Here is a 141314-nt window from a genome sequence, read left to right as displayed (position 1 = left end):
AGGTCTTTGATCTTTGAGCAGCCTTCTGACTAGTCCCAGAGCACTGCCCTTTTCCTATGAGGCTCCTGCTCCCCTCACATCTGTCCAGTTCAGCCTACACCAATGCCACTGGGGTCCTGCTAGCAAATTGCCTGTAACCCCTCATTTCACTGACCTGGCTGTTCCTTGTCTGCCACTGCCTCAGCTGGCATCAGGGACATTCAAGCCGCCTGGCACAGGAAGTAGGTAGGGCTGAAAATTCTGATGCCCCTTCCCTGTCAGCAGAAGAGTACCCCAGGAAATCAATTTTGTCTATGGCTTCATCCTTTCTGTTTTCTATTTGTATGCCACTGTGAGCAATTCCTCATCTGCTTTGACTTTAGGTTTAGTGACATTTTCATTAATACCTGTCACCTGTGTTACTAGACCCAGACTTGCACAGACTTCAGTTTTGTCTGACTTTGGTATCTATGCATCTGTAAATCCTCATCCTGGCCTCTTCTTACCTCTTTTTGAATACAAATGCAGGCAAGACTCTGGGCCCAGGCCTGTCTATGGATTGATGAGTCTCAGTCATTTAAAAATCCATCTGGTTACATCAGAATAAATCACCAACGTCTATGTGATCATATGGACCAGTGAACAACACATGCCTCATAAGGATTTCTGCTGTCTCAAGTGCTGGGTGTCTCTCTGCCTCTGCTTCACCAGCTGTAAAAAGGGAAGACTCATGCTCACTGCTTTGTAAAGCACCTCAAACTCTACAGATGAAAAGTATCACTGCAGTGCTGGCTGATATCATTATAGCAATTAAGCAAATTAAATGAGGATTAAGCTTATTTAAGTGTTCTTAACAAAGACCAGCACTGAGGTGAGTGCTGCATCCTTTGCAGCTGAAGCAGCATCTCCACCTTTCTGTTTCCTCAGCTTGATTGCCCATGCTGGGGTCAGCTGAGACATCCACCTCACTGAGCCCCAGCTCCCAAGGTTGAATAGTGATCTTTTAAGTGGGCTTTTGATGTATATTCTCATGTTGAGCAGTGTGGTAGGGCTGGGAGTCCAGGAGCCCCTGGCATGCTACAGAGATCTGGGTCCCTTTATTCCACCCATTTTAGAAAACATTTTGTTTGCAATGCCAGCTTGCTTTCACAGCTGTGCTGCCTTCTCTGGGACTGAAGTCCTTGTCACTTTGAAGATTCTAGCTATTTGACTGCTTTGAATTCATTTGTTTAATGAACCTCAGGGGGCCACTGCACTAAAGCATTCCCAAACATGTTCAGAGCTTTGCAGTTTCTCCACTAATTAGGGACTCCTTTGGGGCTAAACACAAGAGGTTCTGCTGCTGTGTTTGAAGTCGGCAGTAAGCCAAGACAGTGCTGAATCTCCAACTCAAGTGAAGCATTTTTAATATTTTTCCTCCTCCTCTCCTCTATTTTTTCTCCCCAATCAGTGCAAAGTTGCTAGCCACAAGCACCAATGACTCAGGTCAATGTGCTCTGAGACAGAGGGAAGCATTTTATCAAAGCATAAATAAAACAGCCAAGTTCCGCGGTGTGCTTTTTTGCACATGTGCACCTTTCTCCACAGACATTACACAGCCCTCGCTCTTCCACAAGCCCTTTCCTCAGTGCCTGTTAACCTACTTACTTACTATTAAAGGCTCCTAGCAGCTAAACCCACAGATCAGATTGCTCTTTAGTCACTATCCAGGAACACGCTAACCTCAGCACTTGCAAGGTCAGAGTGTGGCCCAGGTGGTCAACCTCATGCAGCCAAGCACAGGTAACACATTGCATTACTTACAGGGGCTTAGGGTGGGTAAACAGGGCAAAGATCTCCTTCTAAAGTGGCTCAAGGATGTGGGAGTGTCACAGCTGAGAGGTGCAAGACAAAATCCACTCGTAGCAGCTTTTCTTAATGCAAGAGCTTTCTCTTTCCCTTCCTTCCTTTGCAGTACCTGACCCTTTACAGCTTGCCTACCAAAAAGTGAAATGCACATCCTGTTTAAAAAATAAGGATTCATACTTGTCAGAGGGAAAGAGGAAAGAAATTGGTATCTTTTGCAATTCAATAGAGCAACCTTATTATTCCTCAGAATTTCCCAAAATTAAGAAAGGTCTGCTCAGAATCCACTCCACAGTGCTCAGGGCACCAAGAGTCCTGCAGAATTAATTGCCAGGCACATTAATTACTGATTAAATAGGAATTCTCCAAATACCATTAGAAAGTGATGATTAAACATGTACCACTGATTGGACACATCTTCTCTCCCTTCCAGTCTCACTGTAAGTCACCTTCCTGTTGATAAAGTTCAGAAGGACAAACACATAATAGGAGGCAGCAGTGGTAAATAAATAGTCTCACCAGAGAGCTGGAAACCACCTTCCTGGGATACCGTTGCAGATGCCTTATCCAGGATCCCATATACTGGCTGGAGTTGATCTGAAGCCAGGAAAATTGTTCATTGCCCACCTTCGATTTGGCAGCTGTATCAGTAGCATCAGGCATTCTTCCAGGTGCGGTCTCCTGTCTCAGATACCAGCTTTTGATAGGTCCCATCTGCCCTATCAAATGCTGCCAGGAAGGGTAACAAGGCAGAAAAACCTCACAGTGTCTTAAAACATCTGAGCCCACAGACAGCATATCTGGAGCTGTGAATGGGCTCAGAGTTAAGGCTCATGTTTGGGAGCACAATTCCTGCCCTGAGAGCTCACTGCTAGAAGGGAAGGCAGAGCACAGCCAAGTCAGGACTTGTGCTTGCTCACACAGCTCTTCTTAACATCAGATACAAGGGGACACAAGCAGGATCAGTGGTTTGTACTGGAGCTATTTAACTTGTTCCCCTCCTAAGCAGAGAATCAGGACCTCAGCATGTGGTTTACCCCCAAAACCACAAGGTTGAGCAATGCTCTCTGCAGCAGAGCTTCCTCAGGTTCAGACACTGCCCCCAGACTCCTGCAGCCCTCCCCATCTCCCCGTGCTAGCAATCGTGGCATTTCCACAGGCTGCAGCCTTTGCCAGCTGGCAGCCAAGGAGCACCAGCTGCTGGAGGAAGGCTCTCCATCCAGCCACCGTCTCCCCGGCTGGAAAGAGCAAGCTCAGGAAGCTGCCAGGTTGGATTGTAATCCTCACAGCTCTCACAAGAGGTCACTGCTGTCTAGTTAAAGCCATCAGTGCAAGCGTGCTGCTAAGCCAAAGACAAAGCATCCTCCCAGGCAGAGCCTGCGGGCTCTTGGACCAATCTTCCGTCCTGCCAACTCCTGGGACCTATAACACCTCCACAACTGGCCACTGTGGCCTGTGCCATCTCCAGCACATTCTGACACTTCCTTACCACCTCCAGAAATAGCCTCTTTCAACAGAAAAATGCCAGATGAACACAGCTTCCCACACCATCCTGTCTCCCTGCACATAGCCTTCTTTGCTCCCTCCACCTGAAGTTTGAGCATCAGAGAAGTTAATAAACTTGGGCATGCACCCCTGGGAGGCAGGAAGGGACCACAGCGACTAGCAGAGGTACTCTCCTCCCCAGTCCTTAAAGGCAAAGCTGGTTATGGCAGGAGAGGGGGAGCAAGCCAGGCAAATTCCAGCCCAATACTGCAGTCCCCAGACCACCACAGCCACATCCTCGCATTTAAAGCCCCTCTTGCTTCCTCCCTCTTCCTTCAAACCAGATTTCCCCCATACCTTTTCCATGATAACACAGGAAGGAGTACTTCTAGCTCTCCCACTACCACAGGGGTAGGAAGAGCACAGCTCTGCCCCAGCCCCACTTATACTCTCAGCAGCACTCACACCTGTGAAGTTCAGCTCAACCCTCTTAACCCTTTCAGCCCCTCACCCAGCCACAGCACCCTTCAGAGTCTGCAATGAATATAAAATAGAAATCCCCCTTCCCAACTACACCCTGCACGCCAGTCAGCACCCCAGGCATTTGGCCGTTATTGGAAATGTGGATATGGATGACATGAGGGCTGCGGACTGCCCACATGAGGAGGGGAGTACAGGAGAAGCAGAGCTGGCTGAAGAGACATCCTCTCTTTCTCCTTTGCTCCTTCCTGAGGGTTGTTTGCCTGTAGTCATGGCTGGGCTCATCAGAATTCCTGCCTCCTCCAGCCTGATGCTGCCTGCTCTCGTCACTGCGTGACAGGGTGTACGTAAAATGTAAATCAGGCCACAGGTGAAAATGGCTTTCCAGGAGGCAGGAGGCAGTGGGGCTGGATCGGAGCCATGGTGCAACGTGGCACCCAGGTTCCCTGCAGCTCGCCCTGCTCCCCACTCCCTGCCAGCACCCCAGCTTCCCCTGCCATGGGACAGAGAGGGACCAGCCAGTGTGGGGGGGGACACCTGGGGGCTGGTAGGGTTTCCCCACACCTCCTCTCACTGAGCTGCATCACAGACTCACTGTTGGGGTTAGCATTTGACTTAAATTTTGTGGCTTCCCACACAGCCACCGAGGAAAGGAAGAGAGTTTCTAGGGACAGCACCCACCTGATTCCCCACAGGACAGTGTGGCCCACATTCCCAGGTGTGCTGGGCCTTGCTGGGGTGGTTGCTGAGCCCCTCTGCAGTGGGGCAGGCAGAGGTGGGGCAGGTTTTTACCTGTCCCTCTTCTTGGCCCTGTGCCAGCACCCACCAGCACCAGGACAGCAAACCCAGGCACAGCTGGTGGAAAACTGCTGCCATCTCCTGGGCAGCCTGTCTCTATCTGGCACTCTTTGGCCATCAGCTGCTTTTCCCAAGGGCTATTGCACCCTCCTGTCCCAAATCCCTATCCCTGGGGCTACCTGCCTTCCCCTGCAGCCCCACCCCGCAGCACAGGAGCCTCTCACAGCTGCCTGTGCCTGTGGCACGGAGGCAGAAGCCATTATGTCTGCAAACAGGGGTGTACCCTCTGCATTGCATGATAACGCTTCTGTGCAAACACACTTCCTTCCAAAGGCAAATAAACCATGTTACACGGTGACAGGGTGCCAGCTGAGCTCCTGCTATGCTCTGTTTGGATGTGCAGGGCTCGGTTTCCACCCAGGCAAACTCTGTTCCCCAAGAAGGTGTCACAATTAGTTACACCCCAGTGCTGATGTCTGTCCTCGCACCAGACCTGCTAGAGAGCACTGAAACACCTGCACTGCTCTGGACAGATTTCTCTCCCTTTCTTGTGGACAGGTTTGGGGACAGAAGGGATTGTAGTGGAAACCCCAGGAAACCATCCAAATGCTGAAACAGCAAGGACTGCAGTAGTGACACCGGGACAGCCAACAAGGTTTTCTTTCCAGAAAGGCTCAGCAGACATAAAAAGAGGACAGGAATGACTATGGTCCAGGGGGGGGTTGCAGGTGACAGCAGAGACCTTGTCTCCATTTTGGGGAGAGAGGAGGTAGAGGAGGTAAGTAAACCCAGTCACTGTTCTGCAGACCTTCAAATTCCAGAGAAAGCAAACTCCTGGCTGCTATTTCTCCTCTCTCTTGTGATCACGGATCGTTTGGGGACCAAACTTCTTGGGCTGTCCACAGTGCAAAACAAGAGATTTTCAGTGACCTCTGCATACCTGCCAGGAGAGCTCCTGCACCTGAGCTGTCTCACCTTTCTGCCTTAGTCAGGTTTGCAAGAGCAAACGGTGCCCATTTGCATAAGGATGTGACAAGCCTATTGCTCCAGAATGGCCAGGCTCCGTTTACCCAAGTGCTACGCATATCCTTCAGCAACAGGCCCTGCCTTCCAGCAGGATGGGATGTAACCTCATGCATGTTTTGTCTCATAGGTCAAGACATACTAAGGTCTGCATACCTTTCCCTGCCTCCCCAAGGTAATCCCACCCTGCATCGCCTCCCAGCCTCTCAAAGGAAGCATCTTGTGGGCTCAGGGCAGGAGCAGGGGGAGCTGGCTGAGGAGGTGGCCAGGCTGGCAAAAGGTCAACGTGATGGGAAGCTGAACCTATAAAACCCACTGGAGGAGGGGACAAAGGGCTAGAAGTTTACATGAGGAAGTACAACGCAGCAATGGAGGCCAAGCAGGAAAATTCCCATGTTAAACTGCTCACTTTAGGGAAGTATCCTTTTGCAAAATGTTTGTCCTTCAAACCAGACTTTCCCCTTGTAAACTGCCAGAGCAAACCTGCCCCTCCCTCTCCCTGCAGCCCTTCTGATGTAGATAACAAGGAGGCTTTTAGGACCTTATCCCTCAGAGGCAAATGCAGACAACAATCCACCTCTTCTTATTCAAGCCTGGATAAAGCCCCTTCAGGGCTAACAGACTAGGATAAAGTCCCTTAAAACTGAAGGTTCCTTCTGCTGTTCGTCGGTGGGAAATCCCATGCCAGGAACACCCTGAGAGCCTAGCTGGCAGAGGACCAGGACTGAGGTGTTTCCCTGCAGCAGTCCTGGGACTGGCAGCCTCCCAGCTCCCTTCTGATGCAAAGTGCATTCCTCCTCCAATCTGCAACTCCAGCGAGTCACAAGGCCCTGCCTGCCCTACTCCTCCCTCCCTGTTTTTCTCTCCTCTCCTGTGCGGAGGCAGGAGATGGTGTGTGGCAGGGCTCTCCATCTGCCTCCTGGAAGCTGCAGAGAACTGCTGTGACACTGGTGGCTCCAAAGCCACTGCACAGACCAGAGGTGCAGAGTCCATCCCAGTAGTGAGCGGTAAGACACCCCACACCACGAGCAGGACAAGGAATCTTTTAAAGCCAGCTCAGCAGTCCAAGCAGTAAAAACCATCCTACATTTACAAAACATGCTGTTTGCAAAACAGGCCAGTAAATCTCAATTGCCTTGAGTCCTTTACCAGAGCAAATAGTCCCAATAAAACCATGTAGAGGAGCTCAGAGCAAACATACTTCTCCTTGCCCTGAGCTGGGCAGAGTCCTCTTCTGCCATGCAGGGGCAGCAGCCAGGTGGAGAGGGTGCCCAAGTTGCAGGAGGGAGTGTCGTGCTGGGGCCAAGGCTGTGCTGCCCTGTTGTACAGCATAATTGCAGCACAGACCAGACTGTCCCATCCAGCACTGGAACAGGGAATATACACGACTCTCTGTGTTTGCTGCCTGTGTTCCTTTCTTTCCTCAGCACCCTGCCCTGGTCCTAGCTTAGCCTCTGCTTGACCCAAACGGTTTTGCTGGCTGCAACCACAGTGCCAGACAGCCTGATCCTGTTTAGCTGTGACTCGCTTTTCCATGCTCTGAAGCAGGTGGTTGCATGCAATTGTTTATTCTCTGCAAGACTGCTGCAGTTTTGCCAAAAAGACACCCTCTCGCTTGCCACCTCCTCCTACCGGGTTGCATGTGGGAGGAGCAGGTTTCACTTTCATGGCTTCTGGTCTTCCCCAAACCATTAACTCTCAACCAATACGCTGAAGGGTTTCACCCCCACTCCTGAAGCAGAGCCCTGAATTCAAAGCGCTGCTGTTTGCCTGGGGACTCCACTCCTCCATCCGCAAAAAGGAAGTTTCATTTAACCCTGGGGAAGACAAAAAGGAGTGGATTTGCTGCAGGGAAAGGGAGCAGGGACCAGACACCCTCTGTGCCAGTCAGTACAGAAGGCTCTGAGCTGAGCCAAGCTGCAATGCCTCCATTCCCATGCCCAGTGATGCTCGGCACCATGAGGCCCCACGGTTTGAATGAGATGATAGCATCAGGCTTCCATGAGCTCCTGGTCTGTAGAGATGGAGCCTTTTGAGAAACTCAGAGCTGTGTGGACATCCCCCAGGCACCAGCAGACCCAGAACTCTGGTTGTACATGGCAAGGGAGCTGCTGAGACACCTCCCTTCCAACTCCTAGGAGCCACATCGCCATCTCAGGCCTTCAGGAAGCCCCTGGAAGACATGAGCTGAGGGGGCTGCAGCTTCTGAGTTACTCCCTGGGTTACTCCCCGGGTCACTCCCCTGGGGAACACAGAGAAACGCAATGCAGAGTCGGAGTCTTCTGTGCTCATACTTGCTCCCTCAGCACATGAGTGGTGGTGGGGAGTACTGTAGCCCCAGGTCTCCTTGCTGCTCCTGTCCACCTCCGCCTGCATGGCATTGACAGGAACACGCAGGGCAGAGCGGAGCCTCCCCAGAAAAACAAGGCAAAGGGCCCTGCCCCAGATGGCTGTCCCTGCCGGTTCTGGGAGGCAGAAACCACCTGTTGCAAGGAAGCGGAGAATGGCACAAGTTTTCTTGGAAATGGCCATGACTTGACCTTCAAAGAAGCTTGTGGAAATTATAGCTGTAGCTTGAGTTTTGCCCACAAATACACAAAAAGGATAGGGAAGGAACACCACCACTTGTGCTAGCAAGGAGAAAGACAAACAAGAGAGTAACTTCTGTTTGCTTGCCAAGAGGTAATAAACCCCAAGTCATTCCATATGGCAGAACACCTGTAGTGTGCGTGAGAGACAGGGAAACACCCCTAAATGATTTCCAAACCATCCTTGAGTTTGCTGAGAAGTTTACAGATTAAAACTGTGGATGGGGAGGCCAGTGGTTGCCTGTTACCCAGAGGCTGTATTTATTTTGGCATCTGAAAACTAGACTTTTGAGCTGCCAGCCCAGAAGGAGCCAGCTCCTGCTTTCCCAACCCTGGGTCTGTTTCTGTTACAGCCAGAGGAGCCATGAGATGTGCTAGGCTCCCGCTGGCCCTGGTCAGGGTCCTGCAGATCCCTGGGGGCATTTTTCAACGCTGCTCTGAGGAGAGCTGAGCAGTCTAGTCCCTGCCAGCTTCTGCTCCATCCATCCTACTGCTCTGTCCAAACATTTTGGGTACTTTGGAAGCTCAGACTCCTTATGAGTGCTGTGATTCAAACGCCTCTTTGTAACACACGTGTGAGTCTCCCAGAGTAATTTCTACTCCCTGCCCTTCCTCCATTGGACTTCACACCCGTTTGATTTGCTTCATTACATGGGCTTATCCCTGGCTAAATTAATGACTATGAAGTCACCTTTTGGGCTAAAAATATTAATTTTCTTGCTCCCCAGAGGTCTCCTCCTAACAGAGCTTTCTGGCTATATGCCCTCCCAAAGGCAGGCCTCAGCTCCCACCTTCCCATGGCAAGTTCAGCCTCTGAAGAACAAAACTGAAAAGCCCCACTGAGTGTACATCATGTAATAAACATTGTCACTTTCATCATCACTTAGAAAGATCTCTTTTGTCCTGGATAAAGTTTTGTAGCAGTCTTCCTTGTTACATATGTGACATGATCCCATCCTGCCTTTTCTTTTCCAAAATTCTCTCTGAGAGGCAAACATACCTATTTTCAACTCTGTTTGTTCCGGTGATGCGATATTGAGTCATCCTCACCGACTGAATGATGGCACAGAGCTTTTGCAAGGAGACTTCAGATGAAACTGCCAAGGGCAAATAGCGTCAGAAGTGAAGTTGTGCTTGCAGAATCCTCTGCTTCCATTTTTATTTCCCTTTTCCCTGTTCCATTTGCTCTCATTTTGCTGACTTACTTCCCGTGTTCCTTAAGGTGCTTGCAGAAAAGGTTGTGCAACAAGCAGGGGAGAACAGCTCCTATTTCCTGGGGACTTGCAGCCCTGCAGTCCCTCTGCAGCACTCTCTCCTGCTTCTCTGCACTGGGGGAGAACATGCAGAGCGTTTCTGAACTCAGCACTGTGCTGCCCACTGATGCTGGGCATCAGTGGAGCCACAGACACTGCCCAGAGAAGCTCCCAGTAGGGCAGAAGGAAAGGAAGAAAACCACAAGGAAATGAGGCCCTGCAGGAGTATTTGATTCTGTGAACTTAACAAGCCAAAATTTCTCATTTTCTCCACACTCTCTGCATTAGGGTCAAGTTTACCTCTGACCAATGTTAGCATCGCTGAACATGTATCAGCTTTGCCAACACATTCTCTCTTTCTCTGGCCTCTTTCTTGCTGCTCTCCTTTTACTCTGCTTGTCCTGAACTCACCTATTCCTTTTCTTGAGCTTGCCCTTTTTCTCCCACTTCTGTTCAACTTTTATTTGAAACATTTAACACAACAGCTTCTTTCTAAACCGGCGGGCCACTGGCGGGGTGGTGAGGCCTGCCTGGGTGAGGCGCTTTGGGGCTGGAAAGAGGGAAGATAGCACAGGGAGGGAAATCCAGACCTCCCACTCGCTCAGCCACACAGGTGACTCAGCAGAGCCTGGGATGAAGCGGAGGAGGCGGGCCTGAGAAAAACACAGCATGAGGGCATCAAAAATAACTACATGGTTATGTACAATATCAGTCACTTACCAAAGATCTGTCGTTGGTAAAAGGTCTCTGTGCCTCGAGGAGCAAGCTTGAGAGGTGTCCCAGCTCAAGGGGAGATCACCGCCATGCAGCCATACTGCCTAGCAGGGAGAGCTCAAAGAAGGCTCACTTAGGCTGTCATATTTATGGGATAAAGTGGTTGGCTCATATTACATGCCATAGAAAAGGTATGCAGGAGACTCCTTATACCCACAACTTTCTTTGTTCCTTGATAAATGAGTCCTGGAAAAGCCTCTCGCTATTCATGCGTCAGTCGCATGATCAGTGTTCCAAGCTCACATGCATCGATGCTCACTGTACCACTCTGCTCCTTTGTGGGTTTTCAGAGAACAGATTGAAACTAGAGTTGTTCACGCCCCAGCAACAGCTCAGGCCTTTACCTCTTCCGGAGCCTGCACCAAAGCAACGCCAGTCTGGTCAAGGGGTCGAGCGCATCCGTCACAAAAGGGCATACCCTTCTCCTTTTTGAGGATCCAGCTCATCTGGAGTACCTATGCATTCAGCGTGTTGCTCATTTTGACTGCTGGAAATAACTGCCCTCGGTGGAACTGGCACTGGGAACAGGTTCTGGAGTGATCTCCGTTTCAGGGGAACTGATTCAGGATCATCACCATCTCTAATTACCGGGTGTCACACACTCTGGGTTTCGCTCTGGACTGTACGCACTGCTCCTTTTCCAACAAGGCGGAAGGCATGCGGGAGGAACCCTTCCTGCTTGCAGAAACGGGGCAGTGCTCCCTTTCTCACCAGCGCTGATGTAACTCACCCCACATCAGCACCACCCCAATGCCTCAAAGAGCACATGCAAAATCAACTTCTGAAAACCCCAGCCAATCATCTTCAGGGAAGAAGAGAGAAATTCAGGCAAGAGGAAGGAGTGAAAAGACAAACTCGATCTTTTTTTCATATACTATTATTTGAGGGGTACAGCCAAAACGACTGGTCACGGTACTGCTCAAGAAGAATCACATAAGTGATCTTCCCGCTAACAAGAACATGCTGTGTTTATCAGTGAAGTGCTGTGGAAGGCGGTTATAGTCCAGGGTCAGAGACGCCATCCTTTCACAGGCTCTTGGCCCTTTACTACCCAGCTTTCTCCAAGCAGGAGTAGAGGCTATATTTGAATACCTCTACAAAGATGTACACCTTCTGGGTTTTCCACACTTTCTGGAATTGCTTGGCCTTTAAGAAAAGCCTGGACCAGGGCTGGAAACAGGACTACAGATGCTCCTCCACATTTCCAGAATGTGGCCTTCTGCAAGAGGTTACAGGGACTATGAGCATGCAAGCACACAACAGAGTGTTCACCATGCAAAGGCAGCTCAAGTGATGTAGGCATGCAGAGATTTGATTTCTAGCCAGTGCGTTCCTGAGTGACATGCACACTGTGCATTTTAATCCCTCTCAGCTGGTCACCCCTTTATTTTAATCAGTTCACTCAGAGACTAAGCAGGTAGAAGTGATGTCTAAAAGCTAAGTGAAACCTCCCATCAGGGGTGTGTACATGTGATCTGGGTGGGGAGGAGGAAATATTTGCATTTACCTCATCAAAACAGGAGTATAAATAGGCTGGAAAGTGTAAGGCTTTGTCAGTTCCCAGGTGCAGGTGCGTGAAGCAGAGACATCAAAGTGGATCATGGCAACTTTCCTCTTCTTGGTACAACTCCTCTTCATTGGGACACTAATCGTCCCAGCATATACAGAGATGGAAGGATGTAATTCGCTCCTGAATGCAACTGCAAGCAATTTCACTGTAAGCGTGACACCTAAGGCATACAAGGCAAACACAACCTACCTAGGTAAGCCATCTCTGTCTAGATCTCTGAGTTTTCACACTGAACAGGAACGCATCTCCTCTGTCCCTAACCCAGTTGGTTTCTTGAGTCTTGTGGTGTTCTCAGGTGTGTTTAAAATGTGTGAGGTCTAACACACTTTTTTTTTTTTTTAAATTTCAGGCGGGAGATAGGTAAATGGCACTTGTTGATACCTCTTTGTTCCTATTTCATGTTCATGTCTACAGGGTCAGTCCCAAATTCTCTTTCTGTCCTTATAGTGCTTTTTTCTCCCTTAACCTTTTTGCCTAAACTTGCATAGAGGGACCTGAATGCTCTTGAAAACACAGAATTTGGGGGGAAATTGTTATGTGGCTTTGTTTCCTTTCCTTCTTCCTGAGAATTTGCCCTTCTCGGTGGTAATGGCTGTAAAGACAAAGGTGAAGAGGTTACTTCGATGCTGACAGATATGCAGCATCGATCATAGAAAATGGCTTTTAATACTACAAAGAACGTAGCCACAGAGTAAATGGCAGCCTGACCCTGTTTCCCAGACCTGACAACAAATCTTTCTTTGCCTTGAGGTTCAGCAAAACCTAAATGCTGAGAAAACAATGGAGAAGAGACATCCCGATCCCTTCCTGCAAGGGGGGAGGTAGTCTGCTGCTGTAAATTGGCACAGATTCCTTCAGATCTCACCCAAGGAGCATCCACTGCAGTTGGTTGTTTTTTTTAATAGAAGAGTGTTTTGTTCACTGCTGTTACTTCTTTTTTTTGAGCACAGAATTCAAGTTTGATGCTAGCTACTGTCTCACATCAGTTCCTGTAGCTTCTGACAGTCTTGGCAGCTTTCATTTGAAACAGTCCTGACCTGAAGGGTGCTAAGGGCCAAGAGGGCCACAGCAGTACAGCACACACAGCAACCTGGGCTGGGAGGCACAGCTGGGGAGTTGCTTGTTCCTGGCAAGCAGATCCTCTTGCTTCATTCGCTTATTGTCCAACTTCTGCTTGCAACAAAAGCATGATGATACACAGCAACACTATGCAGACTAGTCACAGCTGTGAAAGAGCAACCCAGAGCAGAGATGTGGGGAAGAAAGGGTGGGGTCTAGCACACTCAGCTATCTGCTGAAGGGAGGAACTGACTGCCCAAAAGCTTGTCCCCTTTAGCTTTTCCACCCCTGCCATTTGCGTGGGATCCCGAAGAGATTTACTCACAAGGAGCTCTGGTTTGGCTTACAGATATGGTACCCACAATAGCAGGGGCTGAATCTGGTGACTGAGGAGTTCTTCCTAGTCTATTCCCTAACTGGGGAGGGTGCAGATAAGGAAGTTCTTCTTCCTGTGGTTGGGGGAGGACTATAGTACAGCACCTTCTCTTTGCAGGCTTCTGGTGCATTCTGTCACATAGAGAGCACTGTGTGAGCAAATACTTGCTTGGCTGAAAACCCTGAACGCGTGGAGTCTGAAGATGGCTGTCTTACAGAACAGACAACTTACTTTGTCTAACTTGCTCTGTTTCCAGTTACAATAAGTGACAACAGAAACCTCACTGACAGCAAGAATGTGACCAAATATTTACTGCAAGCCTTATCCCCACAAAATATCTCCGTGGGAGAATGGAATGGGGCAGAGAGCATCAACTGCAGTTCTATTTACACAGCAACATTAGATGCCACTCAGAAAGCAGCAAACTGGTCATCTCCAGACAGTAACTTATCTTCCGTGGAAATAAGGTAAGACTATACTCCACTTTTAAGTATTCAGTTGGGACGGTACTTGTCTGCGTAACTTCTTGGCAATGCTGAGAATCAAGAGCCCACCTCTAGAGCAGGGGTTGAAACAAAACTCTTGAGCCTTCTCCAGATTTTCTCTTGAAAATACCAAGGAAACATTTTCTGCAAAGCCATATCTAGAGGTCACCCGACAGACCGTCTCTTAGTTTAAAGACTTGCTCACATTAGTAGGGATGTAGATTAGTTTTATGGAAATGAATGGATTGAACACCCCTCTTGTTTCCATTAACACTAATGGAGTTGCATCAGGGGGAAATATTTGTCAAAGGAAACCATAGCCATTAGCCTGATTGGCCTTATCTGTGGGGAGGAAGAATGCAATAGCTCATACAACAGTGATTCTAATTACAAGGACCACATGGTCACACTAAATTGCCACCTCGTTAGGTTACAAGGCATTCCTATCTCATCCAGAGAAAGGCAGTAAAGCAGCCAAAGTGTAATGAAGAAACAGTGTTTCAGATGTTAAAAAAAAACCAAAAAGTGCAATATGGCTGGAGGGCAATATAAGTGAGCTCAGGATGACTTCAGAGTCCCTGTCTCTTCATCTGCTCTTAATGTCCCCTTTATATCCTCTCTCTTCCCTCCTTCCACAGGGCATATATCATCTTCACCAATGAATCCACCGAGTTCAACACTGTGACTCTGAACCAAGGTAAATAAGCTTCAGTTGGGCAGTTCAAACAGCAGGGTGAATGACACACCAAGCCAGGGCTTCATTTGTGCTCTGGTGCTTTGGGAGAGGGGAAAGATGGACTCAGTGTACCTCCAGCTGAAGAATATCTCATCTCTCCAATAGTCAGGAGACAAGGCAAAGACACAAGAGTGCTAGAGCTAGCTAGAGGTTTTTCAGGTTATAATGTTGAACTTAAAACCTTTTCAAGCTTCCTTTTTGCTTTAAGGGTCATTAAACAGCTACAAATGAGAGGACAGGCTTATTTATTTCTGCAGGTATTGGCACAGGCTTCATCCCCCTATTCACTCTGTCATGCAGATATGAAGTGGAAATTGTGGCTTTGCCATCGCAGATAATGTTTCTGGTACTCCAGAGAATCCCCTACCACGCAGGAGCCTCGAGCCTATACTGGTGATGCTCCATGGATGTCAGTGGATATATTCAGACATCCCATTCCCCTACCATAGGTTTGACCCCTCATTTCTGAGAAATCAGAGTTAAATGCAGCCTCTTGGAGTAGGTCGATAGCTCAGCTGGTCCTCTGGACTTCTAATCCACCCTGGGGGTTTCCTTCCATTTCAGAATCAGAAACAACCACAGCACCACCAACCACCACCCGCAACTCTGTCTCCATGGTTCAGAGCAGCTCCTTCTTCATAGCTGTCATTCAGTTGCCGCTGCTCCTTGTCACAAGCAAACTGCTCTCCTAGAAGTCAGGAAGGGAAGATGACCCAGCTGTGCTGCACCTTTCCTCCTTGCCTGCGGTATGCATGGGAAGGCAGGCAGCTGATCTACTCAGGAAAACTGTTCACTTCTTCTGTGTATTAGGATGGTAACTGCACTTCTACATTAAATTATAAAGTACATAAAATATAAACTAAATTTCATATATAAAAAAAACTTGACCACAGAGCTGATCCTCCCTTTATTCCCCTCGCTCAGGGCCAGCAATCTCAGCAAGATGAAATGTTTCATAGCAAGTCAGGGATCACTCTGTTCTAGCTTTTCAGCTAGAAAAGCAAAACATGGTGAAGAGCAGACCCCGTCTAACGAAGGAACACTGCATGAATTAATTCCTTCCTCTTCACCTTGGGTTCTGTGAAGCACAAAAAAGCATGAAAATGCTTGACAGGGAAAAGGCCCTCTTCTCATCAGGGTACCAGGGTCTGCTGAGAAGCTCAAGGAGAGGTCTGCTCTTGGCTGTGCAGCCTGGGACCTGCACTCACAGCATGCATTTGTGTGTGTGTACGCATGCATGCCTCTGTGACAGCCTGGCCCAGTCCCCCACACTGTATTCACCAAAACTGTTGGAAGCAGAATTGAGACTGGGAGGAAAAATTACGGGTTTAGGATTCACATGCTTCAGCCAGTTTAAAACCTCCAGTGCAAGCACAGAGAAAATAAGTGTGCCCACCAACCCTCCACCTGGGGAGGAGATCCCCTCACCAGGACAAGCTGGAGATCCTGCTGGCAGGGTATCCTCCATAAAGGCCCAGGCCTTGGGAATTTATGCTCCGTATTTCTATTCGGTCCAGCATCCCCTAAATTTTGTTATTTCAGTGGACGCCTTATAAAGTTCCTCTGGTTTTCTTCTGGCTTTCTGGAATGGCGGGGTGGGTATTTTTTATTCCCATTTTTTAATCAACAGCTGATTTTGCTGTAGGGCAAGATTGTATGGGCCACTGAATGTCTTGATTTTATTATTATTGTTTGTATTTTTATATGGATAGTGTTTATTTAGGAATTTTCAAACTTCTGGAAAGTAATTTTTTCTTAAACTAATCTAAATAAATTAAGGAATGAAAGTTGGCTCTTGCACTTAATGTTATTTCCTGGCTTCATTGTGATGTGGTGGAGGTGTTGAAATGATTCTGAATACCGTGAAATATCTGGCTTTGACCCCACAGATGAGCACATAAAGATACCAATAAAAGAGAGGCCTGTACACTGCAATCCTGTACAGGTTGAGCCAGAGGGCTTTTGGAGGGTGGAGTCAGAAAGGCATCCCTGTCCCGCTAATCCTCTTGCTGTTTCCTCTTCAGAAGACTGAATTCCAGATCATAACAGGATTTCGATGGTCATGGATGAGAGATCTAGCTTTAATCTGGCCTTACTAGCCCGGAGTTTGTGATGTCCCTACAATTAGCCCTTATTTCTGTTGAATAAATTCTAACTATCAAGTTTTGAAAGGTTCACTCCAGAGCACTGAGAGCCTGACAGTAGAGGAGCCTTCACATTCCTGAGAACTTAACACGGGAGCTGGGCACAACAGGAAGAAATTGTCCCTGACCATTTGTATTTCTCAGGCATTCAGACAGCAGGTGTGGTTTAAGAGGGATTTTTTTTTTTTCTTCCTACAGAATTGTTTGAAAAATTAATAGCTAAAACTGGACAGTTGTGATTAATACCTGGCTCTTATTTGTTACAAACCATGCCAACAAGCCTGTCTTGCTTCACAGATCTGCTTTTGTTATCCAAATTTTTCAACAGATGTTCCATTATCTTCCTCTGCCATCATCTTCTCCTCCAAAGAGCATTCGCCCACACACAATTCAAAGGGAGGAAGTAGAAAGGACTCAAAGCTGTGTTATCTTTCATGCTTACCAGAAGAGTCACTAGGTCCTTCAGACACTGGGGAACCAGCTCTGTCCTTCCCATTGGGTATTGGTGTAAGGCCAACTCAGAACAACATCTGAGGTGCAGCTCCAGTGCTCAGGGTCAGGCTGCCCCTACAGACTCTGGTCGCGGCATCAGACACACAGACACAGATACACATACACACGGACTCTCGCTCCCTCTTCTTGAACCTCTGCACCCTCTCAGCCAGGAAGGAAAATACAAACTGAGAGGTGCAGTTTATTTGGAAATACTAAATACAAGCGTTGCATGACCTAATTTCTCCAGCTGGTTTGGGCATCTGATCCTTTCTTCGGTACTGTCCCATTTTCTCAGCGCTTTGCAGCTGCCAGGGCAGCTGCCGAGACAGGGACTGGCTGCCCGTACTCAGCCCTGCGTAGAGGCAGCAGGTGCCCTGGTCTGCCCTCTGGGCCTCCTCCCTTCAAAGGTCTGCTCTCCCAAAAGGCAGGCATGATATCGGATAGCCCTGTCTTCACTCTAGACCGTTTTGGTTTCTGCAGCTGTTCTGAGCTGATGCTACCCATCAGCCCAAGTTGGCTGGCACTCACCAGTTTGGCAACTCAGAGGCATGGGTGCAAACCAAGACAGGCACAATCTGCAATAGCTGTGCTCAGCTCTGTTTCAAGGAGGGAGAAGTATGCAGTGGCAAATTTGCCTACACCTATCCTTGGACCCAACGCAAGGTGACTCGACAGTGGTCTGTGACTGTTGATGCCAGAGATAAGTCCCCTTCTCCCCCTGAGCCATGCCCTTTTTCTCCCTGCTAAGCCTGGTTTTGCTTTAAAATGGGAGCACCTTACTCAACTCTGTTGCTTGTTTGAATTTTATCTATCTCAAAAAGCCATGGTTTGCATCAAAGAAAAGATACTCCTCCCTCTCATAATGTTAGGCTTCTCAATGCAAGTGTAAACTTTCACTTGTTTCATACTAACCTCCACTGATTTTCATGTTTCCTGGTGGGTTGTAGAGTGGTTGGTTTGTAAAGTCCGAAGTCCCAAGCACAATTTCACAGATGAAATTTTAACCACCTAGTGCTTGGAGTGATGCAGTAATGGAATGTTTCTGCAGAATTTAATAGAAAGAAATTTTTAGGGTCCAGCTATTAAAATTGGCATCTGTTTCGCAGGCAGGGTAATTGGCAGAAATCTGAATACGTTGTATCTTCTGCTATTGCAGTGCACAACACGTAATAAAATTCTAATTAGTGCTGTAAACTACTGTTCAATTTTAATCTCACTGTTGATATGTCTATCTCGTAAGATTACAGCTCTTTGCCTTGGATAATACACATGAAATTCCTTTTCAATATCTTTGTGGCAACTCCCATTTACCATATTATCTATGGGCGCAGGGCATTCAGAGCAATGCAGTTCACCTCCAGAGAGGTGAACTTACGCCATTGATAAGCCTCATTAGTGGCATTCTCACTAACTTTTACACTATTTGGCAGCAAATACTAGCATTTCCTTTTACATCCCTGTCTAATTTCCCTAGTAAAACTTATTTCACAAACATAACCAGGAAAAGGAGTGCAAAGGGTACTGCACTGTAACTAGAAATTTGAACCCAACATATGGAAATTACCTTGCTTTAGCAGGAAGGGAAGTAAGGGTGAGGCCTGCAACACCCAAGAAGCTCACATCAGTGGGTAAAAGATAGTGCTGGGATTAAAACATGTGAAACTGCTGTAGATAATAATAAAAAAAGCCAAACATAGTAGGTGTCAATAACACTAAGAAAAGAACTAGCATCACCTCAGTTTCCAACCCTGAAGTGCAAGCAAAGGAAGACCCTCCTTTGATTCAGAGCTAAATGTTCCAAGAGACAAGACCGTGCCACATTATCTGGCCCTGCCACCAGGACAGCTGCCCGTGTCTTCGTTTTTTGCCCCAAAGGCAATCACAGAGCCACACCACCACAGAATCTGGATCAGGATGCCAAGTATTTTGCTGAACTTGTGAGTTCTGCAGCAGAAACATATGGCAGAGACCAACAGGGTCCTACAGCTGTGTGGATGCATGTAGAGGACAAAAAAGTCATCACATGTAAGACAACCCTTTCTCCTAGAAAATGCCCCTTTGGCAGCTCTCCCTCTATATCTCTAGCCTGTCTTTACTTCTGAGAAAGCCAGAATGCTTTCATGCATGGCCAGGTAGGCTGATATGAGGAAGGTCCACAGAAACCGGAGAGTGTGTCCCCTGGTCCATTTCCAACACTCACCACAGAGCTGCCAATACAGAGCAGCCAGTGTTAAAGTGCACCGCTGTGGTGCTGGGAGGTCAGGCTCACTGGTGTGGTCAGACAGGTCTGCTGGACCTGGGGCTCTGTGGTCTCTCAGTCCAGGGCTCTCTTCTGCTAGCTCTAATTCATCCAGGACCCAGAATCTGGTGACTTAGTTCAATCTTTGTTCCTGTGACAGTCTCTGGGTCTCACACCAGGGAAACTTTGGGTCACTGTTTGAAAGACTCCATAGCTGGCAGCAAATATGGACTGACAGTCTGATCCATGGCCTGAAACAAGCCTAGGACAAACACATTTCTTCTTTTCTCTTGTGTTGTAAATCACTCGGTTCCTTTTGCAGCACAGCACTGAGCCTTGCCTCTGGGAGAGCCTGCCAGATGGAGGGTGGTACATGGCATCTGACAGGGACTTCACTGTCTACAGAAGCAGAGAAGTGGCTCTGAGGGTATATCAGATGAACCCTGAAGCCCAATTCTTCAGGACGTATCTATGAAATCTTGAGTTTACCATGAGTAGGAATCTGTTACTGAAAGTATTTAGCTTTAAAACATTGATTAATGATTAACAGAGTGATTACAGCAAACGGATAAAACTCTCACCTTTCCACTGACTTCCTGTAGTTCCTGAACTTTTAATAGCCGTTCTGCTATCCCAGGTAATGCATACTGCCTCAAAAAAATCAGCAGAACAACCCCAGCTTCTTGGACTACAGATTTTACTTCTCATTAATCTGTCTTACATTAAACCATGACACCTTCCCAGCCTTTCTGCAGAACAAAGCTGGGGGCTCCCCGTTGCTTCTTTCAACCTCTTGTTCCCTCCCAAGGCACTGCCAGCCTTGGGCACTGAAGCAGGCAGAGGTCCTGTGAACACCCCCGCAGCCTTCCTTGCCTTCCAGGCACTGTGCACATAGACAAAGAAGCCATGTTACAGGGGCAAATTTAAATTCAGGAATCGTAAGATACCGCTGGTTGTCTGAACTCAGAGGAACAGCTCCTGGTGTGGGCTCCATGTCCCATACTCAGTGCCTGATCAGAAGCGATGCCTGGATTATTTATTAACTCAGTCATTGTTGGGGCTACAATGAACTACAAATAACAGGCTAGGGAGCGGCACGTAAGACTGAGTGGCAAAACTTGGCTCAGTCCTAGCTGCTGTTTTTCGCTTTGCTGATCTTTTTGTAATGATGTCCCTCCTGCTCTGCGCCGTTTTGTAATTTCAGACGTCATGGGAAAATGATCAATTCCCACTCCCCACACTGCAAAAGCTGGGGCTGAACCCACAGTCCTCCTGCGGTCACTGTGTTTCAAGCACAGAAAAGAGAATAAGACTTTTTCTCCTTGCAGTGAGGCAGAACAGGAAAATGCTCCCTAGAAAGAATTAATAAAAAAGAAGAGCTGCTGCTAAACAGCTTTCCTTTGAAACTGGACAGCCTCAAACTTTGCTTTGCTTCTAGTTGGCAGAACCAATGGTCACGTTAGCTGAAGCACAATGTGAGCATAAGTGCAGCACAAGCAACCAACGCGGCCAGCTTCTAGCAAAGGTTCCCCATTCACTCAGTCCCTGCCCTGGCACTACTCCTCTTCCATATAACCTGATGATTTATCTTTCTGTGTGACAGGAAGGCAGAACTCGGTGTTCCCCCTCAGTGCCTACTAAACACAACACACCACTTTTCTGGTCTTAGTGTCATTATACTGCTATTTACATTTATGTCCACTAAAGCTGGAAGTCTTGCTCTTACTGTAGCTCTCCTGGGATCAGCTTTGACCTTTTAATTGCTGCCTTGGACCCCACCATCACCTGAGCTGTTCTCCTTCAAACAATTTCAACACTCAGTAACTAAGTTACAGCACAGAGATGCTTAATGTTTAATTATGTGAGTTATTTCCCTCCTTATATAACCTTCCCTCCCCAACCTGTGCATTTGGAGGCTGACTCCTACAGAGACTTCTCTACATAGAGCTCACAGGCACCTGCAAAGATCAAGACCCCTCTAAGCAGGAGAAGGGACAGAACACACTGTAATTTCTTGGGACGTAGGCAATTACAATTCCAGCTCTGATATTGCCGACCCCCTTCACCCAAGCCACTACCCAGTCAACCAATTTATCTCCTTCTCCCCAGATCTGCTGCCATTTAAACTGGAGAGATCAGAATAAAGGATATGAATACATCTCCATCACGCAACACAGCAATAAATATAAATGCCTAAGCTATTGTGGGACTTTGTCAGTGCTATGTTACACTGCAGTAAAAGATCAGGAATTTGGGCTAGTTTTTTCTGGCCTACCACCTGACTTCATGCTAATAATGGCAATGGGCTGTGCTATATCGATGTAACCATTTGTTTGCATGTTTTTTGTCAACAATGTCAACAGCTAAATTGCTCCTCTGATAAAGACAAAACGTGGTATGTTTTCGTCTCCATGACTCACTGAAGACACCAAATGCTTTGTGAGTCATCATCAGCTATCATCCAGTATGAGTTACACCATTTTAGCAAACCGGAGTGACCTATCACACTAGTGAACTACAGACGGGCAGGAACATTCAGATAAGCTGCAACACCTCCCTGGCCAGAGCCCACACTGAAAAAAGCTGACTGGTTCCACATATGGGGAAAAAAAAGGGGAAGAAGGGGCAACGGTGTGTTCCCTTCATCTGATGCATTGAGCACTCTCTACTCGCGTGACACTGGAATGAACCTTCAGCCAATTATTCACCAAAGCACTGTCTTTAAGAGGGAAAAAAACCCCAACGTTGGAGCTCCCATGGCAGAGGTTTTGCTCTGCCAAAGAGGGAACATTGGAATATCCCTCATCTCCAGCCTTTTCTTATTATTCCCTTTTAGAATCCCACCAGAAAGTTTGAGCAAAGATGGATCAAGGCAGGAGACAGCACAGAATTGTCCTCATATAAAGCAGTCACAGTTTAAAAGAAAGCAGTCAAAGTATTTTTTGGAACTGTAATAACTGCTTTCTAGCAGAACTGGTAGCTACAGAAGGATACTTTACCCTCAGCTTACAGTAGAGTGCAGCCAAGGTTAACTATTAGGCAAGCTTCATTAAACCTTTCTAAATGGTGATGTTTGCTACCATTATTCAGCTGCATAATTTCCTTGTAAAGCAAGGGAATTATTATCCTGGATATCACTTTTTTAATTATATGCATTAAGTGCATTAAGTTATTCTTCATGGCCATACCTAATTACTCTTCAGGACATTGCTCATGTGATAAAGAGAATCATGCACAGTACTATCACTTCTGCCTCTGGACAGACTGGTTGATCTTACGGCTCTTAACCACAGGAACTGTACAATAACTTGTTTCCTAACTGGTTTTTCATGCATTCCTCTTCCAGCACTTAGCTTTCACAGTTATACCTACGATTTCAGGGATCTTCAGAATAATTATTTGGTTAGTGTTCATTTAAACTCATCTCACAGCCTCATCCTTTTGTAACAACCTATGCCGAACAGCGTTGCATCTCCTCGTCTGCAAGTGACAGCAGGAACCCGCAGCCCTGATGACTGATGCATACTAAGTGCTTCTTTTGTCTACAAGGCCTTCCCGACATGGGATTCTGATGATGAAAATAGCAAGTAGCTGTTGATCATCGCAGCAGGAACATGAGCTGACTGCTTTCTCCAGAAAGATGAAATAAGAGAGTTTGATCCTGTTCCTACAGAACTCATAAAAACTTCCCTAAGAAAAACACGCTTGATCTGGCTGCTTGGGCCAACAGGCCTTCAGGGGGGCTTCAGTGGATAAGGACTCAAGGTATCACAGGACCTTCCCTACTATTTCAGCTGTTCGTGATCAGATGCAGAATAGAAAGTCTCCTCTAGCAGGTGTGACTCCTCAGCAAGGTGAGGATTGTGTCTATATGTCTGTATTTGCCCTGAGCTGACATAGCACCACAGGGTATCTAAGTGAGTACTTGCACTACAATGAAACAAAATCCGCTAGAATTTTCTAAGATGAAAAGCGTTCTCTCAGCAAAACTTCACAAGAGCAGCATCTTTGGACACCAGCTGGATAAGCAGTATTTAAGGGTTTATTCTCGCCTACTTCCACTTTCACCCATGCATCAGGGCACCCTGACACCCCTGGGGCTGCAATGTTCCAACTCTGCAGTTTCCTCAGCTTCCCATGCTGATTCTCAACAACATACTGTTCTCTTTAGCTCTGCAGTTTGGATTGGAAATTGCTTTGTAAACAATTATATTGCTCACTATACCAGTTCCTTACACAGAGAAAGACCTCCGAGCCACAAGAAGAAATGAGCCTGTAGCCCAGGGAAAAAAATAAAAAAAAAAAGGAAGAAAAAAGAAGAGAGAATCACGTAGTTCTCATTCTCAAGAACGTTCCTCTATTTGATCAAGAACCAAAACAACACCAAAGCCCAGGTCATTAAAAATCATAAATTAATCCAATGTTTAATTCGAGAAAAATCAAAGCCTTTTGTGACTGGGCAGGACATACATTTTGCCAGGCCATCTCCTCTCTAGAAAGCTGCTTTATTTAACACGGCATGATTTTAAATTTCACATCAGCTTGGTCGTTTGGGTTTGCAAAACAGGAATGTCTTGAGAAAAAGCAGACAAATCAACAAATTCTGAGAACCCGAATTGCTAGATTGAGCAGAGCTCAGTAATCCACTGATCTGATTATGCAGCAAAGTTTCTGACCAGTTGAGCTTAAGCTCATTTCACTTCTCAGAGATTGTTTCTTCTCCTTTATAAACAACAATGTTCTGGTCCGTTTCATACACTTTGACTTTATAAAGAGTTCCCATGGGCAGTAGCTTCTTGAGGTTCTCCCAGATGAACACGGCAACGTTCTCTGTGGTGCTAAGAGTGAAACACGAGCAGATTCAGAACTGACAGCAATGATACTTGAGGCTGTACCCAGAATGGGCCAGGGGGGATGCTAAAGGCCACGGGGAACCATGCTGGCAGCTTTCACATGATGACCCCCTGAATATAAGTGGGGTTTGAACCACTGCCAGCAAACATGGATGAGAAGAGGTCTAATTAACAGGTCACCTCTGTCTCCCCAAGCTGTCCACAGAGCAGGCTCATGTGACAAGTGCCAGTCTGCAAAGGGCTCCTCGGGTGCAAACAAGTGGTGCTTTCCTGGGTATGTGGGACAGCAGCTGCCCCCGCAGGCCTGCACCCGGCCCGGCACAGGGAGGCAGGCTGCATGGCAGCAGGGCTGGAAGGCAGGCAGGGCACCCAGCACCTGACGTGCACAAGTGTGTGTCACAGGTGCGCTACACACACAGGTATCAAGGCTGCTCTTTCGGATGTAGGACTAAGCCTTGAAGACTGTTCCTTGACCCTGCAACCAACATCACGAGGAGTCCCCATCACCCACCTCACAACCTCAGCAAAGTATGGCACATCCTTATCCAGGTTTTTGTGGTCAAGAGGTTCCATGATTGCCTCCTGCAGAAAGAAAACAGTGACAGTCTTGTCCTCGTTGGTCAGTGGAACTGAGGTTCAAATTACCATGCAAATCCCATTTGGCACCGGAGCAAGGCAACAGTATGTTAAAAAAGGATAAGAGCCCTACATGCACCTGTTAACGTCCTACCTGGAGACACGGTACTGCCTGACATCACAGTGCTAATGCATTTTAGTCTTAAATCATTCCTTAATTTCTTCTTTATTTCGTATCAACTCACCATGTCTCCACCCTGGTACTAGACAAATTGCTAAGCTCTAATCAATTGTCCCAGGGGATGTGTAGGAACATAGTGCTATTACCTGCATATAGTCTTTCAGGTCTGTCAGGTTTATAACCATTCCTGAGACTGGGTCAATCTGCAGGGAAAACAAAAGGGAGATTAGTAGCCTAGCTACACGTCCTTATTACCAAGGCTGCCATGAGCCTGTACAAATCAGACTGTGAATATCTGTGCGCTCAGGATATCTGAGCCACAAGAAAAGTATCTTTCCACCTTCACACACTGAGTTCCAGCTCTACTCCTGGGATGTTCCCAAAGGCTAGATACAGCATACAAAAAACTCCAGTGGTTCCACTCTCTCATAAAAGCTGACACCGGGGAGGAAAAACTCACTGAAACATTCAATCTTCAAGCAACAATCTAACATGACCATAAGAAGGAAAAGAGGCATTAAACTGCTGGGTTGAACAACCAGGGACAAAACAGAGACCAGCCTGAGCTCAGGGCATCCTCCCATCTGGAGAAGGCACAGCTCCAGGAACAAAATCAGGTTGTGTAGTTCACAGCATATTTGGGGAATGTAGAAGGAAAAGGCTTTGAAATTTTAGTTTCAGATCTGAATAGAAACCCCCTTTCCGATGAACTGGAAATCTTCAGAAAGTTGTTTGGAAAACATCAAAACCAAAGTGCTATCTAAACAACTCACTTTGCAGAATACACAGAACAATAACAGGATGAAGGGCGAAAAACAACTGCAAAAGCAGAATTTCCTTTTATATTTGCAGCAAAATGCCTTAATAAAACAGCAGAGAGAATCAGTTACTGGATGTGATAAGCCTCCCTGTGGCTCAATAGTCACCCAAAGGTGCCCACAGATCTGACCAGAACCTGTATATTCTGCACTGAGGCTCTGGCAGACTAAGTTATGTGCCCAGAGGATGATTACAAACCTTGGATTAAATATGGTCACCTGCAAATCCTTGTTAGAGGCAAGCTGAATAGGACAGTGATTACAGAAAACCTTCTTCTATAGCAATGTGTACAGAGTTTCCACAAACACCCTGGGAAACCTAGCAACTGAGCTAGAACTTCAGTACTGCGGAAGATGGGGACCCATCTATCCTGCCGCCCCAAGGAACGGAAAAAAAATGTTGGCCACACTTACCTCTCCACGCACAGTGACTATAACTGAAAAAAAAGAAAATATCAGGTCACGATGACACCATGAACCTAACAACAAAGTACACTACTGATTGGGCCAGACAACCCATTCGTCACTAATCCACAAGGACCGGTGCAGGCTTCCCAGCACTTAAAAGTGGGACTCTCTTTATAAAATGGGTATCCACTCCATAAGGAATAATGACTCAGAGTCACCCCGCTCATCGAAGAAGTCATTCTCCAAGGCCTGATGCCCAGAGACACACCGCTACCCCTGAAGTGCCCCTTGCAGGCAGAGAAAGTACGTACTCCCTATGGCAGCCTGCACCCTGCACACTCAAGATCAGAGTCTCTTGCTCAGCAGTCTTCTGGACAATGCAGACACCCTAAGTGCCCACACAATCACCAGACCCCTGAGATCATAAGATGTGGGGGTCAGCTTATAAGTCTTCTGGAATACCAGAGAAGGAAAGTAAAGGATGAAGCGGCCGCCAACTCTCTAAGAACTAGAATTACTGCAAGGTGTCATTTCAACCCAGAAGTCCTTTCAACAAAAGAGACAAACACTTGAAACACCATCCTTATAAGCTCAGCATTCCTTCCCACTTACCCCAGGAGCTGAGAACAGAATCACAGCTCACTGGGGAACTCACAAAAACAGACAGACAGTGATTTGAGCCTGGTTATGATTCTCCTCTGGGGTGGAAAAGCCCCTTCATGCTCCTCTTCTCTCTCTCTCTCTCTTCCCCACCCCGCAAGGAACAGTTTTAGAGGCATCTCCCCAGCTTTTCAGTAATTTTTTTTTATAGTGGGAACATCCTTCTTATATGAGAAAGCAAGAACTGTTGTGCCTGTAAGTCAGCTTTAAAATGAGGGACAGATCTTCAGTCCAGCAATCTGTCAATCTGTCTTCCCTGGTAAAGTCAGTAGCTCTGTAGCAGAGGTTTCGGGGTACCTACAATACCCAGTGCTAAACACGGAGCCAGCCTAATAACTGGAGAGATCTGATTCTACATGCATAGGGTATAGATGGTAGGAGGAGAACTTGTGAAAACAACATTCAAATAAAGTTTACAGGCTGTTTAAATTGCATGTCTTTTGCTTAGAAAAATCTTCATTCAAAACACAATGATTTTCCAGATTATAAACAAGTAGATTTGATTCACGAAGTGGCATTTTGAGATAAATATTTATTAGCTATTTAACTGAATAGCTTGCAAATCCATGCCATGGTTCAACCTCCCTGCTGCTGAGGATTCCTTCTAAAAAACCCCAAAACCAGCCATTAAAAGCCCTACCAGACTGCTGAGACACATGACTGGCCCAGCTCTGCCATGCGGCATAACCCTCATTCAAACCAGCCTGCCCGAGAGCAGCCTCCATCCAAGGCTACACATGTAAGCACGGAAGTCAACTCCTTACCTTTATAGTTGTGTCCATGGCCATTCGGATTGTTGCATTTCCCAAACAGCTTCAGGTTTTCTTCATCACTCAGTGACTTACTGTGAGAAATACAGACATGGCATTTCAGGATCCATTACAGATGTTCACGGCTTCACTTCAACTGTGATTGCTTTCTAGCTCTTCCATCTGTTCGCTCTCCCAAATTTAACCCACTAGCTTTTCCTACTCAGGAGGCACAAACAGAACCGGAGGAGTATTTGGGCCATGAAAAGATGTTGTTGACAACAGGGGTTTTTTTTGCTGTGGTTTTGTATTTACATATGTAGGTTTCATAACAACTGCCTAATACCACTGCTGTATAAACACTAACAGCTATTCACATATGAGTATGGCAAAATCACTTGGGCTCCTAGGAAGAAGCACCCGGAGCAAATTATGCATGTTATTATTTATTATTAACTAACAAAGCTTAGGGAGCTTCTCCAAGAATTATAAAAGACGACTTTCCTCTCTGAAACCTTCCTTTGGAGAAATTCAACCGCCTACTCCAAGGAATATTTCAGGTCAAGACACTCCTTAGGAATATGTAAGTTTTGAGGAAAAGGTGACAGACTAGGGGCACAGCGAGTTGCTCACAAACTGCAAGCATCATTTGTCCCGTTTAAAACCAAAACTTCAGTTCTCGTTAAACCTAGCTAAGCACTTAGGTCTAAAACCAGGACTGGCTACTAGAGGCTGCGGAAAACGGACTAAAAGAGAAGCGGGCAGCGCTCGACAGCAGGCAGGCGTTCCCGCACACCGGCTGAGCAAGGCGCTGCCGCAGACGCCCCGCAGCTCTGCGAGGCCTCTGCGCCTTTCCACCGAGGGCGGCTCCCAGGGCCCGGCGGCGGGGGGGCGGCGGGCTGCCGCGGCCGCCCCGCGGCTGTGCCCGCGTCCCGGGGCGGCGGGGCCGGCCGTGCCGGGGCCGCTCACCTGTGCAGCCGGTGGCAGGCGCTGAAGCAGACGCTGCGGGAGAGCCGCGCCAGCCGGGCGGCCGCCGGCGCCATGGCGGGGCCGCGGCGGGCGGTGCCTGCGCGCCGGCGCGGCCGCCTCCATCCGGGCCCCGGGGCGGAGCGGCGGCTCGGCAGCGCCGACCGCCGGAGCCGCCGGGGGATGCGGGCCCGCCGCGGCCGTGCCCGTGCCCGTGCCCGCGCCCGCGGGCGCCGGGCTCGGCTCCTCGGGCTGCGCCCCTCGGACGCTACGGCGGGGTCTCCCGTCGGGCCGCCGCGGCGTGCGGGCGCCGGAGCCTGCCCCCGGCGTGCCCTGACGCGCAAGTGGGCAAAGCGCCTGCTTTGCACGTTGCCACAGCTCGGCTGCTCCTCCTTGTCCCCAGCTAATGTCTCATAGGATCACAGAACGGTTTGGGTTGGAAGCGACCTTAAAGGTCACCTGGTTCCCACCCCTTGCCACGGGCAGGGACGCCTTCCACCAGACGGGGTTGCTCAAAGCCCCATCCAGCCTGGCCTTGAACACTTCCAGGGATGGGGCATCCGCAGCTTCTCTGGGCAACCTGTTCCAGTGCCTCACCGCCCTCATAGTGAAGAATTTATTTCTTACATCTAATCTCAATCTACCCTTTTTCAGTTTAAAGCCATTACCCCTTGTCCTACCACTACATGCCCTTGTAAAAAGTCCCTCTCCAGCTTTCTGGCAGGCCCCCTTCAGGCACTGAAGGCTGCTCTAAGGTCTCCCTGGAGCCTTTTCTTCTCCAGGCTGAACAACCCCAACTCTCTCAGCCTGTTCTCATAGCAGAGGTGCTCCAGCCCACTGATCATCTTTGTGGCCCTGCTCTGGACTCAGTCCAACAGATCCATGTCCTTCTTATGTTGGTTGCCCCAGAGCTGAATGCAGCGCTCCAGGCGGGGTCTCACAAGAGCAGAGGGGGAGAATCCCCTCCCTCGCCCTGCTGGCCGCGCTGCTTTGGATGCAGCCCAGGATACAGTTGGCTTTCTGGGCTGCGAGCGCACATTGTCGGGTCATGTTGAGCTTCTCCTCAACCAACACCCCCAAGTCCTTCTCCTCAGGGCTGCTCTCAATCCATTCTCTGCCCAGCCTGTATTTGTGCTTAGGATTGCCCCAACCCATCTGCAGGACCTTGCACTTGGCCTTGTTGAACTGCTGCACACATACTGCAATCTTGTATGAGCCAGTGATACAAAGAGAAAATAAAAAAGGCTGTTAAGAGCCACTGTGTCAGCCCTACCAAATGCAGAAGTACGACAACAGCTCCAATGGACCATTGGTGTGATCTGCTGTAGGAAATGCTTTCCTACACCAGCTGTTTACTAGCTCCCTTTTCACTAGATCACTGAGTGATGTAGAAAACTGGAAGCTGTCTGAGAACAGCAATCAAAATAACAGGAATTGCCATGAGAATAAGAAGCAGCTGTTGAAACATTTCTACATGGGCTTCCAGGGGAGAGAAGGATCAGCTCTGAAGGGCGGAATGGGAGTCTGAAAAAGATGTGTTGCATTTTCCCGTTCCAATCGCTGTTGTTTGTCTGTGTCCAGCTGGGCTTGGTATGATGGTACAGGGAGAAGTGATGCTATTGAGTACTGATGAGCTAACCTTTCTGCTTAGTTCAAATTCTGCTTCAGAGAACATACACAGAAACTATCTTGGACTACATCAAAGTTCCTCATTTGCATTATCTAGGCTGCTGGGCTGGTGGATGTGAGGCCCAGGAACAGAATGAGTTGAGATGTGCACCGAAGAAAAGTGCATCAGTGAAACAAAACAAGCCCAAACAGCAGAGGAGCTTTGTACAGGGTGGGACTGCGGTTTTATTGCAGAACCAGATCAGAGCCCTGGAAATTGTACATCCTGCCTTTTGTCTTTTCATTGGCATTCCTTTTCCAAGGCATTTAATCCTCTCATTTATCCTGTAGAGGTAATGTTAGCTATGTTTTCACCTGTGGGCAAACACTTTGACTTTCTTTTCTGATATTATGACAGTTGCAAGAAGTGTGTTTATAAATGCCTGAGTGCACAGGGGTAGGTCTGCCAAAGGAAAGCTGGCAGGCTCTGAATGCACTTGTAAGGTGCTTGCACAGCAATCCAGAGAGAAGCAGTTCACAAAGCAATACTCCCCTGAAGGGACTGAGAAAACTTCATGGATCTAATTCCTACCCACCTAATATAACTGAGCTCTGTCCACTCCACAGCACTGTGGTATCTATCTGAGGAGCTATTGTTAAACCTTTGAGAATACCCTGCTCCCTGGTCATGTGCCTGATTTGAGATGGTTTAGATAAAGTAAGCGTACACAGTGGTCCTTCCCTGCACCAGTCACAGGAAGGGGCTGCCAGGCCTATTGATTCCCTTTCGATCCTGGCAAACTAATTTGACCTCTGGGATGGTTATGAACCTAACATACTTGAAGGAGTGCACTCTGGTAATAACATTCATGGAGTTCAAGCAGGGGAATCCATAAAGTGTGGTGATTTTCAGAAAGCTTTGGGAGAGGGGGCGGAACCTGGCTTTCTTAGTGCTGCAAGGGTTTGAATAGAGGTAACTGCATCAGCATATTCCCTTAATTCCTGGCAATTCTCAGTGCCCCAGGGATAACAGAGTATATCTGCCAGTTTGTCAGAGTGGGAAAATTCCAAGCAGGAATTCCAGGTCAGGATCTCCAAGTTCTGTACAACAGAAACTGGAGAAAAAACAGCTCTGAAGGTACTGGAGTATAGCCTGTGTGCACACACCACAGGCAGGGGCTAGGATTGCGTGGTGTTGAAGTACAGCTTTATGAAGACAGCACGGACATTGCACTGCAGGGCATCTTTCTTCCCCTGCGCTATTGATCTACAGCCCTGCCTTGGGTACTCTGGCTGGTCACAATTAACACAGGTTTGCACATAAACCTCTGATGCTGCCTCTCCCCTTCCCACCTCACTAAGAAAAAAAAGTTTAAAAAAGAGCAGCAATGGTGACAGAACTATACCCGCCGTCATTAAGTGCTTCCTTAGCATCATGCAGCTTCCAGTCCTGGGGATGTGACCTCACCGGGGGTTGTTCCCTCCCCCTGTGGGTGACAGGCTAGAGGAAGGCAATTCTACTGCCTGACATGGCACATTACAGACAGGGGTCCGGCTGCCGTCGAGGAGGCAGCCGGTTGGCAGGGCTGGAGCACCAGCAACGGGAGGTGTTTGCCACCTGGTGGCTCTGTGAGATCAGCTTTGGCGTGAGCCTCGCCCTCCACCTTCTCACAGAGCTGCAGCCCTGCTGTACAATCCTTGTTTCTTTCCCTTGTCTTTTCCCAAGACCTGTAAGGAAGGTGAAGAAAGGTCAGAGAGGAGATAAAGCTGGGTTGTTTGGGTAGAGTGAGTCAGCTCTGATTTGGTTCTGTTCTGTCTGGGCTGGCCTCCAGAACATCAGGAGTCAAAAAAAAAGGCAAAGCAAGTTTGCAAATAGGAAGCAAGGGCTTTCCTTCAAACCCTAGCGAACGAGGGCTCATTTTTGCTCAAGGAAGTGGTTCAAAACATTCTCCAGGCTTCTCACAATGAAGCAATATAGAAAGTCCTTAAGCCACGAGGGGAAACGATTCTCATGGAAGCCTTCACTTTTCTCAGTGTCCTTAAAGGCAGAGCCTGCAAGTGAACTGCTATAGAGGGCTTCCTTCAGCACACCTGTCTACCTATACCTCAGAGTTCAAGAACTGTAGGAGCCTGGATGAGGAAGCAAGCATATGAGAGGGCGTTTGGGTTTGATCTGCTCAACTTAAGAGCAAAGGGATATCAAGGCCACAATGGAGTTCTACATGTGTCATACTGATTGAATTAGGAGGAAGGCATAAAATGTTAGCCATCAGAGCTATATCCAGCTATGCTGTTCAAGTAGGAGCATGGTAGAGACGTGTCATGCATGTCTACAAGACCATGTAACATAATAAGGTGTGTGTCAGGGTTGCATCTGTTGCCTCTTGTGGCACAGCACAATGTTGGCCATGGGTCTGGTGAGGGCAGGGAAAGAAAGGAAGAAACTTCACAAGGTTTTATTTGAGGGCACCGTTAGTGTACAGAGAAAAGCATTAGAAGTACAGCTTCTGTGAATGTTTGCATCTACTTTCTGGGGTTCACTGAAGGCAATCTTTATGCAATGGGTGTGAAATTATGTCCCTTCATTGGGCCTACATGTTACTAGTTGGTTTTACTCCTCTCTTCTGCTTTACGCATTTCAGCCAAAGTCACTGCCCAAAGCACCTCTCTTCCCTTCAGAGCACATTGCTACCAAAGGAAGGTAACGGTCGTCTTAGTTTCCACTTTCTCCCTTGCAAGCCTTGTGCATGGCAGCCTTTGCGAACTGCTGCTAACTGGCCTATCAAGATAGTCAGAAAATTAAGATAAAGCAGTGGGCTGTTTGAGTGAAGGGGCTTCCGCCTTCCTGAGACCCTTTGCTGTATATTGTTAGGAATACAGCAGGAACTCAGAGGTTATGATACAGAAAAAGCAGTCCCTTCATCCAGGGCATAATGCAAAGGTGGGAGGTAAAAGAAAGCAGAGGTTCCTTTCTGAGCCTGACCTGGCCCTGAGTTATGGGAGGTGACAAGGTCTTCAGTCAGTGGGAAGTAAAGATGCCATGGAATCCGTAAGGGATTTGCACTGCGACTTCTGCTCGCCCCAATTCTCTGAAGGTCTCTGCATCCAAGACAAGCAGAAAAGCACTTTGGTTCTGCAGGATGAAAAGAAAGCCAGAATGAATGCCCAGGATGAACTTCATTCCACTGTCCAACCCACTACACCTGTCGCCCCCAAGGGAGCCCAAATGTACAACCAGGCCATACGGTCAGGTACAACGAGGCCATATAGACTAAACCTGTAAGACAGTTGGCCAGGAGCACTGATAGTCACAGATGCCGCTCAAGAAACAGTGACATTCCAAGGTACCTTCCTACTTGAAGTTTGCCTGGCTGTGCTTGGCAGCTGCAGAGGCACACACCTTGGGGACCATGGTGCTAGAACTATCTGCCAGAGACCCTCAAATTCAGTTTTGTGGTTTAGAAAGTATATCTAGTACTATGTGAGTTTGATGCACTCGTAGCAATAAGTTACCTCAATGGGGGAGACCACAACAGACAAGATGACTCCACTGTCTTCTGCCATGGCATTAGGCACTGGCACAAACACAGGCTCTGATGGGTAGGATCCATCCTCCTGCCAAATCTAGCAAGCAGAGTAACATATGGATGTGTTTCATTAATACTTGTCTACTACAGTTAGCAGAGTTGCAAGTTGGAGTGCTCACAAAGATACCCAGGCATACTCTGTGCTCCAAGAAACCTGTAGTTCAACCTTTTAATTAATTCTGTTGATTCCAGTAGTATGATGGTACCAGTGTTGTGACAGCATGCCCATTGTGCCAGCCATCATGCAAACAGGCAGTAAAAAGGATTCCTATTACTCATTTCACCCAATAGTTTGCAGTGGCACAGGTATAAGATACAAGTTCAGAAAACACCACCATCCTTGCTGGCACAGACACCTTCACACCACCCTAGTGCAGATCATGTTGTGCCCAGGCAATGCGGAGAAAGAGGTGCCATGCCAGCAGAGAGGAGATCTATCACCATCACCACCTGAGGACATAGCTGCTGCTCCTATTGCAGGCAGAGCCATAGCACCCCAAAGCTGTGGTGAAGGAGGGCATTCTTACTGCAAAATGAGTATCTGGAGCAGAACAATTAAAATTGGTCTCTCTTTCTGAGGATTTCTAACTCTCTCTAGCCTCCAGGAAAGTCTCTGATTAATAAGCGTTTAACACTTTGGAGATCATTATTCCCTGCTTAAGGGAGACAGGAAAAATTCCAGCTTGTGTTTGCAGTTGGAAATATCCTAAACCTTGTTTCTTGCCCGAGTCATAAATATTTCAACAGTTTTTCTCCAACTGCCTATGCTACTTGGGTATTTTCTGTACTGCCTGTTGAGAGATGACTCTTTGGCCTGGAAGACACATGCATACTTTATCCAACCCTTTCTGTTCTGTCACCTATCTAGGAACCTGGAGTGACATCCTCTCCTGTTTGGTAAGTGTGCTTAGGTGCTAAGGTTCATAAAGTGCTAGGTAAGAGATGAAATTAGGAATCTCATCTCAGACCTATTTGAATGAAGACCCCTAAAGAGTAAAGTGCCTAGTAAATGACATATCTTCAAGGCCAGTTCAGTGGAATGACTCCCATTGCTGAAAAAAGATCATCTCACTGCACCTCACCTTGAAATTCTTCGTCTCCACATCAACCTTGATCAAGGAATCTCCAACCAAATGCCGAAAACCACATCCATAGAAGTAGCGGTACCTCCTACCATTGTACTGAGAGTAGTTGATCTGGGGGAACTCCAAGCCCCCAACCTTTTCAAAGCCCTCAGGGTGGAGATTTTCATGTGTGCACCACACCTAGAAGAGGTATGCATTACATGAGTGTCAGTTTAGTTTTGACTGGACAGAAGATCTGACTGGTCCCACCAACCCACTGCACAATCATTGTGGAGAAGAAATGTTTAAAGATGAGCCTGACATTGCACTGAGGCAGGTGGAAGCACCAATTCCATCTCCCTTATCTGTTTTACCCAAAGAACTGACTCATCATCGCAGACCTTGGAAACCTCAAGGATCAGTCTGATGTGAAAAACAGGAGCAAGTCCACGTAGTCCTGCATTCCTTGCTCAGAAAATCCCAGGTCCAGCGCTCAGCAATCTGACGTACAAAGTACACACAGAGATGGCTCCACTCATAGTGGACAACACGTGTTCTATACCACCGAAGGCCACTCTGTAGGGCTATTCAGAGCTGGAAGCAAAGAACAGTTCTGTACCCAGGTGAAAGCACGGAGCATTTTGTCAATGAAGAAGCTGAAGTTTGGCCAATTATTGTAAAGGCTCATAATCCATTTGGGCATTTTTGGTAAGTCACAATCTGTCTTTGCTCTCTCATTTAAGGCAACATGGTAGTCTTTGTACTAAAATACTAAGTCCCGTCTTAGTAATGACCAAACCTTGCTTGCTTGCTTCCTTGGTGGACAAGATCTGAGAAGGTAATAGCACAGCATGATAATTGTTGCAGGCAATCTCACCACAGCCATAAATGCAGTTATGTAAGTCTTTAATACATACCTTGCCATCTGCATCTTTCACAGCCCTTGCCAATGTATAAGACAGTGGGTTCAGATTCTTCCCCGCAGGTGTGTCTGAATTCACATTCAGTGGGAGAACAAAGCGACGAGGGAAAGCTCGAGATATTGAGGCATAAATCTATTACAGAGACAGAAGGTTATGGTGATGGAGAGACGACAGTGGCATTTCAGGCTAAGTGCCATTTTGGGGAACAATTCTAAAGTTTTAGACATTCCTCCCACCCCGAAATCATCATCTTCTTTCTGTTATGTGTTTTACCAAGTTCTGGTAAGGGCTCTGCTTGTTCCAGTACTTTACAGTAGAAAACAAAAAGACAACCAATTAAATGGGTCAGCATTGCTTTCACAGTAATTAATGCTGAGTTGGGTATGCAAATCACTCAGTTATCCTCCAAATCCACCACTGGGACATATGCTGCGCTATATTTTATTCAGTTAGAACAGACTTGCATTGATCCTTTTTACAGCCTGTCCACATATGCCTCACTGACTGTGTGACTTAGGCCTTTCTTGCCCAACCAAGATCATGAGCTAACAGGGGGATTACAGAAAATGGGACCTCCATAGCACTGAGCAAGCAGAGGGGATACCCCTGCTGGAAACCCACCCTCTCCAGCCCTATTGGTGATTAGTGGCAATCCCACTTGGGAAGCCTGAGGCTGAACAAAGCACTGAGAAACTTCCACATTATTTTAAATAATATGAACAATGCAGAGAAGAAGAACTTTATAAATATCTAAGCTGCATGTAGTTACAAAGCTTCAGAAGAAAAAATGCTTGTCTGTCTCAGATCATCTGTGGATGACAGCATGATACAGACACCGACCATACTGTTTGCTGTTAATCTTGGAGTGTAAATGTTGTCTCTCTGTGAAATTAATGGAAGGAGGGGCTTGTCCAGAGGATGACTGGAAATATCTGATTAAATGCTCTACATCAGTCTCTGGAGGAGCCTCCCTCTCCCCTGGATGATAAGGCGAGCAGGAGGAGACTACTGTACCTCAGTTCAATGCCTGAAGTAAGCCCACATGATTTTCTTCTTCCCTTCTTAGGTACACATATACTTCACGTTTGGGAAGCCTAGGGTAGTGGTGGATTTACTTGGGGAGCAAAGGGGAGAGCAAACTAGCAGCCCCCAGTATGCAGACATTCAGCAGGTTGCATGAGAGGCATAATTCCACCATTGCCACTAAAGTTTTGTTCAGGCCAAGTTTAGAACCCATAATACTTCCAAATATTAAGCCTTCTACGTAAAATAGGTGGCAAGGACCCTGTTTTGGTGGTTTTCAGTTACTTCAATCTGTAACTGACCAGTTCAACGTGAAACTTCACTTTAATCATATGTGCTAATCTTGAAACCCTATTTTCAAAGCTTTTATGTTTTATGTAGCCACAGTAAACTGATTGGTTGAGGAACTCCGCCAGGCAACATATGGTTTAGTCAGCAACCAAGAGCACGAAGCATGATTCGGGGAAAAGGGATTAATCATGCTGAGGCATGCCTTAGTCTTTCGGTGCAGCGTAAATTTAAGATTCTGTTCTGAAATGACTTGCACTTGTGTGTGTATACAGTTTAATGGCTATGCTACTTGTCAGTTAAAGTACATGGGTGTTGGAAACACATGCCTAATGTTGACATAAGGACACCTTCAGACAGATCGAATTACAGCTCTTTTGTGCTCAGAGAAGGCTGAACAAAAGCTGGAATCAGCTTGCAAAGCAAATGGTCCTATTAACACTATGCTGTACTTGAATTAATGTTCACCACATCTTTGCAAAAAAAACAACACAGGAAAGCAGAACAAAATGACCCTACAAGGACACAACTATACACTTTTCAGGTCCTAATTGACTTGCTTCTAGACAGCTCAGAACATAGACAGAGGAAGTTCAGATTTGTCTGAACATGTAGAAATGCCTGCCCTTCACCCACAATATGGTGGGTTTTCCAATAAACACATCTGCAGTACAAGAAACTGAAAGCACCCCCACTTTTCCAATGTATGACCTATGCAAAATAATGCCTCTTACATGGCTTTAAATGGTGCTTTTGACAGAGTTGGACATAAGTGATTTATAAGTACATGCTGTTGTGAGGTGAATGTGAGGAACAATGTAGGTGTTTCTGTGATGTTTGTGTTTCTGTGATTTACATAATAAAGGCTGGTTTTCTGAAGTAATGCCGTTAAACAACAGGGTTTCTTTTTCATTTGCCCTTTAAAAGTCATGCAAAAACTTATTTTGCATACTTTCTTGGGGGAAAAGTTTTATTACACAGGGATATGGAAAATAAGTATCATTAAAAATGAGATTTTAAAAGAGAAGTACATTCTGCCAGCCTGATGGAGATCTGTGTCACACACCAGTGTTAAAAGTTTCAAGGAAACGCTCCATGGAGATTATCTGCTAAGAGATTTAAAAGGAAAGAAAAATACCAATGTATCAATAGATCATAATTTTAGTTTTTCCATCTAGTCATGGTTCCTTTCCCCAGTTCACATCCTCCCCCTTGTGGTCCTCCATAGCGTTCTCCATTCTACTAACCTGAACCTCGCTTCAGAAAAGTAACTCAACCAGCATGGGGCCCCATCAGATCCTATGCAACACAAATATAGAGATCTTACCTGATCTAGACCTTCCCCACTCCTCCGCAGATTCTGAAGTTTGTAAGTAGCCAGAGTTGTTCCATCATCCTGGCAGCACAGATCAAGGACCACACAGCCATGATCTTCAAAGGCATTGATTTGATGGAAAGTAGCAAAGGGCTTACTGTACCACTGCCCTGGCAGCACCTACAGTGACCATAAGAGAGGCTAAATTTCCTCTCTAAAGATCCTAGCCACACCTCAAAGAGTTTTCTCTCCCCCATTTAATTCCCCACTCATTCCTTGGTATTTGTCTTGTGTCCTTGTGTTACTACGGAATGGCTGCTTTAAGACAGTAAGTAGGCAAAACCAGATGAAGAAAAGCCAAAACATAAAGCAGCCCAGGATAGGCCCCTTGCTGTCATGACTCCATCCCTATAGCATCATTCCCAGGTTATGATTGACCTTTTTGTACTCTATAGTACTTGGGAACTGCATTTCAGTCCCTGTGCTGCAGTCCCAGGAGCCCCAAACTGCTTATTTCTGTCTGTTCTTTTAGGGCTGGCAAAGAAATGAATCAATAGAGAGGAAAATGCATGAAGTAATCCCATTTCTAATAAACCTACAGCCACCCTTATAAAGCCTATATTGCAATAACTTCTGGACTGATTCGTACAGCTGTCTGTGGCTGCTACCCAGTGCTCCTCTTGAGATCTAAGATTCCAGCTAGAGCTGCACAGCTGCTGGAAAAGCCAAAGATCCACCTACCTCTCCAGTATGCTTATTCACCACATGGAAGCGAGTATTGTACTGAGGGTCCCAGCTTATCCCTTCAGAAATGGCTTTCCCACGGAGTTTGGAAGTGATAATCTGCAATATATTCAGCTTGATGGGTTGCTCAATGAAAATGATGTAGTTTTCACTCATTCCTGAAGAGAAAAGGACGGGGATATCATCCGAGTATTAGGCAAATGAGATGATAAAAAATCTCAGGGGCAGAGGACAGTCAACAGCCCTTTCTGCCTCACAGTAGGCTAAATCCACAGAGTTTGAGATAGAAAGCATTCTTACCAAAGCTGTGATAGTAGGAGGGTTTCATCTTATCCATTGGAGCAATGGAGCACAGCACTTTCGCTCCCTCTAATGTGTCACTACAGTTTGACTTTTGTGGAGGAACCTGAATGATATTATACCTAGACCCTGGAAAGGAGAAAGGGTGTTCAACACCGCTGAGATGTGAGACTGTCCACATTCATGAAACCAAATTCAGGCTCAGTTCCTGTCTGTTTCCCCTGAATACTAGGAACTACGGCCATAGCTAAACTAAGCAGAAAACAAAAAGCCAGTTATCAAGTCAATAAAACAATCAATAGAGGATTACCTAGCAAAAAAAAAGAAGCTTGAAAGGAAGTAGAAGGATATTTCTCAGTCTAGTAGACTGCCATCTAATTTTACTGTCTGCAATGCATTCCTTATGTTCACTTACAATATCCTATAATAACAGGATCAGGAAGAAAACCAAGTTCATAGCTTGTGTATCAAAGGAAATGAAAACTTTGAGCCTTAGTGATGGCTGATGCTCGTTTAATAAACCTGAGCATATGGGTGGGAAAGAATGGCACATTTGAATAATAATGCATAGTTTGGTCTCTCCATCTGAAAACAGCATGTGCTGCAAAGTCAGGTATTGCTGAAGCCAAAAGGAAATGAAAACAGCAAGAATGAAAAATGATCAAAACTGGGCAACTGTTCAGTGAACTGAAACCTTCCTGAGGTATCTTAATAAAGGGCAGTGGCTGTCTTCACAGGCCTCAGGCACCTGAAAAAGAAGGCTGTCATGTAACGAACAGTGAATGCTAGCTCTGAGCAGCCATGTCAACGTAACTAGATCCCAATTAGATGTAACGCTCATAGTTTTGGGAAGAAGAAAAATACCCCAGAAAATTCAGCTTTAGTGTAAGATAGCCAGGTCATGGTAATAAATTCCACCTTCTCTCCTGTATAAACCCTTATGGTCCTTATCAAAAGCCAATTATTTTAAGTGGAAAACATATGGCTAATTGTCAAATTCTTTGGGTGAGGCTTCAACGCTGGATGGGGCTTTAAAAATCATGCTCCTCTTTTCCACCAAAGCTTGGGAGAGGAAGAGGGGAATCTGTTGGATATTCACAGGCCAAAGTCAGAAGCATCTGAAACTAATTGCTGAGAGAAGCCATTTTTATGGCACAGACTGACACCCTGAAATATGATGAAATTGGCTGGTTTGCCATCATTTTAACACAAAGAGAAACAGCAATTCCAAGGCCCCTTTAGACACTGAAGTTTCTTCAACAACTGCTCCTTGAAGCAGCAGCAAGCAGCAGCCTGTACACCCTGCCCACAAGCCAGGCCTGCTCATGCTCAGTCTTACCATGTTTCCCATAGGAGTTGCCCATGTTGTATGTTGTCCCGTCAGACTCATAATGAGGATGAGCAGTGGCCCCATTCACTGCAACAAATTTGCTCCAGTCTACCTGCAAATGCCAAAGATTTCAGTCAGTATAGAAGTTTCCTGTTGCTCTGCAGCAAGCCACAGTCTTTCTAAATGTTGGTTTTGTGAAAATCTGAGGAAGAACAGCTTGATGATTACGGCCCTAATGTGGGATCTGGACTTAAGCCTTCATTTTGCTGGCAATCTTCCTGAAATCCTTGCAAATTAATGATGGTGTTTCTCTCTGTGCTAGTCCTGCCAGTAAAATGGGACTAATATAGCACTAGCCATTTCTCTGGGAGACATGAACATTACTAACGGCAGGAAGTGCTGACACAATGAGAATGTTGCCTATATGAGCATTTTAGCTAGGACCCCATGTAATAACCACAGACAGATGTGCATGAGGAGATAGTCACTGCCCCAAAAAATCACCAAGTTTTTTGAAAGAACCCATAGCTAACTGACAGTGAGTGTTTACTCTCCTCACAGAGAAAACAGTTTGGCTTCACTGTCTACAGCTAGGAGGAACAGTTTGGGCAAAGGTACAATTGTGAGCAGTGTTAATGTTCCTGGGCTAGGGTGTGGTTTGGCCTCAGACAGTGGAGGGGATATGGTGGGAAGAAAGTCTGAAGGAAAAAGTTGGAGGAAGATCAATTGAAACATTAAAGCATAGAAAATACACTTATTTTGCAAAAGTTTAAAAAAACGGCTTTCAAGTATCCAACCGAGACCCTTTGGAAGGTCCCGGTAGAAAAGAGTACCACACCACTGGAAGCTTAGAAAACCATGTCCTTTTAAGGCATCTCAAATCAGAGATTTTAAATGTCATCCCTTCCATTTCTTCACTTAGCCAAAAAATACCAGTCTGCATCTAAAAAGCAGCTTAAGGGGATTTTTTTTAATGCAAGATGGATCAACAGAGCTGAACATTCAAACTAAAAATACCCATGCATCTTTTCATCACTGCACTCTGGTTTACAAAACAGATAAAATAGCAAATCATCAAACTCTCCATTTCAATATGCAAGTAGCACGCTATACTTCATAAACAGAGTTTCTTCATGACTCACAACTGATCCTGCAGGGAGGGGGGGACTCCTGGAATGCCGCCTGGCATTGTACCGAGCCTGGTATTTTGTGGTATTAAATGGTATGTGGTAACATACAGGCACAGTAGTTAATACTGCCTCAGGAATGGTAGAATCCTTCCTCGGTCCTTCTCACAGTTGTCCAGCCCAGCAAATACCCAAATCCCCTCTGAAGGTGCAGGCAGGGGGACATATAGCTTACGCTGTCATTTCACAAGCCATATTCTTCCCTCAAATACAGCCACACTGCTGTGAGACAATGCACAGAACATATGGGAAGACTTCTACTCTGACTTTTTGGTCATTTGCTAGCATGGGAGAAAATAAAGTGGCAGCTGAACTTTGACTTGACTTTACATTGACTTCACCATCCATTTGCCACAGAGGTTTCAGTCAAGACTTTGAAGGGCCATTTTGGAGTGTTAAAGCCGGGGGTGTAAGAAGGAGATAAAGGGAACAGATAGGAAGAATGAAGAGACAGGGCAAGAATACAGTTCTGAGATCAGTGATGTTAATTTCTTCCTGTATGTACAGACAAGTCCAGACAAGTAGTGAGCGTACTGGAAGAATGCCAGCTGTACCCAAACGGAAATGAGTCTATATCCGTCTCTCGCCTTGCTTGCTACAGTGGGCAGTGACTGAATCTTCGCTCATGAGAGCTGCCTTATTGCTAAGTAGATTTTTCAAGGACTCGAGCACACCACGAAGGGATGCTTATGGTTATGGCCCAGAGCTGCACTGATCATGTCTTTTGGAATCTGGGTTCCCCCTCACTGCTCTTAGAAACAGCAAGGAGTGATTCTCCCGTACCATAAGCTTATCCCCCTTATTCCACCTGCCCACACCTTTTCCTTCGTTTCAAGCGTTTCTGGGTCCACTTTGTACATGAAGATGTTCTCATTGCTGACATAATAGTCTCCTTTATACACAACGTAGTTCACACTGGCATTGTCACTCGGTTCTGAAACGAAATCCAGGAGTTGTAAACAGCTCTGTTTAAGCTCACATCACATTATAGCAAGTTAGACATGTTTAAACAAATAAACCCATTTCAAATGACACTAATCCCTCTGTGTTTGATTAGAAATATCCCACTGATCTACAAAGGCACTTAGGAAACTGTCAGCACAGGTGAGTTCAGGATAAAAGGACAAGGACTGGTTCCTGTGGAAATCATTGCAGTGAAGCCAAGATAATCTTCATACTTCCATATGCCCTTTGTTTCTGACCTCTTATTTCTTCATACCCTTCTCCCTTTCCTTCCTAGCCAAAGTCCTCTTCTCTTCTCTGACAGCCATATGAAGACTGCCATATTTGATTTACAGCATTGGAAACAAGAGAGGCAAGACTTGAAGCTACAACTTGGCCTGAGGGGAGGGCAGAGATGCTATTTGTGTGACAGGTCTTGGATAGGGAATGCTGCTTCTTCCCTATTCTCTTCCGCTTTAAAACTGAGTCAGGGAGATGCCTTTTGAGAGCTACATGTGCACAACAGCCAGAGCTGTTCTTGCTACTCCTAGGGGAGCTGAGACTCACTAGCCAGGTGGCTGAGAAGAGCTGAGGAAAAAGTGATTCCCCCAATTGAACATTGTGTGTGTGTGTGGTGAACGTGGAGCCTGAAGCTGGTACAGGAAAAGCCCGGAGGACAGGCCTTCTTGTAGTAAGGAATAGCCTACATATGTGTAAAGAGTCAAACAGGCAAGGGTATGCAGGAACAACCTGCTGGACCTTGGAAAAGAAGATGGGGAATGTAGAGAGTTTTGAAATTTACTGAGAGAGCTGGGGGTGGGGTGGGGACTTGGGGAGCTCGGCAGGCCAGTGAGTGAAAGTATGAGCACCTTTGAAGAGAACAGATGACATGGCAGGACAGGATCCATCTCCTCGGGGAAGATAAGAAGCAGAAGATGGTCACACACACGAGCAACAAGCTGCAAACTTTAGGTCTGTTCTGGTTTTAGTGGAAAGTGCTTTGCTTGCATTTAAGCCTATTGCTTTCCTGACATACACAGAACCCTATAGGTAATGGTACTTCCATTCCTGTGCAATACCGTCTCTCACCCTACTCATATCATCTCCTGCACCTTAGTACAGGAAGGGAAGGATTAGCCCACTTACTCTACAAGCTTAGCAAGGCAAGGTGTCCTAAGGGCAAAGCTGTGTCTCAGGTAGAACAGCAGATTGTAATGCTCATTATCAGGACTGCACAGGGTGTTCTTTGGGGAAAGATTTCTGTTGGAAATTCGCAACAAACTCTGGAAATGAGTGAGCTGAAGTGGCACTAAAACATTAAACTGAATGTGCCTCTCCCAGCTAAGTCTGACACCAACTTGCATTTTTTGTTGTTGTTTCAAAGGGTCATCTTTTAAGAAAAACATGGGCTCAGAACAGGCCTGCCAGACTTCCTCACATCTCCCTTTAAACCCAACCACAAGTTCCCTAAGAAATCTCAGAACATTTCTTATTTCTTAGAAAACCTCTTACGTGGCATCTCAAAGCGTGACATGAAGCGCCCAAAGACACTCTTGCATGGGTCTGGCATTGCCAGGGTCCCAAATTCTGAGACCACGATGCGGTTGTGCTGGCTGTTAGTCAGGTAGGAATTGCTCTGCAGAAACTTGCTCCTGTATGTCACTGTGCCATTCTCCAACTGGAATTGATGCAACAGGGCCATGCCATCAAACCAATGGTTAAATCTTCAAGAAGAGATAAATAAGAGAACAAAAGTTGGGCACTATATGATGTTCTACTATACTGTTCCCTCTTGCCTTTAGGTTTATTATTGTTTGTAAAAAGCTAACGCCCAGATCACATGAACACTTAAACATGCATAGCCTTGTGACAAGTCTGGCAAAACATTTGAATTGAGTGAAACAAATCAAGTGTATTTGCAGTTGTGGGACCTGAAGTTAGATGCTGACTTTCAGTGAGATTTGGGCTCCCTATGTTACTTTTGAAAGTGGACCTCAGGGACTTCTGAAAATGCTATATATAAGCTTTGGGGGGAAACTATACTGGTAAACCAACCACTCTGCAGACGTCTGCATAGGGAGTAGAAATTGTGCTTTACTGTACAACAAGAATAGAAATTATTACTGAAAGCCCAACCGCACAAGAAGGAGCCTTTAGCTCTCAGCTCTTTGCAGGATGTTGTGCTCTCTGAAATGCGAAATCTCTGAGACTTGGAGAAAACCTTATGGTCTATCTCTGGAAATATGATAAGACGATCACCTTTGGGCAGTTGGTGACATCAGCTTTGTTGGAAGAAGAGCTAGGTTTGTCAATTAGCTAGAATGACAGATTGCAAGCCAAAGGCAGTAGTTGCCTTCTTGAAATATTTTAATACATTATTTTTAAAATTAGGTGGATTTGCTTCTAAAGCAACTCACACAATTTAGTGCAATCAACTTTACAAGTCCTGCCCCAGATTTCAGAGTGCTCGTGGGGTGGACTTTTGTTAATGACAAAGGACTAGGAGTGTGGATGTCTTAATCCCTGGCTCTGTTCCCTCATTATATCATTCTGAGCAGGTCACAGCCTCTCTGTGACTCAGCGTCTCCAACCTTAATAAGTTAACCATGCTCCTATTTTCAGAGAGCCCACTGAGAGTTTCCAGATGAGGGAGCAACTGTTCTTAAAAGAATGATAACATAAGCATTTCTTCCTTGCCTTACTCAAAAAGAAACTACAAGGTGCTCCAAACAGTGGTGAGTCATTTGCAGGGGTCCCCTTTAGGTTTAGGCAGAGCTCAGGCCAGAATCATTTGACAAACTCACCAAACCTGGACTTACTTCTCCTCGCCAAATTCAAACTTCCCAGGACCATTCCTCAGAAGATTGCCATTAATCCATTTGGGAATATGTCCTTTGATCTTCGCTGGGATGGGCTGAGGGGTCTCCTCTACCGTCTGCATTAAGGGTGCGATGCATTGCAAACCCTTGGGGCTGTGGAAGGTGATTTGCTCTTTTGATGGGCTGGGCAGGAAATTCTTTAAACCTACAAAGAAAACAGCGACAACAAAAAGCAGGTAGCTAAGATTTTCACTTGGATAAACAGACAATTGCTAGAGCTTGAGATTGGATGTCTAGGAGAATAGTATTCAACAATCTGCAAGTAGCCAAGCTGTAGTGGATATTCAAACTACAGCTGTGCTCCCATAATACCCCACGCGTCCACAGGGAGCTGAAAATCCAGTGGATTTAACTCTACTGTAGTTAATCCATTAGAGACACCTGTTCTGCAGTCCAAAGGAGGCAATAAAATACATGATGATAGGAAAGAAGAGAACTTTTCTTTTAATTAGAGAAGCTTATAGTTGCAATTTATTTCAATAAGTAACTGGGAACAAGTAGCATATGGATATTTATTATAAGAACCTATGAGGCTGCAAAAAGAAATCTGTTCCAAGTTGGGACGATACACAGGGTAATGTTGAGAGGGAGCCCTAAAAATAATCTCCCAGTGATTTCTGACAAGCAGTCTGCTGAAGAAAGTGACAGAAAGGAGCTAGTCTGACTGTTGCAGATCAAAGCCACAAGCAGATCAAAGCCACAATGTAATTAGGCACCTTGTAAAGCAGTGCATGTTGGCTTTAGATGACAGTGTTGCCAAAAGCGGGGCAGAGCTGGGGACACCTCAGGTAGAAAAACCGCATTCTATAACACCCTCTAACTCCACCTCGGTATCACAATCACAGGTGAGTTAAAGAGAAGAAACCGTACATACTGGGACGTTTTCCCAGGACTTGTAATCTAATCAGCCATCACCCAAGGTGTTTTCAAACATAAAGTGCAGTGCAGAAAAACAACACGGAACACATTAGAGAGAGATCATGATACTTAAGCAGGATATGCTGCTGGCTTTTTTACTTTTGCTGCATTTGAAATCTTCCTAAGGCCTTTCTACTGTTCAGTCACTAATGTTTGGCCTTTAATCTTTGTAGCCATATTCATTATTGATTCTTCTGTAGGCCCAGGTTTTCTCCCTTTTTGTTTGCAAAGTAAGAAAACTTTTTTGTAAAGTCCTTGACTGAAAAAGCTTTTGCAGTAAAGCATACACAGGAAAGGAGAACCAACACAGCATGGAGCAAGCTGAACACAGAGGACAGGGACAAGCACTGTCCATTGCTTTGAGGTTTGGAGCACTGCAATTAAAGATATGGTTCATTTCAACTCCGTGCTATCAGATCGGATGCGAGGATCACTGCGTATGGCCTCTAGCCTGCGCTATGCCATCACAACCCTCCCTGTGCTTATGGTCACTGCTGCTTATGGATGAAGTCACCAATGTGGCAACGTACAATTTAACAAGAAGTGGTATCCAGGTCAAATCACAGTTGGTGCTGCCTCAGACGCCTCTGGCTAGGACTTAATCTGAGCTGGGTTTAACCAAGGGTTTCTGAAAAATTGTGCTATAAGGCTGCTCACAGTAAGCAGCAGCATTTTTTGCAGCTAAAGCTAATGCATGGCTTTCCTAATGCTGACCATTTCACAGTGAAGAAATTCCTTTTAACTTGAATAGTCAGCCAAAATTCAGGATCTCCCAGCTTGGGAGTTTAGGGGAGGGGATATATAGTGGTATGAGGTTCCTTCAAAACGATGTGCTACTTTTAACAAAACTGTACAACATCCTCTACTTAATTAAAAAAAAAAAAAAACAAAACCAAAAAACCACAGTTTTTCTGTCCTTAGTACAAAGGCTCTTCTAGAAAAAGAAAAGGAAAGCAGCTTACTAGGAAGAACATCCCACAGAACAGCCCAGAGGACTCCTCTAAATTCAGGGAAGCCATAGCTTGTTACACAAATGTTATGAACACGATGTTAAAGAACACAGAGTTTTTGGAGTATAGGTTGTCATGTTTTCACTACCCTGCATATGGAGGACTCTGCTAAGTTGGCATTATTTGAAATACAGTAGACCAGAAGGTCATAGGCTATTGAAAGGTGTACAGGTCAGTTCTCAAACTCATCAGTACTCTCTGATTTCAAAAAGCTCAAAAAGCAATCATTGGCTTTTCTGCTTACACACACACACAAAAAAAAAAAAAAAAAAAAAAATCACCAAACCAACCTGCACCCCCCCAAAAAAATGGAAGTCAGGAAGATCACAAATGAAACTGAGCTGAAATACGTTTATGGGACAGAACAAAACAGATTAAACAGATTTACCTGGTAAGTAAAAAAGCAATAGCAGAAAAGGATCATTTCTGATGGAGCCTCTTGTTTGAATGCAATTATCCCCCTTATGAGGCACAGGAATAGGACAAAAGCGTCAAAAAAGCATGAACTGATTGGAACGCTGTGTGCTAACAGCAAAGAGTTAGTTATTGGCTCCAGTAGCCTGGCTTGCAAAGCCTCATCAACACAAGGATTGTTTTAGCAATCCATTTAGCTGCAGAGGTGGATTTACCTAGAAAGTACACAGGCTGTTGCCTTCCCTCCCAATGCTATCACCTCCTCATCTATCACAGGCTTCAGGTCCACAGATCAGTGGAGTTGCTTTGCTACGCTGCTCTATCCTCACCGTAAGACCATTGAGCCCTGAACTAAACTAGAACTGATGAAGATTTAGGTGTAAGTGGAACACTGATAAAAATGGACTGCATGGCATACAGAAATCTATTCCTGAACCAGGTCTAGTACAGACAAGAGCACGTACTAAACAGAACCCACACTGATACTGAACTTCGTTCTGATTTTTTGACGTAGCACTTTGTTCTGGTTATACTAGTCACTTTCACCACTGCTTCTTCTAGCCTACGTTCTTTAATCCAGGTGATTAAGTGAAGCTGCTGCACAATTTACCTGTGAGCCTCTGAAACCATGTGTTCACATCTACAGAGGAAATTTGCTGTTTCATACAGGAGAATATTTGCAAAAGAACTGAGTTGGCAGACAGCATTTTTCCAAGCTTGCTTCTTCAAAACAGCCACAGACAGAATGGCTGTTAGGCATGCAGGAAGGTAAACTGCAAGATCCCTTCAATGAGTTCTCTGGCTTGCCAATCCTCAAATCCTTCTTTAGATCTCTAATATGGTAAGTCAGCTAGATAAAGAATTCAGGCTACAGGGCTAAAGCAATTAACCTCAAACCGGCAACATCCTCTCCCTCTTAAAATTCAATTAAGTTCTGATTAAATCCTATATGAAGCACTCAATCTGATCCCAGCACTACTGCTTCAGAGTATTTCCTTAGACATAAGGAAGTAAAGGCTTTTCACATCAAATAACACCTGGCAGGTTTAGTGACTGCTATCAGTATTTGCAGAAATGCAGCTTTAGGAGGCCAAGCTAAAGTTTGGAAAGATGTAAAATATGCAGAAAAATGAGAGCAACATGTCCCTAAGCAGACATTTTTGCATTCAAGCAGAAACAAAGATGGCATGACCAAGGGTGGCACTACGCAGAAACTTCCTGGAGAGCAGCGTAATTACATACAGGAATTTAGAAAGACAAACTTCACAAAAGAGCCTGAACAGGACTGGAAAAGACCTTGTGGGTCATCTCCTCCCAACTGCTGTCCCGGAAAGTCATATATATGCTCTCTATCTTAAAAGTGACTCTGTTTCCTGGCACTTATCCCCTCTTTGGAAGACTGCTTATTGCCCAGATGATTAGAAAAATCCTTTGAATTTACAGAAGGACTTTATTCGTAGGACAGTTTGTCCCCCTTGTTCTTATGTCAGCACTGTTATGTGGCTTTGGTAGTTCTCCTGCTCTTGTGTTTACCACATGTTGTATTTAGAGTGAGCAATCATGTCACTTCCTAAGCTAAGCAAGCCAATTCTTTTTGTTTTCCTTCTCCTGTGATAACCTTGCCATTCACATGACCATCTTAGCAATCCTTCCTTAGGATTAGAATTAGTTAGAATTCATCTAGTTACAATTCATTTCAAGACGTAGTCTAGAAAGTGTCTGAGAACAGGCTATATACAACAAGAATGTGTAAATTAATACCCTGTCCTATCAGACCAGAAAGAAAAAAACAAGCATAGCAAGATAATATACTATCTTTCCTTCTGGGAACCACTCAAATGAGCTGCAGATCCAGACAGTAATGCATGCAAAATGTAAGCAAATTATGATACCCAGATGAGTCACAGCAGAAGTTTTCAGAAACATGGCAAGTCGCTGTAGGACAATTTTGAGAAGGAGGGGAGGGGTGCAAAAAAAAAAAAAAAAAAAGTTTGCTCTGGTGAGTTTGTTCTGAAGAGATTCAGGACAAGAAACAGAAGACAACAATAAGCAACGACCTCCTCTAAACTTGGCACAACACAAAAAAATGTGTCTTTTACTTGTATTACATGAACAGCCTCAGTATTGCACATCATTAGTCTGGCCTGGAAACAAGATGTTGTTGCAGGATTCCCTAGCGATTGTCATCTACAAAGCAATGCAGCATTTAAGAAACACAAGGGTGGTTGGGTGAGTCTGGTCAGATGGGTTCTTTACAGAAACTTGATACAACCTGCCCCTTTTTTTCTTTTTTTAAGGAATCATTACCTCATTACCTGTGCAATGTACTGAGATTTGATCTGTAGCAGCAGCAGTAAACAACACAGGCTAATTAGCACATGGACCTAAGACCAGAAGGGCCTAGTGCAACTCATTCCCCCCTGTCAGCAAAGGAAAGGCTTGCATTCATTCAAAAAAAATCAAGCTGCTGCAATACATATGCAGGACAGTACAATACAGAATAAACACATCAAAGGAAATAATTTTGTTGCTAATCTGTGAGTGACCATAGCTGTGTTTAAAAAAACCCACCACAGCTGCACATCCTACACTTCTTCCCTATTAAAAAAAAAGGATAAATCTGAATAAAGTCTACCCTTCAAATTTAATCATAGTTTAATACTAAAACCCGTTACATTTATCTGCACCTACTCTGAAACGCACTGAGCAGATGGAACACAAACACTTCCTACTTGAATGCACTGTTCGTGAGCAATTGTAGTAATGGTGTATCACCTTCAGATAAGAGCTCAGTCATAAAGCTCAACTTGTTGTAACATCTAGCTACCCAGGAAGAGTTCAATCTCTGCGAAAGACAGAAGATGCACTGGGTTTTAATGTTGTGCAATGTGTAGATAAAATTAAATACTGATTCCGCTCTACTGTTCTGATTACACTCCAAAACGGAAGAACTTGAATAAGCAATAAAACAAAGGCACTACAGTCCCAATGGGGCTTACTGTATTTGCTTGAGCATAATACCTGAAAATCAGTACAAGATTGCAACCTGCCATCTCAAAAATCTCATTTCTGGACTGTAATTTCCATTTTACCACAAAACTTTAAAAATAGGCTTAAGATCTAAACTTTCTTTGGCACATCAGAGCAGAGGCAGTGCCAAATACAGCATTGTAATTTTTCCTCAAATCTTTTCTAAAGAATCCTTTCTGCTTTGAGTAGGGCAGCAATGAATCAGACATGAAATTGTACTTAAATAGCAATGGGTAGGGCAGAAAATCTTAACAATGAATGGAGGAAAACAGAAGCCATTTGCTAGCCATTAAATTGAAATCACACTGGATATAGCCAATCCACTTTGACTTTAACCTGTGCATTCAAATCCAAGGCACAGGGACCACCAACATTTGTCTCCACATGCAACTGCACAGTCTAATTGCTTGACTTAGAAGGACATTCAGGACCAGACTTAAGGGTGGACGTCAATGAACAGAATGCTCACAGTCAGTATTCTTCAAGCAGGGAGAGTGAAGCAAGAATCCTGTTTTCCCTGAGGATTCAAGCAAATTCAGAATAACCATACAGCTGATGTGGAAATTCGCTGGCGCAAGGTACGGGCCACAATATGGTCCCTGAAAATCAGAGGTTGGAACAACAGGGCAAGCAAACCAGCTTTGCCCATCTCCCCACCCCGAACTGAAGTTGCTGTAGCTATTGATTTCTGCCATCCAGACTCTAGCCTTTACCCTCTGCCTTCACTAGGGTTGAACCCCTCAGCTCACCTGAGTGTCGCACACTGATTTCTGAAGTTGTTGCACTTGCCTTGTGTCTGCTGGGAAGTCCCCGTACTTGACTCCTTGTTCCATCTTGCTTGTTGATTTCCCATTGTCAGGGGCTCAGCCACCCACTTCCTTGCTAACAGGCAAAGAAGCAAAGGAGGACATAAAAGAAGTGACAGAAAACACAGGGAAAAAGAAATGGAGAAAAGCAGTGGAGAAAGGCTTGTCAAAGGGAGGTAAGGGAGAAAAGCAACTGTGGACTGTGCATGCTCTTGCATATCTGTTGATTTCCCAAAGACACCTTTAGAAATAGATTCTATTTAGAAATAGATTCTACAATTCGAGGGTGGTTTTTTGCTGACATGAAGAAAGTGTAATTTCTTTGTTAAATATTGATTTACACAATCAAGTCCTTGGAACACTTATCCTAGAAAGGCACTATGAACAACTGGTGCTAGGAAAATGTTGCCAGTGTCACAGGAAACCTTTCAGAGGGAATAAATTTTAGTCACACTTTTTTCTTTTATTATCACTGTTTCACTCAAATGCCTGAACAAATAATAGAGGGGTTTCTTTTTCATGATTCAGCATTCTCACCTTTTAGCTAAATTGAGACAATTCTATATCAGCAACATTTTTTAAGACGACCTTAGTAAAAGTCAGGGAAAATCCATAATTTTCAAACAGATACAGAAAATGAGGCAAGGAAATTTGCAGACTTTTCATGTCAGTCAAGTAATCAAGACAAGAAACACATCTCTTTATGTTCCTACGCAGTTCAGCTTCAAAGTATAATGAAAGAGGTAGAGTGCAAGACAATTTAAATTTAGCAGAGAGCCACAGGCTAAACAAGATTATACAGTTGTTGCAATCTGCTAGCAAATCAAAAGAACATAACAAATTTATGCATACAGGCTTTTTTTCCCAGCAGGAAAGTACTTTATAACACCCTGAAATGCTAATAACATAGGTTGTTTTATATAACAATCCCAATGCTAGGCTTAATATTCGTCCTTTAGTTTGCATTAATTACTCTGCCTCTGAATTTTCTGTCTTTCCTCTCACATATGTAATTGATGACACATGCCTTACACAAACTTAGTAACATGTGCCTTAGTAACAAAAGAAACCTCCTGGACTGTTTCTAAATTTGCGCCCACGGATGTGGTCCGGTGGCACAATAAGGCAGGTTTGAGAACCTTTCAGATCTTTGGATACCTCAGAAGCGATCCTTTGGTTCTAAAGGGGAGGAAAACACCACCACCATCAAAAAGCAGAGATTCTGGTGAATTAAGTCATGATCTTTGTTGGTTCCTATTTTGTGATAACAGATCTCACTCTCTTAGACAAAAAAAAAAAGATAGCTCAAGTTGTGCAATGATGGCACAAATTGCAGAGTTTGGTGGTAATACAAAATCCCTTGGGATGGTTTCCCGCTTAATGTCGCTGCTCTAAACAATCCTCTCCCTTTCACAGCCCGCTTACACGTCTCACAGCAGGCTCCCTTGCAGAGAGAATCTGCTGCCTACTGGCTTTCCAGCTCTAAACTATCAGTATCTGCTAGTAATCCGAGGGAATCTGTGCAATATACTTGCCTCTCCTGTTTATCGTTTGAATAAATAACAGAGAATTTCTGGCTTCTAACAAACACTTCAAATCACTTAGTTCCTAATTCCTGATCAATAGAAATGAAATTGCTCTACCGACCTGTGTCCGCAGCAGCTCTTAACAGCAACAGAAAAGCCGTTTCCAAGATGATGGGATAGAAGGATTTGTTTGTTTATGCATTTTACCTGGAATGAATTGCATCAAAGAGCCGAGGAAATGCCACAAATTAGCAAGCAGGAGGCTGATGGCTGACAAATGGATTTTGGAAAACATATTCCGCTTGGAAGAAGGCATCAGACCGGAGATGGTCAGGCAAAGGTGCGGGTGCCAGGATGATAGACTGTACAGCGAGCACTGATGGATCGGTGAGAGGAGCTGTCTCACATCATCATTTCAGAATAAAAGCCCGGCATGTCTGCCCAAGCAGGACGGGATGAATGAGCCAGCCTGCACTGCACCGCACTGCAATCCGCTGCTACAGCCGCGCCAGGCAGTCGCAGGGCCTGTGGAGACCTGCCGCCCACCTGAGCATCTCAGCAGCCCTCAGAACCTACCAGCAGCTGCGCCAGGTGAGTTGCTGAAATGCCAAGGCAGTTAAAACATACATTACCACTGGTGGAAAAAGGGCTTTATCACTATTTGCCAGTTGTAGCTGGAGAAATTGGAAGAAAGGGGAGAAGAGATGTATCTATGTACTGAGGTAGCCAGGTTTCAAGGCAATTCTTTTTAAAACTCTTGTCACCTTGTCTTGTCTTTTTCACCTGTCAAAAATACTTTTTCTTTGTTTTGTTTCAAAATCTGAGTAACCATTTTGCACCTCAAAGAATCTCAAGGCTTTAGGAATATTGTTTGCCAAACCAGATTAGACCATGAAATCGGATAGGGAAGGACCAGTGACAGGCCATGCTCTGCTGTTTCAAACTAAGACGGGCCCTTTCCTTCAGGACGCCAGGAGGAAGCTGCTAGCACTTTGCAAATGCACTGTGATGGCTACGCTTGTTTCATGTTACTAAGCAGCTCTTAAAAGCTGCCCTATCCCTTGAGAGGGAGCGAGGCAGCATACACAGTACTCTAGGTAGCCCATTCCACTGTGCTTAAGATGGGACAGATTATTACTCATCCTAAATCTTCTGCTGCAAATTAAGCTGATTTCTTCTTGTCCTTTCTTACAGGATACACTGAACACCTGACTACTGTCCTTTCTCTAACTTCTCTGTTATCGTGCCTTCCCTTGATTTGTGCTTTCTCTAAATTAAACAAACAACTCAACTGCTTTAACCTTTCCTCACAGATCATGTTTTCTTCGCCCTTTATTACTCCTGTTTCCCACCCTGCCCACTTTGTTTTTAATAAGCGGCCCATCCTCCAGCTAAGACCGAAGTAGCACAGAGTAAAGGAGAACAACTATGTTTTAATGTCCTATCTGCTATCCCAGAGCTAACACAACTCAGCTCTGTTTTTTTCACCACCCGATAACATCATACCAACGCTAGCTATTGTTCTGGTTTGTAAGTAACATATACGATTCCCCTTGCTAAGCATAGTGCTTTTCCCTTGGCTTTTTTGAATTTTATCTTGATTTCAGACCAGCCCTTCATCTTACTGAGATTATAGTGAATTTCAATGTATGTTATTGATAGTGTTTGCGACCCCTCCTAGCTTGCTGCCATTTGAAAAATGAACTGTATTCTCTAATGTCCTCCTCCTAAATCATTCAGGACAATATGGAATAAGTGAGGCTTGAAGCGGATCACTATAGGATGCCACCTAGGCTGACCTTTCAGAAAAAATGAGTATTCCTTTCATTGACTTTTTAACTCATTCATGTAGCCCCTACTTCCTCATTGCTCTCATTTTTATATAATATCATGCAGGACAGTGTAAATTATCTTACATCAAGCTATACTCCATCTGTCATTTTTCCATATTAAGTCAGCTACTCCAATAAAGGAATTTTTTTTTTTTTTTAGTTTATTGTTCCCCAGGTGCTTATAAAGTCATTGTTAAGAAATTTACTTCAGACTCTCTACAGGATGCGAGATAGGAGGGCAAAGAATCATAGATCTATCATCAGCCTTTTTTCTGGCTATTCATCCCGATGATGTAAAACACCCACTCTGCTCTTTTCCAATGCTGCCTTCATCATCAGGTTTTCAAAGACAATTCAAAGACAAATCATTAAGATTCTATGATGATTAGCAAAATTGAATTCTGATGAGTTCTAGACAGAACGTCATAAGCCTCAAACACATCTATTACCTACTCAAATTGGTCTTTTTCTATTATAGTCCACATTCCTGTATCTATGCTAAAAGGCATTTTCATTTTAAGTAAACAAACAGTCACAATTAGCCTTTTCTCAGGGAAGAATTCTCTTCACTGAATGCCTAAGCTATCTCTGCATTATCTGTTATTTTCCGTTTTTAGCTTTAAGATAATAGAAGCGCAATGAGAAGAACTGAGTATTAGTTTTTCATCACTTACACTTTCCAGACTGTGGAGGTACTCACAGCAAGCTCAGAAATGCAAGACTCGGTGTCAAAAATCCTCTTGACTTCAAGAGGGTTGGAACTTTGTCTAAGGTGTTTCCACATCTTTTTAAAAAAAAAAAATCCATTTATATTCTGTTACTGATCTGTCATCTTAGACGTTCTTGGTAATTTACTAAGGCATTGCAGCTTAAACAACAGGAAGAGAAGCTTAAAGAAAACGTAGTTACCAGCTGAGCTTTGCTGATCAGGGTCGGCAGCTTTAAAGCCAATTAATTTTCTGTTCAAACCTCCTTCAGTAAAACTGGAAAGCGGATAGTGATGGGATGGATGCCAGCCGGATTTCATTCATTCTGAATGAGCTTTTAGTTTCGCATCAGAAAGAGTAAAAAATTTGGTTTGTTTCTGCCAATAAATACTTAAATACGTGAGAGAGGCAATCGGTGCAGAAACATCATTAGCAGGGTAGACAAATTGTAGACAAATAGGAAAACAGTAAAATTTTATTTTCTAGTGGTTTAGAAGAAAAACAGTGTGTGACAAGTATTCCCATGTATAGAGATATTGAGTGGAACAATCAAGGGCAGCCAACAGAAAAATGCTCTATATTTTTAGCCAGCAAAGTAATATGGAAGGTTCCCATTTAAACAGGAAGAGATTTATGTATGAAAGCAACCAGTAAGTTGGTATTTCCATTGCTGAAGGGGTTTTTAACTTGAAAAGAGAAGACACTAGTTTATTTTCAGTGGGTGTTTTAAACTTTCTGAACTTAGCATTTCAAGCTGGAACTTTATGAAACTACATATTTTATTAATTTTACTTGGTCAGTGTTTATTTTTTTATATATATCCTCACATAGATTTATGCAGCAAAAACAGAAGCTTTGTTGCTCTTAGCAATTTAGAAGCCATTTTTTTAAATGCCTATTTCAAAATCTTAGAAAGCTTTGAATGATTTCCCTTTAATAAGCATAAACACACTGTTCATAATCTCAGCTAGGGTACTATGGCCATACTTACTGACTTCACTTTCAATGTCTCTTCAAATTCTACAATCCCCTTACTGCCATAGAGATCCCACTCTAAATTATAACATGTAATGACAACCAACTGCATACAAAATCACTGACAAGAGCCATCGTTTAGAGAGGTATGTCTTGAACTTCACCGCACTTGAATGCCAGACTAAGCAGTTCTTCAGTCTTCTAAGTATAGTTTTACTAATTTTTATTAGATTTTATGAAGTTTTTAAATGGAGCAAACTGCTGCAACGGTAACACTATGGATCTGTGCCCTCTTGATCCCTTAAGGGAAGAAACTTAGATTATGTGATCCGATAGTTTTCTAAGTTCTGCTTCTTAATAGTACTTAATACTAGAGCCAAAGGTTTGCAACTTGGATATATTAGCTACATAAACTAAACCACGATGATCTAAATCCAGGTGATCTAAAAAGGTTGCACAATTTTCCTAAGCACAAAGAGATAAAATGCAGCAAGCTTCTGACTTTGATAACAGGCAGATATTTAACACTAATGAAAGTTATGTACTTTTTCTTTAAAGGCTTACATAAATAACCATAGGTAAATTTCTAAATTCAGACACTTCATAGATGACAATTTAAAACTCTGCTTTATGTCATCATTATAGATGATCGTAGATTTTATAAACACTTAGCACAATATTCTAGAAAATTTAACTTCAAAAATCTATTTTTCTCCCACTTTCTTCTGTTTAAACAGCATTACTAAGACTGATTACAAAACAAGATGCGATTATTAGGAAAAAGTAAGAGACTGGTAAAATATGATATAGACTAGTGGTGAGATTTTTGAAAGTCTTTAGATGCTAAAGATGCAGATAGGCACCTTATGGGATTTTCAAAAATTCCTAAGCATGTAAGGCGCTTACATGCTTAGGCACTTTGAAAATCCTACTAAGTCCATATCTGCATCTTTAGGTACCTAAAGACCTTGAAAAAAATCTCACCCTAGATGTCCAGTTTCTCTCATTATTTGTTTTAATTAGTATCAGTTTGACAGGTAGCACATTTGCTTGTGACTTTTATCTAATAGAAGGGGGAAAGGAGGATTGATTAAGTCTGAAAGGATTTAAAGAGAAAATTAATACACAGTACTGGGGTAAAGACATATTTATATCTTATGCTAGCAACAGGGCTTTCTAGCACTTTTCTTTCTTACATTAGCCTCACAATTTGTACAAATGATGCTTTGTACATTTTATGTTTCATCTTTTTTAACAGAGTCAAATAACAAGAAAGAAAAAGTGCTCAAAAAACTCCATAAGCATCCTTAAATAAACTGGATATACAGCAAACAATACTGATGTATCTAAATAACAAAAGAGCAGTGTAATTCTAGATTATATTAACATTATCTAGTTCCTTATTGATATTACTATCAAAGTTTTGATGATGTGCTTTTATGTTTACATCAAAATGGCCTTGGTTTCATTTGAAAAGCTGTAGAAGTATTAAAATACATTTTCAAGTTAAGACTTTATACCTCTTTATACATTTCCCAAAGTAGTATTCTTAACAGAACTCCCCTATTTCTAAGCTGATCTTTTCAATCTATTTATATTCTGAGACAAAGTGGAAATAAGATCGCAAGACATTCCACTAAGATTTTAGCACCAAAACATTTTCTAATGTAGAAAGAAAAAAAAAAAAACAACCCAACAAACAAACAAACAGAAAATGGTTAATATGAAATAATCTGAGGTCCTTTTCCACTTACATTGCAAATTCTACGTTTCATAGAAGTGTTTCTATACTATGTTCTAGAATGAAGGATTGGTTGACAATAAAAGAAAAAAAACATCCTTAGCAGTGACATTAGAAATACCGTGGCTGCTTCCGAATTCAGTTGTATTGAACTTCCGTAGCCTTAAAGCCAAGCAATGCAAAATTCATTCTACTTTCTTTTTCAAATGCTTCCAATATTTTCTAGGGATGGAAGCATAGGGACAGCCTAAGCAATGGGTCAACGATTAAAAAAAAAAATGATATTTTAATGTGTAGAATCCCTTGGAGTCATAGAATTTTAAATGGATATTTAGTATTGTTTTTTTTTACTAACTACCACTACCCTATGTATTGTATCTACTTATTTAAAAAAATACATTGCTGCTTAAGTTGTTGAAAGTTTCCTGAACTCCTAGAAATATTTACATAAGACATTTATGAAACATTCATCATAGCACACATCATAGTTTATATTTTAATACATAAAATGTACTACAAGTTTTGCTCTGCATTTCTGCAATCTAACAAACTCCATTTAGCTTTGCAGAGTATTTGCAATCACAGTGAATCTCTGTTTCAGACTCTCCCTTTTGTGTTTTAAGTGGTTTTCTATGGTCCTTGCTTCTTTTAAGATTCCATCAAGTTCTTGGACATAAGAAGCATCCATCGCTGCTCTCTCACTTAATTGAAAAAATCTGTAGTTAAAATCAATACTAAAGCCATTAATTTTCTCACTACTTAGAACTGCTTTTATGCTTTACTTAAAAATGTGTTGTCTATCAATCAATACTGTTTCTGACAAAATGAGTTCTCTGTTGTAACAGAACACAGCATTTTTATTTCAAGATCTGTGTTCGATAGTTTTCAGCGCTAATTTCTCTAAACTGCAGCCACAGTAATCCATCTCATCTAGAGAGTTAGAAAAGTGCTGTACAAATAGGACAACATTAACTTGCCTTAAAATGTGGGCATATTTTGATAACAAGCTCTTAATTTCTTTGTTCATCTCTGTTAAAAGAAAAAAATAATTTTATTTAAACATTTGAATGAATTTTCATCTCAACACCCAATCAGGTAATTACATAGTTGCTTTCAGTATGTTTAATACATCACCGTTTAAAACTTTTTCCAGTGGTTCAGGTTTGTAAAGGGACTGCGAGCCCTCAGAGAAAGCCAAATCTGTTTTGTCAAAGGAGGACAACTGAGGATTTTCTGAAGCTTCATTCTAATAACAGAGCAGATAAAAAAAAAAATACAGGTTCTAGGACTTAAGACAAGCTTAGCACAGATAAAGTAACTGAAAAAAAGAAGAGTTTTAAAAAGATCTTGAGAGACTGTTTTCAGAGAAAGTGCGAGTGTTGTTGGCTTCACAGCATCAACACCATCCATCGTGAACAGGCACTGCATCTCAGTACTAGGGGAGTGGGTGGGAAGTACCAGCTTGAAATCTTTGCTTCTATCAGTAAAAGCTGGTGTAGTTCAGAAGCTCACTCTCCAGAAGTCCTACATAACCGTGTTGCAGTGCATACCCAATTTTGTGGGACTTCAAACACTAGGAGAAATTTTAGTCTCCTCATGCAACAAAGTCATACGTGTTTCCCGTAACCTACATAAACTGACATGGAGCTCCCTGCCCTCTCTCCTTGACAGGAACCCATAGCAATGCCAGAGAAGGACATGGGGGTGGGGGGGTTGCATCGCTCCCCTGGGGCCAGAAGAAGGGTCCAAGTCCTCCCTCTCTTCCTCGTACAGTACTGCTCACCTCCATCTCTTTTTTACGTTTACTTCTATTTTCATCAGATTTTTGCGTGTTGCTTGTCATCATCGCCTGATAAAAAGTACAACGTCGTATTTGGTAAGTGGTTATCTATCTTCTGCGACTGGAAAATATATCTGTATAAAAACGTGTGAAACCTGTAACCGGTACCTCCGTAAGCTCCCCTGCAAAGGAGCTCTCCTTCTCGCTAGAGAGAGGCAAAGCCTCAAAGCACGGAGAAAGCACGGATCAGGGATGGAGACAGCAGGTCCAAGTCTCGGGCCGTCCCGGGCCAGCCTGGGGCTCCCAGAGGTGCGCGAGGTCAGCCTCGGGCTGCTGAGGCCGATTCCGCCTCGTCCAAAAGGGGTCTGTCCCTCCCCAGCCCTACCTATGCTTCCCCAGTGCCCCCCAGCCTGCGGGACATCGGGGCACCCCCTCCGCCCAGGCGGTCCCCCCCCGCCCGCGGCCTCTCTCCTCAGGCGGCGCTGGCCCGGGGCGGTTAACGGTCCTCGCGGCCGCGGGCAGCCGTTAACGGCCGGCGCGCGAGGCGGCGATCCCCGCTCCTCAGAGGCTCGGCAGCGCCGCCCCGGGCGGGAGCCCGCCCTGCAGCCCTGCCCCGGCCGCCCGCAGCCCTCCGGCGCCCGGGAGGTGCTGCCTTTTCCTTGGGCTGTGCTTCGCTGCTGTGGGCAAACTGGGTTTGGTTTCGTCAAGGGGCGACTGAATCAGATTGCACGAGGAGGCGGCTTGCTTGAAACAGGAAGAGACCAGAGACAACGATTCAGGAGAGCTCTTTCAGCGTCACACTTCATGTTGCTCGCCAAAAATGTTAAACGCTACATCAAGTTACTACTTTCCTAAACCTTGGCTTCATTAGCTACAGTGAAGAAAATCATTGCAAGATTTGAAGTTATGTTGGAGTAAAGGGAATCTTTCCTCTTTGTGTTCGGGTTTTAGGGTTTTTTTGAGTTTTATTTGGTTGGTTGGTTGGTTTTTTTGTTGGGTTTTTTTTTTTCCCCCTTCATCTTTAATTTCCGTTTTTAAGAGAAGAAAGGATCTTAACCTTACGTATGCTATCCAAATAGGCTCTGAAAGTCAAGACTCAGGACAAAAGAAAAAATAAAACCACTGAAAGAACAAGAACTAAATACTTCACCAAAGTAGAAACAATATTCAGTATGCTGCCATGGCCCACTTCGTTAAATTCTCAAAAAATATGAGAGATTTCTGTGTTATTAGCAATACTATCTAAACATTAAGAAACATATATGAAAGAATATGCTAGGAAGATAGTCTTAAAGTGTTTACCTAATTGAGTTACCATTACTATGTTAAGATATTTTTATTAACAGACCACCTGAATTAAAATAAATTAAACATCTGAATTGTTTTACCACTTTCAGTACCTTATGGATGTGATAGTCTACAGAGAAAGCTCAGACTAAAAAAACCAAAATAAATTATCTAAGCCATTACTCTGAAAGTAGCTCCAGTTCCTTTAAGACTGGAGATACTAAAATGCCAGGAGACATGAAAGCTTAAAACTTACAACAGAAGCTATTGTTATGAGTTAGACACTGGTCCTTATAAGTGCAAATATGTACAGACTAAGAGAAGAAAACTTCTTTTATTCAATGTGCTAAATGACCTAATTGAACTTTTAGGATCTCAAAGGCTGACAAGAAAGACCAAGTCCTCCTTCTCAATAGTTTTGTATACAATGTCAATAGGCCAAAAATATTAGTGCCAGCAGTTAATACAAAATAAACAATGATGTTGGCTGACTGTTTTGCTGCTTTTGCACAAATTTTCGTACCAAATACAATATTATTTAAGGTTTCACTAGTGATCTGAACGTAAATTTAAACTTAATGAGAAAAAAATGGCTAAACAAGAAATAACTATTACAGCATTAATTTTTTAAAAAAGAATTTTTTTTGCAGTGAAATGAAGAGTTAGGTATCTGGAAACAAGAACTGCAAGCAGTATCACCCAAATGGGGAACTCTCCTGAATAAAGCTCTGGTGCCCAAACTTTCAAATAATGTTAAAAGTCAATTGCAGTGAAGAAGAGAGATGTGAATATTATTTGAAGCTGAAGAAAATTATTCAGAGGCAGAAACTTAAAGGGCTGAAGCTGCTTATTTTAGTTGAAAAGACCAAGAGGCAATTTGATCATACTTCACAGGAAGGAACTATTTGTTACGAAATGGCTATCAGGAAAGTGTACAGAAATGGGTGACCAGAACCAGAAGCCAGTTAAATTTAGAAAGACCTTTTTTTTTTTTTTTTTTCCTGTAAGAACCAACCATTCAAATAAAGTAGCAAGAGGAATGGTAGAATTACAGTTGTTGTATATAGAAATCAGTTAGATCTAGGTGTTTAAATCAAATTTGGATCTCTCTCTGGCACACAGGTTTGGGTAAACACAGCTCCATACCCGCACTGAATGCCATGTAACAAAAAAGGAAGCTGAAAGGGGATAATACAATATTGCTGGAATTCACTCGGTGTGAGTGAGTGTCTGTACATAGGGATATACACTTCTCATCTGAAAGCAATAGCGGCCAAAAATGTGTTTTTCTTTGTTTGTCTGTTGGAAACAGGAAGGCTTACTCTGTTACTGAATTCTTCTGCTTTTTTTAATTCTTCTGAATCCATTTCATTAGTTTATTTCAACAACTTTAGAGGATAAATTTCTGCAGCACACGTAGTATTTGTTTGTCTTAACACATCAGTGAAATACGCTGCTCCCTGTGGGTAGAACAGTTGAAATCCATGGTTATTAGTAAAATGGACAGTATTTTTATTTTTAGGATTATTATTTCAGATGAGGTTGAAAGATGCCTTTAACCTCAAAATCATCTCCCTAGTTTTATGACATTGAAGCATTCCCTACAGACACGTATTGTGTTTTCTTTTGTTTGTTTTCCTCTAAGGGCAGTAACAGGCACGCAGACAGGCAAGGGAATGTCTTAAGGTCTCAGGTTTAGGTTTGGGTTTGGGTTTAGGTTTAGGTTTGGGTTTAGGTTTAGGTTTGGGTGGGGATTCCCCCCACCCCAGTCCAGTGCTAAAACTTGAGCCTCTTCCATTTACTCACTGAGCTATACAGCTGAGTGCCCGCATCCCTCGCGAGTCAGCATTACAAACAGAAAATCAAGGCACAAAGATTTCAGTTAATACTGCCAAGTTCTACAAACTATACAAAATATTGGTTAATTATTCATTCCCAAGTTCGCTCTTCTGTTTTTTATGGCTTTAGTTATCCCACCACTACACAGTGTTTGCCGTTGCAGTTAGTTACAGCGTTTGTCACATTAAACACTCCACAACCACCACAGGCAGTACTCACGTTCCGAAAAGCGATCATTTCGGGGCTGCAGCAGTTAGTTAGTGACAGCTATCGCCGTTTTATTTATTTGCAATTAATGCACACCTGGGAAACAATTTACAGCTAGTAAATTAGTAGCTATCTATTAATCTGGCTTCGACTGCTTACTACAGTTGCTTGCTGGCTGTTTCCCTGAGAGGAGCTTAAATTCCTCCTCTGAAGTTACTTATGCAAAAAGGGAAGGGAATTTGAAGATTTCCCGTCAGACACCAGCGATCCATGCCTTGGTAGCGTTGTTGTAAAAAACTAGACGCACGCAATGCGTCTTCCATCCTGAACTGGCTTCCCCCAGGGCAGCTGCAACGCTTACGGGCAACTCGCAAGCGTGCGGGGAAGGGGAAGTCTGCGTGCCGACGGCCGGTACCTGTTCCAAAACCGATACTTGAGGCTTCACGCACCAGGCGCACGGGCTGCGAGGCGCTGGGGTAGAAACAAGACGTGAACTCTGACGACATCTGTGTGAGATAAAGGGAGTCGCAAAAAGCTTCCTTTGTAACCTCAGATTTACATGATTTGCTTTCTCCACCGAGGAGGGGAAGTGCCGCAGAATAAACGCAGACGTAGACAAATATCTTGGGAAAGAGCCCTAATTTCCTCCGCAGTTCGTTCAGCCGGCTCACGCCGTGTAGTGGTGCAAGCCGCTATAAAACCCCCTCCCGAGCTGGGCTCCGACAGCCGCCACCCACCGCCGCGGAGATCGCATGCAGGCGGCGGGGCAGTGACGCCTCGGGGAAGCCGCACCGACCAGACGGGGCCCCGCGGCCGTCGGTTCCCTCGCCCCAGGTACCCGTGCGGCGGGCAGCGGGCCGGGGTGGGCTCCCGGGGGGCCGAACGGGTGGGCTCCGGCTGCGGGAGCGGGCGGCGGCGGTCGCGGCCCCTCCGCCGGCTGCGCTCGCCCTTCCGTCTCGCATCGTTCGGCCGCAGCCCGCCGGGGAGCGAGGTCGGACCGCCGCCGCCCCCCTGCCCTCGCCCCGGGGCTGCAGCGGCCGGGCGGCCCTGCCCGGGAGCCGCCAGCCCCAACCGCGGGGCTCGAAACTGCGAGAGCAGCGCGGCCGGGGGAGCGGGCTCCGTAGGCGGAGGGCCCCGCACCGCTGCCGGCCGGCGCGGAGCCGGGGCAGGGCAGAGCCGCCCCGCCGGCACCGGGGTGCGCCGTTCCCCGCGGGGGGCGGAGGTGCTCGCTCCTAGCGCCCTTGCGACGCGGGCGGGACATCCCGCCGCGGCACCGGCAGCCATCCCTTTCTCGGGGTCGCCGCAGAGCGGCAGAGCCTTGCCCTCCGCCGGGGGCGGCGATGGAGGGCGTCCCTGCGCCGGGCCGGTACCCGCGCTGCCCGGGGGCCGAGCGGGGCGCGACCCGCCGGGCAGCGGCCCCGCTCTTCTCCTTCCCTGCACCCCCGTGTCTCCGCGGGGCAAGTCGTTACACGTTCCCTCGAACAGTCAGCTAGAAACTCCTTTTAGCGTCTACCGTTCCTTCCAAACGTGCTTGGTAAAGGCTCTAACTACCTTTTACTACGCATCAGGGGAAGAAGCGTAGTCGTTTTATATGTTTTACCCATTAAACCAAGGGCCACCTTTTCCTTTAATCCTTTATCAATAAGCCCTGCCCATGCCTGCCTTCCCCTCTGCTTTAGAATAACAGAGTAGTCCTTGACTTCTTGGTTTACTTCCCTACACATGACGCATGCAGTGTTCGATGTTGTGCTATTTCGTTTCAAAGGCTTGGATACGCATGTTTGGGAACAAAGATGCGGTCCTCTGCTATGAACCTGGGTGTCTCTTCTGCACAGACCAGCTAGAACTATAGACCATATAAAAAAATAGGATGAGAAAAATCACTCTCAAATACATTCCTCGAAGTGCTTTAGACTAGAGGGACAAGGAAATCACTGTGACTCCCCCACCCTGATCCCTAGGGATGATGTGTGTGCTTACTTACTTAAGTTGTCATCGCCCAGTTGTTTTATAAAGCAAGTTTTTTCCAAGTGGTGAAAAAGAGCCTTGGAAGTAAGCCAAGTATTTTCACTGCACAAAAAAAATCCCAGTGCAAGAGCCGGTTCTTCCCATTGTTTACCTAGCTTTAACACTTTTATTGCGTTTATTACTTCTGTGGCTAGAGCAAGGAGAAAGAATGCCTTGACAGGAATCGGTAGGTTTGAGTGAGGCACTTCATATTCTAGACTACTTATGAAAAGTGACTTCAGTGTTTTTATGATCACTGTTGTTGGCTTTGTTGATCAGGCAGCATCAAATAAACAAGTTTTAGTGCATTCTTCTGTGACGGTCTCCTCCTGTGTGCTGTATACAGAGGCTAGGCACATAGCTCCAGGCTGAAGACTTCATACAGCTGCCAGGCTCCTAAAGGTTAGATGCAGTGATGGCGAACGTCACTGTGCACGTTACGTTGTGCATCTGGCCACAAATTTCACATCAGTCACAAACCCAAGTAGATCAGATGTTGGAGGCAGTAAAGTAGCTAGTTGTTATTTTCGGAAAGTAAAACGCCTTTATTTCTAAAAGCGTAGGTGAAACAGGTAAGAACATTCATACACAGAAAGCATTTTAGGAAAATGAACAAAAAAACTTACTAAGATAGAGACCAAAATGAAACAGGAAGGAAAGCGACAACCTGCATTTCACAAAATCAGTGGCATAGAAGAGGACATTTTAGAACTGTTTACCACGAGAGAAGAGAAAGAATGAAATTCTTTGCCACATCTTCTTCTGTCGTATTATAATTGCCTTTATTCTTATTCTCACTTTTCTTTAAAGGTAGGAGATGCGATTTTAATTTTGAAGAGGACATCATCATCAGTTTTAAAATAAAAATATTTTAGTGCTTATTTCTTAGAATTATTCCTTCCAATGACAAGCACCCCAACAGCAGTAAAATTACTGAAATACTAGACTTCACAGTTCAAGTCCTAGTCAATACAGGTGACTCCACCTAACTTTTGTTTTATTTTGTAATTTTTTCCCCTGGCACATTGCTTGAACTGAGGATACGGAGACATTTGTGGTCTGCTAAGCAATACAATCCGTTCAGATGTATCTCTTTTCTGCCAGCATAAACAGAAACTTTACGATAGAAGAAAAGGGATGGGTGCGCTTATAGGTAAATGGAATGGGTATAGCAAACTTACAACCATCGCTGTTCTTTTGTTTTATATGTCAAGCATATGCATTGTTTTATCCATTAAACAGGCCAAGAGTGTGACATACTCTCAGTCACTATGTCAGAAAGCTAAAGAATATAAAGGTTACCTGTCTGGCTGTTAACTGTATGGGGCTGAGGATATGAACAAAAACCAATTATTCTTCTGGAATTCTTGGAGGCGGTTGTGTATTGACATTAGAGGCAGAGTGCAGCCCTGGGCTAGTTCTAAGTTAACCCTGAAGTGTGTGGAACAGGGGCTAGAACCTCTCAGCTGCAGAAGCTGGCTGGTCTTTAATGATGGGTTCATGGGGTTTTTTGGTAAAATGACTGTTGTTATTCCCAAGGGAAATATATCGTTTCTTCTTCACTTTTCTCTGTGTCACTCTTGAAAGAGAATAGCTGTGAAATCAAGCTCATAATTCAACCTGAGTTAAAATAAAGTTAAAATGCCATAAGCAAATCACTGCTACTGCAAAATAAACTACATCCCATCTTCTCTAGGAACCTACGCAATTCCAGCTCAAGATGCAAAGATACAGGCCTTTCCAAGGGGCAGTCAAAGGTGGACTAAGTTTTGGGTATTTTGGAAGCTCTGTCTTTTATAGAGGGAACCTGGAAAGATCAGTCTGTGTAGACTTAATATAACTTTTATGGCTTAATGGCCAGTAACAGGGTGCTTAATCCAGTCTGAGTCACTTCCATAGTTGAAAATTAGAAACAGAGAATCAAATGACCGTGTGATAGTAAGATAATTTTTGCAGGCCCAAGAGAAGAGAACTAATTTTATGAAGTATGTTCATGGAGCTACTTATTAGCATTCTCATAGAAAGAGAAAATGGTAATGAGTTATTATTTATTCCCATGGAACATCATGTAAGCCAGCGAAAAGTTTCGTAAAATAACAGAACTTGAAGGATGCTCTATGTTATTTTAAATATGATAAAAGGCAACAGAGGAGGAGACCAATTATTTAAAAAAGCAGTTTTTCAACAGGTAGTGAAACATGCCAGCCCTATTACAGTATTGTGCACTAGAAGAGAACGAGCCCAAGAGCTCCCTTGCCTTATAGAGTAAGAAGCGTTCTTAACTCCGAATCCTCTCCATGTCCTTTTGGCAGAGTGAAGATGAGTGGTGAAGAGATTCTTGTGTGTGCAGTACAACTTGGAGAAAATTTCTGCCTCTATTTTGCAGGTAATTACTACTCGCTGCCTAAAGAGGCACACTGTGTCTTCTTTCTGCATAGAAGATCAAAAAGCAGATATACAATTCAATCCTTTCCTTGGGCTGGCATCGCTGGTTTTGTGGAATGCTGTTTTTTTCCCCCATGTTACCTGAGCAATCCTCAAAGCAGTTACAATCCCCACTCACTTAGAAGAATGATAGTTCTTAGATTATGGAGCCAGGCTGTTCACTGCAAAAAGAATCTGAGTTTGAGATAGCTGTCCCAGTGTGTGAACAGGTCACTACCATATTATTGCTGAACACCTCAAGCATTTAATGACTTTTTCTGTTGGAATACCGATTTAAAGTAATTCCTTTGTCAGTCTGATTTCACCTAATTTTCCCATAAGCTTCAGTTTGAAGTATTGTTAGCCAAGTATCTGAGTCAGTGGAATATTCGTTGCTTCATAAAATACGTTCCTGTAAAGGACGCTCGGAGGGTTGAAATACTGTGGGGTGGACTTGGAATAAGTGATAACTTCCAATCTTATAGGATAAAGTTAGTTAGAAAACAGTCTCTTCTTTAGAAGCAATTTGTAATGACAGTTTCTTGTCCTTTTGCTCACTTCAAATAAAGGTGCTGATGAAAACACAAGGTTGTGTGCCACTTATTCCTTGGTTATAGGCTTAAACAGATGCGAGCTGCTCACCCTGATGTAACCTTAAAATATTTTGCATGCCTCGTGGTTTGGTGGTAACTCCAGTTCTCAAATGACTGGTGGTTTCCTCGTTCTGTTGAGTTTGTCATGCTCACATAACACACTCTAATTACAACAGCTCAGCTTGGTGAGTTAGTGATACTGGGGAGTACACCTGGAAAGGCGTAGGTGGCTGGCTGGCTTCCAATCTTGCAGAACAGAACTGGGCAGAAAGTTTTCTTTTGTGGGGGCAGAGCTTAACATTGTTTTTTCTTTCCTTTTTTTCATTGCTCACTTGGAACCAAGACGATGATGGTAAGCTGAAAGCTCATTGTTTATTAACTTCATTATCAATTTTACCTGAACTAACCTGCTCATGCTTACTAACCCACAAATGCTTTGTGTGCCTTAGAGAACACGTTTTCAAACTGATAATGGCTACTGTAAAACAGAGAGCTAAAGCTCACCTTCTCCTTCTGAAGTTGATGTTGCTTTATTTCTTCCTAAGGCACACGGTAGTGGCTTACCTAACAGAACGACTTTTTAATGTGAATCTAAATGTTGGGCAAAAGAGAGAACTGTTGCTTCTGCACTCTTATTAACAGATACAGTAGCTTCTCTTGCTTATATATACAGACTGCTATATTCTGGGAAATCCTTCTGTCTTGCCTGGGTTGCTACAAGCCAGAGGTGGAAAGAATGACATGGCCTCCATTTTGTTTCAGATGATTGCCATTCTAAGAACTCATCTCACCTGGTATCCTTAATGACAAGATTAAGCCTGTAGCGAAATGTTAAGGTATGAGGAGATTATACCTAAAATATTTGACCCTCTTTGCTTAATATTTCTACAGGGCTGGAATGCGATGCCTTTTGTAAGGAAAAGATTCTCCAGCGAGTCCTTCGAAATGTAAATAGCCAGTTGCTTGTGGTTCGACCAGATTTAAACATGGCAGCTTTTGAAGATGTGACAGATCAGGAGATGAAATCTGGTACACTGTTTTTCAAATACATACTATAACCATTAGACTGTTTCTTTGTTCCAGATGTGCTTTTGTTCTTTGTAATCACTGACTCTAAATGATGAGACTGAGAGTGAAGACTTAAACTTCATTTGTAAGAATAAAGCTAAGCTAAGAGAGCTGAAATTTTATGTCTTGTGCCTTGGTAATGGATTAGATTCCTGGATTAGATTGAGGCCTGCAGGATGTCCCATGCAGAAAAGGGCTGCTAAGATTTTTGGTTAGCTCTGATCACAAACTAAGTTCTTAATCCCTTTTTTTTTTTTTTTTTTTTGGTGTTGGATTACAAAAAATCATTTTTAGGTTTAAACAGACAATGTACTTAGCACTAAAAGCTCTTATTTTCTTCTAACAGCAGTAGTTAACAATGTACTTATGCTTTTGGCTTTGATTTTTTTCTTTTTTGGGGGGGGCTCAGCAATTCATTCAGAACTATATTTGTTGAACATATTTATTTACAGATCACATATATACAGGTATAATCTGATTTACAGATGACTATTTACAAATCCAATTCTCCCTTTAGGCATGCACGTGAAAGGATTTGAACATCCTACCCATATTAACTGGTAACTTCACATGCTTTCTTGCAAATTCAAAATCTTGGTTATTGAATGATTGCAGAAAGCCAAGTATGTGCTGCCAGCAGTCATAAAAATTCGAGTCCTGGCTCTCTGGTCAGGGAAAATACCCTGGGAAGACAGGTGAAGTGCCAGTGGAATGGTAAGACATTAAGTTGTTGCAGCTCTCTTCTGAGCAGACTATTAATAATAAACAATTTATATTTAGGCAAAGGAATGCACTTCAACATTCACTATTACAAAACTACCACACCTTCAGCAGGGATGCCTGTTGCATTCAGCGTCCAGGTAGAAGATAAAAGTTATTACATGTGTTGTGAGGAAGAATGTGGAAAAACCATAGTTCGATTTAGGGTAAGTATCTGCCTTCCATACCTTATGTATATTTAAGTAGTGGGCAAAATTAAGAATTCAGACATGTGTGAGCTGAAACAAAACTGCTCAGGTCTTGTGCTGGGACTAACCCATTCCCGTTTTCTTCCTCAGGAAGGAGAAGTTCCCAAAGAAATTCCTGGAGAAAGTAACAACGTAATCTTTTTCAAAAAGACATTTACATCTTATAGCTCCAGAGCATTTAAGTTTGAATACTCACTAGAACAAGGAATGTTCTTGGCCTTTGAGGAAGAAGGCTGCTTAAGAAAATTAATTCTAAAGAAACTGTCAAGAGAAGATGAAGTGGATGAAACCATGAAGATAAGTTTCTAACTTCAGTCAGAATGAAAGTTAGAACCTATGGCATACTTCAACAGTCTTAAAATGTATTTTGGCTTTTTATAAAATAAATCTTACTCTTTCTTCATCTGAGGCAAGCCAGTTTTATGTTTTTAGCTACCATAAGTCAGTACAAAAATGAGCATCTAACAAAGGAATATAAATTCAAATTATTGGCAAAAAAAAAAAGCAGAAGAATGTTTTCCAGTCAGATAGAAGGAAAGAGAATTACACAATGAAGAAACAAGAATGTGCATGCCTATACAGTCCTGTGTATTTTCATCCCTAAAATCTTTCCTGCCTGCTAATCAAACAGCTTTTGAATTAGGTGTCTCATAGATGAAGTAGACCTATTTTGGGGAGGGAGACAAAACAGCTTAAAATAACAGATTTCATAAGCAGACCAGGCACCTGGCCAATAAACCCTTTGAGATTACTTTTTTGCATCAACATTATTTCTTGAGCATCTTCATCGCTCTCAGTTACACAGTGACATTCTCACCTTCAACTGAAGTAGAAAGAACAGATAATTTTTAACTTACTGGAAATCTGCTTAGAAAACTTTTAACTCACTTGAACAATTAAAGTTCTAACAAAGCTGGTTGTCCTCAGGGGGCCTGAGGAAAAAAAAGAATTATGCTTTTATGTAAAGGTTTTTAAAAGTTAACAGCAAATTGTATGTAGGTTAGTGATGAAATGAAGCAGACGTTTGTCCTTCTAACAATTTGGAACAAATGTATGGCTCCCATAAGGACTCTCTCTTATTCTGCCCCTGTGAAAATGCAGCATACATTGAGGTCAAGCTGTGAACCCCATTTCACATCCAGAGCTGAGCAAGCACTACATTTCACCAAACCCAAAATTAATGTAATGCATTCTGAATATTTAATATTGAGCAAATTGATATGGCATATATTATTCTTTTCTTCTACATATAATACAAGTGTTGGTCTTCCTCCTCTGTTCCAACTCCAGGTAGTGATAACCTGAACATTGGTTGCAGCTGGGGTCCTGGGTCTTCAACTTGCCATGCAGAACAGCTGGTACAATTGTCATACCTCATACAGGCAGAAGTAATCAGAGAAAGCAGGAAGGCCTCTATCTGTCATGAAATGGAGGAAAATCCTCAAACTTGAAGAGATAAGACAAGTCTCAAGACTTGTTTTGGTAAAAAACAAACCAAAACTATAACTTCAAGGGCTTTAAAAAAAGCAGAGAGACATGACGCTGCTGTGATAACCCTTACTGTCTCAGCTTTTCATGTTATGCTGCCCCTGGCATTTCACCTATCCAGCTGCTACAGGAGCACCTAGAGGCAGTAAGAAAGCAATTATTTAGAATCGGGTACAGCCACCGCTGAGTGCACTATCGCTTAGGAAGAATTCACTGGAGAGCCTTAAACTCAAGACTGTATTTAACACATCCAGATACCCAGTAGGACCGAGTCCCAGTTTTATATGCCTGATGAACGTTCAAAAATGGGATTAGACCAAATGGTTACAGCCATCACAATAATTAAGAACAAAAGCTAATGGGAATTACAGGGAACCAATTCAATTTCAACAGGACTGAGGAACACATGCAATTCATAGAGAAAGCTGTGGTCGTTACGTTTTAATTCTTGCCTCAAAAACACAAGGAACTGGTCTCACAGTTGCTAACCCCTAACATCGTAGGACTGGACTTCTGCCTTCCCAGAATTCTTATATAACTCATTTCTCACACAAGATGTCTTAAATACCACAAAGAGAAGCATCTTGTGTTTGGTCTCAAAAGAGGAAATGTCAAACGCTTTCAATGATATGCGCTCAGATTGTACAGAGGTACTTGCCAATGACTCATATGTATACATCTTCCTCACCATGACAAAATAACGAATGTTACGTTGACGCCTATATCAGACCACATCACACAGAAGCAACCATCTCCATTCTGACCACAAGATTAGCAAAACAAAAGCAGCCAGCTACATGATATTTCCCATGGTTACATGAATAAGTAAATAAATAAATAAAAATTCCAATCCAGATCTAAAAAAAAAGAATGAAATCTAATCAGAAAGTCTTGTAGAATTCAAACAGCAACTTATTCATTCTGTTTATGGCATAATCAGACCGATGGTAACACACAACTCTCTTCCTCTTACTATTAATAGTACCACGGAAGTACCATTAGAACGTGGAAACAGTTAATCACTTCTTACTACTACGAAAGTCAGAGAAAACAAAGGAGAGAAGAAAGTTAAAAACCAGAATCTCATTCCCCCCCCCCCAAAATGTTCTAGAACCTAAAGACACAGAGAAAAGAACACTGCCTCAGGCTATGACAGGAAGGGTATGTTGGTTGTCTTTTCAGTCACACAGGAAAATGTGTACCAGTGTTCATTTAGAAAACAAATCCAAGAAAAATGTTGGCAGATGAACATACAGGTTCTGGGGTAACTATGAAAGCCATATGCTATTTATGGCTCCTAAAATTAATCTGCAAAAGTCTTTTCCTTGTAAGTCAATTATTGCTGTATTTTCCAATGGACATTACTCTTGTATTAAGTCAAGCCTAAGTGACCGCTTTAAGTATTAAGGACAATGCATATTCATAAAAATATTTTTTGTTTTCTAACATCTAAATGAAGTAATGCAGAGTAACAGTATGAACAGTAACATAACAGTATAAATTAGTATTTGATATTAGGAAAAAAAACCCTATCTGCAGAGAAAACATTTTAAGTAACCCAAAAGTAGTAAAAATAGTTCAGAAGCACACACACAATTTCTGTAAATTCTTTATTGTATGGATTAAGAAAAAAGTATTCCCTTTTCTACATCAACTCTCAGGGTCCAAAGAGTTACGGGGCGTGCCTTACATACACTTCAGTTGTTGTGATGTCAGAAATACCAGTTCAATTTTCTGCAAGTCAAATTTGTTTTACAGAACAGGAAACCAAAAAACAGTTATTTTAGAAAAACCCTCATGAAAGCTGTCATTACAAGAAAAGTTACCTTCAGCTAGATAATTCTGTCATTGATGTAATTAATTCCTCACAATTTACAGTACAGCTTAAATCAACTCACTCTCACCTGGACGTTATCCACTTTAAATCTACTTTTTCTTTTCTAACATTTTTACTGCTGTTGGATATTTATTTCTAAAAGACTAGCTCTGAACTCGCTGCGTTATGTACATACCATGGACCCTTGGTCATTCGTTTCACATTAAGCATGTTGGTAAAAATATGATGAAGCAGAGGCAACAGTGAACAATCGCGTTTGTCAGGGACTCGGTCGCATCTTAGAGGCTCCACAGCATGGCAACAGCCTTGCAGATACCAACATCGTAATAGTTGAAGTAGCAGAGACCAGCAAAGGTAACGGCCGACAGTACGTACAGACCTGTATTGGCCAGTTTAATGGGTGTATCTCCATGGACATAGTCAGTTATAACCTGTCCAAGACCCCTACAGAAAAGGGATAAAGAAGATTAAATAAGGAAAAATACTGAAATCCACCCAGTTTATGTGAGCATTCTACTCAGATGGCTCAAACACATCGTTTTTTTCACCCGCTATTGTCAACCTTTCCTAAAGAATGCCCAGCTCCCACTCAAAAAGAAGATGCATCTATTTAAAACAAAACAACACAACATTCCACATATTCTATTAAAAAAATATACATATTGGCTCCGAGTTTTCTTAATGGTACTGAGGAAACAAGGTGTTGAGCACAGCTCTTTCAAACAACAGAATCGGTAGAATCTGCCTCCAAGAAAAAGTGGGCAGCTTATCTGACTTCCAAGGACTGAAGGAAAGTAACGTAGGAAATATCCTTCTTGCTTGAACTGCAAGGTGTGGATTTGTGACCAGCCATTGTCACAAATGCACAGAAGACTGCAGGATGTGTATTTAGATTAGAAAATAGTGGTAACCGAAAAATTAGCATACTGTGGTTTTTTTCCACATTTGTCAGACTAGAAGTGAACCCTTGTCCATATTTAAACTACCCAGCAACAGGAAGACAGAGGATGCTACCAAACTAACGTGGTAGTTCTCTTCCCGAAAGTACAATTATGTTTGCAATTATATTCTGCAATGACAGATGTCAACTTGGTAAGAAAAGAGAACCGTACTTAACGCAACAATTTTCTTCCTAGGATTTTGCCTTGGTCTAGCCTGAAGCTGAAGGACCTGCGTCCCACAAATTAAGACACACTGGTGACCTAGCAAGGTTCAAAGTCCTGCAGCAGATGCCACTGCAAGTGAGCACTCAGCTCAGTTTCACTTAAATGGGGCTCTAATACCATAAAGATGTCAAAAGCGAGAAAAGGGGTGCAAGGAACCCCTGGATACACAGAAGAGAAGCAGAAAATGGAAACAGGCTGAAAAGCAACTACTCTCAAACTATTACAGCTATGTTTTACAACTGCACAGTGGAATAAGGTCAGGAGTGCAAGCAGCACTTACCCACACTTTGAGCCTTCCAAAGGGCAGATAAATAAGGCATACTCAACTTGGGATTCACAGGCTGCTCTTCAACTGTAGCGTTGATAAGGGATTTTTCGTAAGATCTTTTCTTTGCGTGGCACAATAAGACTGAGTCATGCTAACGCTTCTCAGAAAAATGAGTGCGTGACTTTACAGCACGCTGATTAATTCACACAAAGTCCTTATGGGAAAAGACCAGTGGCGCTGAGAACAACAGGAATTAGTGAGAAATAGCTGATGCGTGTAGACATGTAATCTAGCTCACAACGCAGTAGCTTCTCTGGGCAGAGAAATCTATTACATGCCAGCAAAAACAGTACAAGATAAAGATGCCTTCAGGCATCTTAAGGAAGTCTATTGATAGGTTAGTGTTTGGACTAGTAACCACCTAAATATCTGAAGCACTATTTCCAACATATTTTAAGACAAGATTTCCTAAGGAAAAACATAGCAAAAGGTGAAAGAAAACCCCTCAAAAATACATGCAATACTCCTCTGCAGTTTCTGATCAGCTACTAGAGGGATTATCTGATCTGTTATGGCAATCAAATTAACGTTTATGGCAAGCAAACGATCTTTTTTCTTTTGAAGATATTCTAGCGCTGAATACCTATGAAAGTACAAGAGAAGAATTTTCCTACAAAGGAACACCTTTAGGTTTTTAAGACAAGATTTAGATTTATGTATTTTATATTTCAAAGAGCTCTGCCAAATGTGTTCAAGGATAGCCACGTTTCAGATTAATTCTGTACTACATTTGAGGGCTTCAGCAAGAAACTCCCAGTCACAGCGAGGAAAGTCCAAGAATGCCAAGTACAACTTTGTAAGGGTAAAACTGAGATTTAAGAAAACCTGGCATCCCAAAGTACCATGAAGTTGCTTATCTGTTTTATCCCTGTGACAAGGAACTACAGACCAGTATCACCTCAAGAATGTAAACGCTGCCAGTTAGGCCAACCATGCAGCTGGATCCACTCCTAACTAGACTCATCTAGCCTACTCACATTAGAGATCACAGCAGAAGTACACTTAAGAAGAACAACATGAGCAAGCATCTATTTCCCAGGAATCAAGAAAATAATGATCAAGGTCTCAGCTTCTTTAGTGGGATATTTGCCATGAACTCTTTATTATGCAGAATCTCATCACCATTGAGATGTACAAAGCAAGCCCACAGCACAGAACCTTAGAAGAACAACCTGTTTTATACAGATCTGCCCTGTTTCTGTTCCCTCTGTTCATACAACATTGATTCTTCCACAAGATAAAAACGTCCAAGATTCTACACAGCCAGTGGCAAGGAAGTCCTCCTAAGGTAAGATACTGTGTAGAAGAACACTAGAGAATGTTTATGGATCCCTTAATAGTAATATGTATCCTGCCTTCTGACTGAGAGAACAGCGTGGCAAAGGAAGACCAAGGTACAACTAGTCTTGTCAAAGATCACGACCGTCATAGACCTTGGGAAGCAAGGACTTTGTTTGCATCTCTTTCCAGGTGTTTTATACTACATCAGGAAATAAGTCAGTAGACTTAGTGCTGTACACAGATTTAAGACCTAAGGCTTGGAGCTATCCTGACTATCAGACTTTACTCTTAATTCTGAGGGACCCATTGTGCTTACCAGTGCCCATGGAGAGTGAGGGCTGCAGCCAGCGAATAGTCCATGGCTGGTCCAGGATACAGGTAGGCTGCAGGAAGGAGACCCAGCAAGAGAACACTGACAGCTCGCTCGCCTGTCCAGTGCAAAGACGCAGCCTTGGAACTGCCTGTAGGGAGAAGTGTTTTTCAATGAAAAGTTCCTGTTCGAAGTGCTGTAACCTTAAAACCAGATACCTCATCCTGATCAGCACCACACAATCATGTGTTTTCTCCGACCCAATTACTATGCTTTCATCCAAGCAAAACCTAGATGCCTTTGAATTACTGCTCTAGAATATATATCTATTTTACAATGTCTAAAAGGCTAATTTTAAATACTCCTCTCTTTGCTGCTGCTAAGAAAGAGAAGCTTCTTTTAGTACACAAGAACAGAAGCTCAACAGGTAAAGTCAAACCAAACACCAGTCCTACTTTCACAACCTGCAGTTCAGGACTACGGTCCAAGTCAACCATCACAGGAAAGCAGTGTCTGCAAAGGCAAAGCCTTTTGGTCTAGTCGATTTCCTGACTGTTACCTACTATTTACTACTCCCACCTTTTAAGAAACTGCTTTGAGATCCAGACGGACACAATTACAAGTTCCAGTGAACAGCACATTATGATAACTCTATGCACAGTTCTGCCCAGGAACCAATATTGCTATTTTTAACTGTAAATAGCAGATTAAACTTCTGGGACCACCACAGTGATATATGACCTAGAAGCAGCCTGAAGGCCAAAGGATTTCAGTCCTTCATTGATACTCAGCTGGGTACAATTTGAACCATGTAACAGAGGACTCTAGAAATAGAAATACCAGTTAAGGAGCTCTGTAACCAACTCTTACTTTTTAGAAGCATGCAAATACTATTAGGGAGGAAAAAAAGCCATCTAGAAGGTTCTGGAGCAAACCAAAACCCTAACACCATAAGCAATACTTCAAACCAGAACGTCAGCATTGGCCCAGCCTAAAAACATCAAGAACTGACTCCTTGAAATTACCTTTATAATACAATACCCCCAAAGGGCTTACCTAACACACAGGTATCACCCATCCACCTAAATCAAAATGCAAATGTTTTTCTTTGGTTTTGCAAGGAGAAAGAAATCTAGAAAAGCAACAAGATAAGGAAAGCAAAGGACCTGACGTAAAACGTAAAAGGGACCTAGGCTGTGGACTAGTAAGCTGTCCCTATAGAACTCCGCGGCCAAGAATGCTTCACAGCCCATGCATGAAGTCTGTTGTTAATATGAAGTCCAGAATAGAAAGGAAAGAAGGAAACAGCTTAGTTATGTTTAAGTCAATTTCCTTTACAAGTGTTTCATCATCCTTTCCACTTCTAAGTTGCATTGTCACATTTACAAAACATCCCTAACCTCCAGTCACAACATTTCTCATATTTAATTGTGCAACTGACAGACCAGAACTTGTTCTTGTCACAGTCATGTTTCATCACCTCTGTGTAGTGTTACCACACAGAGAAAGGAAAAAAACCAATCTAAGAAATACTCTCTGCCTGCACATCAGACTTCCGAGATTAACCTCAGTGAATGACAAGCTCTGCTGTTCAAGAAAGAAGTCACAACTGCAGTGCTACTGAACCATAAGAAATGTTAAGTCTTGTGATTTAAGTCTTTCAACCCTTTTTCCACACTCAAAAGAACTACCACCTTTGTTAACAAGCAAAGATTTACTTTTTTTAACGTTCAGTTAATATCTCCTATTTGAAGACTTGCAGCATTCTCAAGCTTGACACTGACATCGCAAACGTCAGTTTCAAATTCAAGCAGTGTAAAGCCACATATAGCTTGTTTTAAATCAGACCCGGGCAGAGTGCGCATCAACAGCCGTGCTACCAACTGAAAATAGCAGTGTCACAGGCGATGGTAACACATTGTGGTAATATCGGTAAGCATACCTCACCCAAGAAAAACGACTCTGCCGTGCGTCAATTTTTTCTGCCTTTGGTTACTCGCACCTGCGGTTTAAAATCTCCTACCAGGCTCAGAAAATGGGCAAGCCTGACCAGACGTGGCACACGAAGACCAGGCCGTTTGGCTGGACTGCAGAAATCCTTTCGAGGACGGGGCAAGAGCGGCTCGGCGCCGGCTGACAAAGCCGCTGCCCGGTGCCGGCCGCGGGGAAGGGGAGATTCCCCCCGCACAGAGAGGCTCGCACGCAGCCCTGCAGACGGCGGGGGCTGCCCCGGGACGTACCGTGGCCCTGCTGGGGGGGACCGTGGCTTTGCCGAGCCGGAGCGCTCCGATCGGCGACGGCCGCCAGGACGGCGGGGCGGCGGCGAAGGTTCCTCCCGAGGAGAGCTGCGGAGAGAACGGGGACGAGGTGTCAGGGCAGGGCAGGGCAGGGCAGAGCGCCGGGCCGGCGGGCACTCACCCATCTGGGCGCCGCGGGGCCCTGCCAGCCCCGCCCGCAGCAGCGCCAGAGCCGCCATCGTCCCCCGCCAGCCCAAGGGCACCGCGCACCGGAGCCGGAAGCCGCCGCCGCCCTTCCGCTTCCGGGCTGGGGGCGGCGGCCGCAGCGGCGCGGCCCGGCCGCCTCGGCCGCGGTAGGGACGGGGGGAAGCGCGGCCCTTCCCGGACGGGTCGCGGCCCCCGGCCCAGCAGTGGCCGCGCAAAATCTCCCCAGGACAGCGGGAGCGCAGCTTCGGAGAAGGAGACGCTTGGTCGTTATCTTAAAATCCGCACCAGCGGGTCCAGGCGCTCCCCACCTGCGCGTTTGCTAACGACAAATCTTTGTACGAGGGAAGCTGTGCAAAATAAACACCTCCTTGAACGTTTCCTATCGTGTAGGTAGAGCAGTTGCGTCGTTACTGCGTGACTGACCAGCAGAGCAGTGGCTGAAAGCAAGCTGAGCCTGCAGCGCCGCTTTTCTGCGTTGGCCAGCAGACAAGGGCACGCAGAGAACGTCTTTTCACTTGAAGTGAAAAGAGGGACAGTAAGCAGGACTTGGAATGAGGACCGAGGGGCATTGACGCTGTTTTGCACTTGTTCAGGTGTAGACTAAAGCTGGAGCTGCACTCGGTCACTGACACACAACATTCGCATCAGTGCGGTACCTTTCCCTGATGGCTACTTTCCACTCCAGCCTCCCTCACTCCATCTCCAAAGCCTCCACAGCCACCTGGTCTGATCAGGCAGAAACACATGGCGCAGGGAGAACACGAGGACCACCTAGACTTCTCAGGCCTGTGCTCTGTCCCTGGGCTTTACTCCAAAACAATGACAAAAGCATCAAACGTGTCTGCATTTATTTATTTTGTTAAAAGGCTTGGCTGTTCAACTGCAGGGAGAACGGCCCAGTACCAATTTCTCCAATACATTGGGCAGACCAGAGACAGAACACAACACCCACCAAGGCTTCTCTGTCAGCACAAATGGTTTCAGCATCCCCCTAAAGAGAATGAAGGGAAGGTAGACACAATGGCCAGCCCATGCCAGGATTTGGAGAGAAGTCTAAAACAAACAAACGCACCGGTGTCTTTTCTTCATCATTACGGAAGGAGTCACTGCACCTTCACCTGGAATGAGAGTATTCCCTCACGCTCCCTTCTGTGTCCAGCTGACCGCGTGAATGCCGCCACACAGGTCTGCTTTTGTTGGAGGATGGGAAGACAAAGCTACCGTAAGGTTAAATCCAGTGACGTTTCCTCTGTTATCAGACTTTTTGCCTCTCCCCTCTCCTATTGCAAGTCTTGGTCATTGATTTGGTAACCCAAAAAAGCAATCTGTTAAAACTTAATTTAAAAAAAAATAAAAATGGTGCAAACACGCCTGTTTCCCCCCTGCAGATAGCCTATACCATTTTCGTGCATCAGAGATCAACCTGGTCACAGAAAAAGAATCTGAAGTTGGCAGAACTAGCCAACCTGTAAGACAGGCAACTGCTCCCCTGGTTTTCTGAATGTTAAGTCAATGAAAAGCACGGGGGCACCTATGGCAGGCTGCCAAGGTTCAGTTTCTCCGCTGCGGGTTGGCAGGATGTATATAAACCACAGTGTTGAAACAAGTTGTACCATGGGACAGTGCTGAAAGATAAATACCTGCCTCTGTCCTCTACCTTATTGTTTGAGCGGCAGCCTAGACTCATCAGTCCTCATCTGAGCTATCCTCTGATTTTTCATCAGCGGCCACTTTCCAGTTCTTCCTCTTGCTCCTCTTCTCTGGTACTTCACTGTGCCTCTCTGACACAGAATTGTGACGTTTCTTTCTCTTTTTTGGGGGCCGTTTCTCTTTTTTCTCCTCAGATTCACTGTCCTCAGAGCTGCTGGTGGTTGAGCTGCTTGCATGAGAAAAGTCACTTTCCTGCCCAGAAGAAGCGGTAGGTTCCCTGGCAGGCACTTTCCTGGTCTTTTTCTTGCGCTTGTGTTTCCCTTTCCGGGTGCTTGAAGTCTCCTCTTCTGAGCACTCACTCTCCCGGGAAGAATCTGATGATGTTCTCCCCTGCTCCTTTTTCTTTTTCTTTCGCTTTTTGTGTGATCGCTTTTTTTGCTTATTCTTGTGTGATTTCTTTGTTTTTTTCCGTTTGTGTGACTCACGGGCAGTTTGCTTTCCCAGATGAGATTTTTTCTTCCCATTGATAGCATTTTGTTCATCTCCTTCTTGCTGGTCACTGTAAAAAGAACAAAGGATGACCAAAAGGAAGCAGACAGGCAGGCACACAGCAGTTGAGCCTTTTCTGTCTCAAAGTTTTAAGCAAGTCCATCAATTAATTTGGCTAGAGCAGGGAAGCTGATGCTTTGACAGATTAGGTAGCTGCATTTTTGTTTCAAGTGCTTGTTAACAGCTTGGGTCCACACCTTACTAATACCCCTGTTTAAGATATTTGAGCAAGAATCAAGGAGAATGTGTACTGAAAGCCACTGAGTGATGAAAACTCATTTATAGCAGGTTACTTCAAACCTGTAAGCCTGACAAATATTGTATTTGGTGATTCTGTTGGGTGTAGTTTAAAAATAATTAGTTCTAAGATCTTATTTTACAGGTAAGTCTCCACTCTCCAGGATACTGCAAGAATTTATATTCTCCAAATGAGGAGAAACACAGAAAATACAGGTACACTATAATGGAAAGGAGAACCTGGAGCTGGTATTTGAGAGGGTGTATACTGAGCTGATTTGGATTCAGCCTGTTGGTCTGGCTCTCTGTTGGCCCAGACTGACCTTCCAGATTCATAGCATTTTAGTAACTCAGGCTAAAGCTGAATGTCTAATTACTATGAAAGATGCAATCCCCTCCTAAGACTCAGACAAGGGGGAACCACATTAATGGACTAGATTTTTTTAAGTGGGTGTCTGTAACTGAACAGTGTGGCTGATCTATATTCAAAACTTAAAACTCTGTTTGTAAAATTCCCTGCATAACCTGACAGAAGTAAGATACTAGATACATTAGTAAGCCTGCTTGCCTTACCTATCTGTATCAAATTCTTCAGGGTACAACTCTTTATAGCCACTGTGACCCCATCTGTAAGAAAGCAGAACCATCTATTAGAAACAGACAAGGTATTGAAGGAAAAAATATAATTCTGAAAAGACAGAGCCACAGAATGAACATGAGTTTAGATAGCAAAGAAGGGCTATCAGAACCTTCCCAACAAATAAGGAAGGAACTATGACTGATTTGGTTGGTACTACTTGAATACACCTTATGTTCTCAGCCTCTTTTCCATTTCTAATTAGGGAACACTACAACTCAAATTTCTTTAAAATAACCCTGGAGAGCACTGACTTGCATTTCTCCAGATTTTTTAAGTTCCTTAGGCAAAGAAATAAATACTAAGCTTAGTTGCTAAGCTTAGGGCTGAGCTTTTGCTGCTTACTGTGACTTAGGAACTCTATAGATGAACTCAAATTAGGTATTCTGTGACACTGCAAAAGTTCACGCATGTTACTTATTCATTCTCAAAACGAGATCAAGCATTATTTTATAGGAGTACGTACCGAAAAGAGAAATGTACTAACTTTTTGGTACAGGACTCCAGGAAGGTGTTTTAATTACAGTTATAATCACAGAACATTAATTCCCCCACAGACCTGTCTGGCATGTTGGCTTCACATTCATACAGCTTTTTATTCCAGGATCGGGCCCTAAGGAAATCATCTTCAACTGGGTCAAGAAACTGAGAGTTCTTTGTTTTCCAGCCAGCCCTGTGGCCCTCGTCATCAAAGCCATCACTGCGCATCCGACTGCTGCAGAAAGAGAACAGTTGTCCTTCAGCTGTCAGCTCTGATGGAGAAACTTTCTGAGCAAGGGGTTAGTCCAGCGAGAGGAGCAAAAATCCAGCAAGTCTTGGATGTCCATCTACGCAAGAAGACCAGCTATCATTTTAACGGACAGTCACCATTAACAGCGCTCACAAAACCAGTTCAGCAGCTAACACTGGTTTTCAAAACTTACTACGGCCCTCTGTGCACAGCAAAATTCTTGACAGAGATGCTCACAATGCAAAATTAGAGGAAGGGGTTACCTTGCCTATCACAACAAATGCAGTTCTCTTCCTCTGGAATACTCAGAAGGAGCAGACTAACAATATGCACGGAGACATAGGCTAGCAAAAGCAGCAAAGGGGAAACTGAAGTAGGACTGACTTACTAGAATTGCGATTTCATCAGGTACCAGGACTAAGACCCCAAATCCACAGAAAGCACCAACAGTTTTGACTGATCTCACATGCCTGTAGCTCTAGTTTTGTTTCTCATTTGAAATGCCACACTTCCTGAGCCAAGCAGCAGCTGTGGACTTACCATCAGTCTGAAAGGTGTTCTCTCCTCAGATACTAAAACCACTTCCTGGAAGATTCATGCTTCTGAAAAGTCTTCACAGTAGTAAGCCCTCCCCGGCCCCTGCAAAACCCCAACCCTCCCCCCCAAAACCCAGCTTGTTTTCATGTAGCTTGTGAGATCCTCAGGCATGTCGGAATGATTTAACAGATACCACACAAGCAGCAGTCAATACTGGTGTGTTATAATAGTGCAGGACTCGACACCACAACATTTTTTTTTTTTACCGCTAACCTAAATGGCAATACCTCGCAACATTCTGACATGTTACTTCAGCACTTCCTACCCCCATTGCTTCAGAGAGCCTGGCCTACTTAATGTTGTATTTTGAAGACTATACATCTAGACGAAGAGATGAAAGGCTATACTTAAGCACAGGTCTGACCTCTTTCCAGGAACTCATTAAGGAGAAAATAAATGTATCTGTAGTCTATGTGGTCTTCATATATTATAAACACATAGTCACCACAGAATGCTCTTAAAGTGTTATAACACAAAAGGGTTCAGCAACTAAGTCAGGACAATTACCTCCTCCACACAACTAAAACCCACCTGGAGGTGTCCGACAGCATTCTGCTTTGCCTTTTCCAGTAAGTCTCTTCTGTCTGCTTCTCCCACTCCCTTATTTTCCACATTTCTGTCTCTTCCTGAATCTGAAAGTCACAGAAAGGAAACAAGCGTAACATTAGGGAAACTTTACAGACATGGAGCACGTAACATCAGCTCCTAGCTCAATGCTCCTGCTAACAAAATTCACAGCAAGTTTTCCTACCATACTGAAACAGATTATTATTTCTAGCTATAACCAAGGTAACCAAAAGGAGAATCTCTTGATGGCAATACCCTAATAAAGCACATAAGGATAATGGCATCAGAAATGGTGGGTTTGCCTGACTTTTCTATCTCAGGTGTTCTGGCTACCCTGCCTTGTCATTCATTACCATCCCAAACATGTGTACTGTTAGAAAGTTCAGTATATAAATATCATCTGGAAGGACCAAGCCAAAATGAGGAGTTACACTACAGGCTGAAAAAACACAGCATGCAAATACTGACTGGTTTGGCACAGATTTATGTTTATGGACACTGACTGTAAATGAATGGTTTGATAAACATATAAAATAAATAAGTTGGACCTGCTGACTTACGTCAGGAATTAATTAAACAGTTTGCTAAAGTTAGCAGAGCTGCTTAATCTTGCACCAAAATACTGTCTGTGCACATTAACAAAAAGTTCAAATTCTCTGATGCAATTAAAAGTACATACACAGCACAGAAAGAAAAAAAAAAAAACAAAACAAAAACAACTAAAGCTTTGCTACTTTAAAAAAGGCAAGCTGTAATTTTCATGAAAGTCCTGAGAGAACAAGTTTTTCATAGGGCAAATTTTATAGTTAAATATATACACACGTTCCCTCGGCCAGGATGAGAACTCAAGAAAAACAGGGTTAAACTGAAAGCGAGACTAAGGATGTTTGCGCAGCCGATTTCGACAAGCGCCTTTCCTCTCCGAAAAACGCACCTGCCCTCCCCACCGCCAGGTCCCCGCACCCCCGGGAGGTACCGGCGGTCCCGGGCCCCGCGTCCGCCGCACGGCAACGCCCAGGCCGCCTCCGCTCGGACAAAAGCCGCCTGCCGGAGCGGGCCCGGGGCGCAGCCAGGCCCAGGAGCCGCCGCAGAGAGGGAGGACAAGGGGCCGCCGAGGCCGGCAGCCCCCGCCGGCCCCGGCCGTACCTTGTTGTGCGCGCCCGTGTGCCGGATGACGTTCCGCAGCAGCACCTTCCCCACCGGCACCCGGGACATCCTCTCGCCCCGCCGGGCCCGCCACGCCTGGGCCGGGCGGGGGCCGCTCCCCGGGCGCCCCCGCCGCCGCGGGCAGGAAGGGACGGGAGAGGCCGGGCGGGCTCTCGGCGCCCGGCCGGAAGCGGTCCCCCCGAAGTGCCTCCTCCTCCCGGCGGCACACGCCGGGGCGCCGAGCCGCCGCGGGCCCCGAGCCGCGGCGACCACGGGAAGGAACGGCCCGGCGGCGGCTGCGGGGGCAGGCGGGCAGCCGGCAGCTCCGCGGCGGGGCCGGCGGACGCGGGGAGGGCGGGCGATGGCGGGCCCGGAACGCGCGGAAGCGGGAGGGGGACGGGGAAGGCGGGCGGACCCGCAGAGCGCGGCCCTTCCGGTTGCCGTCGCTACGCAACGGCGGTAGCCATGGCGGGCGCGGCGCTGGCCGCGCAGCTCTGGTCGCTGCTGGACGAGATGGCGGAGAACGAGCCCCAGGCCTACCGCCGGCTCCTGCGGCAGCAGCGCGCCGAGGCCGAGCGGCTCTGCGCCCCGCCGGAGCCTCACCTCTGCCTGCGGGCCCGTCCCGCGGTGGGTGCGCGGGGTTTGGGGCTCGACCTCCTGCTGGGGCGCCGGGAGCGGGCAGGAGGGCGACTGCGGGGCCGGAGCGGGGGCAGCGCGGGCGGGGCGCTCAGCCGCGGCTCGGTCTCTTGCAGGGCGTTGTCGGGAGGCCGCTGTTCATCAACGTCTGCAGCTGGAAGAGGGTCCCGGCGCCCAAGGCCCCCGCTGACCCCATACCTGTCAGTGCGGGGCCGCTTGCAGAAGTATCTGGCGAAGGAGGTACGTCCCGAAAGAGCTGCGCCTCTCCCCAGATGCATTTCTTCCTGCAGTGGTGCATTGCATGGCAGTCACACGCAGATTCTCGCTGCGACAGAGGGTGGTGCTGTGCCGTGGCCAGCTCTTTGCTCGGGGTGGGGGCGGCGAGGCAAGGATGCGACAGGCGTATCTCAACAGGGATTCTAAATGAGTCCGTCCTTTTTGAAAAAAAACTGAAGAAACGCAAAAATTGCACGCATATAAATCCTGAAAAGTACTCAGGCAATAGGAGTCTCGTTGACCACATATACTCACATGGACCGTGATCCCATGCTTCTCCTTGAACACTTGGACCGCAGGGTCAGCACGTGGAGAGGTGTCATCTCTAGACAAGGTTGATAGAATTAGCTCTCTACCCAGAAGCCACAAATTCCTTTCCTTTGCTTTTAAATCAAGTGATTATAAAGAACACCAGCACGTGGTTCCATAGCAACAATTCTGACACATAACTTATTTTTATAGACCTTTACAGCATTATAGATATTGCATATAACCCAGATGTTCTTCAGAGGGGAGAAGAAAGCCCAGAAAACATGGAACACTTGATCCTCTTGACACTTAAATTCGTTGAGGAACGATGCAACCTTATTCTTTCTTATTTGTACACCATTGAATCATTCAAATTGAAAGGAAGCCGGGAAACGATGCAGCAACGTCTGAAAGGAAGGCAGATGCCAACTCCACATCTCAGTCAGAACACAAAGAAGGGTATGTAGAGATCTGCTGTCCTTTTTCTTTGAGGACCTATCAGATTCCCCAACAAATTTGCTCAAGCCTCACCTCTCTAACCCCAATTCTTGCCATAAGCATAAACCGAACGCTTCTCTCTAAGAATTCAGAATAAGGCAGTAGTATTCATACCAGACATCCGTTTAACCCTGCTGGCCTGTCTGCATTCATCTCTGGTGTTTTACAGTTGAGAAACTGTAGTGACACTGGAACAGCAAATTCCCTTTTTCCTGTATCCACTAGACAGGGGAACTCTGCTAGGGTTTGATCCTTTGGGGTGCTAAGTGTCTTTTGCTTTAACCTCAAAAGGTGTTGCTGCTGTAACTAGTAGTCTGGAAACACAACTTTTAACCCATTGGCAATAAAACCAAGTCATGGGCGAAGGAGAGACTGCTAGTAACAGTCTTCAGCTGACAAAACTGCAAATTACAGTTAATTACAGTTAAAAATTTCATCATATATTTGTCAAGTGTCATAACATTACAGTTCTTAGTAACTGAGTGATATGTGTGAAAAACTTATTTTTCTTGAAAGAACTGACACTTGATCAGCTGCTACACACTATGGAGGCTGAGGACTGCAGCAATGCTCCTGTGTTGCTGAAGGAAGAAAGTGTGACACAGTCTAAAGTGCATCTGATAGAAGAAATTACCAGTACTGAAATGCCAGAGAAGCTAAGTACCCCGGTCTATGAAATTATCACGGTGAAGGATGCAAACAAGAAACCACACAAAATTGAACTCAAAATTGAATTGCCTAAGGTTAGCTCTGTTTCTGAGTGTGATCTGAGAATTTCAAAGGTAAGATAGCAGAAAGAATAACCTCGCGTTTTCCATCTAGTATCCAATTCCTAGAAAAGCTCACTGCTAATTTGTTGTCAAATAGTTAATCAAGTATTTTAATTTTCTTGGTTTAGGATGACATCATCATTGAAGTCCCTGAAAAATACAAATTACAACTAGATCTGCCAGAACTGGTGGATGAAGAAACAACTACAGCAATATTTCACAAAGGAAAACGAGTGTTGTTTATCACAATGCCAGTTGCCAAGCCAGATCCTTAAAGACTGCATTCTGTCCAGTTCATGTTCACAGATGACAGAACAAAACAAAAGCCCAGAATGAGAATCCTAACTTTTAGATGATGAGGTTTTTTTGTTTTGTTTTGGCTTTTTTTTTTTTTTTTTAATTGCCCTCCTAATCTTCAGGGGTGAATACCTCAAATGCCTTTAGAAGATGCATGTAGAAAAGGATGTCTGGAGGAATAGTAGCACCACTAAACTTAAGAAAAAAATAAGTAAAGATTATAAATATTCAAGGAATACTTGACTATGTTAACAGCTGTAGTAAAGAATCATAAATGCATACATGCTTTACTACATCATTCATTTTGCCTTAAGGTACAGCAATAACAGTTGTGAAGTCTTTTTGCTAAATAAAGTGATTACTGGATTCACATGGTTAGAGCAGCTCTCACATGTATTTAATGCTGGAACAACCAGCAGAGGTGTGTCATACGCAGTTCCACAAGTTGCGCTGCACACTGTTGCTGTTCTCTTTACAACAATCCCAGCTAATCTTAACTGGAATAGGCTTTGTAGTCTTTTCAGTCACTGAACGCGCTTGACCTCACTTCTTACCGGTTTGGTAATCTCTGAATGAGACCTTAAAACAACAGACCTATTCTGTACTATTCAAAACAGCATATAGAGATTCAAAGCTCAGGACCGCTTAGTGCGAAGCTAGCAACCAAAAACAGTCTTGGAGCACTTCAACTAGGAAAACTATCATCTGCATTAGTTTACACTAATACACAGAACAAAAAAATAATACAAAGCAACACAAAACAACTTCAAGGATTACTAAGCATTACTAGAATTAATTGGGAAAAGAACAAACAAAAGTTTAAGTGATCTTAGTTTCATGACCGATTTGGTAGTATGTCATCCTTACAGCTTCTACGACACATCTGCACTACAACCGTGGTTCTGTACCGATATTCATCGGATCAGAAATGGAAACAGACAAACGGGTTTTGAGCTGCAACTTTAAAATACAGGCTTACAAAAGAGCAGTAACTCCTAGCTTTCCCCCTTCTTTGCTTCAAAGCAACTTAGAAGGCTGCATTGAAATCCTGTTCAGTGGTTATAGTTGCAAGATCAAACTGAAATTCTATCACTGCATGAGCTGAGCTGGCAAGTAGTACCACTAGTCACTATCAGCACTCCAAGCACACACACTGGATAGGATTTTTTGAGTTGCAAGTGTTCCAGTCTGGCAGTCATTCAGAGAGCATTTCCAGAGGATAAACTATTTAGTGTTCTTACTGTAGGAAGAAAGTGAAACGTCTCTGTAGCCAGAATTTGAGGTTCTGGTGAACACTGCAGCAAGGAAGCCAGGAAGATTAAAGTTCACTGCTGCATGACAGTAATAAAGCACGAATTATTTTGGAACATTTGTGATTACAATTTAAGGTTAATAGGGTAAGTTTCACTATCAGACTGAAAGGCTAGACAGCTCTGTGCTATAGCAGTATAATAAGCCACACATGACTGAACAGAAAAGCACTGGAACATGTTTTAGTAGTTGTCAATTTCAAACATTTAATAGAACGTAGGTTCACTAGAGCAAGTCTGGAACCCAGATATTTTAGATCACTAAAGAAAAACCAAAACCTTAATGCACTTTTTTGCTTAAGCCAGGCATGAAAACCAGGTATTGTAGCGACCAGACATTAAATAGTTCCCACAAAAATATTTAATTTCCACAGTATTTTCTTTCAATATCTTTAGTGAATTTTGCAGAACTTTACAGGAGACAGTACTTAATGCAATATACACAATAACAGATCAGCTTTAACTTTTTCTTTTGTTTAAACTTCGCCCCCCTATTTAATTCTCCTGGTCACTTTGCAGTTACTACACAGTCATCCTTTTTACATTAACATTTCCATGTGGAAAGTGGAATTTAAGAGTGTTCAGCACTGCACCCCTTTCAGGGTACAGTGACTGGGGTAACTGGACACAAGTCCAACGAACTATTGAAGCATTTTACATACAATATATACATGGAGAGCACATTCTGCAGCTTACTGAGGCTGGGACAACATAGACAATTCAGGGAAGATCTGCAGTACCAGTGACTAACTCAGAGCTTCCTATGTTAGAATGCCTGGAAAAAAAATTCCAAACCTTCGAGTCACCACATGATTAATATCCACTGATGGGATTATTAGCATGTGTGATTTGCCTATATTGGGTTCCAACACACAGATTCTCTTGGACATTCTGCAAAACAGTTACTTCCATGGCATCATAGTCTGATATTAACTTAGCAAGAGGAATAGCAATTAAAGAGTTTTCATACAAAAAGCACACGTAAGTGAAAGTCCACGAGAAGACAGCACATTCCCTGTGGTATCTGAGAGCTGTGACCCCACAGATATCAGTGCTCTTTCACCTTAAAGTGCTCAAAAGGGATCACGTAGCTGAGAAGGTCCAGACCAGTGCCAAATTCCAAGAGAGATTAGGAATGCTAGCACTTGGCCTTTGAGAAACTATTCCCAGGCGCTTCAGTCCCTTAGTGCATCTGTCATACCCGCCCACCCCAGCAGGAGAACAGGATAATAAGGGAATTCACCTTCCACTAACTTGTACGTTTCAGTTACCATCTCATCTGAACTCCTGTGAAAAGATGTTTATAGTTCAAATTTCTGAGAACACTGAGGTCATGAAATTGTTTGGTATGCACCCCCCTGTTCACCCTAGTTTAGAAGCAGATGGCAGTATGCAATACTGCCTGGATCATTTTTAAATCTGGGATGCTTAACTCTGTTTTGGAAGAGTTTGCAAGATAACTAACTGTATAAAAATACAGTATAGCTGTAATATTGCTCTGAAAAGCACTTCTGCAAACTTTTTCTGTACAGACTGGTAATAACATTACCAGATAATATAATACATTTTAAAATAAAAAAGGAACTCTTTTAATAAGTCTGAACACTAAAGTCTAAATAGCTTGTTTAAAACAAAACAGTGTGACCCAGGAAAATTTTGCTTGTATGGTTAAATTATAGCAGCATGGTTACTGGCTTTTCAAGGAAATTCTTGAATTCAGCAAGCCACTGTGCTCCAACTGCTCCGTCTACAACACGATGGTCACAGCTAAGTGTAACGGACATCACACTGGCCACATCAAATCTGGGAGGGGGAAAAAAAAAAAAAAAGAAAAAAAAAAGAAAAATGGAGGTTAACACAATCCTCTGCAAGTCAGTGCCAAGTCAGTACCACTAACAAAGCAAAAAAAGCTTATATCAGAGAACCAGCAACAGCAGTTGGTGCTTGGTAACAGATATTTCTCCCTGTGGACTTCTAAAAAAGATTACATTGGAGCACAGATCATATTCATTCCTCCTCTACAATTAAGAAACACATTTGTATGTTCCCTTTAGGACAGGAAGCTCATCTTTCTTTGTATCACAATAACAGCCGCACACAATCAAAGAAAAAGAGCCATTTCACCCAGTAACCTCCACTTTCCCCATGTGTCAGTGACAGATACCTAGGACTGTTAACAAGTTTAAATAATCCTAAACATTCACCTGGGTCCATGCTAGTTCAAGCTCCAAGCGAGGTTATATTATATACAGGACACTTGAATTATAATCCATCCCTTAGGTTTTCCTTAAATGCAAATTTAAGCAAGTTGTTAAAAAGGAACAAGTGCCTAAACTGCTGTGGATCCCAGACTTTTCCAGAGCTTAACTCTACCCCTCAAAGAAAGAAACAGCCTTTCCTTAACTTGCAAAGAAGTTGCAAGAATAAATGTATGGCAGATCGTTCATCAGTTACTGCATGTCTCTAATGCCTGTGTGATCCTTTTATACAAGATCTCACTGTACTTCTTCAGAAGGTACTAAAAGCAGTATGTCAACAATTAGTTTGTTGGTTTTTTTTTAAAACATAATCTAATGGAAGTGCTAGAAAACTAGCCATTATTTCAAAGTTTGCATTCAGAAGCTCAGTATATGCAGAATCAGATGAATACTTACCCTTTCTCATTATCAGCTGGCACTAGCCTTTTCTCTGAGGAACCAACTGCAAGGATGCAGGCTTGAGGCGGATTGATTATGGCAGAGAAATTCTTAATCCCATACATTCCTAAATTGGAAATTGTGAAAGTACCACCCTACAAGAAAAAAAAAAACATTCATAGTCAAGTTCACAAAAGCTGTTTCATGTGGAATATTAATGAACATGGCGGAAACATCACAAAATAGGCTTTGCTCATTCTGAACAGGACTTCTGAACAGAAGTCAAGGGCAGCAATGTTTACAGCAATTCGAGTTTCTCACCTGGAACTCATGAGGCTGAAGTTTACCTTCTCGGGCTTTAGTTGCCAAAGAAACCACATCCTTACTAATGGAAGCCAGGCCCTTTATATGTGCATTAAACACAATAGGAGTTATAAGCCCTGCAGGAGTACTAACTGCAACGCTAACATCCACTACGTGGTTTCTGCAAGACACAAAGGTGATGCCAGTTACTCTAGCATGATAACAGAGAAAAAAAATTTCAAAACTGTTCAGGCAAGTCTAAATTAATATTAATTTTGCAACAATTATTCCACCTTGCACACTAGCCTTAGATGCAAGGTTCTTAGCACTTTAACCAAGCCCCTCAACCTTTGCATTATACCTGCTCCCCTCCCTCAAAATCCCAGCAGAAGGTCTGCTATTTTGCCATGAACTCTCTACTGAACAAAGAAAGTTTCTGGCTTCGACCGTACCATAAACTTACTGCCTAATAACTGTGTCCATCCATGAAGAATTTGCCTCAGGCACCTTCAAGCATGCCAGAGCAGCAGCTTTAATTATGAAGTCATTGACAGAAAGCTTAATGTTATCCGAGACCTCCTGTAAATAAAGAGATTTGAGGCATCAGTTTGTCTCTTACACATTACCTCAATTAACTTGTATAGTCAGTGCCACGCAGCCTTGTTTAGAGAAAATGTTAGAAAACAATCACACTACTTCTAAGCACTAATATTTGAACTGCCAAGATAATTTAGGAAGCAAATACATCTCCTTCATAATTTAAGAAGGTACAATCTTTTTTAATGTCTCTTTTTCCTCAAACTTGTCTTAGAGTTGTTATTTTGCTTAAATCTTCTACCCTTTTTACTCTTAAAAACCTTTTTTACCCTTTTGCCCTACTTTCCAGCGGGAAGAATTGAACAAGCACAGTACAAAGCAGCCCTCTTAGGGAAGTCAGATATCAGTGCACAGTACCTGGGTAAAAAGTCTCATTCTGTCACAGACAGTCCAGAACCAATCCACAACAGGTAGAAAAAACACTGAAAAGACTATTTTTTCCAAGCTAAAATGGCATATCACCAAAAAGCAGGGTGGGAAAACCTGTGAGAGAATGCAGCTTTCCCCACACACACACTCTCACCATGCCTAAATGCTTTACCTGATTGAGTTCTTTCCTTAGCACCAGTACTTCTCCCATGTTTATATCAACAGAAAGGTAGTAGTGAGGTATTGTTTGTTTAGACTGCATCAACCGCTGAGCAATGACCTGTGGGTATACAATAGAAGCGATGAAAATAAGTCAGTTTGGAAAATTCATGACTGCAAATAATGATCTCGGAAAGGAATAAAATCTTCTTACCCTCCGAATGTTGCTGATAGGGATATCTGTGAAGGTCCCCACTGGTGCTGCTGCAACTGCAGCAGCTGCAGGAACTGCCTCTACTGCTGGAGCCTGCAATCAGAGAAAGACAGCATAATCCACAATACTCTCCAAATATCAATTGTATAGAGTAATTCAGTATATAGGACAAGTGCTGAGGCTAAGTTGCCTCTTGCTTAAGAGCAGCAGATACTTCTGCTTTCTAGCCTCACCTCTCCAGTACCCACTAGGTTCTTTATAAGTCCTATATTTGATTATTAAATGCAGTACTTGAGTGATTTAGAAATGCAACACTGATATACACTGCTATGAAGCTCCCAGAATAGTTAAGTCCCGCTAGATGGTTGTTTTACGCACAGCAGAGAGGTATGCTAGAGGGCAAACTGTACTCAGCCACATCCCTTCCAGCAGTACACAAAGCAACACTTTCATCATCTCATATGAAAGACAAGCAATAGTAGAAGAACAGATTTGTGGCAACAATGACAGCAGGCTGTTGGTTCATAAGCCTGGCTTTCATTTTAATTGCCTCTTTTCAGCAATGTTAATTCAGTTGGGACTGGGCTCACCTCAATATGTAACAGTGCAGCAACCAAATGAAGGGTTGAGAGCACACAATTTTTTTTTCCTCAGTGAAATACCAAAGGGACAAATAAAGGAAGAAAACTCTGTCCGTGTTTCTGACATGTTAAGCTTTACAACTTAACAGTCACCATAGCCCACACGACATCATAACCCAACCAATCCAGCAATAACAGTTCCACAGAGTAATTGCATTTCTGCAGAGCATTTCCATCACTATAATAAAATATCCATTCTTACAGATCTCAAGCCTACTCACTGGAGCAACCTTAGGCGGCACAAATGACTCCACATCTTTCTTTGTGATTCTACCATCTGGTCCAGTACCTAAAAGGGTCAAAGAAAAACATAAGAGGATTTCAATTATTTGCAACAGGGCATTGCTTCTAAACGTACCAGTTTTATTCAACACAGAGAAGTCACTTAACCTCTGGTGAGGACAGCTGCACAGTCAGGATGGTCCTGACAGGGAGAAAGAAAAGAATAGGCAAGTATGTACCTAGAGGGACAGACACTTGATAGTGAGAGCAAGGAGGTGGAAGGGCAACCTACCTTTTACTTGGGCAAGGTCAATTCCTTTTTCTGCTGCCATTTTCTTTGCCAGGGGACTAACCAGGATCCTTCCTTTCCGGGGAGGTGGCCCAGCTGTAGGGACTGCTGGAGTGGAAGGAACAGCAGGCTGGGGAGGAGGAGGAGCAGGAGGAGTTGCTACCACCTTAACAGAAGAATCAAAGCTTCAGGATCATTCAGCAAAAGCTCTGAAGGCACAGCAAGAGAACAGGACCATCTAATTACCAGTAAAGAGAACAGCAAAAATAGTCACTAATCTGAAAGAGTTTTCAGATTCAGAGTTTTCCAGTGCCAGCCATTAAATCAGAAATTTCCTGGGAAGGAAGCCAACTAAGCTGCTGACCTATACCCCCAAAAGAGGTGAAATAAATAACTTGTGCTCCCAATTTTCAAGGATGAGGTATCAGAACTGGCACAAGCAAGACGCTGGAGAAGAGATTGTACTGAATGACTATCAGCTCCAATTTTGGAGGGCAAACTAGCGATCACTTCTTAGGTCACCTATCACCAACACATGTGTTAGCCTTGCATTCACAGAATCAAAAACATTATTGTTGGACCCAGGGCTTCACACTGTCAAACCAGCAAAACAGTTCAGATCAGACGTCTTAATGGTCCCCATAACTTCTCTCATGTGCTAAGAATGGTCCTTACTAGTGGAGGAGGAGGAGGAGGAGGAGCTTGTGCCTTCATGTCAGTTACCGCAGTGTCTTGGTAGTCAGCAAAGGCTGGAATATCGGACTCTTTCTCCACAATGATGCAGAGAGCTGTTCCTAATGGCACATCTCTTGTTCCTTCAGGCACCAAGATTTTTGCCAAGTAGCCTTCCTCCTGCACTTCAAAGCCTGTAAGGGAAAGAAACAAAACTGGTGTGGTGCCTAATGCAGCTGAAGAGTTCCTCTAAATGCTGCTTCTAAAGACTTTGGTAGCTAAAGCCCGGTCCTACATTTAGCAGGCAAGAGAATCCTTTTCACCGTAACTAGTAGGGCAACATCTCCATGCGCTGTACATTACTAAGAAGGACTGACGAAGAAACAGAAGTGTTTTTAGGAGGTCCGATGTTTAGCTCTCCAATGGAACGAGAAGTTAACAAAACTTGTTTTAGTTGCCCCACAGCTTCATGTCCTGAGCAGCTAGGACAACAGTTGGCACAGAGGCTACTCTGGATCCTCCTCTTTTAAGGGCACCTCATCCATTCTTGGCTTTGGAGTTGACTCACCTATTGTGGCTTTATCTGTCTCAATTTCTGCCAGTAAGTCTCCCTCATTCAGTTTCTCCCCAACCTTCTTCTCCCATCTCTGCACTGTGCCCATTGTCATGGTAGGTGACAGGGCAGGGAGAGTGACCTGTGAAGCCAGAGAATACAAGAGAATCAGTACTTGCTATCTGCAAGGCTAAAAGGAAGACTGAAGCAAGTCACTTTGTCTGTGACAACCAGGTTTGGCCTCTTTAAAACCTATACAGACTTGTCTTCCAATAAGCACTCAAAGATGCTGTAGGTTTGCACACTCATATTGCTGTGCAACAAATAGAGCACATGTGAGAACAGCTTCAGAGCAAAACTGCACAGATGAGGTAAGCAGTGGGAAGTAAGCAAATTTAGTAGCTAACACACAAGTCAGATTAAGAAGCCTTTAATTAATTCTTTGTTCAATTACTTATTTTGCGTAACATCTCAGACAAATCAGTTCCACCACATATCGTCTGTGGAATGAGGTTTAATATTTCAAATTTTCTTTTTCAAAGGAATGTCACAAAAATACCCTGCTACAAAGTACTCAAGCACAACAACAGTGGATGTACACTTCAATATCTAAGCAAGGTAAAAACATTATCCACAAATACAACTTATTATTAGTCACCCACAAACACATCTGGGGTGTTCATCAGAGTATCACAGACTTGTGTTCAGCTCTGAGATGTAAGCAGGGCCTTCAGAGCTTATTCACACTCAGCACAAGGTCTTTTTATACCACAACTGTCCAAATAATGCAAATGTAGCAGGTTTTTCTAGACTGCATAACAATCCTGGAAAGACAAGTCTCTCCTTTACTAGCAGCTGGGACGCTAAAATAATTTTCTGAAAAAAGCTTTCTGGGACCTTCCCAAACACCTGCTTTAAACATGCAACAATTCAAGTGGCACACACTCCTCCAATTACAGCAAATAACTTCCCACTCCAGATAGCATTTATGACAAAATGCCCTGAAGCCAGCAAGCCAAGGACAGAAAAAGAGTGCAACAAGCCTTAAATCATCAGCAGCGCTCTCTTACCTGCATATGAGGAGGATAAGAGCTGCCAGGAGCCTGAGGAGAAAGCGGAGTTGGTGGTGAGGGAGCTGCAGCTTGAGGGGGAGGCACTGATGCTGCAGGGGGGGCAGACGGTGCAGAATCTAGAGTATAATTTTTAAAGGCATCAACGTATTCAGGCCTAGAAGAAAACAGAACCGCAAAACCAGTCAGATGACTGTCTCTAAGCCTTTCACACAAGGCACCCAAGAAGCCCCAAGAGAGAAAATTCAACTCAAGGGTTAGCAAAATACATACTTTTCTACTGTGATACATATTATGGCCCCAATGGGAACATCTCTTGTTCCTTCTGGCACCAGGATCTTGGCCAAGTAGCATTCCTCCAAGCTCTCAAAGCCAACTGTTGCTTTGTCTGTCTCCACCTTTGAGAGAGAACAGGATATCAGTATGGCAATGGAAAAGACCAGTAAGTTCAGAGCCTTCCAGTCTGATAGTGTAGGGTCACAACACACACAGTTCTGGAGACATCACCCTGTAGTACCAGCTCTAGGAAAGTATGCTCTCAAACGGGTTAAGTGCTGCTCCTGCTCAGAAAGAGGAGAAGAAGCAAACAGCTCTAAAAGGCTTTTAGTCACTTGTTCCCAACAGCATCTGTTGGGATCTGTGATCTTGAACCCAAGATCTGTGTTCAAGTGAGGGCAACCAGGGACAGAACCCAGGATACACATGCAGCTCATCAGAAATGCAGCACAGCCTGTGTCCCCAGGATACCTCTGCTATGAGCTCCCCTTCACCGATCTTGTCACCCTCCTTCTTCTCCCAGCGTGCAATGGTGCCCATCTGCATCGTGGGGGACAGAGCTGGTAAGGCCACCTGTGAGGAACAGGGCAGTGTTACAATCCAGACAGCCCTGACAGTAAGAACCCCATGCATAGGGCGGAGACGGATCCTCAGCACAGGCTGGGACAGGGGAGGCACAAAGGAGAGTCTGTCTGCAAATCCCCAGCAGGTCAGGTCTGCGTCCAACCTGCTGGTAAGACCCCTGGGCAAACCAATACTGGGGTGCTGAGATGGGGCTGACTAAGAAAGGGATAAGCTATGCCAGGGGACCAAAAGAGGTACAGGGAAAAAGGAGTAGTGGTGAAGGAGATGGTACCCGATGACAGTACGGGGACTTGGGGCAGGGTGGCAGCAAAGGTAGGAGAACCACGGGAGTGGGGAGAAAAGAACTGCAGTACCCCGGAGCAAACTGAGCTGCCCAGTGAGGGGAAGCAAGACCCGAAGGCAGAAAGAGAAGGGGCTACCCCCGAGGCAGCGGGGGGACGTGAGCCTGTCCTCTGGGGGACCCCGGTGGCTACAGGGGCACGAACACCAGGGGGTATGGGGGGCACCCAGGCTGCCCGGGATGGGGTGGGGTGGGGTGGGGGGGAACCTCTCACCTTCTGGTGTGCCGGGAGGCTGCAGCAGCGGCACGGGACGAGCCGGGGCCAGGCAGGAGGCAGCAGGAGCCCGCCAGGCCGGTGCACGGGGCCGCCCCACGCTGGGCCGCGGCCCAGCGGCACGGCCCCGACGCCCACCGCCGCGCCGCGGCCGGCCCCAACGGCACCGAGCGCTCGGCAGCTCCGCACCAGACCGGGAGCTCCCGCCGCGCCCCGGGCTACGCGTCGCGCCAAGAGCCGCCACATGCTGGAGCCGGAGCCGCGGCCCCGCCGCCGCCGCTCGGTGACCTCCTCCGTCCGGGCAGGGCGCCGCACGGCCCCGCACGACACTGCCGCGCTGCCGTAAAGCGCGGCGCGGCGGAGTGGACGGCGGGGCGGGATCGCTCCGTAATGGCGTCGCGGGGGCTGCGGGGCCGCACTGCGCAGCGGCGGGACGGCCTGGGGGGGCGCGGGGGCTGCGGGGGCTGTGGAGCCCAGCCCAGGCAGGGGAGGCTGCCTGGGGGCTGTCCCTGTCGGCCCTGAGGCCGCAGCGCGTACCGGGCCCGGCGTGCCGCCGCGGAGGGCAGAGCTGCCGGAGGCTCTGTGGGGCGCTCGGGAGACACGCGTGTCCCTGCCCCCCGTAATGGTGCACGGCGGCACGGCCCAGCGCTTCAGCAGCCTCGCCGCCCCAGGAGGGCGTAGGGAAACCTGGATGGTAGAGGGTGCAGCCCCGCGGTGCACCCCGGCGGCAGGAGCGCGCCCGGCCGTGAGAAAAGGGGGCGGCAGCCAAAGCCGTACCTCGTATCTTCACACAATACCCACCCAAAATGGCAACAGGCCCTCCAGGATGCTCCTTGTTGCTATCCCGTGGCCTGGATTTTAGCAAGACACCAGTTCTGCATGGGGACACACGAATCCAGAAGCTGTCTGTGCAGTGGCTGTGATGAGGGCTTCTGCCCACGGTTCAGCAGCAGTGCTTCCCCCAACCAAAGGCCTTCCCTACACTTTGAAAGCAACGGTGTTTTGTCAAGGGCCAAGGGCTTAAATGCAATAAAAACACCATTACAGGCATAACTGCTGTTTCCTAAACTATTGAGGAGTATAGCATACAAGGCCTTGACTGAACTCAGCCAGTTGCAGCAGTTTACACAACTTTGGGGGTGAAAGCAGCGAAACCTGCTATCGCTGAGGCAGCAGTGTTTCAATTTTGCATTGTTCATGCCAATTTTAAAAGTAAATGTAAATTTCACTAACACTCTCAAATGCTCTTTAGGGTATGTGATTCTAAGTCTGCTAATCTCACAAGTCTCACAAAATACATGCTTTCCTAAAACACTGTGGAAAAGTGATAAAAAAGGTTTTTCCTCCAGGACCAATGGGAGGCTAACCTTAAGCACTCCAACTGATTTATGCACTGTATCCCTATCTGTGCCTTCTCATTTCAAAGCCATCTTCCCCTTCAGCACTGAACAGACTCAGTTTGCAAACCCCATTTTATTGAGATAACTGCTTGGTCCACTAATCCAAGGTTTGCCAGTCAGGTATGTCTGGTCTAGATGTACAGATAAAGCTTCACTTTCCTAGAGAATGGGCTTTAGAATAACTGCCTTTTCTAAGTGATGAATGCAAACATCAGAGTTTCTATGAAAATATAATTTTACACAGAGCATGTGTGTTACATAAGCAAGTTACAAGTATAGGAATAGGAAAGTAACTTTGAAGAGACTTGGACAGAAATAAGCAGATTCAAAACAGTGAAAAATACAAGTCTTGGGTATGATATTAAGAGCACATCCCCAGAATAAATCCTCTGAAGTCCGTGTTATAGCAGTGCCAAACTGATTTAAAACCAACATCTTTTGCTTTTATCAGAGAGAAACATCTGGCCAATGGCTTTTTCTACCTGATACCTCTTATCCTCATGCCTAATATTCCTTACCTCCTCCAGACCCCTTTCTGTCAATCATGCAAAGGTAAAAAGTCTGAAAAAGGCTGCAGTGTCAATACAGAAATAAAGCTGAACCCAAACTGTGCATGGGATACAGCTTATCAGAGCAGCAGTCCTTCAGCTTCAGTGACAGCAATCCCAGCAATTCTATCTTTGCTATCGCAGAGGGGAGCTGCATATAGGAACCCAAGAACAGAGCACTGCTATCAGTTCTGTCTCGGGATGTCTTCTTTTGTCCTAGCTTACATGTGATGTTAACATGGATGAAAGGTACATGACTGCCAGCCCCAAAAAGCAAGCCTTTTTTCTTGCTCCTTCTTAAATATAGCCCATTCTTGCTCTGTTGAACTGATCTAAGAATAAGAACAGGCTGTCTCCTGTATCAGCTAACAACTATTTTCTTCATGGGAAAACCAGATAGCTATGAGCAACGCTGGATTGAAGCCTTATCCATTAGAAGCTCTGATCATATTAACAGCCACTCGTGTCTTCAGTGCTCCAAAACCAAACTGCTCATCTTTGAGTAGCAGAGAGGGATATGGAACTGGCAACTACAGACCTTGAAAACTGTTTTAATTTTCTCCATAAAATTCTAGCCTGGGTGCATGGCTCTTGCTAAAATAAAATTGATGAGTAAAACCTGAAGAAGCATACACTTGAGAAAAATTTGCAATTCAAATACAATTGATTTCAATATAACAACCCCATGCTCTCTTTACCAACCCACTAGAGATCATGCAACAGAGAAACTATTTCCAGGGAGGAAGAAAATCTTTGTTTCTTTTCCAAAAGAGCTGTATTCCCCACCTGCAGCCCATTGATGAACTTGTTCATTGATGAACTTTCCTACTGCTGTCTGTAAGGAGAAAGTCACCATAACAAATTGTCCGGAACAGGAGGCATGTTGTGTTGTGCCAATGTGGCACAGAGCCACATAAGAGCCTTGAGCTACTTCCTGGACAGTGAAGTAGTGAGAAAATAAATAGTATTGTTGCTGCGTATTAAAGCTGGCAAAAATATAAAACCCAGTAGGAACTAGTTGGATTTCCATAGTAAAATAAAGTTATGAGCCCAGTGTTGTGTTAACAGGAGACGATACAAAACATCTCAGCATCCACTAGAAAATGAGTAAAACAGTATAACGCGTGCAGAAATATACAGAAAGCACTTGCACTAGTATAAAAATATCCACAGTCCTCAGACAAATGTAAACTGGTACAAAAGAATTCCAAGAACAGGAACATGTTTACAAAAGCACATGTTAATATAAAACAGTAAAACCAGGTTCACCCTCTCCCAGCCTCATGCATAGCATAGACACACAGGTAGTCCACGGGAGGGCCACATGTACCGAGAATGAGCAGAGCCTTGACTTGCCATTTGACCTTCTAAGTCAACAGTGTCTGCTGCACATCACAGCCAGCTTTCTGGAAGTACAGCTGACCAGCAGCAGAAGGGCAGAGACAGGCAACAGAGAAACAAACAAACAAACAAACCCACAAAACCAAGGACCCACCCTGAGGGATTTTAGGACTTGTTCTTTCCCAAGTGGTCATTTATTTCCAGATCCTTCAGGCACCCCAGGAGCAGGCATACCAGGGAACTGGTGGTATAACTGATGGCGCTTATCCTACTGGTGTGGATAAGTGGTGGCCCTGGCAGCGAGTGGACAGCAGCACAGAGTGATGCCTGTGCACAGGAGGTGACAAACTGTCTGTCTTGCTGAAAGAGGAGAGGGCAGGAGCGCAGGGAAAGAGGCTCAGCAAGGAGAGGGGTTATAAGTACCTCAGGGAAGCAGCTGATTCCAGCTCCCCCACAAATGAAATCCTTCAGCAAATAAGCAAGCACCAAGATCCCACGGTCCCCATGGCAACAAAGCAAACCCAGAGGGCCTCAGAAGTGAGTACAGCTTTGGAGAGCAAGTGGGATAAGCAGGGCTAGGAAATGGAAGCCTGAGTTTGGGAGAAAGGGAGCTTTGCCAAGCTGGTGATCTTTGTTTTAGACCACGCGTAAAACCTCCAGGTGACTCTTCCCTCCCAAGGTCAGATTTCTATACTGTCATTCTGGAACGTCCAGAAAGTTCACTCTGCTCCTGCAGCACGTGTAAGTCCAGGACCAAAGTTCATCAAACCTTCGGCTCGCATAATCTAGCGGCTTCTTCCGACTCATGAAGGCAAAGCTTCACATTTTTGCCATCAGTGCAGATTTATGTAATACCATGTACAAGAAACCAGACTTGAAATGTCCAGATCACAGTCTGCAGCACATATTGCAGGAATGGAGAGGCAGGGGAAGGGAGCAATGCATCATTAAGGCCTTCAGGGTTTAGTTGACAGGACAAAGCAAGGTGTTTCTTTCCCACAGACCTGTCATTTCAGTCTCAGAACACTGTCTGCATTTGGCCATGGAGAGTCAGATGCCAGGCGTCCATGCACACAACGTGCATTACCCGTTGTTTGCAGAGAAGCCCTCTTTTTTGGCAGCTTGAATTGGACTCCTTCCAGCATACATGCTTTTTGGTCATTCTTTGAGCTCAGCAGCCAGTTACAGGTTTCCATAGTGACAAGACTTAAAAGCTTGATTAATTCTCCCCATGGTCTTCTTCCACCCAGGCCACAATTTTCCCCTCCCAACCAGGAATGATGTCATCATCATGGAATACCTACAAAAAAGGGAGTCCAGTCATGCCTGGAGTCCGGACACCACCCTTCTACAGTGTGAGTAGCATAAATGGCAGGCATCAAGTCAGACATCCTAGCTCAGATTTCACTACACAGCCCAGACAACATGTACCTCATCCATCATTCACATATCTGAGTAATCTTTTCAGGTTTTAGGTAAAAAAAACAGATTAGGCCCCTTCTTTAACCAGTAACCATAAAGATTATTATGGCATGTTTTTGACAGGAAAGGTAAAATGACAATAGGAAACATGCCTTTTCTGATCCAGACTACAGTCTCCAGCTGTTTCTGCAGAATGGCTAGCTAGTCAGCTGACTGTTCCCAGAGAGGGTAACCCTTTGCACTTGTCTTAATCAATTTGTGAAACAGGAGCCATCCCAATAACCTTTAATGAATCCAATCCACACCAACATAAAAAGGGCTGTGATGCAGTACACAAAGGAAAAGATGCCACAAACACAGTTATCTCTGAAAAAGCTTTAAAAGAAAGTAGGAGATTTTTTTTTCTCTTTAATAAGCCACATTTGCCTAAAGTGTCTCTCATTGCAACAGGTTTTATAAAGCCACTTGAAGGGCTAGAAGTGTAGTCTGGGTTTTTGCTCAGTGTCCCCTGAGCAATGCTGTGTCACAGACTGTCTTTGCCAATAGCCAGCTCTTTGCCCAAGGGGCTTTGCAACCCCCAGGCAATTGCAATCACATTCATGTAATTGCTCTGGCTGGGGATGAAAACATCCCATTTTAGCACCTTACAAGAGAAGCTTAATCTACAGTTGCAAAAACAGATAATCTGTTTGGGGGCAAGTTCAAAGATTTCATTAGTTTAGAAGTGGGGTGACCACAGTCTCCAGGATTGTGTGGTAACACTGAACCCAAAGTGCCTGATAGTTAAATTCCACACTTACCTCCTCCTTGACTGTGCCAAACTCTGGATCCAGGGCTTTGAAGTGGTACCGGTGGGTTCCTTCACGATCAATAGCTACCTTAAAATCCTTCAGAGTCACTTCCCCTAACCTGCAAGAGAAGAGTTTGGCACTATCCCACAGTACACCGTTACCGGATTTAGCTCAACTACATGGTACGCAGAGCCACAGCACAAGTCTAGCTAGGCATGTGGCAACCTGGCCATAGGGATGTGAAGAGTGTGCCCCTCCAAGAACACACCTGTCAACCCCAAGGTCCTTTTCAGAGGAAGAACTGCCTTCTGATTTACTAAGAACCACCTCAAAATGTCCTTTTTCGCTTTCCCTTTTGCACTGACAACCATATTTCTTTTGACAGGAGCGTCCTGCACTGCATGCCACAATAGAACCGCTTGGCTGCTTTCTCGTGCTCTTGGAAGTTAATAAAAAAAGAGGTGAATCTCTCAGGGCTCTAAAACAAATGCATCAGCTAGGGAACTGCTTTTGGCAATTTTCCCCAGACAATGGTTTGAAATCCAATTCCCAAGTTAAAGCACAGGAAACCTGTGCTAGTGGTGACCATACCCAGAAGAGATCAGACTAATGTATTAAGGGAAACAAGCACCTCCCACATCAGTGTCAGCAAGGCAAAGCCAGACCTCACCTCTTTGGTATGTTGACCATGAAAGGCGTGAGGGAGCGGTCAGTGAAGTACAACACTTTGGTGCAGGCACTGGTGCTCATCACGGGTGTGCTGTGAGAATGAGGCAGTTCTGCAAAGAAAAGAGCACAATCACTGGGGAACAGCCTGCCTCCTGCCACAATAGGAGACAAAAGGGGTGGTGTCAGCAAATTTGCTATCACAGCAGAGAACCTGGTGATGGGAAGAGATTTTTAGGAGGGTGGCTAATCATCCCCGTTGGGAAGGGCCAGATATTCCCCTGCTAACTGGAAAACTTCACATTTTAAGGTAGGATCACCATCCAACTGTGCTATTAGCATGGAAAAATTGCCTAGCACTGTCCTCCAGGATTACTGTTCCATCCACAGAGGGGCTTGCTGCCACTATCTACTCCACAGACACTCTATTCACTACCTCAGCAGTGACAGGAGAACCTCTCTGGAAGAGAAAATGACTGAACAGTACCCCATCCAGTACAGCTACATTATTACTTGCCTTCACTTGCAGATGGGTAGAGCAGGATGAGGTGACTGATCAACATCAAGGCAAAAGGTTACCTGTCTCCTCCCCATCTTCCCATTCTAGTTGGCCAGGACGGGTGTTTGTGCATGCGTTTTTCTTTGCTCATCTGTGTTTCTCTGTCTCTGGCTACTGCCTTGTTTCCTGCTTCCCTGTAACGTGCTGTGCCAAAAGCTGAAGCAGAGGAAGGTTCACACCTACACTTTTAAGATTCCTAGCATGCAGAAAACATTATGGCCACGCATTCAAAGGCTTTCTAATTTAACAAGTCTTTGGAGCCACCTCCTAGAGCTCTTTACACCCAAGGCATTCTACGTTTGTGGCTGCACAACTCAATTTTCCTGCTGCAGTGGAGGGGGATGGAGTCTGCTAAAGGAATAGGTACAGTTTGTGTGCAGAGAACACATGACTGTGACTGCAAGACTCAATTTTCCTGCTGCAGTGGAGGGGGATGGAGTCTGAGAAAAGGGAGAGGTACAGTTTGCACACAAAGAACACACGACTGTGGCTGCTCTAAAAACTGCAGTTTATGGGAGAAGAGGGAGAACCCAGCAAATCCTCCCCACAACCCACTTCAGGCTTCTGAGCTCCTCTCCTACCTTCCTCCACATCTTGTATTTCCAGGCTACCCTGCTGCTGGACACTACAATGCAGCCGAAAGGTGGGGGGCTCTGTCTTTCCCCAGTACCTGCAGTCCCCTACAACCTCATAGACTTTCTAGGTGACATTTACAACCAACATTGGAAAAAACAGCCTTAATGATGAAAAGCAAACGTGGAGCTGCTGCAGCTGGAGCCAGGAAACGTGGTGTCAGAAAGGGCTGTGCTGTTATGCATATATGAAAGGAGCTAGACACTGAGCGGGGAACACGGGAAGAGGCAACTGTACAGTTATCTGTGTCCACTAGATGGTGCAAACCATCAGGAACGCCAAAATAACATCACATTTCCCACGCATCCCAGGGGTAACTGTTTGTCATAGTTTTTTATACCGCAGTACTACCGAAGTGGCCCAGACAGACTCCCACTGTGATGGTGCTTTACAAACAAGCAGCCATAGATTGTCTCTGCCCCCTTTCCTTTGCAGTGAAGTCGAATCTGTACAGCAAATGACTAAAGGGAGGAAAGTGGGTGCTGGTGAAGGGAATAAGAAGCTGGAGGTGGCAGGTCCCCAAGGGGATGTTTTGCCCTGCACTCTGGCCAGGAAACCTGAGCAATGAATTTGGCAGTGGGAGGGCAGGAGCTGAAAGGTACTTACTGGATTTGGGAGGCCAGGAATCTCTACACTCGTCTGTTGCTCTGCTTGCCGGTGATTTCCCCCGGATCTAGGGTGCAAAACCAAAAGAGTGAGAACAAAGTGTCACTTCCCAGTTGGAGCTCTCATTGCTGCTTAGCTCTGGGTTGTGTGTGAGGGGCAGAAGTTAAGAGCCAAGTGCCATAGGAAGCCTTTACCCTTCTCTCTTGCCTCTTCTGTGTTTCCATGCGGTACAACCGTTCCATCAGGCTGGAGATGCCCTGCTCCAGGCTGTCAATGGTGTGGTGCTGTGGATCATGGCCACTGAAACTGTTCCTGAGGCTGCGAAGGGCATCACGAACCAGCTGCAAGTCATTTGTCTGCCCAAGAGACCACAAGTCAGTCAGACTAACTCCAGGCTGCTTTCTTCTCATCCAAATCCACAGGTCTTAGAAAGGGGAAATATCTCTTAACAAGATATTAGCTTCCAGAATATCTGGAGCCCTCATCTGCATCTGGCTGGGAAAATATCCCTTAGGTGCACTTACCCCTCGGTGGGCTGTGAGAGCAGCTCCTTTTCCTGCTGTCTGGAGGAAGCCATTGCTCTGAGCACTATGACCGCTGTAAACCATCACCTGTTCAGGGGAAGATGCATATGCCACTAGAAATGTAAGTGTTAGGACCTCCCCAAAGATCCCAGTTTGCAAATTTCAAAATGATGAGAGGGCATGAAAACTTTCCACATCAGAGATATAAATCCCATCTTCTACCAGGTAAATACACTCACTAAGGAGTGTGCAGGCAGTCCTATAGGTCAGAGCACAAACGTGATTCCTCACATACAGGTAGAAAAAGAGGCAGACAGGAAGGGACTTGCTGCTACATCACAGAGGGCTCTGCAAGCTCTGTTGAGCACAATCAGTGGTCAAGTGGTGCTGTGCAGGGACAGATACTGGGGCTGGCACTCTTTCCACCAAGACAGTTCCAAGTCCTCAATACCAGGGTGAACACGAAAAGGAGGAGATAAGAAGCTAAGCCCTCTTCTAACCACTACTCAATGTCAGAGCTGAAGCTAGAAGCCAAGAGTCTCTCGCTTCCACTCACTCCTGTGCTCCCCTCACTGCTTCATCCCTTAGGATTTTGATACAAGAGGCTAAGCCAGAGTGCTCACTGCTGAGAGCTTTGGTAAGTTAGATGCTTTGTGGAGTCTGGCTGCCTTGGTTAGGGCACTGACAATGAGATTGCAGAGCCAGGCCTCTCTGGGATGAAGTGGATGATTTCTGAAGATAGGTAGCTAGAGGATGCTAGACAGAAACATCACCCCAACAGTCTGATGTGCAGACCAGAGCTTCCCATACCTCTTCAGCTTCTCTCTTCATGCAGTGAGCTAGCAGGGCCTCTTTGTGCTCCAGCTCCCGCTCCAAATCCACCTGTAAGGGGAGTAGAAGAGTCAGCACAAACTAAGCCACCAAGCTAAGTGCCAGCTCACAGAGCATCAGCACAGCCCACCTGCTCCATACCTGTTGGTAACTGGCCTCAGAAAGCTGCCTAAGCATTTCATCCAGTTTGGTCTGATGCTGCTGTAAATGCCGATCCTTCTGGCCCAGTTCTTTCTGCAACACAGTAAAAGAATCAACAGGACAGTAAGGCTCACAATCATCTTCCCATGGCAGGGAGGATTATGTCGTCTGCCAGGATCAGGTTCCTCTACAGGCTGACTTACACAATGTGTGTACTTCTAGCTAAATGTTAGAAGTGAGTGTCAAAGCATTTTTTGAAAAGATCAGTCAGGTGGTTGTTGCCTGGAGTCCCCTTGCCCAGCAAAGATCCACTACTGAGGCCAGGCAACTGTCCCAGAGAAAACAGATTCCTGAGGGAGCAGTGGACAATCAGGTGACCCAACCTAACCTGATAGGCTTCTGCACAAATGTTAGATAATCAGCAAGGCATCACAGAAAAACCATGACAATAAAAGATCTACTATAAAAAGCTGTGGGCAGAACACAAAAACCATCTGATCCCTCCATCTCATTACAAACATCCATGGTTCTTGCAACTTTTTCACTATCCACAGTGCCATTCCTAGAGGTGACTGAGTGCCAGGGAGACAGCAGTCACATGCCCAAAACTGAAAAACCACCAGATGCTGTCCCCAGCAAAGCCTCCAGTGAAGAGAGGTTCCATTACTTTGTATTCTGCCAGTAGCCGGTTTCTCTCTTCAACCTTCCTCTGAAGATCAACCTGCAGAAATAACACATAGGTGTGAGATAGGTATTCTTGGAGATTTAGTGACAACCTCTTTGCCCCTTGTGCTAAAGGGTGACCTGAGACAAAATATCTGCAGAGTACAAGGGAGCTGGTGTCTAAGGATGGCAACCTTTTGGACAGGACAGTTCCTTCCTTGCCCTTCTCTCTCCAGAAAGACACTGCACGTGGCAGCTCCGCCTGTCAAAAGTGCCACTTGCTAACCCAGGGAGCACAATAAGGAAGGAAGAATGCAACTGTACTGAAAACACCATGGAAAGCCCCTCTCTGCTTCAGCTGGGGTCTTGGAGGTCAGGAAGCGGGAGTGAAGAACACAAAACTCCAACGAGTCTCACAATTGGCTAGTAGACTGTGCGCAGTTTTTACTATGCGGAGACCTTTGACTGGTTGTTCACTATCCCATGACCCCAAGAACTCTGCTGCAACCACCAGCTCCACCCTCTGGCTGCTGCAGCCCTCAGGGCCACCAGCCTCCTTCTAAAATAATCTAACCCTCAGCATCACCATGACTCACGTTCTGATTGTGCAATTCCTCCTTGTCCATGTTTGCTCTCAGCAGTTCCTGCTTTAGCTGAAGAACTGAAGCATCCTGTTGAATCAGCCTTTGCTGTAAAGCATCCTAGGAAAAGATGTTATCTGTAGGAAGGTGCAAGACAGAGGCAGAGGCCTTTCCCTGGGAAGTGAGCGACCTAGCCTAGTGGCCATAACACAGTGGGGCCACTCACGGGGCTGAAGTGTTGCCAAGGGCCCAAGAGAGCAGGAGGTATATAGACATCTGCCCAATGGGCTCTCAGCCCTTCTGCCTTTCTCTTACCCAAAAGTGATTTCCTTGCCAAAGTTCTAGCCATCTGGGACAGAAGAATTTCTGTGTTTCTACCTGAACTTCCTGCTCCAGAAGTGGCCTGACAATTTGCTCTTATGGAAGAAAACAGTGGTGACTTTGGAGGGTGTTTTCAGTGGCCTACAGCTAGTGTCTCCAGCCATGCATCTGCAGCATCCAGAGGGCAGAGAGAGGCCAACGTCAGCCAAGGACACAAGGAAACTTAAGCTCTCAATTTGACCTAGATGTGCAATGAAATCCTCTCTGAAGAGGGCAAAGTCAGGACTAATTCTGCACCTTTCAGTCAGTGTTACCCAGAAGCCAAGAGCTCTACCTTGGACAGCTACTGCTGTTTGCTTCCTTCACAGGAGCCTGCCAGGCAGCTCTAAAAATACCTCTGCTCAGGAGTAGATTATTATCGTTCAGAACTCCAGAGGGAGAAACTGAGCAAACAGGAGCCAAAGTTGTGAAAAATGCTGCAGCTGAAGAGGACAAGGATATTCCCGTGCTCTTTTTCCTCTGCTGTCAAGAATGAGTTCACTGGGCCAATCCTACTGGGCGTACCCCAAGACAGAGGGGGAAAAAAAAAAGGCCGTAAGAACCAAGCAGGCATCCTACACCTCGTATTTTGTTTAGGGGAAACAGACAAGAGGGGATATTTGACCACAATCCTACAGACAGAAACAGAACCCAGGAGACCTAACTCCTTGTGCCTGCCTTAACTGCAGTCTCTCCCCAGAGCCATAAACAGACCATAGGATTCCCCACCGCCAAGTCCCCTAATACAACTCCCTCCACAATGTGAAATTCCTCAGAGGTGTATGGTTGCTGCTGGCCCTACTCATGGGCTGCAGCAGACTCTAAAGCTTTACTATTTATATTTGATGAAGTGCCCCTTTCCTCACCTTTATTCCCTGCAGGTTTCGAGCTTCTTGTTTGTATTTCAATAGCTCCTTCTGTAAATGCAACAAAATTTGATTAAATGGCATCTTGTTTCCCCTTCAGAATCAACCAAAGTCAGTGTTCTCTGTCCCCAGACACCTGCTTCAGAAGGAAGCACATCCTACCTTTTCCCACAGATCAAATAGCATGTCAGGCCCTGAGCCATTTTAATAGGTTATAAACATGACAAAACAGTTGAGCAGCTCCCTAAGCCCCTGCTGTTAAAGCCATGAGAGAAAAAGATTGCCTAGTCCCCCAAATCTGTCCTTCAGGGCAACATCAAATACTTCTCTCCCAGCATCAGAACTGGTCCCAGAGCCAGCATCAGCAGAAAGCTGAACTAAGGCAGGCTTGACAGGGCAGGTTCTTCTTAGCTGCATTTATTTCCTACTTGAAAGATTGTTTCTATTCAGACATGGCTAGAAACTTAACAGCTGTCCTGGATAAAGTTTTGAGAAGCTAGTACAACCTGGATCTCTCCAGCTTCAAGAGCACGCAGAAAAAATCTATTTCAGGGCTCATTTAAATTCCAGTAACACATATTTGTTTTACCAGCAACTGACTTTACCAGCATTGGCTTGAGGCAAAGTGGGGAGGCAGCATATATTTTTCTGGTGTTATCCCACAAACTTTTATTAACTGCTAATATGGATACAATAAACCAGCCAAGTACTGAGAGTGCTCTCCAGGTCAATGAATTATGGTCTCAGGGAAGCAGATATCTACGCTTCTGGAGGGATGGAGATCCCACACAGCAGAATATAGGAACAGAGTTGGAGCCCTAACACAATATATCCCCCATATCATCCATTGTGTTGTCCACTCCAACCCCTGCCGTCCCTCCCCTCATCCCCCCCCCCCCCCCCCCCAACCAAAAAAATCAAGTAGGACAGAGTCTGCAAAGATCTCTTGACCCAAACCCTCTCTTTCCCTTTCATCTGTCCCCCTCTAACCTTTAGGTCTTGATTTTCTTCCACACTCTGGTCCAGGCGACTTCGGATTATGATCTGAATGTAAAATACCATGGTTATTATTGTGTACGACACCTGCCTGTGGCAGAACAGTGCAACAGGCAGCTTGATCAGAGAAATGTAGGTACAGGAATGTGCTCACCAGCTGCTCCTCGGGGCAGGCTCCATGCTCACAAAGTTCAAAGGACCCTTCCTGCTCATCCTCAGGTAAAGACCCATTGAGCAACAAAGCCTGGAAAGATGAAGGAAAAAAAAATCTCCTCTTCAGGGGTTTCAAAGGAAAATAGGCTAGCTACAGCTCTGGCTAACAGTCACTCATATCAACAGTCTCTAAACAGTTTAATTTTCTATTTCTGCTGACTTATTCCCCTCAAAAATTACTACAATTTTTCAGGAATGAACAAGAATATCCCCTGAAAGAGCTCTCCCAGAGATATCTGTCAGGCAATACTCCTCCCCACAGAAAGACATCAAACAAGGACAACAACTCAGATTTTCAGGTATCAAAGTCTGTCTCAGGCTTCAGTCCAAGGGTAGCCTTCACTACAATAACAGATTTGAAGTCTAAAGCAGAGACTGAACCAGGTTTACATTTTAAGGCTTCTCTTCTGGAATGACACTGAAGTGTCCCCTGCTGAAAGAAGCCATTCTCCTAACCACACATCTACAAAAGACTTTAGAAACAGGATGTTCAGGGAAGCCTAATTCTGTTCTACACTAGACAAGACCAAGACACATTTAGAACTGTTGTCCAAGTGAGGGAAGAGCCCTCACCCATACAGACAGTGAAAATCTTAAGCTATGCCCTGTGCTTGAGGAAGGCTACTAGAAGCACAGTATTAACTCCTTCAGCAGCTCCACGGCAGCCCAGATGTCTGCAGGAAGATGCCAGAATTCCCACAGTAGACTGAATTCAGCCTGAAGGAGCAAAAGGCATGCACTGTAGGAAGTGTGACTAGCAGGACCGGGCCAGATCTTCAGCAGGGTATACCATACTGGTTTTCTCTCTAGCTGATAGTTTTTACATTGACCTTTCTGTCTCTAACTTCCAGGACTAAGGGCACTTGGTATATGCCAGGATGTTGCATACAACTGGACACATTGGAAAGACTCATGCCTCTTTCTTTCAATTACTTTTCTAGTTTATTTCTATTTGTACTCCATGGCTAAGAACAAAATATTCTGTATGCAGTAATACTCCAGTTTAGCCCCAAAAGACTTTAAGACTGACAGGTCAGGTTCTGCCTGCTGACAGAATCTTCCACCACAGAGCTGCAACTGCTGCTGAATAGCAAATAACAATCTGTATTCAGTTAATGCAAAAGCTCTTTGGAAAACTTGTTTTCTGAGTGCATCCCAAAGTCTTCCCAGCAGGACACTCAAGCAGGAATCGCACAGGAACATAAAAAGCTGCCATGGTTTTAGCACCTTATGAGGTATACATACATCAGGTCCCCGATATTTCAATCAAACTCTCTTGAACTTGGGGCTCCTAAGTATTAAGCAAGAGGGGGAAAATCAATTAATCAAATCCAATTTCTTGGCTAGCAACATCAGCTGCCTCTTCCTACTCCCAGGGGATGAGGGGCAGCAATGCCAGCTGCTCACTCTCACTCCTGAAACATGGGGCCAGGGTTGGAGGAACAGGACACACCAGCCCCTCCAGTGCCACCTCTTCCTGCTCCTGGTGGGCAAATAACGCAACTGGATTTTACCAGTGAACTAAGCAAATTTTTTTTTTTTTTTTTTTTTTGAGTCTTTTGTTTCCTGCCCATTGTCCACAGGGAAAGTGCCCGCCCGCCCACACCCCACCCTCTGCCCCTGCTGCCTATGCTTCTCACACAATCTCTGCTTTGTTTACTGGCACATAAATATTTACAATTCAAAGCCAGTATGGTTCCCAGCACAAACAGAAAGGAATATTCCTGAGAGAGTTCAGGGTCTTTACCATATGGATCAGGGGCTCTACTCCCCATGCAGAGTCAAACACATTGGGCTGAGGGTCATTTGGTCAGGGAGGAACTGGAACAGGGCAGCAAGGAAAAGGTCCCGCAAATAAATAGTTGCATAGAGAATGTGCTAAATATTATAGTTCAGCCTAGCTCACTGAAAGACTGATGCAAGCCTGTGTGACCCCTGATCAACTGTGTGAATCTTGATTGATTTCCTGACATTCCATGTCTCTCTGCATTACTTCCGATCACAAATCACAGAAAGACTGCTCTATTCTCTCAGGCTGCTAACAAAACCTGCAGGCTGCTAAGTGCCCTGGTGAAGAAGGGGAGTCCCAGCCCCAGCATGTGGGAAAACACTGCTGCATCTTTAGCATTTTGCACGGTAACATACGTGCTTTGCACAGTGACAGCACATACAGGAGTTAGCATAGCATCACAGGACAGGGCACCAAGCCAATGAACCCAGCTAGGATCTGGACTCCAACCAAAAGACAACACAAACATAATCACCTTCTAAACATCGGCTTTGTTTTAGATTCTCTACAGTGGTTCCATTCTTACCTGCATTCAGCGTGCCCCTTGCCCTCTCACAGTCCACCTAAATTACTATTAGTGAATATCACTGAGCTTCAGTCTTCAGGGCAATATAATCTTCCTCTCTCTCTCTCCACAGCCTTCTCTTTCCCTCCCTACTGAATAAGAGCCTCAAATCATATCAACACCAAATTTTGGAGAAGCCTGAGCTAACAAAAAAGAAAAAAAAAAAAGGTTGTGTCTGAATTGCACAGACTGATGTTAAAATCCTTTCTCCAAAACCATGGTAAACATACTGGGGCTGGAGCAGTTGCAGCCATCTTTCCTCCTTCCCTAGGCTCTCTTGGTTAAGCATGCTACACGCTGATGGGGGACAGGCATACCCTGCCCCAAGCAAGACTGTGGCTGGATCCAGCTGTCTTCTAAATTGCATCTGGGACACTGGAAAGAACAGTTTTGGCATTCTCCATTCGGGAAAAGGTGACCAGCACCAAATCACAATTGCAGGAGCTAAGAGAGCTTAAACATTGCAAGAAAGGAAGATGTCAGAGTGCTTGGTCAGTAGCATTCTGTTGCTGGATAAGGTCTCTGCTGGCTGCAGCCAATATACCCCAATACACACTATCAGAAATACTTCCTCATTCCTGAGGAGCTCTTCCCTGAAGGGACTCATCCCACAGGGTGAGACACAGGGAAGAGCCACTGTCCCTATTTAACCAAGGTGACCCAAGAGACCGACTGACTTCTTGCACAATCACCCCAGGAGACCTCACTGGACCAGGACTCTTATTCAACTCTCTCGAGTTCCAGGCCAGTGTCTCAGCTGCAAGATAACCTGTCTTTCAGCTACAGCTGGTAGGAAAAGAAATGCACGTGGAAGGGAATGCTGGCTGAGAAGAGAATTATTACCTGCAAACCTGAAATCATCTTCTTCGCTTCTTCCATTTCCTTTTCTAAATGGTCCTGTTGTTCCAAAAGCTGCTCCTCCCATGAATTCTCCAAATATGACCCACAGCTCCCTGCTTGCCACTCAGGCTGGAAATGAGATTCTGTCTCTTCTGAAAGAGAGAGCAGCTGAATGTGGTCATTACAGACAGAGGAGTCCAGAAAAAACTTGCAGCACATAATAATTGCCTGCTGTCCACACTAGCTATCACTAACAAATGAGCATGTCTTCTAGCCAGTATCAAAGAAGTTGCTACAGGTGTGCCATCTTGTCTAATCTCCAGGATTCATGCCTCATTCTTTATGCAAAGGAAGCTTTCCTGCATACACATGTATCAAAGATAAGCACCCTTCCCGTTCCTCACTACTGGAGGAGCTTTCAAAGCACATCACAGGGGACACTGCACTGCATTGTGTGTGGTAGAAAATACCTAAGGGGAGAAAAGCAACTGTGGGATTTGAAGAGCATGTCTTAGTGTTAGAGAATGCACCAAGGACCCACCGAAGGCAACATTAAACAGTATTTCTACTTGTCAAATAATATGCCTTTCACAAGGTGGACAACACACCTAATTCTGAGAAAGACTTTTCTCTTAATAGCAAGTTTAATAGCCTTGCATGCCTTTTCCGATCCCTACAGGATATGCTGGATCATTGGTTAACTATCATCCACTGGCTGGCCCAAGAATGTAGATTTTATTTTTTTCTTCCCTAAGAAGGGATGAGGTTTGATGAGGAATAATCATAGCAGTGCTTGTTACCTAGTTGACTAAATGTGAAATTGGCCAATGCAAGCTGCTGTGCATCTGTAGACATGCATCTGCAATATCCTACTGTATGGGCAGCAAGCAGACACAGTACTGCTAAGAATTTAAGGAAGAGCCACAACGTGCCAGCTACTTCAGCTGCTAAGATAGTCTGTCAAATACTTTTGAAGGAGCATTGAAGCAGGACTACACTGGCTGAGGCAGCAAAGCATTTCCTAGGAGAGCTTCTCTGTCATTTGCTCTTGGGATGGATGCTAACCAGAAAGAGTTATTATTAGGCTGCATTCCTGAGACAGAAAAGAAACAAACAACAAAAATCACTTCAGGAACTTCTTTGAAAACCTTTCCTTCAATCTACATGAAAATTTTAAGTATAAACTGACCATATCACAGGGCATTTGTGGCAATACAGCAACGACTTCTCAATGCAAACACCAGGACAATACTACAACTTTTCAATTCCTTGCAAAGAGTGACTCGACCTATATACAGATGTGCTGTAAACACAGACCCAAGCATCATGGGCTTGACAAGCTCACACAAACTCTTTCTTTAAGGGAATTTTAAATGTTTTTTTCAACATGGCCTAATGAGGCTGTGATGAAAGTATTCACCCTACAGTGAAAATTATATATGACCCTTAATCCTTCTCCAGAGCTTCTTATTTCCTAAGCATTATTTTGAAAGCCTCACAGACATTGCCATATTATGGCATTATTGTAGTGTTAAAAGTTTTGGGATTTAGTTTTATGTGAACAGATCTCAGCATCACATTCTCTACATTCATTTCAGTCACTGGGGAACTTATCAGCAAGTTTATGATACAAACAAATCCCAATGGAAGTGTGAGCTGTAAAGCATTATCTGCAAGGTACCTGGTTTAGTTTCCGTTTCTTCAGTGTGGATGATCACAAGTCTTTCTTTCTCCTCTGATGGGGCTACAGTGGATTCGCTCTTGGCACTATGGATAGGACTGGGTGATGTAAGACTGCAGAGGAAAGGAGAAACAGTTACTTCAGTGCTAATCAACACTATCTTCATCTAAAATGAAAGTGAATATGCAGGCAGGCTTGTTGAAACTAAGAATTATCTGCACACTAGAGAAGCCATTAACAAACCAAACTGGGCATGTAACTTTTCCATCCCTCTGCAGTGTCATAGCAAGCTAACTGATGTTAGGCACAATGTGTCTCTTCATTTTCCTTAACAGAATGCAAGTTTGAGACTGCCACCACAGAATTCACTACGCTCACACAGGGGTAAGACCACACTCTACCAAAGGCCTGCTCAGAAACAATTTACTGCAAGCCTTATGTTCATACTGCAAGCTGAACAAAAAGCCACCCTGGCTTGCTTCATCTCTTGCTCTGGATTTCAAAAGCACCACTTCATTAACTTGAAATTCCAAGGGCAAAATATTTTTGAAAGTCAGACACCACTCACTGACGTTCTTAGGTTAAAACTTCTTTAAAGTACCCACATATTTTCACTGGAGTCATCTCATCTGACTGTGAGGTTCAAACAATCTTTTTTCAGAAATTCTTCCTAAATGCATCACCCAGACAACATGAAAAGGTGGCTGAAACTCACTGACCCATTCAATGTACCTCTAAAGTCGCAGGAACTAATCCTTGCAAGTGTGAGGCAGGAGTTAATTTTTCATTCTCCCCAACACAGAAACAAAGGACAGAGAACAAAAAGAAAACTGTGGAAATAATATAATAGGTTTAGAAAAATAAGAGCTCGACTTCCACATCTTCCCAGCACTGCTGCTACATATTCCACAGCTCTCTCACAGAATCAGAAAAGCCTTGCAATAGAGATAGAAATTACTTGCTAGCAGCTTCCGTCTGGTCCACTCCCACAGCCAGTGCTGGCCTACTTCTCATTTATATTACAGACCTTCAAGCAGTCCAGTTTTAATGGTCCAGACTAAATGGACTTTCACCATGTTAAAGGAAAAGATGAATGCAACTTACAGAGTGAAAGAATGACCATCTTCTAATGGGTATCTCTAACAGCTACAGTATCTGTTCTTTCCCACGCAAACAGGGTGTGCATGATTGTTAAAGGGGTCCAGGCCACCCAGCTTTGCTCAAGGATTTACCTTCAGGAAGGCTAACTCCATTACAGCAGTCCCTGATTAGGCACATTTTGTACACAACATTTGTAACCAGCCCCCTGCTCCTGCTTGTCACTGAATGGGTGCACAGCATAAAATTAAAATAATTGTTTGGGAGCCCAGAGAGTACTATTGGGTTTGCATTATATAATAAGGGTCAGAGGAAAGGATGAAACTTTCAAACAGCACAGGTACAACAGGAAGCCCAGCTGATCTAACATGTCCAGTAACTGAGAGGAATTTTACTTCCTTCTGGGAACAGATCTCAATATTTCCCCGCATATTCTCAGCTGATACTCTGAATGTGCCATCATCTTGATAAGGCCACTGAGAAGTGCATTGCTGGTTCTCATCCATGCAAACGATGAAAGAACGAGAGCTGTCCTAGAAAAACAATATTAGCAACTGTTGGGTGAGAAGGTGGTGAAACTGAGGGATGGGCAAGAGCAGGGAACTGGAAAGAATGAGCAGGACAAAAACAAGGGGATACAGATCCTGGAAATAACATTCCCCTCTTCCAAAGTCTGCTCCTCTCAGCACTGGATCCACAGCCCAAAGCAAATACAAAGGATCCCAGCCGGGGCAGGTGTGTGGGGTTAAGTGGTCACTACGGGTCTCCACAACATAAACAGTTTTACATATAATTGCTTAGGCATTCCTATGTCCACAGTCCCTTTCCAGGCAGTTTCCCTATTTTAAAAGGCAGTGGGTTCACATGGCATCAGTGACAACCTCTCAAACCATGCCAAACAGTGAAAGAGCCACCGAGATGCACTCAGATGAAGCAGCAGCACAGGTCAGGTTGCCTCATACATTATGCCATAAAGTTAATGCTGGAAACATTTCTATGGTTTTTGTATTAGTCACCAAACCCGTTAAGAGTATGAAATACCCACTGATGTAATTTGTTCTTTAAAGTACAAAACAATTCATGATTAAAGCATGCAGAAATAGTGCTGAGAAATTAAAGCTATTTAAGACAGATTTATGATGCAAACTGTTCCACTTTATTCCTTTTACCAGTTGGTTTCTTAACCCATATCCTTTCTCCACTGAGTCCCAGAGTTGCCAGTGCCTGCACAGTCAAGGCTTTAGGGCAACAGCCCCAGTGATAAGTCTCAATTCTCATAATTTTAATAAACACCCCATCCCTGCTGTTTCAAGTGACAATGGCAACAATCGCTCACCATTTGACCTGCTTCCCTCCCATGATCCCACTTTAACCTTTCGCCTCACAGAATCCGTTTCCCGGGGAGCCTCAGGATTCTGGCTACAGACATGCCTTGTCCCTTCACATGCTCAGAATTCAGTGCAGAAGACGCCAGCTCCTGTCAAACTACTGGAGAAATATTTCCAAGCCAGACCGCTTCACATTAGCTGAAAGATTCACAGCAGAAACAAAAAAAAACCTCAGGGTCTTTGCAAGAAACCGTCGGATGGCAGAGCAGCAGCCCCCACGCACGTATTTGATTCCAGAGCCAGGGAATTCTGCAGCCTGGGTTTTGCTTTTGCTGGTTTTCCTCTCGGGTTATTTGTCTCTTGCTGCTGCATTTTGGGCAGCTGCACACCCGGTTGTTTTCATCAGAAGGACTGCAATCTGGATTGCCAGTGGTGTTTCTCATCCCATTCTGCCCTCTTTAGACTCCAAGCACTTGCTGCACAACAGCCAAGAGAAGGTGCTCCTGCAAGCAGTAGGTTCCCTGCTCTTCCAGGCTTGGATGCGGTCTCGGAAGACGCATGCAGCACTTCCCAGCCCTATGCACCGCTTCCTCTTCCTCGCTATCTCCAGCTCCCTCTCCCTCCTGCTGTCACACAGGCTGTGCAAGGCAGAGCCTTTTCTCTGAGATGCCTGGCTCAGAGTGGGGGAGGGAAGGCTGGTGGAAGGGGAGGGGAAAGGGAGATGGATGGGTGAGGGGCTCAGTGGCCTGGGAATCCATCTGATTTTGGCAAATTTTCCATGAATCATTTCAATTGCCTTCGCTTATTAGAGCTTTTGTCTCTGGGAATTCTGTTATTCACGCTGTGAGCTCTCTTACTGAAGAGTTAATGCAGAAATGAGCTGGTGCTAGGTAGGGGATGCTGCCCTGGGACAGACACGACAGCAGCACAATTAGATGGAGGGGGGTGGCTGCAGTTAATAACCACAACTCTCACTAATAAAAAAAGCAGCTTGTTTCTCCCAGCCAGTTGTCGTAACTAAGCTAGTACATTTCTCTCTGGAAGGAAAGCGAAACAAGCATCTTGTTTTCATCATGAAGCCTGGTGTCAGCAGAAGACATCCCCAGGAGCTGGAGATCAGATTGCTCCCAATTGCTTTGGGTAGATCACTGATCACTTATGTAAAGATTCTCACCATATTATGTCCTATCAGCAATAATATCACCATTACCATATGGTAAGAGAACTCATGACATTATGGGGAAAACAAAAAACACAACACAAAGTGATTTAGGATGTGCAGAGAAATTTTCACTCACCACCAAAATACAGACACATAGGAGCAAACAGCAGTTGTCTGACAATCCTTATAGGGTAGAAGAGTACACATAAAATACTACAGCTACCTTAAACTGAAGAATGAGTGGAGGGAGCAGCATGTTTCACTTGCTGTCCTACTGAGATGATGGTTCAAGAGTCAACACCAAAGTGTTGTGACATTAGCCATGAAATCCTGCTGCCGAGACCAGAATTTTTACATCTCCCCTGGAATGACAGCTTCAAAAGTACACTCGCTACTGACATCATGTGGAGGCAGTGGTCCAATACTGGCTCACATGGAGTTCCCACACTCTTCCAAATGTGTATGTCTATTTATAAACATGACCTCACAATGATACACAGCAAATTTTGGTGATAAATACAAACTATTGTATTTTCTCCTCCTCTGTTGGGCTAAGCGACCTTAATTCTCAGGTACACAGAGGCCTCTTTGTACTATGGAGCATCAAAAGTGGCCTGAGAAATCCTGTGGAGTCATCCTGCCTGCTGAGAAACCATCAGTGGCAATCTCTCCTAGGAAAATGAACCTTCTCACTCCTGCACAAACTGGGGGGTGGGGGGGCTAGTTGAGGCACTCTCAGGGAGCAGCCCAGGCAGGACAAGGAGACAACGAAGCAGAGCTGAGGCTTACAGTGGGGACAGGAAACTGTGAATCAAGAAGAGCTGCAGCTATGCCCATGCAGCTCTGCCCTCTTAGTCTGTTCCAGAAGAGATTAAATGGAGCAATCCAGAGGGAGATGTAATATGTTCAGTTACACAGTCCTCTATCTTCAAGCTAGTTTCTTGTTCTCTGGGGAAAAAGGGAAAGGCTGTCCTTTACTATGAAGCTACCCATGCTGGATCAGCTCCCCCGCTGTAGCACAGTTTTTCCTCAAAAGCCCCTTCAGCTGCACTGTCTCTCCTATATCCATGAAAATAAACAACACATCCATGTGTCTTCCCTCTCCCCTCCACTGCTCAAGTAAACTGGGGCAAGACTTTTGACTTCTGCCCCAAAGCAAAGGGTAGTAAGAAGAGCTTGTAAGGCACCAGCATAACGTGTTGTAACTGGCACACGCTGCTCAGGTTCACAGCTGCAAGTTGTGGCTCCTCCTATTGGAAATGTGTTATATGCTGCCATTCTAACCAATCCTGTCTTCTACACATTCCATTTCCTTAGAAAGCCTCCACTTGCACCAGCTTGACCTTGCCTAACTTGTGCAGTAAAGAACCCCAGTCAAGGCTGCAGGCTGTTCACAGCAGAGCACATACTTCTCGGGATCCAAGTCCTACTTCAAAGGGGAAAGTCACTTCCAATGGAAACCATACTGAACTCTGACTTTCAGGCTTCACAGCAGTATGCAGGAGATTTTTCAGTAAAATAATTAAATGCTGCACTTTAGATATTGAAGGTGAAAGTTTGGGGGATGGAAGTGTAAATTAGATAACTGTAAATCTAGAGACAGTTAAAGGTGATGGATGAGGGCACGATGGCAATGAAGACACAGCGACAGATCCCCCCCTGGGACCATATACCTGGATTAAAGACTGGTGTGTTCCTGTAACTGCTGTTCAAATCCACATGCCCCCTCACTTCCATCTCTCTGCAGGGCATGAGGTTTGTTGGTTTAAGTTCCTTTCCTCCACATCTTTTCTATCAGCTCTGAAATATTCATCCCTTGCACCCTAGCTACTCTGCCCCTTCCTTTCTGTGAAGCAAGCCACAAATGCCATTTCAGAATCCCTCACGTCGGCACTCCCTCAAAAGACTCCACCTGTACATTCAAGTTCCCAGTAAAATCTTTAGCTGTGTCTTCCCTCATCCTATTCCCCTGGTCTCACTGAGGAACACTCCAGAGCTTAAGACAATTTTAACTCAGAAGTTCCCGGCTCTTATCTATGTGATCACATCATGAATGAGATAGATTGATTTTATCTGTGGGAGAAATGGCAGTAAACCACTGCTTCATGTTGGTTCCTGAGGCTTCATTCTCCAGATCAGGCAGGAGACTATATGCTGGGAATCCTCTTTTCTATCAGAGTTAACCAGATCACAGTGATAAGAAAGGGCACTTCAGGGAACATCACACGAGGGGACACATCTTGGCAATGAAGTTCCTTACCTGGAAGAGTGGGACTCCAATGGCATGTTCTGCTGCCCTTCATACTGCTGCACCAGTGCCCGGACACTCCAATAAGGGTTTTCAATCTCCTCATCCATGCTGCTATTTCTGGAGATAATAATCATAGAATAAGGGAAGCCTCACCTGATAGGAGCAGAAATTCTTATTGTCTCCAAGAAGCAGTGTAGGAAAGCTAATGAAAGGAAGGTAAAAAGGAGGGGACAGCTAGAAAACTGCCAATTACGAAAATTCTCCTATCAGGGAGCTCCATCCCATCTTCTTGGTGTGTGGGAAACACAGCCAAACAGGCCCTCCCCTTTTAAACTCATGCCTAATTCTGTGACTAGAAAACTACAAAAGCTCTGGGAAGGCGAGGAAAAGAACAGAATTTGCAAACAGCACAAGGATTGGCTTTTCTGAAGAACTCCTGGCCCAAGGCCTTTGCAAGAGAAACCTTTAACATTTAGTTTTTCAACAGAATATACCATTTCAACCTCATTTCCAAACTGCTTCATGGGTACTCCCTTGAGCCAATATAATATGGGCAAATGACCTTCAGCTGTGTAAGTTAAACCCTCAATAGACTACCATCTGCCTTCCATTTAAATGTCATTACTATTATTATTATAATCCACATAGCACCTTTTGCAAGTGTTAAATGTGCTTTTCAGAATTACACATTCCTTCTGTACATGGATCATCTCCCTTCATTATCACCAGAACTCCTCCGCTTACATGGTAGGCTGCATCAGCTGATTAACAGCACACAACATTCTGCATCTGCTTATATAGCAGTAAGCATAACACTGGGGTGAACAGCAACGTAGAAGACAGAATGGACTTGTACAACAGGCTGAATGCCTCAAACCTGGGAGTAACTGCTCCCAGATCTGTAACCAGTACCTGTACTTAAGACCTTACTTTTGTTTCACTTGACATGAGAATGTCTCCAAGTAGACAGCACCAGGAAAAGGCACTGTGCTCAGCGTGAAATGGGGAAAATGAGGCAGCAGAGGTCCCTCTGGCTTGGCCATAAAGAACTGTTCTTTTCCAATGAGATAACAGAGATCCAGCAGTTATTTTGCTGTAAAACCTGAAACGAGCCTGGGATACCTGCAGTCTTCATCATGAGGCAGCCAGGCTAGGTAAGTACTCTCCTTTGCTAGGCCACTATTTATTTAGGTTTCAGTGAGACAGCAGTGGTTTGTCTCTATTTGTTTGCACAATAGGAGAGCTACCTTACACCAGTGATTGTCAGGATAAAGAGGTATCTATTTTAAAAGATATTGTGTCCATCTGCTAACATGACCTGACCTCACATAACCAGGGAAAACTCATTACCTCTGTCTGTGTCGGAAAACATCCCGGCCGGATTGCAAGACATCTTGACGAACATCTGCCAGAGCAGCCACTGCCCCTTGGGCCACTGCAGCAGCTGAGCGAGGCCTGTGACTGGCAGAAGATGCTGACAAGCTCTTCCCTACCATGCCAGCAGGACTATGATTCATTGCTCTCCCGGAGCCTGGTTTGAAGTGAGCAGCTAAGGCCAGGATCAACCTCATGATAGATTTCAAGTTCCCATCAACAATATCTGCAAAATGCAAATAAAGGCAAGGACAATGCCATTAACGTGAAGTCCCACCAGAGCTGTATCTGACCAACAAGCATGAATATAATTAAACCCAATGGGACCACGCCAGTAAATGAAGACTATGCAAAAAGGACTATGCATTACAGCACTGATACTTGGCTCTGCTTGTTTTGTACAGAGCAGCAAACCGACTGCCACCTACAAGGCACAAGGTTAAATGCTTTGAATAGACCTGAGCCTTCCCGCTATGGCCATTTCCAGCTAACAATCCAGTAGGTTACATGACAGCACGTGATAATTACTGACTGCTCACTGGAAAGTACAGCAGTTACTGAAGACTACCACTGTACTAGCAGTCACTTCAACTAGCACATAGAATTTGCGTGTTGTTTTTTTTTTTTAATACTAAAGACCAGAGAACAGCAATGTATTTCTTTAGCAAGAGCATACTGTACCATAAACTGTAGCATCTTGCAAATGTTAACTAGTCAGTTTTAATAATATCACACTAGACATTTCCCCAGCATACAAACTAGCTCAAACATGTTGACCTCAAGTTCACCGCAAAGATCAGCCATTCTTTCAGACTAGGATTTCTCAAAACAATTTAGTCAACTGAGATACTCAAAGTCCATTAAAATAATAGGAATAGGGTTTCCAAATATCAGAGGCAGCCTAAAAAAAAAAAAAAAAAAATCATAAGTGCTGGAGACACAAAGGCTGGTTATTACTTGCTTTAGTATCCAAAAAATTATAAATAGCCAAAATAAGTCACAGTGGCTGTTACCTACACATTATTCATGGAGAACATGAAGCCAAGAGTTTGTGTGAATCATCTGAAGTCCTAGAATGACTCAATGTCAGAACTATGACAGGAGCTCTGGAGCGTGTGTCCCAGGGTCTCGTGCCTGTATCCTATCCCATGACCACATGACACCATTTCATTGCATATCCAGGTTGATACCTTTGCTTATATAAGACTTTTACCAATATTGGTATCATTTCTATAGCCATGACCTCATAAGACAACTTGCAACGCTACCGAAAGAAACAGTAGAGCCTCCAATCTGCCAGTGGCAGTACTGTGGGAGCAGTACTCGTATTTAAATTCTAAGCCTCTCACCAAGGCCTATAAACCAACAGCTTGTACTCTTCTGCTAACAACAAGGGTCATGAACTGCATGTAGTCTGTCTCTGCAATTTTCCCCTCTTTCTCATCTGAAGGGCCACAGAAAATCAGAACTGTATTCCCCCCCCCAGTACAGTCAGCAAACAGTAAGGATCAGGGCCTGTCTCCTACCCCATACATCTACACACACACGCGAGCAATCCTTGTGATATCTGACTAAACCATGCCATAGACACATGATTTTGCATTTTGGGTCTCCTCCCTACTTACAGGCCATGTGAAACAGTATCACAGGTTTCCTGTGGACCAGAAATATTTTTCCCATGTCTCATTTCACAGTAGCAGGTTTATATGTCCTTTTACTGAAAGATTCCGAGTCCATATTCCTCATTACACCATTACTTATCTTCTGACTGCTCAGTAGCAGAAGAAAAGGCATTTTTGTTTCTGTGCACTGTGCTGTTACCAGAAGCAGTCAAGAAGGCAGTATCATTCAACCCAAAACCTGTTACTAAACCACAGGAGGAAAGAAAAAAAAAAAAAAAACAAAACTCCCCCACAAACCAATACATTATCTGTTTGATATGAAACAAAGCCAGAAACAGGCCTTCAACAGATAGAATCATCTGTGGTGACCACCAGGGGCACATACCTTTTGCTGACGTCTGATGCATGCGGATCTTTTTTGATGCTACGAACTGTAAGACTTTCTCCACATTTTCCCTCATCTCCTGCTGGCTGGTAGGGTTGACCTGAATGCCATTCAACTTCTCACCAGCTAAAGGAGTGAAAAAACTTTATTAGAGAAGAACTGAACTGCTTGGTGCTGTCACAGGAATTGCTATAGGTGTAGGGCCTGATTTATCTCTTCTCTGGGTACTGCAAGAGGCATGCATGGCTTCTTGTCCTGTTTATAACATATCCAGTACCAGGAATAACTAGGTTGGAGACTGCATTGGGTTTACATGGCAAGATTTTGGTAGCTGGGGGGCTACAGCGGTGGCTTCTTTGAGAACATGCCAGAAGCTTCCCCCATGTCCGACAGAGCTAGTTCCAGCTGGCTCCAAGAAGGACCCACCACTGGCCAAGGCTGAGCCAATCAGTGATGTTGGTAGCACCTCTGTGATTGCATATTTAAGAAGGGTAAAAACTGCTGCACAACAGCACACAGGAGAGAGGATGTGAGAGAAACAACTATGTAGATGCCAAGGTCAGTGAAGAAGGAGGGGGAGAAGGTGCTCCAGGCACTAGAGCAGAGATTCCCCTGCAGCCTGTGGTGAAGACCACGGTGAAGCAAGTTGTTCCCCTGCAGCCCATCGAGGTTAACGGTGGAGCAGAGATCCACCTGCAGCCCGTGGAGGACCCCATGCCAGAGCAGGTGGATGTGCCCCAAAGGAGGCTGTGAATCCATGGAGACCCTGCACTGGAGCTGGCTCCTGGCAGGACCTGTGGCCCCGTGGAGAGAAGCCCACAGTGGAGCAGGTCTTCTGGCAGGACCTGTGACCCTGTGGGGGACCCACACTGGAGCAGTCTGTTCTTGAAGGACTGCACTCCATGGAAAGGACCCATGCTGGAGCAGTTCGTGAAGGACTGCAGCCTGTGGGAAGGACTCACGTTGGAGAAGTTCGTGGAGGACTATCTTCCTTGTGTGGGGCCCCACACTGGAGCAGGGGAAGAGTGTGAGGAGGAAGGAGCAGCAGAAACAACGTGTAATGAACTGACTGCTGCTAGGGGGGAGGAGGTAGTAGAGAATTCGGGAGTGAAGTTGAGCCCAGGGAGAAGAGTATCTCAGCAAGTAGGTCACTCTTCCAAATATGCCACACACTAACACCATTCCTCTACAAGGTAAATCCTTTCATAACTCCATTCCAGCCTCATGGGAGTTAATATGGTCCCTGACAGGTTTTAGCACATCTGTTGTAACTGTCTGCTAAAACATAAGGACTTTAATAGAATTGCATCTATGATTTGCTTTATGATTGTTTTCTTTTAAAGTCACTCCTTCCCCCCTGCACAAGCTCTGACACCATCATTAACATCTGCCAGTATGCTTGACAGATGTCAGAGCCATGGCCAGCCTCTTCTACGCAAGATCTAAAACTGCAAGATGAAAAATAGTGCCATATGGCATTACTGACCTACAATCTCAATGAGCAAAGCAAGAATGACTCCATCTCGGAGATCTTGTCTCAGGTCTTGGACTGGCTTTATTGTTGGCTGCTTCTTCAGCTGGGAATTCACCCAGGCCACATATGCCTGTAGTTGTTGCTGAAAACAGAAAACAAAACATTTGCATGTCATTGCCATTTCAGGGGAAAGTTGCATAGCTCTCACTTTTCTCTTTCATCTTCACAGATCTCATTGTCTTTTGCCCTTGAAAACAAACACCAATGGTCTCATCCCAAAGCCTGCTGAGCAGTAACTGACATTACTGCACACTGTGGTGCAGCTCACTCCATGCCAGGACAGGACTCATGATCTAAGCACAGCTGATAAAAGAGCTTTACCTTACGTTTCATCTAGGTTGGTGCCAAACCAATGCTGTCACCCCCTCATTTTTGGTGCCAGAATTGGTTCACTCACAGCATTTAGTGTCCCATCCACACTATTTTCTTCCACATATCAAGAAAGTAGGAAACCCACAATGCAGAAGCAACAAACTGTGTTATTTGCCATTAAACTATGCCATCTATCAAAAGAAACCAGGACAGATTTCCTGGAAGGGACAACAGCCTCCCTCCTTAACACTCCCAGCATGGCTCACTTCTAACAGTTCATGCAACAGGGAAGAGACACCGTGTTGTAGAGCCCCCTTCCTTCATTTCCTTGGAGCTGCATCAGCATTTCTAATGGCCCAGTTTCTATTTCTGCACATGTGGAAGCTGGCTTGCCACAGCACTTAACACCTGCAAGACCTGAGAGCAAGGAGCACTGCCTTTCCAGCAGGTCATACTGGATGCTGCTTCATATAGCTCTGCATGTTGCCACAAGGGGAAGACCAGGGAAACTGAAACCCAGGTTTCTGGTCAGCATGAGGACCCATCTGGCATAACGGACTGAAAGGCAAAGAGCAGGTTCACATGACCTTTCCCTTTCCATCCCCCTCTCAGTAGCACTTCCATGACTAGTAGGAGCACTGGTAACACTGAAATCCCTTTGGGAAGGCCTGGTGTTGTACATGGAGAGTAAACAAACTGATCCGTTTATGGGATTACCTCCCTTTTCACTAAGCTTCCCATTATTCTGCCAATGCAGCAGGTTTTAAGTCTCCATTCCATATTATCTCAGCAATGTCAGTCAGAGTCTAGGCTTTTACAGCCCATCAAAGTCACAATCTGATCACAGCTTCACTCTTAATTATCCTGACATAGGAAATCCAACTTTAATCACACCATGGTTCGGTCTGCTGGTTCAGAAAGGTGACTGGACCTGTATTCAATCAGTTCCACCCACTCAGCAGAGAGCTGGAGAGCAGACCAGAGAAGATGAGCTTGGGGTACTGCCTAATGGCTTTTGAAAAGAAGGAAGCAGAAGTGGCAGATCCGACGCGTGCTTGCTGGAACAGACTTGGCCTGTCACGTGGATTGGATCTGCATGCTCTACTTTGGCTGTAATGGCAACGATGCATGTCAGTTTTGCCTGCCCAGTTTCAGACGTCTTTATTTGCTACTTAATGTGACCGGGCACTGTGGAGAATCAACAAGCCTTGACTTTCTCTCTCTTGCACAAGTTGATCATGTGCTGATTTTCAGAGCAGCAGTAGTGACTCTTGCCAGCTGCAAAAAGCACCCCCACCTCTTGCAATTGTATTTTAACTGACCATGTGGGCACTGAGGTTTAGTCTCACAACAGTCTAATGCCAGAGCCAGAGACCACAAGCCTTCTATTCCATAAATTTTATTCAATTCAATAATTTATTCAAACAAGTACCAGAGAAAAGAAGTAGGTTTGTTTATAGTAATACAGCATCATTATAGAAATATCTAGATTAATAAGTAAAGATGTACCGAATAGGGTCGCAGCATGAAATGTTCATCTGAAGTCTAGGTAATTTACGGAAATAAGACACGGTAGTGTTTAATACCTTGGTGTCATTTTTCAAATCATTTTACAAAGTTCTAAACTGTTACATTGTACTAATTCCACAAGGGAAGAGCCCTTTCCAGCCTACAGAAAATTTGCAGTTTTTAATAGGAGTCTATAGGGTTCTTCCATTCAGACACTTTTGTTTTCACTCAAAAAGAAAACAAACTGCTTAGCAAAAGGGTCTGTTTTTCCATTTCTTTTCTCTGAACATTCTTCATGCATTCATAAAACTACTTTTGGCAAACCTTTAGTCTCTATCTCTTAAAAGCATGAGAAGGTTGACATTGTTATTATTAGGGGAAATAAAAAAAGTAACTCCTAAATCCCAGCGCATTTACATTTTAAATAATGATTACTAAAAGGAGGATTTTGAGGCAACGGAATATGTATGTCGCCATTACAAAGTAATTTCATACCAGTAGCTGCTGTAATACTGCAGACTTACATTTCATTAGCAGACTGACTTTGTTGTTTGGTTAGTTTTGCTTTTTTTTTTCCCCCCTAAAGCATAAGTTTTTCCTGCAGAAGGTCAGACAGTTGGACTGATCAGCATTTCCTGATTTTGTGTCCAAAAACTAGAACATCTAATGGCTTTAGCAAGAGACTTGGATTGCTGCAGAGCTAAAAACCCAGGGAATAAGCCGTCTCTTCTGGCAGCTGAGGTGAGCGAGTGACTGAACTTACCGAGAAAATAACAGATATAAAAGTTTAGTGACCTAAAAATGGCAAAGGGGTGTTCAATGCATGAGGGAACAAAGCCCCCAGGCTGCTCAGCAGAAATCCCAATAGCAATTTTTAAGCTAGCGAGTCAAAAATGCTTTGCTTCACCACTCTCTCTGGCTTCCCCATCAGCTGGCATGAACTGGGCAATAACAAGGACATTGTGGGCCATACCTTAAAGCCCTATACCTCCAACACAAGCACAAGGGCTTGATCCACAGCCACAGATTCCGTTTAATGAATCAGACCCATACGAAAAGTAAAACATTTGTTTCACTCTCTCAGAATTCCATTTGATTCAAAACCCAAGACAGCTATCTCAATTCACAACAGAACAGCCCTAAGTATTACCACAGCAATATAATCTGCTACCTGGATGGACACCATTCATGGCATCTGTTCTGGAAAATACTCCAGGTATCATCTTCCAACACAGAGAAAACAAAGATTTGCTAGGGTGTATCCCGCCATGAAAACAGCAACTCTACACAGCCTATTCCACCCCACAAAACTACTCCCTAGCCTGTGCTTGTCACTTGTCCACAGAAATACTCACACCAAAAACACATGCTCCATCACCATTTGTGGCTGCAGACATCCCAGCTCAAACAATACACGTGTCCAATCCAGTCTCACATAGGTCTCAGCTCCTCTTAGTCAAGAGAACTCCAAGGAGGAGAGAAAGGAGGTTGGGAACAAACAAGGAGGTGGATGACACATCTCAAAAGTACTCTGCCTTTCCTTTTCCGAGGCTGTCCCCCCCTGGTGCTTTCACACTGCTTCCTGACAACACAGTAGTACATTTTGTGCCTTTAAATAAAGAGGCACTAACCCCAGAGGCAGAGCAAACAGAAGAACACAACCCAGACTGAGTAAAGGACGCAGAGTGAGCCTTTGTGCCTAGGAGGCTGGACCCAGTAGTCCCCCAAACCTGCTTAGGTCCCCTGCTCTGACAGCTGCTCAAATTCTTAGCACTCCTCTTGTTTAACTTTTCACTTTCTAGTTGAGGGGAAAGATCCTGTGGGACTTATTACACCAATTCCTGTGATGCTGTAACTATACTACTACAGTTTTCTACAGAAGCTCCAGAACTTCACAGGATTGAACAAATCCCTAAAGCTTCCCCTTGTTGGTTTATAACCTGGTATGGCTGACAATTATATCCAAGAACAGTCAGAGAGGGAACAGCTATTGTTCTATCTAGCTCATCCTCTTCCTTCATAACAATTGATTAATTCCCTGTATTTTGGTTTGAGCTTCTGTTCAGCCAAATCTCACGCTGCTCTAATCCTACACCCATATTTCTTTCAAAAGGAGATTTTTCAGAAGAAAACCATATCAGCCTAGTCTAACTTACTATGCAGAGCACATGTTATTAGGATTATGGTGGAGTTAAGCTTAATCCCATTTATGTTAACACAGCTTTGTGTTCCAAAAAAAGGCCAGGTTTACCTGTACCTTCCAATGGGAAGAGTAGCTCCCTTACCTGAAGGAAGTCAGAGCCCAGATTGCTTCAGTTCCTAGGCAGATCATCTAGGGCGTTTATATCCAAGTCACTCTGGAAGCCTTAAAAGACTTTGCAGGGCAGGAGAAATTTTTTAAAGCAAGGTACTAGGGGCCACCTGCAGTTATAAGGAATTTCCCAACTTGCAGGCACTTCTGCTGGCAAATTACAGATTAGCACTTCAGTAAGCACAACACATCTCAAAGCAGGATTTTACTTTAGATCATTGATTCAGCACATAGCCTGAAGAAGTGCCTCAGACCTACTGGTTATAGGAAAAAAGCTGTCGAGGTCAGGAGCATATATCTTTGTGCTTTCATATGACAGCCAATGATAGGCAGGAGGAAAATGCCCTTCCAGGGTCAGCACATTTTTCTCAGCAGCTGTAATCCCTTACCAATAATTACAATTAAGTGTCATTATCTAGTATTTTCCACAGGTGGAAGAAAAGCAGCAGCTCTATTGCAAATCTCCTGCCAGTTGTAGATGTCCTTGCTATTCTCATTTAACCAGTGCAATTCACCACCTGCTACTTAGAGCTCACATTTCTCCCCTCTCAACCATCAATCAGTCCAGTCTGCCTGATGGTAAATATAGGTAGATCACAATGCCTTGATATGCTACTCTGTCCTTTATTATCAGTGCCAGCTACATTACACTGTATAAGGTTAATTTTCACCTCTTCTGAGATTAGGGTATTGAACATTTTGAAGTTGGCCAAATCTTCATTCTTGCACAAAATCATTCTTCAGCAGGCAGATGCCTTCAGAGGGCCTGACCTCCTTGCTATCATGTTAGAACAGACTCCCATGACACTCTGCTTCTAGGAAGAGATGACTTTTCTGCGTTCATTTGATGAATTTGAATCTATCCTTATTGTTGGATTTAGGGAATCAGCCTGGAAAAATAATGTTTCTCATAATCTTTAGTCTGCTTTTCTTTCATACCCTTTGGACACTGCCCAAGCACCGGGTCTAACAAGGTCAATAATAATAGCCCTCATGCTATGAGGTTGGTCCCAATATGAAAGGCATTTAGTGTCCTGTCTGTTCAGAGCACTGAACCAAGTGTCTGCAACAGCAAAGCTCAAAGGCTAGCCTAATTGCCTCAGGATGTCATGTTTAAGGCCTTGTATGATTTCTAAGCTTTCTGACATTACCTTAATTAGATGGAACTGTAATTTTCCATCCAGGGTTCCTCCAGTTTGATTTTTTTTGTTTTTGTTTGAGAAGGCCTTTGTAGAAGCAGAAAATAAAAACTCACAAGCAAAGAATATGTTTCTCTCTGCTCTCAAAGCCAGCAGATTTTATTCGTCAAAATTGCCGCTTAAATGTGATTCAGGCTGTTTAATGTATTGAGATAGCTCTTGATGCATCCAACAGTGAAATCCACCCAATTATGACCAGAGTGATGCCAGAACAACCATATGCACCCACAGGACTCCTCTTTTATAAAAATCTTACTTTAAAGCAGGAGGTGTAATTTCATTCAAAATAACTTTGGGTCTGATGTGTATTTTCCAAATCTTCTATAAACAGCCTGTCTCAAGCACAGAACATGCCTCAGTACAGCGACACAGTTTGGAAAAGGCGGCACCCATGCAATCTGGCGCACACCAGGAGACAGAAATAGCATGTGAGCAGCAAAAGACCAGGAGCTCCTTAACCCTTCACCCGTATCTGAGTGAAAACATGGACATTTCCAATACCCTAACATGTCTGGACAAGGATTTTTCACTGACTTGCTGAGACCCAGAAAGAAGGATTATCCTGAAGTCTGGATGAAATTCTAGCCAGCGCATGTTTTCTATAACTTCTAAGGTCAATTTCAAAGACTCAAGCAGCACAAACCTTTGGGAGGAGCTGCCCTTAACCCATGCTATGCTCTAGGCACACTCAGTTGGATTTTCCTCATCTTAATGTAACCTGTTTCTTCGGCTCAGTGAATTCACCTCAAGCAGTAGCCACCTGCTTCTCTAGCCAGATTCAAAAATATAAAGGCCAGTCTTCTGCTTTCTGATCTCTTAGTCCAGACAACATTTTTGAAAACGTTGATTCTGACTACCATTCATCGGCTGTTCAGGTTTGTGCAAAGATTTTAGAAAGCAAGAGCTTGCAACTTTAGAAGGCTTTGGCCAAATCTTTAGAAATACTTTAGAGATGTTCCTGTCATCCTGGGTGTTCAGAGCAAATACAAAGAATTAAATCCTCCTCTCTGTACACAGCTTCCTAAACACAGATCTTGCACAGGAACGGATTCTGCCCTTCATTCAGAATGTCAGGATGGGGAGAACGCTGTCTTCGTCTCCAGAGGGAGAAGAGCAGCAGCTTTTGCTCAAATCCTGGCAGTTCTGCTGGGTTGAAATGACATCTGCCTGTGGCATCCTGGCTAAGCTACCACTTCTTACTGGGAGGGGAACAAATGTCTGCTCTACTAAGAAAGCAGCTCACTGGCAGACTTTCAGATGCCAGCTCAAGTGCTGGAAGGTCTGTGAAGGATGAAGTTTAGAGCTGAAGGTGTATTTCACATGTTGCCTGAATGCAAACAACAGCAAGAATTTCCAGAGTGCTCAGCTATCCAGCAGGACACGTAATTTTTCACTGCAGTTTTCCACATCTTTCACAGTCCTTTACCCATTAACAGGAAGAGCTTAAGCATTAAAGAGTAAGGCCCAATTCCATTCAAACTCCCTAAATTATTTCTACCATTTTGATTTTTACTTCTTGTTGCACAGCCGATCGCTGTCATGCTCCATTCCAGAGACATACAACTTTCAGTACAGAATGAAATAATTCTTACCTGTGCCTATATATACTGGTATCTTATTCATTCAGTGTTGTATTTTAGAATTCATTTGGAAGAGCTTAGTAGAAGCAAATGTAAGATCTCTTTAAACAGCTCATGAGGCCAGCAGCACCACTCACATCTCAAAGACAGTTATGCTCAGTAGTTTGTTGCAACTTAATAAATAACCTTGAGTCTCTTCTCAAGAAACTGGGCCTAGGTGGGCAAATGGCAAGAAATGCATGTCTGACAGTTTTTTATCTCTGTAGAACCAAAGAGTTATTTAATTTGTGCAGAAAAAAAGCCTGATGATTCCATTTTCCCTTTTAATATAAGAAACCTTTTCCTTCTATTGATCTTTTGGCAAGACATATCCTTGCTGTCAGACAGTGATCTCACTTGTGCCACCCATCTGCCAGATAGGGGTATTTTTGTGAGTGGCATCTAAGTGTGCTTTCTTTAAACAGTAATTTTGCCTGTCACTTTCATAACACCACACACAAGCATTCTCCCTGCAATTAATCTGTTTTCTACCTATACCTCCTTTAACTCCAATCTCCTGTTTGTAAAAATCCAGGGATTGCTCACTATACCTTCCACACCCACAGTGGCAGTTCTGTGCACCCTTTTTATGTTCAGGAATCTGAAGATGTTATCCATTCCTTAAACAAATTCACTATCATTGCAGGCAACAACTACTCCAGAAGCCTACCAGAAAGTCATGTAAAATGAATCTTGCTAGGATGTATTCGTTTGAATCAACAGTCAAGACATCCACACCCCAAAATGTCACTGCCATTTGAAGCCCGGTTGCTGCTTTTGGGCTAATTTCTGGTACTTTTGCAAGATGTTTTAGTGCCTCTGCATTTTCCCCAATCTGGTATTTTGAGTCCCTTTTCTCTCACAAGCAGTGTTTCTATGCAAGCATACAGGCAAAAAGCTGAGCCACAAGAGATCTTTTACAGTAAACTGCCAGTACTTTGGAGCACATGATTCACCCTGAATTATCAAATGGTTCCACTACACCCAAACAAAGTCTAAGGTCTGTCAAAACAAGTTGCACTGAGACATTCCCTGATGCTTCAGGAAAGAAAAGGAGCATTGTTCCTTATTTAGCAGAATGCAGTCACTACCCCTGTACAGACAAGGAAAAGAAGCTTTGTGAAGAGACCGAGCACACAGTATGACTGAACAGTGCTTTTTGCAGGCGAGAACCTTTCATGTGAAGAAAAGGGGATGTGACACCCAGTGAGGTTGCCTGGTCCAGGATGAAGGGCAGTAAAGGCACATTCAGGACACAGACTCTGTTCCTCGCTCTGTCAATGACTCGCTATGAATTTGGCAGCCCACTTTACCTCTGTGTGCCTCAGTTTCTAGCTATAAAGCAGCTGTACTAATTTTTTTATGTTCCTTGTAAAATGCTTTGATAACAACAAATCTTTGACTGTAACTGTGCAAATGCACTGTAATACACCGTGCCAAAGGACAGCCACTGCTACGCAACCAAGTAACAGCCTGGCTTAGACATACAGTAAACCTCAGACAGGGATTGAATCCTAAAACTGCTCAACCCCTAATCCTATATAACAGTAAATACATCCTTCCCTTGCTGATAGTCCTGTTGCTGGCCAGGCACAAGGGCTTTGGGAAAAAGAGATAAGAACTCCTGCTAGAGCAAGCAATTGTCTGCTAAACTACATTTCCATGTAAATCCAGGTGTGGGAAGCCCCAGCTGTGTCTTCTGATGTCTGTACTTGAGGCTTAGCAGAATTACAATGCAAGAGCTGCCCAGTCTCTTGCAGACCAGACAGGCAACCTGGCAAGGTCCAGGTGGTTCTTCAGATCCCAGCCTTTCCCACTCTGGCCAAGCCTTAAACAAGTGCGCCTGACCATCCTGTGGCTTTAACAGTGCAGAGAGGATGTAAAATGCTAGTGGACTCATACCGAAACAAAGCCGATGTGAAATGAGACTTGGCCCTGCTATGTGGGAAACAGCAGCATCTCTAAAGAGCTTCGTGTATTTAGTGAAACCCAGGCTCTGAGGCATTCGGTACTACAGGGAGCATTTAGTTATGGGCTGGTCCTAACGGGCCGAACTGGACGAGGGAGACAGGAGTCAAAACAGCTCTCTTCATAGTGAATCCTATTAGCTATAAATAGCACTCCTTGCGAGGAAAGGGTGAGTGCAAGATTCTTCTGCTAAGATCACAGTAGCAGAGACATTTTTATCACAGATCATGCACGTTACACCAAGGGGAACAGAACAGCTGCCAGAACAAGACAGTAGCAAGTCTATACTGCCAAAAAATTACTTCAACCAGAAAAGCAAACCAAAATCAAACCCAGGTCATTTCCCACAGCAAGGATTCAGATCTCACAGATAGGATGCCATCTAATCACCTCAAGTCCACCAAGAAATACAACAAACCTTGTATGTGTGGGAAATCCAGGAATCCTTGTATGTGTGGGAATCCTTATATGTGTGGGAAATCCAGGAAACACCTACTGCAGATGCCACTCAGCTAAGAACCCACTACTCAAGCGAAAATATTACTTGAAGCACTTGGTGAGGGGGCAGGCAATGAGCAGCCTGCTACGGAGAGAACCGAGAGCCCTACCTGCACTGCACCACTTCCTGCGTGCATACAGCTGGGGACTAGCAGTTCTCACATAGCAAAATGTGTAGGTATTTCGCCATGTTGACAGAGGCTTATGTAGTAATCTTGCATTTCACGTTGCTGCTTTTGGGAGACCCTGATTTCAAAACAACCTCTGCTTGGGCTCTTAAAAATTCACTGCCATTTCACTCTCTGGAGAGGAGCCAATCCCAGGCCTGTTGTTCAACGTAATCTCAGAGGCAAAAAAATAGCTATTTCAAATGACTCATTGCACACAAGCAACTACATAATTAAGATTGACAGAGGAAATGATCTCTCAACTTGAAAAAGAGAAGGTATATTATTGTTAAAATACAGACACATTAATGTCTTGCAGCTGTCAGGCCCATTTCTGAAACATTTCTGTGTGCCCCATCTGTTTTAAAGAACTGACAGAAGTGTGAGCGCATATCTCAAATAAACTGCATTTCCTCAAGGAGACAGAACAAGCTGAGGCCACATGGACAGAGGCACCACAGAGGAGATCATGCCCTCTATGGTTTCCTTGCATTATAAACTACTGCTTTTAGCAGCCATACATTCCCATGCCACCATCCAGCTGTGGGATTGAATTATTTAGCTGCCTCAGAGCAGGGTAAGTCTCAGTAAACAGCAGGGAAACACCTTCAAGGCAGGGTAGTCCATTAATGAGAGAGGGACAGGAGCTGTGTGATGCCCACAGGGGAGTTCACTGCATTTCAACATTAAACAAAAGTCATCCTGCTTTAGATGTCTGCAGGTGACACTGTCCATAACATATTTTGGCCAGGGACTCTGAAAGGGAAGGGAAATAAACTGGCCTGAACTTGCAATTTACAGGGCCCCTTTGGCAATCTGTGATTATGTTCATCATGGAGAAAGCATCAATCTAACAGATGATCTGTGAAGCAGAACAGGCATTAGCTGCAGAAGGGACAACTATGCTGCCTTCTCCATCCCTGCTGAGATAATGAGGCCGATGGGGTGGCTCTCAGCCAGCAGGATGGACAGAGAGGGAAAAGAATGCAAAGGAACAAAAGAAACTTGCCTGTAGCATCTTGGCTGTGCTGAGTAACTTTCCAGGCATGGATTATTGACCCAAGGTGCAAGATAGAGACATACAATCAATATCCCTAGAGAAACTGGAACTATACCTGGCCTCTAGGTCCCAGGCATGTGTAGGGTTGCACCTGAGCTCTGCACATACACCTAGGAGCTTGCTAGCAACTTAGTTACTTGTGTATGTTAACACACAGATTTGGAAAGTACATCCTTGTATTTCAAGGTATCCAGTCACCAAAAGAGCCACCTGGCCAGAAAAGATGCTCTATCAAAAGAACAGATACCGAATCAGCAAGGCAATTCCTGCAACACCTCAATTCACTGCTTGTGTTAAATCAAGTCTGACTTTTTATCTTGAATCTGTTTTTATACCCAAACATTAGGTTTAGTAGCCACTCACTTCCAGTCTTCCAACATCAGAGTGCTGTGTTGGGATCAGACACCTTGGGACACTCTTTCACATTCAGGGACTTCTATAAATAAGCACTAAAGGTACAAAGAAATAAGGGAGAGGAAGTACATTTGGTGGATCAAAACAGAAGGCACAGAATTACAGGGTTTCTCGATCATTTCCAACTGTGTCTGTGATGTGATGCATGTCCTTGGCAAGTCACTTAACCTCTCTGTACCATAGGTTCTGCACTCGCAAAACTGATTTTTTATTTTACTTTTGTTATAATGTGAAGTGTGTGATGTAGCAGAGAGAGCCCAAGTGGGAGACATGAGAGTGAATCTGTTTTTAAGGTGGGTGAGCGACGTTTTTTCCACAGCTGAGCAGTCTGTGGGTAAAACCAGACAGTGAGGGTGGGGCTAGCACTGACTGTAAAACTGTTCTTTCCTCCCATTATTCATTATATTATTAAAATACAGGTTACTATTCATTTATGCCAGAGAAGGATCTGCTGCCCTCAAGCACAGGAAGTGTAAGCTTGAGCTAAAGCAATACCTTTGCTGGCTAAAAGTGAGACTGAGATACTCTGTGGAGGAGGGGATGGAGTATTTACACAGTTACACAGAGCAATCCAAGGGGACCTGTGGCTGGCGTGAAGCTGTGAGGCTCAAGTTTCATACCCAGTTTGTTTTCCTGGTGATGGCGGGTGCTGTTAAGCCCAGGAGGGATATTCATTTTCTGTGAAGAATGGAGTATGGGGGCAGAACAGTCAGGTGGGGGCTGAGCTATGCTAGGATGAGGAACCACTAAACACAAACAAAAATAAGCTATGCTCTCTAAGAAAGAATAAAACACACCAAGAGACTATCTCTGCCACCAGGTGAGAAAACAAATAGCAGCCACTATTTTGTTTCAGCACAAGCCCCCACAATTTTCTCTCCTTTCAGCTTACAGACAGGAAATCAGGCTCCAGCATGGTCTGCACGATGCACAGCCAGGCAGTGGCTGCCCCAGCAGTTTGTACTGAGTCCATAGAGAGTCCAATGGAACTAATTTTTTGTGCACCCTAAAGAGGGAAGCTGACAGCAATCTGCACTCCTCATGCAGTTACAGGATTCCCATCTCTGGAATTTCTTGGTACTTCTCACTCCTTATTTTATGATTTATTAGTCTCCCTAACAGCAGAAGAAGCAAATAAAGAACACTTTAAAAATTATATTTTCCTCACCCAGACAAATTTCAGTACCCTAAAGATTCAACCTACAGAACAAGATGGGGAAAAAAAACCACCAGCCTGCTCTTTGTCAGCCTCTCCCAAGAAATGTGTGTCCACAAAGCAGATTTACAGGCTTTCCAACAGCCTTCAGACATAGAGACTTCACATACTCAGGAGACGAGTCAATTCTATAAAATAAACTGTGCTCCATAACCTTGCTGCAGTTTATATTATTTACTGGTACAACAGTAAAGCACTGTGAAGAGAATAAAAACTCAGAGCTAAAAACACCAGCTGTAAAACAGCCACAAACTCTTCAAAAAACTATTGCTGATTTGCAGACCCCTGGCTGAGCTGCCCAGTATGCCCTTCTGTTAGTAAACAGCTCTCCCGCCCTGAAATCTTGCTCATTTTTCTCCTTCTCTGTTCCTCAAAGCACTCAAAGCACTGGGAGACATAACAATTCCTGAGAGATGCTGCACTAAAGCATGCTGCCTTGCCCCAGAAAGGTCTGTGTGAGACTTGGGACATGCATTTACCTCCGTGAAGCCCTCCTGAAGAATATCCAGTAAATTCCCCCTGGCCAAACAAGCGAGCATTCTCCACGAGCCCACCGACGGGCGAGGGTCTCAGAGGACACAGGGCAGATCCTCCAGCTCGGGGCACGACCTCTTCCTCCTTCTCCCAAAGACAAAGAGTTGGAGCTCATCAGGAACCGCATTCATAGTCCCATATGTGCAGCCCGTTACTGCACACAGATAGTTGAGCCAAAGTCAAGGTTTGCTCTGGGCATGCTCAAGAGGAAGCTGCTGGGGGAGTGGCGGGAGAGATGTCATACGGTTCCTATAGAAACGCTTCAGCTTACAAGATGCAGGCCCAGGACTGAGTTGGGGAAACATCTGAAACCCATTTCCAGCAGTCGTACTCACACAAAACCTACTGCGTAGAAGAGATTTTCAAACCCACCAAACACAGCAAGCCTTGTATGGCATGGGGGCAGGGAGAGAGTCAAAGAACGGCAAATAGCAGATGCCTTGCTTAGCTAGAAAAGCAAAAGGAAAGACTGTAAGAGCTGCCAGCTTTAACCCTCAGCAATCGTTCTGCAGCCGCGAAGAAACAGCAGCGCTGTCCACAACCTGGTGGAGACAGGAAGCTGCAAACCAGGCCACAACACAGCTAGTAACATTTGCACGGTACTCAGCCCTGCTCTAGCTGCCCTGGCAATGAAGTTGAAAGAACAAAAAAGACAGAAAACTGTCAAACTGGAATGAAATACAATCCCCAGCAAATTTTTTAAATCAATAACAACTGCATTCATTCCAGAAA

At 44.6% G+C, this 141314-nt stretch overlaps 8 protein-coding genes across 11 annotated transcripts; 2 read left to right on the top strand and 6 right to left on the bottom strand.

Annotated features, from left to right (window-relative positions):
- Positions 1–23752: 23752 nt before the first annotated feature.
- PTS (6-pyruvoyltetrahydropterin synthase) lies at positions 23753–28625 on the bottom strand. Its single transcript, XM_082330586.1, has 6 exons — positions 28544–28625; positions 27590–27669; positions 26172–26194; positions 25086–25142; positions 24694–24764; positions 23753–24167 (listed from the first exon to the last, which is right to left on the bottom strand). The coding sequence occupies exons 1-6, from the start codon at positions 28615–28617 to the stop codon at positions 24026–24028; spliced, it is 447 nt and encodes a 148-aa protein (XP_082186712.1). The 5' UTR covers positions 28618–28625; the 3' UTR covers positions 23753–24025.
- Positions 28626–33067: 4442 nt separating this feature from the next.
- Positions 33068–45869, bottom strand: BCO2 (beta-carotene oxygenase 2). Of its 2 annotated transcripts, none has more exons than XM_082330584.1 (11): positions 45671–45869; positions 44364–44575; positions 42728–42843; positions 40732–40834; positions 39393–39521; positions 39090–39250; positions 38361–38528; positions 35717–35854; positions 34818–35000; positions 33662–33772; positions 33068–33281 (listed from the first exon to the last, which is right to left on the bottom strand). In XM_082330584.1, exons 1-11 carry the CDS (start codon positions 45790–45792, stop codon positions 33168–33170), a joined length of 1557 nt encoding a protein of 518 aa, XP_082186710.1. In that variant the 5' UTR covers positions 45793–45869; the 3' UTR covers positions 33068–33167. The 2 variants fall into 2 exon arrangements, with proteins under 2 accessions (XP_082186710.1, XP_082186711.1); XM_082330585.1 differs by having other exon boundaries at positions 45656–45676.
- Positions 45870–66437: 20568 nt separating this feature from the next.
- Positions 66438–71217, top strand: IL18 (interleukin 18). The gene is made up of 4 exons (XM_082330833.1): positions 66438–68195; positions 69718–69855; positions 70675–70820; positions 70953–71217. The coding sequence occupies exons 1-4, from the start codon at positions 68129–68131 to the stop codon at positions 71169–71171; spliced, it is 570 nt and encodes a 189-aa protein (XP_082186959.1). The 5' UTR covers positions 66438–68128; the 3' UTR covers positions 71172–71217.
- Positions 71213–79789, bottom strand: SDHD (succinate dehydrogenase complex subunit D). Its single transcript, XM_082330832.1, has 4 exons — positions 79691–79789; positions 79513–79617; positions 77279–77423; positions 71213–74631 (listed from the first exon to the last, which is right to left on the bottom strand). Exons 1-4 carry the CDS (start codon positions 79746–79748, stop codon positions 74466–74468), a joined length of 474 nt encoding a protein of 157 aa, XP_082186958.1. The 5' UTR covers positions 79749–79789; the 3' UTR covers positions 71213–74465.
- Positions 79790–80554: 765 nt separating this feature from the next.
- On the bottom strand, positions 80555–86002 carry NKAPD1 (NKAP domain containing 1). 2 transcript variants are annotated; one of them, XM_082330595.1, is made up of 5 exons: positions 85830–86002; positions 84648–84748; positions 83349–83504; positions 82726–82779; positions 80555–81925 (listed from the first exon to the last, which is right to left on the bottom strand). In XM_082330595.1, the coding sequence occupies exons 1-5, from the start codon at positions 85896–85898 to the stop codon at positions 81403–81405; spliced, it is 903 nt and encodes a 300-aa protein (XP_082186721.1). In that variant the 5' UTR covers positions 85899–86002; the 3' UTR covers positions 80555–81402. The 2 variants fall into 2 exon arrangements, with proteins under 2 accessions (XP_082186721.1, XP_082186722.1); XM_082330596.1 differs by lacking the exon at positions 85830–86002 and adding an exon at positions 84060–84104 and having other exon boundaries at positions 84648–84719.
- On the top strand, positions 86002–88925 carry PIH1D2 (PIH1 domain containing 2). The gene is made up of 5 exons (XM_082330604.1): positions 86002–86456; positions 86582–86705; positions 87204–87449; positions 88005–88270; positions 88387–88925. The coding sequence occupies exons 1-5, from the start codon at positions 86295–86297 to the stop codon at positions 88531–88533; spliced, it is 945 nt and encodes a 314-aa protein (XP_082186730.1). The 5' UTR covers positions 86002–86294; the 3' UTR covers positions 88534–88925.
- Positions 86795–99289, bottom strand: DLAT (dihydrolipoamide S-acetyltransferase). Of its 2 annotated transcripts, XR_014230243.1 has the most exons (16): positions 99006–99289; positions 98338–98439; positions 97864–97988; positions 97591–97747; positions 96536–96662; positions 95971–96161; positions 95299–95461; positions 95006–95073; positions 94144–94236; positions 93943–94050; positions 93268–93383; positions 92823–92985; positions 92520–92656; positions 91109–91668; positions 86997–87066; positions 86795–86914 (listed from the first exon to the last, which is right to left on the bottom strand). XR_014230243.1 is itself a non-coding variant. In XM_082330594.1 (14 exons), the coding sequence occupies exons 1-14, from the start codon at positions 99249–99251 to the stop codon at positions 91539–91541; spliced, it is 1926 nt and encodes a 641-aa protein (XP_082186720.1). In that variant the 5' UTR covers positions 99252–99289; the 3' UTR covers positions 89066–91538. The 2 variants fall into 2 exon arrangements, 1 of the variants encoding a protein (XP_082186720.1); XM_082330594.1 differs by lacking the exons at positions 86795–86914; positions 86997–87066 and having other exon boundaries at positions 89066–91668.
- Positions 99290–102012: 2723 nt separating this feature from the next.
- On the bottom strand, positions 102013–140587 carry DIXDC1 (DIX domain containing 1; the record flags this gene model as incomplete). Its single annotated transcript, XM_082330613.1, has 20 exons — positions 102013–103594; positions 104517–104625; positions 105178–105286; positions 106972–107038; positions 107166–107327; positions 107496–107582; positions 108306–108377; positions 108468–108560; positions 109135–109188; positions 109727–109831; positions 110938–110988; positions 111928–111981; positions 112088–112177; positions 115344–115492; positions 117022–117134; positions 122870–122977; positions 124211–124460; positions 126242–126367; positions 127728–127857; positions 140528–140587. The coding sequence occupies 20 exons, from the start codon at positions 140585–140587 to the stop codon at positions 103514–103516; spliced, it is 2070 nt and encodes a 689-aa protein (XP_082186739.1). The 3' UTR covers positions 102013–103513.
- Between the last annotated feature and the right edge of the window lie 727 nt (positions 140588–141314).

Source organism: Platalea leucorodia (assembly GCF_965183815.1).
Source record: "Platalea leucorodia genome assembly, chromosome: 20".
Taxonomy (NCBI): domain Eukaryota; kingdom Metazoa; phylum Chordata; class Aves; order Pelecaniformes; family Threskiornithidae; genus Platalea; species Platalea leucorodia.
The sequence above is the reverse complement of the archived record's forward strand: the minus strand, read 5'-3'. Positions and strand labels throughout refer to the sequence as shown.

Coding starts and splice junctions, on each gene's coding strand:
- PTS (XM_082330586.1), bottom strand. CDS start 28,617: ATGGCGCCGGCGGCCGCCCGGCTGGCGCGGCTCTCCCGCAGCGTCTGC. Junction 27,670..28,543: donor GCCTGCCACCGGCTGCACAG/GTGAGCGGCCCC, acceptor TATTTCTCACAG/TAAGTCACTGAGTGATGAAG. Junction 24,765..25,085: donor ACCTGAAAGACTATATGCAG/GTAATAGCACTA, acceptor TTCTTTCTGCAG/GAGGCAATCATGGAACCTCT.
- BCO2 (XM_082330584.1), bottom strand. CDS start 45,792: ATGCAGACGGTAGAGGAGACCCCTCAGCCCATCCCAGCGAAGATCAAA. Junction 44,576..45,670: donor TTTGAATTTGGCGAGGAGAA/GTAAGTCCAGGT, acceptor CTCTTCTTGAAG/ATTTAACCATTGGTTTGATG. Junction 33,773..34,817: donor TGGAGACGAAGAATTTCAAG/GTGAGGTGCAGT, acceptor TCTGCTTGCTAG/ATTTGGCAGGAGGATGGATC.
- IL18 (XM_082330833.1), top strand. CDS start 68,129: ATGAGTGGTGAAGAGATTCTTGTGTGTGCAGTACAACTTGGAGAAAAT. Junction 68,196..69,717: donor TTTCTGCCTCTATTTTGCAG/GTAATTACTACT, acceptor ATATTTCTACAG/GGCTGGAATGCGATGCCTTT. Junction 69,856..70,674: donor AGATCAGGAGATGAAATCTG/GTACACTGTTTT, acceptor ATTTATATTTAG/GCAAAGGAATGCACTTCAAC.
- SDHD (XM_082330832.1), bottom strand. CDS start 79,748: ATGGCGGCTCTGGCGCTGCTGCGGGCGGGGCTGGCAGGGCCCCGCGGC. Junction 77,424..79,512: donor TCCCCCCCAGCAGGGCCACG/GTACGTCCCGGG, acceptor TTCTCCCTACAG/GCAGTTCCAAGGCTGCGTCT. Junction 74,632..77,278: donor CTCACTCTCCATGGGCACTG/GTAAGCACAATG, acceptor CCTTTTCTGTAG/GGGTCTTGGACAGGTTATAA.
- NKAPD1 (XM_082330595.1), bottom strand. CDS start 85,898: ATGTCCCGGGTGCCGGTGGGGAAGGTGCTGCTGCGGAACGTCATCCGG. Junction 84,749..85,829: donor ACACGGGCGCGCACAACAAG/GTACGGCCGGGG, acceptor TGTGACTTTCAG/ATTCAGGAAGAGACAGAAAT. Junction 82,780..83,348: donor GAAGCCAACATGCCAGACAG/GTCTGTGGGGGA, acceptor GCTTTCTTACAG/ATGGGGTCACAGTGGCTATA.
- PIH1D2 (XM_082330604.1), top strand. CDS start 86,295: ATGGCGGGCGCGGCGCTGGCCGCGCAGCTCTGGTCGCTGCTGGACGAG. Junction 86,706..87,203: donor AGAAGTATCTGGCGAAGGAG/GTACGTCCCGAA, acceptor TTATTTTTATAG/ACCTTTACAGCATTATAGAT. Junction 88,271..88,386: donor GTGATCTGAGAATTTCAAAG/GTAAGATAGCAG, acceptor TTCTTGGTTTAG/GATGACATCATCATTGAAGT.
- DLAT (XM_082330594.1), bottom strand. CDS start 99,251: ATGTGGCGGCTCTTGGCGCGACGCGTAGCCCGGGGCGCGGCGGGAGCT. Junction 95,074..95,298: donor TGACCTTGCCCAAGTAAAAG/GTAGGTTGCCCT, acceptor TGACCCTTTTAG/GTACTGGACCAGATGGTAGA. Junction 91,669..92,519: donor CCAGCTGATAATGAGAAAGG/GTAAGTATTCAT, acceptor TCCCCCTCCCAG/ATTTGATGTGGCCAGTGTGA.